Source organism: Pelodiscus sinensis, chromosome 16 (genome assembly GCF_052426305.1).
Source record: "Pelodiscus sinensis isolate ZL-2025 chromosome 16, ASM5242630v1, whole genome shotgun sequence".
NCBI lineage: Eukaryota > Metazoa > Chordata > Testudines > Trionychidae > Pelodiscus > Pelodiscus sinensis.
The window spans coordinates 3,215,007-3,318,489 of NC_143067.1; the positions used below are offsets into that span (position 1 = coordinate 3,215,007).

The 103,483-nt window shown below is 50.7% G+C and overlaps 2 protein-coding genes and 1 long non-coding RNA gene across 5 annotated transcripts; 2 read left to right on the top strand and 1 right to left on the bottom strand.

Annotated features, from left to right (window-relative positions):
• The first annotated feature begins 3,948 nt into the window (after window positions 1-3,948).
• Window positions 3,949-62,229, top strand: ADAM19 (ADAM metallopeptidase domain 19). Of its 3 annotated transcripts, XM_075900625.2 has the most exons (23): window positions 3,949-4,290; window positions 7,055-7,143; window positions 11,361-11,431; window positions 30,792-30,870; window positions 32,887-32,963; window positions 35,842-36,034; window positions 36,163-36,228; window positions 38,476-38,547; window positions 39,445-39,611; window positions 40,796-40,880; window positions 41,805-41,944; window positions 44,602-44,779; window positions 48,520-48,609; window positions 52,489-52,684; window positions 53,422-53,530; window positions 54,846-55,050; window positions 55,769-55,846; window positions 56,844-56,952; window positions 57,058-57,199; window positions 58,149-58,230; window positions 59,190-59,420; window positions 61,133-61,258; window positions 61,887-62,229. In XM_075900625.2, exons 1-23 carry the CDS (start codon window positions 4,203-4,205, stop codon window positions 61,932-61,934), a joined length of 2,721 nt encoding a protein of 906 aa, XP_075756740.2. In that variant the 5' UTR covers window positions 3,949-4,202; the 3' UTR covers window positions 61,935-62,229. The 3 variants fall into 3 exon arrangements, with proteins under 3 accessions (XP_075756740.2, XP_089625565.1, XP_075756742.2); XM_089769439.1 differs by lacking the exons at window positions 3,949-4,290; window positions 11,361-11,431; XM_075900627.2 differs by lacking the exons at window positions 3,949-4,290; window positions 7,055-7,143; window positions 11,361-11,431 and adding an exon at window positions 30,018-30,514.
• A 3,014-nt stretch (window positions 62,230-65,243) lies between these two features.
• Window positions 65,244-89,183, bottom strand: NIPAL4 (NIPA like domain containing 4). The gene is made up of 6 exons (XM_006138293.5): window positions 89,007-89,183; window positions 81,363-81,611; window positions 76,329-76,385; window positions 73,781-73,871; window positions 72,094-72,254; window positions 65,244-71,106 (listed from the first exon to the last, which is right to left on the bottom strand). The coding sequence occupies exons 1-6, from the start codon at window positions 89,041-89,043 to the stop codon at window positions 70,502-70,504; spliced, it is 1,200 nt and encodes a 399-aa protein (XP_006138355.3). The 5' UTR covers window positions 89,044-89,183; the 3' UTR covers window positions 65,244-70,501.
• Window positions 89,184-89,299: 116 nt separating this feature from the next.
• On the top strand, window positions 89,300-94,529 carry LOC142818754 (uncharacterized). Its single transcript, XR_012896409.2, has 2 exons — window positions 89,300-89,426; window positions 94,312-94,529. It is a non-coding gene; the product is annotated as an uncharacterized LOC142818754 (long non-coding RNA).
• Window positions 94,530-103,483: the final 8,954 nt, after the last annotated feature.

Below are 103,483 nucleotides of genomic sequence, written 5' to 3' on the forward strand. Positions count from 1 at the left end.
GTCATTCTGGAGTATTTATATCCCTGCTAACACAGCCCCCCTTTTCTGTTTGATGAGAAACAGTCACATTCTAGGCACATCCCACTGTCCTGGCACAGCCAATCCCTGACCTTGCTTTGAGATATCATAAGAGGAAGCAGCCTACCAAATTTGGTGGTCCTAGCTCTTACTATTTAAACAAACAGATCTTTGAACAAACAGATTCACAGAGGAAGTGGGTTTTGCCTATGAAAGCTCATGATACTATGTATATTTTTGTTAGACTCTAAGGTGCTACAGAACTACTTGGTTTTTTTTACTCACAGAGGGACAGACAGATGCACAAACTATCAATCTATGATGTGTATCCCTGCTTTGGAAAACACAGCCGCTCTGAGCTCTGCACGTATTTCCTGCCCTTTTGAATGGAAGGGGAAAAACTGAGGATGAGTTGGGACTAGTTGACGCCCTTCCGAACGGTCACCACCTGAAATAGTGAAGTCAGCTGTTAAATTGTCAGTTGCTTCTATTGAATTCCAGTCTCTTTCCTTTGATAATGCCAAGTATTAGGCGATAAAAAGGTCTTAAAATGGAAGGATTTAATATTCCTTTCAAGTCTGTCAAGAATGCAGATGCTCCCTTGGTCAAGGCAAGTGTCTCAAATGTTGATGTTTGACAGCAGCCAAGTAGTGTTCACATCTCTGTCATTTTTTGTGATCCTTCTTCCCGAATCAGTCTTTGAACAGTGATTCCTTAGGCAGCTTTTCCTTTCCCCAAAGAGTTTCTCTTGAAATATCGCTGAAGTTCACTTAGTCTGATGAAAACCCAAATGATTAGATCATATAAATGGTTTGACCAACATGGCCAATGATCCATCTAGCCCAGTGTCCTGTCTTCCAGTGGTGGCTGGTGCCAGATGTTTCAGAGAGAATGAACCATTAGGGTAATTATTGAGAGATCCATCCCGTTATCCAGTTTCAGCTTCTGGCAGAGTTAAGGACACTGTGAGGACGGGGTTCTCATCTCTAAACAGGCTTATTACTTAACAGGAATTCTTTCTATTTCCGTGTTGGAATGACTCCTAATTCATGATGGATTATAATAGTGTCTCCAAGCCATGTGCATTAAAATGCTTGACAAACACTAATGAGCTTTATTTTCCCTTTTTTCTCCACTCAAGTGGGCTTTGCCCATGAAAGCTCATGACAATATATATATATATATATATATATATATATATATATATATATATATATATATATATATATATTTGTTAGTTTCTACGGTACCACAGGACTACTTGTCATTTTAATGAATTAATATTAGCTTCACTGCAACCCTATCATGTTTGCAAATATCAATGTCTCCATTTTACCTGTTGGGAGACAGAGGGTCTTATTTTTAGACCTCACTAACCATTTTCATGGTCCCGTCCTCTATCTGTGTGTCCATTTATGGGCACTGCAGGAGGACTTCTAAATTTACCTACATCCCATGGGAAATCCCCATAGCAGAGCGGGAAACAGAATCCAGATTTCCTGGGTTCCGACCCAAGGTTTTGATCAGCATTAGACAGACAGCAGGAATGGAAAGCACACCCAGGAGTTCCATTTCTCCAGGGGGATGTTGGAGAAAGTCGCAAATCTCACACCTGCAGGGACAGTGGTAATCAAGTGAAACCCCTCAAGGAGGTAGAGGAAGGGGCTTTGGAAAAGCTAGGCAGGATGTGACTAACACAAACCAAATACACAGGGAAGCCTTGGAAGGTAACTTCATTTACAGGTTTGGAGCCCATCACAAAGGTATGAACAAAGACATGACCTGGCTAGCACACCAAACAATGGGTACTTGAGAACAATTGGCACCTTCTCTTTCAGCTTCATGTGGCATGAACACTCTAATTGACTATTTCTTTCCCCTTCCCCCCCCCCCATCCCATATTTATTTTGGAAGTGGACCTTTATTAACTCCATTCATCTGAAGAAGCAGGTTTTGCCCACGAAAGCTCATGATATCTCTGTACGTTTTGTTAGTTTTTAAGTTGCTGCCAAACTATTTGTTGTTTAAGTTTTTCCAGTTACAGACTAACACGGCTCCCCCTCTGAATCTTTTGCCAGAGGCAGTTACAGTGGACTCTCAAGAGTACTGGTAAGTCTAAAATACTCTAGGTCTCTCCAAATGAATATGTCTGAACAATGCAAAGGATGTGTTATATATAGAATAAACCACACACAAGCAGGCAGTGTGAGGTTATATTTTTATAGAGGGGGTTTCCGACTGTAGATTATGAGGTCAACGCTCATATTACCAAAATCCAATTCTAAAAATGCCATCATGTAATTTTTTAGAATTCTTGGGTGCTACCAAAAATCACAAACACCCGACTGACCATGACAATGATTGCGACATGGTTTCCTTTTCTCTTTTTGAGGTCTCTGACATACATGTCTTTGCTTCTGTCTTCAGATGGAAGAGTAAATGGGGGAGCTTTGGAAGAGGGTTTCCAACATTATAGGAAGTCGGATAGTTTTCAGAAATATGCCAGGCATTTACTCAGTCTCTGCATAAGTGTCTCTTCTTACATTGCATTACTCCAGCTCAGAGGTACGTTCATGTGAGTCCACCTCCCCCTCTCTCCCCATGCGTGAGGATAACATCACGTGATCATTCTGCTGTTATTGCCATGTTGCGGCCTGCTTGAACCAACGTGGTTGGTTGCCCCTTTCACTGAACTGCTGCCATACAGCATGTCTAAGAGTTAGAGTTTGGTATCATAGCTAGGAGTGGTCCTGGCAATACTATCTGGTCCCCAAGTCCTTTTCTCCCCATCTCACCGCTCGATCTCAGGCATGAGCTCATGCAGATCCAACGTACACGAAGCTGACGACTCTCCACAGCTGCCTCTTTGATAGTCTTCTCCAAGGCACCCAACCCCCCTGCCTAGCAGGGCTGTGTCTGGAACAGACCTTCCTTCTCACTCAAAATGGCAGCTAACCACATACAAAATGGGAGACTGGGTACCAAAATGAAAGGGGCAAAACAAAATGGAGTTCACGGTCTGATCCAGACACCTTCCCTGTCAGAGTTTCCATCCTGTGGCCTCCACAGTCTTTTACCAGAGGGCTGTGTCTAGACTGGCCAGTTTTTCCGGAAAATCAGCTGCTTTTCCGGAAAAACTTGCCAGCTGTCTACACTGGCCGCTTGAATTTCCGCAAAAGCACTGACGATCTCATGTAAGATTGTCAGTGCTTTTGCGGAAAAACTAAGCTGCTCCCATTTGGGCAAAAGTCTCTTTTGCGCAAAAGGGCCAGTGTAGACAGCTCAGATTTGTTTTCAGCAAAAAAGCCCCGCTCGCGAAAATGGCGATTGGGGTTTTTTTTGCGGAAAAGCGCGTCTAGATTGGCATGGACGCTTTTCTGCAAAAGCGCATCGTTATAACGCAAACTCCGCGCCAATCTAGACGCTCTTTTTCGAAAATGCTTTTAACAAGTTGATTCTGCTTCATGAAGAAATACTTCCTTTTGTTTGTTTTAAAGGTGCTGCCTATTCATTTCATTGGTAACCCCTAGTTCTTATGTTATGAGGACAAGTAAATAAGGATTTCCTTCTTCACTTTCTCCATGTCTGCCATCATTTTATAGACCTCTGTCATATCCCCCCCCAGTCTCCTCTTTTCTAAGCTGAAAAGTCCCAGTCTTTTTAATCCCCCCTCACATGGCACCGTTCCAACCCCCTCATCATTTGCCTTCCCTTTTCGGACCCTTTTCCAAAGCCAAGAGATCTCAATTGGGAGGAGAGGACCAGGCAGTGGTGGAGATGTGGGCGCCGCACGGATGTATAGAGGCGATCAGATCTCTGATTCCCTCCCCCTTTTGTAAGGAGATTCCGGCTCTGCCTCCCCGCTGGCTTCCCCTGCGGGGGGTTCTAGGTACCGCTGATCTCCACCCGGGAGCCCCTCTCTGGGGACCGGCTGGGCGCTGCGCTGCGCTGCGCGCCGGGGCGGGGCGGGGATCCCGGCGAGATGCTCAGGGAAGGATCCTTTTTTCCTGCCCTTGAATGAAACACTGAATGGGCGGGGAGGGGGCGGTTCAGCCTCGCCCCACGTCTGGCCTCCAACGCCCCCCCCCCCCCAGTGTGGGCAGCGGGGGAGGCGGCTCGGAACCAGCTCCCGGCTGAGCGGACGCGCGGCGGGCGGGGAGGAAGGCTGCCCGCCCCGGGGAGCCATGCCTGCGGCTGCCCGCCCGGCCCGGGGCCCCCCGGCTGCCTTCCTGCTGCTGGCGCTGGGGCTGCTCCCCGCAGCCGGCGGGAGAGGTGAGTGCGGGCGCCGCGGTGCGGGGAGATGCGGGGCGGGGACGCTGCGGGGGAGCCGGGTGGGGCTGGCTTGGGGGGGCTTCATTCCACCCCTCGCTAGGATGCTCTGCGCCCCCCCCCTTTAAATCTGAACCGCAGCAGCCCCGCCAGCCTCCTCCCGCATCCCCGAGCCCAGCCCGGCCTCTGCGAGCCCCCCTTTTGCGCTGTGTCCCAGGCGCGTCTGCGGCGAGGGGCCGGGGGACCGGCGTGCGCCCCCGGGGCTGCCTCGCTGCGTGGGACTCAAAGGTTCCGCCTCCCCCTGCCCCGGGCTCCTGGGGCGAACCCCTCGGAGCGCCCGGCCAGCAGCGGGTCTCTTTCGGCAGCTGAAGCGGGTCCCATCAAATCTAGCTAGTCCCTCTCCGTACACCCCGGAGTATGTGGAACCAGAGAGTCCTAACTCTGGGATGGGTGGGGGCAGGCTGACTCTAGCCCCTCCCCACTGCCAGTGGGGCCAGAGTCGCTTCCCACTTCCAAGGACCTAAAAGGGTGTCCCAAGGTGGAGGGAGAAAAATTGTTCTCCTTGGCCTCTGAGGATCGGACAAGAAGCAAGGGGCTTAAATTGCAGCAAGGGAGGTTTAGGTTGGACATTAGGAAAAACTTCCTGCCTGTCAGGGTGGTTAAACTCTGGAATAAATTGCCCAGGGAGGTTGTGGAATCTCCATTTCTGGAGATATTGAAGAGCAGGTTGGACAGACACCTGTCAGATGATCTAGAGCAGTGTTTCCCAATTTTATTTGGCCACGGAGCCCTTTTAAACGTGAAAGAATTATGCAGAACCCCTATTAACAGTCTGCTATATGGAGCGGAATAAGAAAGGATAATAGCAAATGCTAAATAAGGTCATGAGATCCACACTTAGTTTCAATTGCACACATTTAAAAACAAAAATCACATTTAATGTGTACAAAAAATAATGCTCAAAACCTAATATGCATGAAATATTATTTTAACTAAAAAACGTTTTTGGAATGGAATTTTTTCACAGATTCCTTATTTTCATGTCGCGGAACCCCAGGGTTCCGTGGAACACTCGGGAAACACTGATCTAGAAGGTGCTTGGCCCTGCCGTGAGGGCAGGGGACGGGACTGGATGACCTCTCAGGTCCCTTCCAGTTCTAGTGTTCGGTGATTCTATTCCACTCGCTGTCACTCATCCCATGTGTGTCTTGCCGTGACATCAAGAGTTTTACATGACACCTGCTTCACATGCTGGACAGAGCGATGCAGCTCATTTCAGATCTCTTCCCTCGGGCTAGGGCGGCAGGCCAGGATACAAATCAGCTAGAAGGCGGCTGGAAAAGCCGCTAACGCTAGGTGAGTTGAGATGGAATGGGGCAAGGACTTCTCCCTGCCCCCTCCAGACCTGCAAAGAGCTCTGTGGAGCACAAACGCTTCTCTTTCGCAGTCCAGTGAAAGATATTAGCCCCCCCACCACACACCTGGGGGAAAGAACAGGTTCGCTCTAACGGGAAGAGCATCACTGGGCATTGAGGCACATGGGTGGTGCTAGTTCAATTCAAACCAAGAGAATTATTTAAGTGCTTTGGGGAGTTCCCCATCTTTGTTCCAGCAAGTAACACGCCTTTTAATCCACCTCCTTAAAAACCCTCTTCGGCCATAGCTGCTTTGTTCAGCTGAACTTCCCGGCAGTTTGTGTGAACAACCAGGAGCCCTATGGCACCTTCAGGACTCACAGATTTATCTGGGCATCAGCTTTCAAGTGGGTCTTGGTCCACAAAAGCTTGTCCCCAGATAAATCTGTTAGTCTTGACCAGGGGTTCCCCACCCTGGTCTTGAAGGTGCCACCGGACTCCTCATTGGTTTTTCGCAAATGCAGACTAGCTACCCCTCTGAGACTTGCCGTGTGGATAGTTCTGACAGGCCTGGTCCAGAGGAGTGCTGAGCACGGGGCCCCAGTGGGGTGTTTGAAGCATAGGAGCTCCCTCATCTACATCGATCAGATTTCTCCTGTGCTTAACTTTAAGCATGTGCTTAAGTGCTTTGCTGGATGAACGCCTGCACCCAGCACCTTGCAGAACAAAGCCCCGCATACAGCTGCGCCTTCAGAACTGCAGATGTGCAAAATGTCCAGGGGAAACCTTTTCTGCTGCTCCGATAAAACAGTGTCCTTAAATGTGCATAGAGACCTTCAAGGCCAAATCATTCCAATGGCTCCTGGGGTTTTGCTGTTTATGTGTGGTCCTTTGAAGGGCCCTTCAACTTTGGAAGCCCCGGGGCCCACAAGGATAGTCACAGCACATGCCGAGGGCCGCAACTTAAATATGGTTGCATAGACATGCAAATATATATGCAAATATATGCAAATAGATTCTTTCACACTGACGGGCATGAATAGAAAGATTAAGGCAAGACTACCCAACACACAGGCCCCATTTAAGTCAGTTCTGCTGATATTAAAAAAATGCAGGTCTTACCCAATTTCCACCCATATGTCAGCACTTTTAATGAGAAATGACAGCCCAGGAATTGAACTACTAAAACACATAGCAACAGAAGACCATTGTATCGACTACTTTTTTGTTTTGGATCCCACCTATAGGCTGCAAATAAATGGGCCACGGGCCTCATGTGGCCCGTGGGCCACGTGTTGAGTAGCCCTGCATTAAGTCAAGAGCAAAACTCCCGTCATCTCTGCTGTGGCAGGATGAAACGCTGAGCTTTGCAGTGGAGTTTTGACTCTGAGAAACTGTCTGTGCTTCCCCAGGACAAAACAACATGGTTGGCCCACACCTATACTGGGAAGAAATAACACCGCAGTGGAAAGCAACAGCAAACCCACACATCAGTATGAAGGTATGTCATGTGACCATGTGGTCAGGAAAGGTGTTTGGGGCTGTGTCGCCTCCCCAGCTGAGTGGCCCTTGGGTGCCAAGGAGGGTGAGATACAGAGAGGGGAATGGAGCGAGGTTCACCTGCTTCCTCTACATCTCCATTCAGGATGTTCCTCTCTGTGGTCAAGTCTAGGGGGAATGGTCTGGCCTGACTGCTGCACCCGGGTGTGGGTGTCCTGTGGATATCGTGGGGAGTGCTCTTAGGAATAAAGGCTTCTCACAGGAGTAATGTTTTTCAGGGTGAGTTTGGCCTCCCCGTAACCCCAGGAGGCAAGACTCCAGGGACTTGACCAAGGTTACACAGGCAATCGGTGCTAGAGCTGGTCAGAAGACTCCCATCTGCTGAGTCCCAGTCCTGTGCATTATCTGCAAAACCTTCCCCCCTCTTCTCAACCCACGCATCCGTTTTCAGGAAGAGGAGTCTAATGATCACACTAACCAAATCTGCCGAGTGAGGTCAAAGGCAAATTGGAAATACCCAGGGAGAGGAACCTTCACCATTAGCCGGAGGCTAAGTAGTAACAGTCTTAGCATATGCACGGTATCAGTCACTCAATACTATGAAACCTGCTGGGAAGCTTTCCGTGGAATGTGATGAGCAGGCGCTGTGGTAGCTCCTTTGCCCACTAAGTAACATCATCGCAAAGGTACAAGAACTAGGGGTCACCGAATGAAATTAATAGGCAGCAGGTCTAAAACAGGCAAAAGGAAATATTGTTATAGATAGTTAACCTGTGGAACTCCTTGTCAGAGGATGCTGTGGAGGCCAAAACTATTTCAGGGCTCAAAAAACAATTAGATAAGTTGGTGGAGGATAGGTACATCAATGGCTATTAGCCAAGATGATCAGGGACACAACCCTGAGCTTTGGGCATTCCTATATCTCTGACTGGGTGACAGGGGATAGATGCTTTGGTCTGTTCCTTCCCTCAGAAGCACATGGCATTGGCCACATTTGGAAGACTGATGCAACACTGCTCTGGCCCTTTCCAGTCAGATGTATTATGGAGGTACTTGGTTATTCTTAGTCCCAGACTTGTTTCCAAAGAGCACAAGGCATCTGACCAGTATGTGCCCTTAGACAAATCCGTCAGATCCTAAAGTCCTTGATCCATGTTTCTTCCAGCAAATTCTCAGTGGATTTGAGAACCCTGCTAGCAACAAGCAGGCACGAGCTGTCTGATGGAATCCTGAAAACAAAACGTGATGGGAGGGGGAAGAGGAAATGCAGTCAACATCCAGTGTTGGGAGAGATTCGGCCAGGCAAAAGGCCCCGAGCTCCCTGCAGCTGTGTTTGTGCTAAATCTCCTGTAGCACCCTAACAATCGATCGCTGCTGAGCATCTGCAGTTCCCCAGGATTCTGGAACTGGGACTAACACTAATGGGTCTGAACACACACCTTGCCTGGGAGACTGTTTCAGCAAGCAGATCTTTAGAGTGCTCTTTTTCTGTATTTTTGTTTCACTTGATTTCTGTGCTTCCAAGGGGGAGCCGAGTTAGTCTGTAACTGGAAAAACTTAAACAACAAGTAGTCTGGCAGCACCTTAAAGACTAAAAAAATATGTAGCTGGTCTCAGGAGCTTTTGTGGGCACCACCCACTAGATTTCTGTTGTGTAAATCCCCTGGTGCATTGAGTAAGGCAGATGAGGAAATGGCCTGTTGGTTAGTTCTCGGTAATTCCTTATCTAACAAGTCTAATAGAGGAACAGCACAGCAGTGGTTACTGCCCCTAAGAGGCAAATTCCTTTAAAAGCAGCTCTTAGAATATCCACAACCGTACTGAGAAAAATCTTGTTTCTTCATTGCGCTGAATCAACTTACCTTTTCTGGATCAGACCCCGTCTGCTAAGCCGCGAATTTTTATTGCTCTGTGGTCATTTACAGCTTGTGTCTGCCCTGAACCGCCCCGTGTGCCGTTATGTGAATTAGTGTACAAATAAAATCCTGTACTGCAATAAGTCAGTAGCACCAGACACATCTAGTAACAAGGTGCTTGACTGTAGTTTATATTTCTGATCCCCTCCTGTGTGTTACAGCCTCAGCATAATTGCAATTATAATTATCTAACTGTAGCTGCCTAATAATGAGAGTAATTATAATGTAAAGGCTACTGGGAACACCTTTCAGGCAATGCATCCCATCTCACAGGTGTCTACACCTCACCCGAGTACAATGTACTTCCAATTTGCCTTCTTCCAGCCATATCATTTATTTAAAGCTATAGCTAGATAGAGCTGTGTACAGGTAAAGCAAGTTCTAGATCTGTAAACTGTGGGTATGGATCTGTCTATATTGACATTGGAAATGATATTAGGACCTTCACAGAAAACCATGTCTCTGAGTACATCCTAGGCCACAGTGTCTAGCACACGGTGGGCAATAAAACAGCAGCAGTTACCAGGTTAACCCCTGGCAGGCCACTGCCACTATATTTACCTGCGCCTCCTCAGGTACTGGCAATTGCTGCTCCCATTGGCTGCAGAGGCCATTCCTGGCCAATGGGAGTGGCCGGAAGCAGCACAGACTGGGACACCGCTTCCCGCAGCTCCCATTGGCCGGGAATGGTGATCCGCAGCCAATGGGAGCTGTGATCGCCCGTACCTGCAGAGGCACAGGGAAATATAGTGGTGGGTGCCCACCAGAGTTCTGGTCTGCGGGCTGGAATGTGCCCACCCCGCGTCTAGCAGCTGTTGTGGCTCGGCAGGGCTGCTGTTTCAGTCTATGTTGAGTAGCTTTTCCAGAGAGCAGACTTTATGCAAATTGTGCCTGGTTTATACGAGTGGTGCAACACTTCTCCTGTAGAAGAAAGCTCCTTTGCTGGACCAGCCTCTCCGCAACCTAACTCCCCGCTGCTTCGGTTTAATTTTGCAGGCCATGAAGCAGGACTCAGTGAGGCACAAGACACCTACAGGCTTCAGTTTGAGAACAGCCGGTTCGGGTTCTAGTGGTATTAACCAACGTCCTGGCATTCTCTAAAGAGTTGCTGTCACCGCTTCAAATGTTATTGTAGACAGGGCCCAGTGGTAGGGCTCCATCCAAACAGAGCCGGGATTTTTTCAAAGAAGGCCATGGGAATTAGGCATCATGTTTCCAGTGAATACTAATGGGATTGGGGGACCTAGCTCTCCTAGGGTGCTCTGAAAATAGACCTGCAAGGGGATCTGCTAAATAGACTCATCATACTTCCCCATTAAATATGTCCCTGAGTGGATGTGGTAACAGATTGTATCAATTTGGTTTGAGGGCCCTACCCAATTTACGGTCCATTTTGCTCAATTTCACAATCATGGGGTTTTAAAAAATGGTAAATGTCATGGTTTCAGCAGTTTACATCTGAAATGTCCCGGTGCTGTACTTGTAGGGTCCTGACCCAGAAAGGGGCTGCGTGGGGGTCCCAGGGTTATGGTAGGCGGGTCGCGGCGCTGCTACCTTTACCTCTGCGCTGTTGTTGGCAGTGGCGCTGCCTGCAGAGCTGAGCAGCTGGAGATGGGTGGCTTCTGCCTAGAGTCCAGCTCTGTAGGCAGAGGCACCGCCAGGCTGCAGCACAGAAGTACGGGTGGTACGGTATTGCCAGCAGAGCCAACAGCCTTGTTGGGCCCTGGGGCAAGGTCGGCGGAAGGGGCGGGGCCAAAGGAGAAAGGGGCAGGGCCAAAGGCGGAAGGGGCAGGGCCAAGGGGTGGAAAGTCGGAGCCTTTAGCACCACCAAGACCACAGCACGCCCACCCCACCCCTCCAGCCCCTCAGTTTGAGAAACACTGGTCTCCCCCATGAAATCTGTGTAGGGTAAAAGCCCACAGAAGACCAGCTTTCAGGGAAGGACACCAGATTTCATGGTCTGTGATGCGTTTTCCATTTGGTAAGGCCCTGGCCATCTGCTAAGAAATAATGGAAACAAAACTCTGCATCAGGCCCATTTGTGCAAGGCAGGTTTTCTGGTGATCAAGCATTTCCCTGGGGTTCTAGGCATGGATCCTCTCCACATGCCTAAAGAAGCCAAACACATTGTTCCTCTTCCAGAACGTCCCACCTCCCTGCCTCTTAGGCACACCTGGGGGGCGGGGTGCTCCTGGCGGTAGGGCGGGACAAGAAGAGGCTTGCACTGGCAGTGATGACGAGCACTTCCCTTGCTGTATTGATCTTGCTGTGTGTGTGATGGCGGTTTCTCTGTTGCATGCAGCACCCACTCAAAGCTGAAGTCAAGCTGACCGCGGAGGGGAAAGCACTCATCCTGGATGTGGAGAAGAATGAGTAAGTGGGCTGGTCCATTGCATGCACTATGCAACCTTTTCCCCCAAGGAGATGAATAAAGAGCTGATTCAGGGCCCACTGGAGCTCTTGACTTTGGATCACGCCCTACAGACTGGTCTAAAGCTAAAGCTTACATTGACCGAGTCCCTTGCTCAGGGCTGTGAAAAACTACACGCCATAGGTAGGTCGACTTTAGCCCTCACTGCAAACACATCTAGGTGGACGGGAAAAGTCTTCCATCGACTGCTATGGATTAACAGTGTCAATTGACAATCCCCTTTGGTCAACGCAAGAACCATCTATGCTGTAGCTGTCGTGCCGTAGTGGGTTGCTGTAGTTTAGACATACGCTCACTGTGGGAAATGCCACTCTTCGGCATGAACGGCGAACTCTGGGTCTGACCTCCAGCTGGGACATTGGTGGAGTTTCACAGAAGTCACTGTAGGCCAGCCGCAATCTGGCCCACAGCATACAGACCCGTGCCATGTAACAATACCAGCACTAACTAGACTGGTTTCCTCTTACTCCTTTCCTGATGCCGGTGAGCTGGCTTGTTCGCACCATGGTTCGATGCTTTATCACTTTTTATATGTCACGTTACTCGTAGGGGTTCCATTCCAGGTCTCTTAGGAGTAACTGTAACTCACACACCTGCTGGGTGTGGTGCACGGTCCCATCTAGTGGCACTGAGACCACTTAGAGCAAGAATAATGAGTGTCTTCCACAGGCATGGCTGAGAGCTGGCTGGCTTTTAGCTCATGCAGTAGAGGATCATGCCCTAAACTCCAGAGGCCCCAGGTTGGATTCCACCTGTCAGATTCTCTAATGCCAGGGAAACCCACATTTCTTGAACGCCTCTCATCCTGAAGTGCCTAAAGAACTGTTTTCAGGTGCACTGATGGCAGAAGTTCAGCCATCTCTGGGAGAGCATGACAGCTGGCTAACAGCACACAGCCATTTGAGTCAGGAAGGCTGTGTCTACACTGGGCCACTTATTCCGGAAAATCATCCGCTTTTCCGGAATAAGCTGCGAGCTGTCTACACTGGCCTTGAATTTCCGGAAAAGCAACGACGCTCTACTGTACAAAATCAGCTGCTATTCCGGAAAAACTATTCTGCTCCCGCTCAGGCATAAGTCCTTATTCCGGAACACTGTTCCGGAAAAGGGCCAGTGTAGACAGCCCAGTCGTCTTTTCCGGAAAAAAGCCCCGATGGCAAAAATGACGATCGGGGCTCTTTTCTGGAAAAGCGCATCTACATTGGCCACAGATGCTTTTCTGGAAAAAGGGCTTTTCCGGAAAAGCAGCCTGCCAATGTAGACGCTCTTTTTCCAGAAATACTTATAACGAAAACTATTCTGTTTTAAGCATTTCCGGAAATTCATGCCAGTGTAGACACAGCCCTCGGGTACAACCGCACAGCAGGGTGATTTCAGAATAACTAACATTATTCCAAAATAACATAGTCTGCGTCTGCACACAAGCACTTATTTCGACATAGTGTCAAAATAACGTCCAGCCAGAGGACTTCTTACTCTGATCCCTGTAACCCTCATTGTACGAGGATTAAGGGTAGCGGACGGAGAGTGCTCTTTCTCAGACTTCCTGCTGGGTAGGCAGCGCCAAAAGGCAAATTAAGCTATTTTGACTTCAGCTACGCTATTGACGTAGCTCAAGTTGTGTAGCTTATTTCGGATTTAGCCCTGCTGTGTAGACGCACCCGAAGCGAAGAATACTGCATCCAAATGAAGTTACTGGTGGATGTAGGCAGACAGAATGATTTTGCTGCTGGAGTCTGGAGGTAAATTCTTTGCTACTTTCTATCCCAGATTCTTTGCCAGGCAAGTGGATTCGATTCTAATGACAGAAGAGCAGCCAAGATTTTTCTTATGGTAGCTGGCCCTTGCCAATTTTAATCCATTGATGTTGGATTTCGTTCTGTGTCGGACTTCTGTATTGAATTTCAGTGGAGTGGTTTTATTTTCAGTATCCACTAATGTATTTATACCCTGGACTGAGCCCACTTACCGTATTTAAGTATATAGTGCAGACATCCCTGACCAATCAAACCTAGAATCGCTTGTCCCCTTCCCTAAGAGTGAAAGGAAATGCTGCACTATGGATATACAAGTGTAATTATCAGAGGGGTAGCCGTGTTAGTCTGGATCCGCAAAAGCAACAAGGAGTCCTGTAGCACCTTATAGACTAACAGATGTATTGGTCATAAGCTTAAGCAGATCTAAAGGTAGCCATCCTGCAGCAAATAAACTTCAAGACCAGACTTCAAAGAGAAACTGCTGAGCTACAGTTCATCTGCAAGTTTGACACCATCAGCTCAGGATTAAACAGACGGTGAATGGCTCGCTAACTACAAAAGCAGCTTCTCCTCTCTTGGTGTTCACGCCTCCAGATCAGCTGTGGGCCCCATCCTCCCTGACTGAATTAACCTCGTTATCTCTAGCCTGATTCTGGCCTGCATATTTATACCTGCCTCTGGATATTTCCACTACATGCATCTGACAAAGTGGGTTTTTGCCCACGAAAGCTTATGCTCCAACACATCTGTTAGTCTATAAGGTGCCACAGGACTCCTTGTCGCTCTTACAAGTGTAATTAGTGTGCTAAACAGGAGATGATACAAATATTCCACTTAGGAATGGTGTTCCTGGCCTCCGTCTGCCAGGGGTTGGGAATGAGCAATAGGGGAGGGATCACACGATGATTCCCTGTTCTGTTCACTCCCTCTGGGGCATCTGGCATTGGCCACCGTGGGCAGACAGGACACTGGGCTAGATGGACCTTTGGCCTGACCCAGTCTGGCCGTTCTTGTGTTACCAGCAGCATTGGGTTCTGAAAACACTGGAGCAGCAGAGAGACCAAACTTTGCTGCCATTGCTAGCGAAGTCGGGTGTGCACAGGCAAACTGAACTGCTGATGGCAGCTGTGAGCCGTGGGGATCTCTGAAACAATGCTGGAAACGATCTAACTGCTATTGTAGGCAGGACAAAACCACGGGGGTCTATTTCCTCTGACTGCCGGATCTTCAACCTGTGACAGCATTTGTGCATTGCAGGACTGCAGTGGTGAATTTATTCACAGTCCTGGTGGAGTTGGAATCCTAGGGTTGGAAGAGACCTCAGGAGGTCATACCCTCTGCTAAAAGCAGGAACAATCTCAACTAAAACTTCCCAGCCAAGGCTTTGTCAAGCTGAGACTTAAAACCTCTAGGGATAAAGATTCCCCCACCTCCCTAGGGAACCCATCCCAGCGCTTCACCACCTAGACCCCTCCCCACCTCCGCTCCACTGCAACTTGACACCATTGCTCTTCGTTCTGCCATCTGCCACCACTGAGAACAGCCTCTCTCCAGCCTCTTTAGAAAGGACCCCCCTTCAGGGAGTTGAAGGCTGCTATCAATCCCCCCTCACTCTTCTCTTCTGCAGACTAAATAAGCCCAAATCCCTCAGCCTATGCTCATAGATCATGTGCTCCAGCCCCCTCAGCATTTTCGTTACCCTCTGCTGCACCCTCTCCAATGCATCCACATCCTTTCTGAAATGGGGGGGGGGTATCCAGAATTGGACGCAGTACTCCAGATGTGGCCTCACCAAAGCCTAATAAAGGGGGATAATCACTTCCTTAGCTCTGCTGACAATGCTCCTCCTAATGCACCCCAATATGCCGTTAGCCTGCTTGGTTACAAGGGCCCCCTGTCAACTCATATCCAGCTTCTCATCCACTATAATCCCAGGCCCTTTTCTGCAGAGTTGGCAAAAGCAAAGCGTCCTAATGGAAACCCAAGTAGGAGCTTAATTCAGTGTGTGATGACATAACTTCCAGGTGCCTCTTGGGAGCTGTGCCGTGCTATTTCCATCCGCGGTCTGGCGCTCAGCATGCTAGTAAACAGGACTAGCATCGTGCTCCATTTGTGCTTGTGTTTACTTCCTGAGATAGGGCTTTCATTCAGCAAGATGCACAGACAGATGCTTCCAGCAAGGAGCGTGCTGGCTTGCCAGGATTAATAAAAGAAGTCTTGGTGTTTGAACAGACCTTATAAAGGCCCAATGCATAGAAAATAGAAAGGATACAAAACCCCTTTGAACACAGACTGCAGAAAAGCTTCCCCAGAGCAGAGAGGAGGCTGAGGCATGTTGTCAGACAGAAGATGGGACCCAGAGGAGAACAGGCAATGAGACAGACATTTAAGTTTAAGGGATAGCTGCAGGGAAACTGGCTCATTTGGCAGCTGAGACGCCTTGAGAACAGAGACATTACTTGGCCGACACTTTCAAACTCATTTAAGTGAGTTCCAGGGGAATTCATTGGCAGAAGGAGGACTGATGAAGCAGGCAGAAGAAGTGGGGTTCTCAGGAATAGGGTTGATGCTCTAATAAGAATCTCTCGCCCTTTGCAAGCGTTAATGAATGAAGCCTCCTCTTGCCCCTGGCACAGGGCATGTCTACACTAGGGCTGTGTCCAGACTCAGGGTTTTTTTCGAAAAAACCTCACCTGCGTCTAGACTGCAGCCGCGTTCTTTCGAAATTAAATCGAAAGAACGCGGCTTTTCTTTCGATGGCGGTAAACCTCATTTCACGAGGAAGAACGCCTTCTTTCGAAAGTTCCTCTTTCGAAAGAAGGCGTTCTTCAATGTAAATAGGGCTTCTTCGAAAGAGAGCATCCAGACTCACTGGATGCTTTCTTTCGAAAAAGCAAGCCGCTTTTTCGAAAGTTCAACGTGCAGTCTAGACGCTCTCTTTCGAAAGAGGCTCTTTCGAAAGTATCTTTCGAAAGAGGCTCTTTCGAAAGAGGCTTGCAGTCTAGACATAGCCTAGGAGATTATTTTGAAATAACTAAAATCGATTGAATAACTCCTGGAATAACAAAATTGAAATAGCGTGTCCCCACTATGGGGAAGCCTCAAAATGAGTCCGAGGTAGGCTCCCTTAATGTGGATGTGCTACCTCGACATAGAGCCCCAGGAAACGCTGGAGAGTGATTAGTCTGAATTACTCTGGGCAGTCGTTATTTTGAAATAGCGGCACTGAACCACCCACATGACTGCTATTTCGAAATAACTATTTTGAAGTTCGCATTCTTCTCCGAGGAAAGCAGGAGTAGAGATTTCAAAATAAGCAGCTAATTATTTTGAAATAATGGGCTTGGATGCCCCTCTTATAAATTCGACCTAAGAGGGGCTATTTCGAAATAACTCCCGATTGTAGACCAGGGCTGAGAGAACTCTTGGTTTTGAAGGCCACAGTTATGTCGCATGGCAGAAATGTTTGGGCCACGTCCTTAATTTCATTGGGATGTAAACCAGGAGCTATTGCACATTTTCCCCCTTAACATGCTGCATTATGTAAAACATTCAGTGTATCTGGCTGTGGACTCCATACAGCTGCGTGTGGGCTTCATGCCTGAGTAGCTAACACCATTGGCTGGTTGTTGCTGGTAGGAAGAAGGGCAGAACCGTGATTCAGGTCCAGCGGAAGCTAGGCTGTAGCACATCACAGCTGAAGAATAGCAAGAGACTGTCCCCAAGAGCCACTTTATTCTTTTTTTTTTATGAATCATTGAAACACGCAAGCCCGACAGCTGCAGGATTGGAAGGTCCAAGACTAGATGGAGAGAGAAATAGACGGAGGGACGCCTATAGAGCAATCCGACATTGGCTGTGGCTTAGGAATGGAAGCATCCGCCTTCTAAACCTTGGATGCAAACAGCGTTCTCTAAAGGCCTTTGTGCTTAATAAGAAACAGCTCGGAGCTGATGAGAGGGGTCTCCTGGAGATGCAGGGGAGACGCTATGGACACTGATCACAGTGGTCCCTGCTGACTTGGGAGCCTAGGAATGTGTCATGGGGCAGGTCTGGATGGCATGGGGCCCCTGTGCCAGGGATAACAGCCGATACCCCTCCGCCTGGGCCTGTTTCCAGAGAGTCTCTGTCACAGGGTGATGGGCCCCTGCAAGACTTCTCACCTGCCTCCCAGCTGGGGTTAGGAAGAGGCACCTGGGCGGGTGAGAGCTGCCTGGGACCCGAGGAGAGACCAGAGGAGCCGCAGGAGACCTGGCGGAGAGCAGTAGCTGTGAGTTGCTATTGACAAGTTCTGAGGAAGGCTGGGGGAGGAAGGGGGATGGGGGCTGGACCCCTGCCCAGTTGTGGGAGGCCTTGAGGAGAGGGAGGAAGGGAGAAACGAGCTAAATCGATACAAGCCACACCCGGAGGTGTTGGCCTCTCTATGAGCAGGGGCAGGATGTACAGGACCCTCCCCTACACCCTCTGGCAGGAAACCTGGATGGAAACTAGGGAAGGAGCCCTGGAACAAGGGGGTGGTCCTGGAGCAGGATTCCCTGGGGGAATGAAGCTTCCTGGGCAAAACCCGGAGAGCGGAGCGCCGGGGCGGGGACTCGATGGCTACTGACCCTAAGGTGGCAAACTGGAACCGGTGGCCCTTGAATGGAACCGAAGGGCGTCCGCGTTATAACCTGGCCTGACTGAGGCGGCGGGAGGACCTGGGGTTACCCCGAGGGGCCTGGGGCTGCGAGGAGTCCAGGGGGTGGATTTTTGTCCCTCGGGAAGAGGCGATGCTCCTCTGGCGGGAAGGTTGAGGTGGGCTGTGCCTGGGCGGGAGAGGCCTGGTCAGAGGAAGGCAGCCAGGATGGGATAACAGGGCGTGGGCAGTGAGATTCAAAGCCCTCTCCCACCCGGGAGGGACGAGGGCGGGGCGGTGGTGGGGCCACGCCCCGGAGGCCACCCTGTGACCATCTCCCCAGGACGGGACAAGCTCTGGGACAACTGTAGTGACCTAACAACCACAGCCGTGGGCCCCAGTTCCTAGGGAACCTCTCTAAGGAGCGAGCAAGAGGGGCTGCCAGAGACTTCATGGTTGGTGCCCCTAGAGGTCCACCTAAGCTGAGGACCATCTGGGGTGGGCCTCACCCGTCCTCGCCTCACATCAGCCTGCAGCTGTGGGGGAGACGCTGCCCGGAGAGTGGCCGGACAGGGACGCTCTAGTCCCTCTGAACCTCGGAGGGGGTCCCAATCGCATCTGCCCGCTCTGAAGTGTCTCGGTAGGACCTTTCTCTCCAACCCGGTGCCCCACTCCACTTGGCTGGAGTCAACGTTCCCTCTGAATTTTTCCCCCTCTATGTGCGGAATAAATGTTATGTGTCCCGAGCCCTGCGCGGATGTGCACCACCAGTAGGAAAGCGTGCTGTGGGCGCTCTGCTAATCAGCCGGGCAGCGTTCGAAACTCTCCTGGGGGGGCCGCCCAAGCGCCCAGCTTACAGGGAACCCTGGCTGCAGTGCTGCTGAAGTGTCATACTGGGAGCAGCGGGTTGGCTCAGCTCTTCCTCATGCAGGCAAAGCTCTTGCTGGCTTGGGAGGCGACTCGTTTGAAGGGGGGGAATGGCATCAGGCCCCCACAGGGCATTTTGAGCCACGTGCAAGGTGAATTCCATGTGACGGGAGGCAAAATGTACAGGAGTGAGCTGAGAGCGGTCAGCCTCCTCGCCCGGAGAGACCTCGCTGGCTCCCCGCCCAACAGAGACGTCTAATTTTAGACTCCTTGTCCCTCGCAGTAAAAACCTGCCACTTCTCAGCAGTGGCATTTCCCTGTGCCTGAAATAATAAGGCAGCCCTGGATCTGATGCTCTGAGCTGCCTGATAAGGGAGCCGGGAGTCACTGTCCTCATTTCCTGCCTCTGCCGCGTTACAGCCCTGGTTTTAGTGACTGCTGGCGGAGAGGGGTTTGTCCAACAGCTCCCACCCAGTGTCCACCCACTATCCCTATCTCACAGCTTCCTGTATGGGGGGAAAGAGGAGTCGGGGGCATGGAGGCAAGTGGCAGGAAGCATTTGACCTGGTCAACTGTGCTCACGAAGGGCTTCTTTTATTGTGGAGATATGCAGCTGCTCTTCCTCCTCCTCGTTTGTTTGGTGTAACGCAGGGGAGGAGAGAAGGAAATGAGCCCCTCTAAATTATCTGTTCCACTTCCCGGCCGGGGAATCCATTTCCTTTCCTCTTGGCATCTTTGCATTCTCCAGGGCTAATTGCAGTGGAACGTGTGGCTGACTTTGCTCTGCAGCCATGAGTTTTTCTTCACTCGGCGCACAGTCAACCTGTGGAACTCCTTGTCAAAGGAAGTTGTGAAGGCCAGGACTTTAACAGGGTTCAAAAAAGAGCTCGATAGATTCATGGAGGTTAGGTCCATCAATACTTATTAGCCAGGGTGGATGGAATGGTGTCCCTGGCCTCTGTTTGGCAGGAGCTGGATATGGATGTCGGGAGGGATCATTTGATGATTCCCTGTTCTGTTCATTCCTTCTGGGACACCTGGCATTGGCCACTATGGGCAGACAGGACACTGGGCTAGATGGACCTTTGGTCTGACCCAGTCAGGCCGCTTTTATGTTCTTATGAGTTCGTTGCCTGGCTCTTCCCCCCCACATGGTGCCAACCTGGCCGAGAGGAGTCTTTTCAATGCCCCTACAAGCAGCTGAGTTTCACTTTCCGTGTGGGTGAATCGCTTTCCCTTTCCAGCCTGTTTCGCTGGAACAATAAATGAATTCTTGTTACCCCAGGAAAGGGCCTAGAGAAAATGGGATGTGCTGGATCCAGGCTTCATCTGCAGCTGCATCACCACCATCTGGAAAGAGCCTCGACTTCCAGCTGTTGGAAGAAGTGCCAGGTTTTACCCCCAGGACTCCAGGAGGGCTTAAATGTTTCCCTGCTTAATTGCAGTTGGATGTTGAAAAGCAGCCCTGACAACTGTTACTACCAGGCTGGGTGCTAGAGGGAGGGGCCGGCTGAGTTTCTCACCATAAGCTTGGTCGGGGGATTTTAGCAAGAGGGGGCAGTCTCTTCTGGTGCACCTGGGTGATTCTGTGGCCCTCCATGGAGCAGCCCCGCTCTGCGGCTGGAGGAATAACCCCCAAGTGCAGGCAAATCTGCGGTAGAAACCCTGGCGCAGGGAAGTGAATCCCTCCCACCCCCTGATGCTCTTGGCAATCGGTTGGGGCAGATTTATGGCTATTTCAGAGGAGCGGGATGGAAAAAATTCAGAGCCCTCCGTCTGCTTATAGACTCTCGGCTGTCGATCTCCAGACCAAACTGAAAACAGCTGGCGTTTCCCACCAGAGATGCATCGCCTCTTGGCTTCTGAACAACGGTGTCCCTACCCCCAGAAGAATGGCGTTTATTTAAAAAATGGCACCACCTCCGGCTGCAGCCTGACGGCCTTGTGCCATCAGCCCCGGCAGAGCGGGGAGCGCCTTGGGGCTCTTTAGAAGAACCCGCCCTTCTCCAAAGAAACCCACACGCCTCCCTCTGGAGCTGAGCTCAGCTCCGAGGAAGACCTCTGAGGACTGCGTCATTTCTGAGCGCCTCCCTTTGAGATGGTGGGTCGCCGAGGGCTCCCGGCGCACTGCACCGTGCGAGGCGATAATGCTTGTGAATATTTCCCTGGCGCGAAGACACTGGGCGACCTACTTAGTGTGGAAAGCCTGGAGGAGCCTTGTCCACAGCTGCATAGCGACTGGACTCCGGTCCTGTTTAAATGAAGCCAGAGAGGTCCTGGTACCTCTCAAGGAAATCACCAAGCAAATGGCTGGGAAGCTGCAAGGAGATTGGCTCTGTTGGCAACTGAGCTGCCTTTGGGAACGCGGTTTCATCAGCCCTTATCTAGCCCTGGACTTATCTACGCCCTGAAGCAGCCAAATGTTGGCTCCAGCGGAGTTCAGGGCTTACCAAGACCTCCTCCCCCGTCATCTCTCTGCAATTCCTGTATCTTGCTTTCTGCTGCTCTTGGGAGGTCCGGCAGGAAAAGCGAGAGGGAAGGGAGCCTTTCATCCCAGTTCAGCCACCTTTCCTCGCACTCCCTCCCCATCCTGCCCAGCTGGCTGGGCGGCAGGTAGCGCTCTCCAGGTAACTGCAGCCGGGATCAGCAAGGGAGCGGGTTGTTTCCAGCTGCTTTGCAGGCTTTCCTCCACTCGTGCCCTGTTTCCTACTATGGCCTCTGTGCCGGGGGCTCCGTGTCGTGCCTTCCCCTGGGACCAAGGAGGATGCTATTTGCACTGTTTGCTTGTTCTGTTGCAAGTGACTTCGACTGTCCTGCAGTAACCCCACGGATGTGCCTCAGTTTCCCCAGGGTCTGCCCTATTAGCGGGACAGAGATGGGAATTTCGGTGACAGCCTCCTGCACGTACACACCTGAGCCTGGGAGGGGGAGTGTGACCAGGCGACGCCTTTAACCCGGGAAGCTGGACAAAGGCTGGAGGCAGGGCTGGCTACCGGGGGAGACGGGATGCCGGGTGTGTGATGAGGCTGGCTGGCATGAGAGGCAGAGATGGGGGACAGGGTCATTGGCTCCTTCCCCAACAGGGATGGGACTGGCTGCTTCTGGTTCCCACACTGACAAGTCTGTTCTATGCTGTGTCCCTCTGGACTAATGAACCTTCTGTTCTCCTGCCGGCTGAGCATCACCTCTGGCTGCAGATGGGGGTGCAGAGATGGTGGCTCCCCCGCCCTTCGGCGACTCTGGGGGTCTGGATACTTGACCTGCCCTGTCTCTGTGTCTGACCCCAGGCCTAGACCCGTCCACGCAGCAGCTCCATGGCATTGAGATGAGCCCAGGACATCCCTGACAGAGCGACCCGGGGCCAAGAACACTCCAAGCCAGTCTCAAGCAGCGCCTTGGGAAGACATCTATTTGTCGTGGCACCGGGCCAGGCCTTCGCTCATTTGGCTGCCTTGCTCTGAGCTGACCTCGCTCCCCAGGCCAGCTGCTCAATGCAAACTGGCCGCAGCTGCCGCCTATTTCCTGCCAGCCTCCCGGGGAAGTGGGATGCGCTGGGGGAACAGCTGAGGTGTGCAGGTCAGGGAGGGGTGAGAGCCAGCCCCTCTGTTGGATAGAGCAGCCTGAGGGCTGCTCTAACTTAGGCTCGGCTCAGCCCACCACCTGAAACTGCAGGCGAGATCAGCAAGGGAGCGGGTTGTTCCCAGCTGCTTTGCAGGCTTTCCTCCACTCATGCTTGCCAGCCCCTCTGCTGGCTGGCCCTATGCCACCTTGCAGCAGGGGGATTGCCTCTGGGGCTGGCAATTAGCACAAAGCGACTCCGTGCAGCCAGAGAAAGCCTGCTTGAACAGTGGGCAACGAAAGCCAGAGCCTTACAGAGGTAACATCTGCTGGCCTGGAGCCTGATCCTGCCTCCAGACTTCTGCAGAACAATGCCAGTTTATGCTGGTTGCGGATCTGCCCCATGGAGGCTACGCAGAGACTTTCAAACAGGCCAGAACCTTGGTAAACACAAGCCATTTCCTGGACGTTAATGCAATTTGCTGATGCAACCGTCGTTTCTTGCAGATTCACGTTGAGCAAGCTTGGAGAGTCAGGGAGACGGTTGCAGGGAGAGGTTTCTCTGTCCCATGGTGTTTCAGTGATTATCTGATAGCTACGATATGCAATCACAGATCCCAGCACTACTGAAGGCTGAGCCCAATAATTAGGTGCCCAATGATGAGCATTAGCAGAGCCGAAAGAGGCCGCAGCAGCCTTGCTGGCCTGGAAGGAAGTTTGAAAGCAGAGATAAAAGCAGGCGTATTCCAGACATCAGCTGGGCTCCAACAGAACGCCGCCATTATCGGCAGGGATGCGAGTGGCTGTCTCGTCCGGGGCATGAAAGTAAATTTTCTATGGCAGCCTGGTGAGGAAGAAAGAGGGGTCTTAGAAGATGAGACACTTGCAAATCTTTTTGGAGATATCCATTTAGCGCAGGGAAATGCAACCTGCATGGGAGCCTGTGAGTTGGGGAGGGGACCTGAAAAAAGGGAATAAAAAAATAGGAGGTTCTCCCTTCCCCCATTCTGTGTGATTTGTAAAGATAATGTAACAGGATTTATTCTCCCCCTAGAAAAGTCTGGTATTTGTTTAGTTTGCCTGGTTTCCCCCTTAGAGATATTGGGAATTCTCGTCTCTCCTGGTTTTGTTGGAGGACTTCTTGGATGACTCAGAGATGATGGATTAGGTCTTTCCAAGACTGGATCCTTATCAAAGCCAGCCCCAGCTTTTCTCCCAAGGATGTGAGTTTGATATAGGGCAAATGTGCTGAATAAAAATCCCCTCTCAATCAGTTATCACTTGGTATCTTTGGTGTCCTAAGCCTGCTAATTCTCCAAGGGTAGCTGAAACAAAAAACAGGACTATGTAGCACTTTAAAGACTAACAAGATGGTTTATTAGGTGATGAGCTTTCGTGGGCCATAGCCCTGTTTTTTTGTTTCAGCTACACCAGACTAACACGGCTACATTTCTATCACTATTCCACATCCAAGGGTAAGGATTTCCCGGATTGCCGAGACTTATGTGTGGCCTGTAAAAAGAAGCCAGCGCAAACACCCCTTTCCATTTTGTTACTTGGGGGAGGGTGGAACCCACATCTGCCAGGCCTTCTTTATAAAGCATACAAGGACACACATGCATTCTCCCCCCCCGACACACACTTTGAAGGTGACCTTTAAGAAATTCACTGCCTGAAATGTAACCAGTCGCAGTGAGGAGTGCCTGCGCACGGACTGGCACAGGGGCTAAGTATCACAGCTTCTCGCAACTGCATCCTCGCCCGATGCCTACACAGTCCGTAGTACCGCCAGGGCTGCTTTGTAAATATCAACAATCGGTCACTGTACAAGATCGTTTTACAGGCTTTTAGGAATGGGCTGGCTGGGTTTGGTCCAGCTCCACCCTGTTTTGCTGCTGCCAGGATGGAGACAGGTTCTGACCTTCTCATCTTCCACTCACAAGCCTGTCTTGTTTCCTAATTTTGCAAACTCAGCCATGGGGGAGAAAGAGGAGGAGATGGCAGGAGCATCGCCCCTGGCACCCAATCCAAGTGCTTGCTAATGTAAAGCAGTCCAGCTTGCTGTGCCTTTCCTGTGATCCTGGGCACTTTCTTGAAGGCAGGGGCAATGTTACACAGACTCAGGTCGTAAGAACAGCCTACTAGGTCAGACCAAAGGTCCATCTAGCCCAGTGTCCTGTCTCCCGACAGTGGCCAATGCCAGGTGCCCCAGAAGGAGGGAACAGAACAGGGAATCATCAAGTGATCCCTCCCCTGTAACCCATTCCCAGCTTCTGACAAACAGAGGCTAGGGACACCCTTCTTACACATCCTGGCTAGTAGCCATTGATGGACCTATCCTTCATGAATTTATGTAGCTCTTTAATGAATCCTGCTATAGTCTTGGGCTTCACAACATCCTCTGGCAAGGAGTTCCACAGGTTGACTGTATTGTGTGAAAAAATATTTCCTGTTTTAAACCTGCTGTCTATTAATTTCATTTGGTGACCCTTAGTTCTTGTGTTAGGAGAAAGAGTAAATAACTCTTCTTTATTCACTTTCTCCACATCAGTGATGACTTTATATGCCTCTATCATAGCCCTCCCCCCTTAGCCATCTCTTTTCCAAGCTAAAAAGTCTCAGACTTATTAATCTCTCCTCATATGGCAGCTGTTCCAAACCCCTCATCATTTTTGTCTGAACCTTTTCCAATGCCAAGATGGCTTTTTTGAGATGAGGCTTTGTAACAGGAACAAAGATGGGCTTATAATAGGGATGCTAAAAGGCAATGTAAGCGATTGTGCAAATTTCAGCGGTTACAGGGTTATACATGGGGCAGCAGCAACTCTCCAGGAGCAGGTGCGCCCTGGGAGCCGGCTGTTATGCCTGCTTATCTGCTACCTGTTTAAACAGCCACACTCTTACATCCCTAGCATATAATGGCACTCGGCCATGGACAGCCCAGAATCCTGCAGACTTCACAGCTTGTCCCCTTCCTCCAAGATGCATGTTGGACTGAACCAAACCCCTGGATCCTAACATACTCAGGCTTCACTCTTGATGTAGTTAGATCAGAACTTTATGGCCTAATGTCAAAGCATACGGGTTGTGAACCCCATTCTCATTTGTGATGATGATGGGTTTTCCATCTCTTGGGGGTATGTCTACACTACAGCACTAATTCAAACTAACTTAATTCGAATTAGTTAATTCGAACTAAGCTAATTCGAACTAGTGCATCTAGACCTAAAAATTAGTTCGAATTGGCATTTTGCTAATTCGAACTAGCATGTCCACATTGAGTGGACCCTGAACCGAAGTTAAGGATGGCCAGAAGCAGTGCCAGCAGGGCATCAGATTAGGACTTAGTGTGTGGAGCTGCTGTCTCAGGCTAGCCGAGGGCTGTGCTTAAAGGGACCTGACCTCCTCCCCAGAGAGACAGTTCTCAGGGGTTCCCCACTCACTTGTCTATCTCGATAAGGGACAGCAAAGCAGTCCTGGCTTGGAGTGCCCTGAATGCCCACACTCGGCACATCACAGCACTCGGCCATCAGCCTGGCTGCACTTGCTGCAGGCTGCCATCCGGGGGGGGGGGGTCAATCGGGGGGCTGCAGGAGAGCTTCCACCCTGAGGAGCCCGCAGAGCCACCCAGTCCTCGTACCCCATTCCTTCCTCACCTCCTTCCACTTACCCTTCCCTAACCCTCCTTCCTGATGTACAAAATAAAGGACACGTGTGTTCAAAAAGAGAAATTCTCTTTATTGAACAAAACTCGGGAGACTGGGAAAAGGAGGTGGGAGAGGGGAAGAGAGAGGGTGGGAGAGGGGAGGAGGAAACCTGGCAGGAGGGAGCTGGAAGGGGGAAGCCAGGGGAAGGAGGAGGAGGGGAAGTATCAAACTATGTGACGCCATATCTTCAGTACTGTGTACAGATGTGGTCTCCTCACCCCAGAAAAGATATTTTGGCCTTGGAAAAGGTTCAGAAAAGGGCAACTAAAATGATCAGGGGTTGGGAACAGGTCCCATATGAAGAGAGGCTAAAGAGACTGGGACTTTTTAGCTTAGAAAAGAGGAGACTGAGGGGGGATATGATAGAGGTCTATAAAAGCATGAGGGGTGTGGAGAGGGTGCATAAAGAAAAGTTCTTCATTAGTTCCCATAATAGAAGGACTAGAGGACACCAAATGAAATGAATGGGTAGCAGGCTTCAAACTAATAACAGAAAGTTTTTCTTCACAAAGCAAATAGTCAACCTGTGGAACTCCTTGCTGCAGGAGGCTGTGAAGGCTAGAACTATAACAGAGTTTAAAGAGAAGTTAGATAAAGTCATGGAGGTTGGGTCCATGGAGTGGTATTAGCCAGGGGGTAGAAATGGTGTCCCTGGCCTCTGTTTGTGGAAGGCTGGAGATGGATGGCACGAGACAAATGGCTTGGTCATTGTCTTCGGTCCATCCCCTCCAGGGTACCTACTGTTGGCCACTGTCGGCAGACAGGCTACTGAGCTAGATGGACCTTTGGTCTGACCCAGTACGGCCATTCTTATGTTTTTATGTTCTAAGCTCAGGGCTCAAGGTTGGGGTCTCACTCGACCACCTTGATTTTCATGCAGACCTGCTCCTGGGTGGCCAGGCTGGCAGCTATCCTGCCCTAGATGGCCACTTTCCTGTGCCTAGTGCGGAGGTCGTGGACGTTGGAGGCTTCCTCCCAAACCTCGATGAGGTCCACGATGTCTGCACTAGACCAGGCGGGCGCCTGCCTCTTGCGGCCCCAGGCAGGCTCCTGTGAGCCGCCAGCATGGTCCCAGGAAGAGGCGAAGGGCTGGGTGGCAGCGGGTGGCTGGCTTGTGCCGTGCCAGGTGCAGGGTCTGCTGGCTGGGTGCTGGCAGGCTTGCACCTGGCACGGGCACCGTAGCCAGACCGTGCCCCTTTAAGGGCTCCGGGACCGGGAGGGGGGCAGACGAGTTTCCCTGGTGGTGCCCAGAGTGGCCACCAGGGCAAGCTGGGGAGGGCTAGCCTCCCACTAGTTCGAATTAAGTGGCTACACAGCCCTTAATTCAAACTACTTAATTCGAACTAGGCGTTAGTCCTCGTAGAATGAGGTTTACCTGGTTCGAATTAAACGCTCCGCTAGTTCGAATTAAGTTCGAACTAGAGGTTTGCCTGTGTAGCGCCTATGAAAGTTAATTTGAACTAACGGCTGTTAGTTCGAATTAACTTTGTAGTGTAGACATACCTTTGGTGTCTTCTGCAGAAGACTGGAGGAACTTCTGGCGAGACGTGTTAGCCAAACACAAGTTTTATTGAGCTCAGTACTGTAGTACCTGAATGAAAAATGATGAAAGGGCTAGAAAACATGACCTCTCAGGGCAGACTGAAAGAACTGAGTTTGTTTTGTTTGAAAAAGAGAAAGCTGAGAGGGGACAGGATAGCAGCTTTCAAGTATGCAAAAAGATGTTACAAGGAGGAGGGAGAAAAATTGTTCTCCTGGGCCTCGGAGGGTAGGACAAGAAGCAATGGGCTTAAACTGCGGCAAGGGAGATTTAGGTTGGACATGAGGAAAAACATCCTACCTGCCAGGGTGGTTAAACTCTGGAATAAATTGCCTAGGGGGTTGTGGAATCTCCATCACTGGAGATATTCAAGAGCTGGTTGGATCGGCTTCTATCAGGGATGATAGACGGTGCTTGGTTCTGCAGCGAGGGCAGGAGACTGGACTTGATGACCTCTCAAGGTCCCTTCCAGCTCTATGATTCTGTGACTCTAAGGAATTACTTGCACTAATAGACCAGGAGGTCCCTGCAAGTCCCATGGTCTTACGTTCTTAAATTCTATGACCAGGTCAGATTAGATGACCACACATTCCCATCTTTGAATCTATGTGCCAATAGTAGCAGAGGTTCCATGACCCCATTGGTCTGGGCATTGCTCAAATGCATAAGAACATGCAGTTCCTGTCCCAGAGAGTTTGCAGTATAAGCCTCAAGTGAAATCTTGTGGTTTTCTTCCTATCACATCCCCAAGTCTTTGCACATCATCTGTGGGCTGGAAATGATCATTAGTGCTGCTGTATGTCCCATGGGCACCTGGCTGGTGCCTCAGCGTTTACTTTTAGCAGTTTTATTCATTTATTTATTTTACCATCTGATTTGGATGAAACCAGGGGCAGATTTACGAATGAATCAAAATACAAGGGTGGCCGGGAGGAGGGGGGGGGGCTTGGCAGGGATGTTAAATCCCATTTAATCAGTTAACTCATGCATGTCCAAAGTCCGGCCCGCGGGCCAATTGCGGCCCGTGTTCCAGTTTAATACGGCCCCACAGGTAATTTGGCAATATCTATCTTTTATGGCCCCCAACGAATCCATATGTATTGAGATGAATACACTGTAAAATCTCAGTTAATGTCAGTTGGTCTAAATCAGTTATAAATATATTTGGACACAACATGTATACTTGGTGTTATGTTCCTGTTCATATTTTTTGAACTTAAAAGTTGACAGACAACCTTTATTACCAATAATATGTAATGTACTTTACAATGTTCCTGACATATATTTCAGCTTCCTGGATTTTTTTTTCATCTGGCCTTCAGATATGAAAGGCAGAGTGATTTAACACCTGTTTAGATTTGCAATCCATGTGACGAAATGAAAAGTATGCCGTTTGCAATAAACTTTGCATAAAATAGTTAATTTGCATTTAATTTTAATGGTTCAAAGAATGTCAGGCAAAATGGTCGGCCCTCACGCATGTTCACTTCATCAAATCTGGCCCTCTTTGAAAAAAGTTTGTACACCCCTGAACTGGTTAAATATTAGGTTAACCTAACGTTTAACTGGTTAACCAACATAGTGGGGCAGCCCCCAGCTTACGAAGCTATTGGCTGCCGGCCCCACCCAGGGCTGCTGGCCCGCATGGGCAGGGAGCTGGCAGTCCCACCCAGGCACTTTGTTACCTGTTCATATCCCTAATGGCCATAGTGCTACATGGGGGTGGGAATCATTCAGGCACTACAAACAGGATGTGGCTGCATTGGAGAGGGTCCAGCGGAGGGCAACCAAAATGATTCGGGGGCTGGAGCATATGACTTATGAGGAGAGGCTGAGGGACTTGGGTGTTTAGTCTGCAGAAGCGAAGAGCGAGGGGGGATTTGAGAGCAGCCTTCAACTTCCTGAAGGGAGGTTCCAAAGAGGATGGAGAGAGGCTGGTCTCAGTAGTGACAGATGGCAGAACAAGGAGCAATGGTCTCAAGTTGTGGTGGGAGAGGTCTAGGTTGGATATTAGGAAAAACTATTTCACTAGGAGGGTGGTGAAGCACTGGAATGGGTTCCCTAGGGAAGTAGTGGAGTCTCCATCCCTAGAGGTGTTTAAGTCTCTGGGCTGATTTAGTTGGGATTGGTCCTGTCTAGAGCAGGGGGCTGGACTTGATGACCTTCTGAGGTCTCTTCCAGCTCTATGAAAGAAAAAAAGAAAAGAAAAAAGGGGCTGAGTTTGGGAATCAAGGGCAGGCTTTAATTTAATAAATGGTTTGAAGAAGCACTTAGGAAGATGAGTATCCGAGCATTAATGCGCATATGAGTGTGTTTCCTGAGGTAAAAGGAGCCGAGTGCAGTATGTGTGTGAGAGAATGGCCATTAGCCTTTGACCTCCTGCGCCTCTCCCCACGAAGGTGCCCTGTGGGGAAGGAGAGGAGACCTATCATATCGGTCCCGCAGCTGAGCTGATTGCTGTTGATGCCGTAGGCAAGCGATCAGCCCGTCTCTCATGTCTCAAAGTGTGTTAGAGGAGGGCTTGGCAGATGGAAGGCGCAGCCTCATAGATCAGAGGTGCAGGGCAGAATGTGGTACAGGTACCTGAGAAACTGCCCCCAAATGGCTCATCGTCTGCTTGCCACGTTGTAGTCCCTTCGTTCGGTGTTTTCCTGTACACTTGTCACAGCTCGTTTGGCCGAGACGAAAGAAGGCGGAGAGGAGATCCGACTGCTCTCTATAAATACACCCGAGGGAAACATACCAGGGAGAGGAGGGATTTCAGTTACGCACCAGTGTGGGCATAAGAACAAATGGCTAGAAACCGGCCTCCAACAAGTCTGGGCTTGAAATCAGACCAAGGTTTCTAGTCACCAGAGAGGAGGAAGTTCTGGAACAGCCTTCCCGGAGAGCCGTGGGCACAAAACTCATACCTGGCTTCCAAGGCTGAGCTGGAGGAGTCTACGGAGGGGAGTGGAAGCCGGCACAGCCTACGATGGCAGGTAGCTGATCTGTGACTGGTAGCAGCAACTATTTCCAACGGCTGGGGATCGGACACTCCATGGGGAGGGCTCTGAGTTCCTACAGGGAATCCTTTCCCAGGCAGCTGGCTGGTGAATCTTCGCCACATGTTCAACCCAGTGCCCAGTGACGTTAATGGGAGTGCTTCCATTGATTTAAAGGGCAGTTGGATTCAGCCCTTCTTGCTGATATTCCAGCAGAGGTGATTCAACAATAACATGCCCGTGTCCTTTTTTCTCTTTGCTTTGCTATTGGTAGGCACCTCTTTGCCCCAGGCTACACTGAGACCCACTATACCCAGACAGGAACGCCCCGCACCATCCCGTTCAACCACACTGTAAGTATGCACAGCGAGCAGGCGAACCCAAGGGGAGGGAACCGAGAGGGGACGGGGCTTCACCCTCTGGAGACTTGAGTTCCCAACTCGACCGGGCTGAATGTGGACTGAGTTTGGATTTCTCAGCCAGCAGAAGTCTCCAGGGAGCAGCTCTCTGGCCAGTCAGTGGTCCCATCTCGGAGGAGTTCTTGGACTGGCGCGGTCTGACAGAGGCTGCAAGTTAGGTCTGTGGGGCAGCAGCAGTGGGCTGTAGGGAGGCCTCTCACCTTGCCGGCATCTAGCCATTTCTTGTTAGTCTTTGCAGAATTGTGGAGCTCTTGAAAGTGAAAATTCAAGGAGGCTAACGGCATATCAGGGTGCATTAGGAGGAGCATGGCCAGCAGATCCAGAGAAGTGATTATTCCCCTTTATTCGGCTCTGGTGAGGCCACATCTGGAGTATTGTGTCCAGTTCTGGGGCCCCCAGTACAGAAAGGATGTGGATGTATTGGAGAGGGTCCAGTGGAAGGCAACCAAAATGATGAGGGGGCTGGAGCACATGATCTATGAGGAGAGGCTGCAGGATTTGGGCTTATTTAGTCTGCAGAAGAGAGGAGTGAGGGGGGATTTGAGAGCAGCCTTCAACTCCCTGAAGGGAGGTTCCAGAGAGGCTGGAGAGAGGCTGTTCTCAGTGGTGGCAGATGGCAGAACAAGGAGCAATGGGCTCAAGTTGCAATGGGGGAGGTCTAGGTTGGAGATTAGGAAAAACTATTTCCCTAGGCGGGTGGGGAAGCACTGGGCTGGGTTCCCTAGGGAGGGGGTGGAATCTCCATCCCTAGAGGTTTTTAAGTCTCGGCTTGACAAAACTCTGGGGGGATTGAGTTGGGGTCGGTCCCGCTTTGGGCAGGGGGCTGGACTCAATGACTCCTGAGGTCTCTTCCAGCCCTAGGATTCTCTGAAAATGCTGCTTTTTCCTTTACGAGGACAAAACTCCTCAGTGCATGAGCTCATTTGATTGTTTGCCACTGTCTGGTGGCAGGGTGGCTGCAAGCCAATAAAACGCCAGCGGAGTGTCCTATTCCCAGTGGCAGAATTCCACTTCTGTGAGCCAAGGTCTTCCCCCGACCCCAAATACCCAACGTGGGCGCCTGCTAGCAAAGATACCGCAGACCGGAGAGAAACATGTCCAGGCGGCTCAGTCCCATTGCCTTCCCATGCGGCTGCTCGTCCCCTGGCTCTTTGCAAAGCAGGAGCTCCGTGCTTGCTGTGTTCTCAGCCTTTGGCAAGACTTGCCCATGCCAGCTGGCTCCCTGTCAGAAAACCCATCACCCGATTACCAGCCTCCGACAAGGGCCAAATGCTCTCGGCTGCAATCGCACAAAGAGCCACAATTGGTTACAATTTTCAGCTAAGAGATAAAGACCATGAGATCACTTCCCTTGTTACTGTTTGCTCCCTCTTCCTCCTCCCTGGGGCATACAGCTGGGGGAACAGTGGGGCTGTGATGGAACACTGTCTGTCTCTTGGCCCTTGTGGCTTCCTTGTTCCTACCATAGTCTCCCTTTTGTCTTGCGATGAGCCCATTTGAATGGACTTTCCGGTTTATCACGTCACCCTTTATAGAACTAGGCTGTGAGGTCGGCACATTCTTCGGGGCCTGGCCGAAAGCTAGTGGAAATCAAACGACAAGATTCCCATTGACTTCAATGACCTTTAGGTCAGGCCCTTCGTTCTGCAGCCGCGTCTGTTCTTCTGCAAAGCTTCCTCAGGACATCACAGCGCCTTAGATGTTCGTAGCAATGAGGCGTATGTTGCATGCATACCTGCGAGGCCATGTTAAGGCAGCGGAGAGGCTAGGTTTGAGTCAGGGGACCCCAGTGTGCTGTTGTGCAAAAGTCTAACCTGCGGGCAGGAGGGACCATGCGAGAGAGAATTAAAGGCTCCAGCGTTGCTCATGTGAGAGTGAATTCTACCCTCCAACAATAAAAGAACTCACCAAGCCGTTCCTTCCCTTGACGAGGTTCTTTCTCCTTTCCAGGACCATTGCTTCTACCAGGGTGTCGTGCGAGGCATGGAGCAATCCAGTGTCACCCTCAGCGCATGCAAAGGGCTACGGTAAGATCCAAGCAAGAGCAGGGATGTAAAATCCCATTCAATCGGAGTGCTAGCCCTGACCGTTAAAGGGGGGGGCACGACTGGAGCAGCCCTCCGCCCATGGTTGGCCTGCGGGTGGGGAGTAGCTCCCGGGTACTGGTTAACAGTTACCCGGTAATCCTCACCCATTAAGGTTGAATCTTACTGGGTAACTGTTTAACCAGGGCCCATTAACATCCCTAAGCAAGACCTGATAAAACAAGCATCTGACGGGCCTTTGGCCTGCCCTCGTCCTCCACACGGCCTCAGAGCAGGCCCCTTGAGTGACTTCCTAGCAAGGTTGTTAGCATTAGGGTTAGTCAGGAATGTTCCAACGACATGTTTTGGCCAGGGAACATGGTTTGGTCCAACGCGACGCTCGGAGTGGCAAAGGATGAGCTTCAACGAGAGGTTCAGCTTGAACGTCTGAAAAGTTTTGAAGCTGCGACGAGGAAACGGTCTTTCCCCAGGAGGCGCTGTCTCTCTTTGGCTGTCAACTGAATAGAAATCACTTCCGGATACTTCATCCAAGGGAGTTTTTGCTGGAACTGACACGTTTACAGAAGCGTGTGACTGATTTACAGCCAGCTTGAGTCCTGGGCCAGGCAGGCCGACAGACTTGCCAGGCCCCGGGGCAAAATGTGTGAGGGGGTCCGCTCCAAGTTCCACAAATGGGCGGGGCCTCGAGCAGAAGAGGCGGGGCCTGAGCAGAAGGGGTGGGCTTGGGGCAGTCCTCAGTGCTGCCTGCATGGTGCCATGCGGCAGTCCCCACCAGTCCTCAGAGCCAGCTGGAGCGCCGGTTACGATTTCAAGGGCCCAGGGTTCCAACCGCCACCAATGCTGCAGTAACGGCAGCCTCGGGCCCTTTTGAATTGCTGGACCCTGGGGCAGTTGCCCCCTTTGCCCTTCCCCCACCCCCATCGGCGCTTCTGCCCTGGGCAGAAAAGCCCCAGCTCCTCAACTAGCATCAATCAGCATCGTTCTAGTGAACTCCCCAGAGCGACGTTCACGGGGCCCACCTCTGAGGTGGCCAGGTTGGCGGTTGGACAGGGGACCTGATGGTGTCCAGTCAGAGATACTGGTTACTGAGGGACGAGGAGGTGAGGAGACACTAAGCTCTCACTAGCCCTTACCCTGTCAGGGTCACCTCTTCCCTGCATCAGGCAGCTGCTGCTCCCGGCTCTAGCTCTGCAGGTAAATTCCTCCTGCAGGGAGTGGGGAAAAGCCATGAGGGGTGCAGAAAGAGAAGCAAGGGGAGGGCGGGGCCTTGGGGGAAGGGGCAGGGCAGGGGCGGGGCTTCAGGGAACAGTTGGGGGCGGGGCTTCAGGGAACGGTTGGGGGCGGGGGAGGTTTTGGCACTCCTGCTGGAGTATCTGTTTTTTCAATATTACAAAGCTGGCAGCCCTAAGTATCCCCTGCACGTTCAGGCTCTCGGTGCAGATCCTTCGTCTCCGTTTGTAAACAGGACACTATTTGTGGTCGACTCCAGCTGAAGGTTGGGTGGAAGCTGGGCTGAGGAGATTTAGTCTATTCAGGAAACAGGCCTTGCCAAAAAAAGCCCTTAGCAACTTCAAGTGATTTTATTGTAGACAAAATATCTGGGGATATAAACAGCCCCATCTGTGGTCTGCACTAAGTGATCCACTTGCCCTAGCAACACCAAAGAAATCACAGGTGCACCCAGCTACCGGCTTGTCCCACATTCTTCAAGGCTTTTTATTCTTAGCTTCGGAGGAAATGGTCCTAACTCGGCTAATGCTGGCAGCTGTGCGGCGCCACGCCTAGGGTGACACGTCCCCACCGTAGACGGACAGTCCCAAGAGTTGGGGCGTTTTCTTCTTTAGGCTCCTAATCCCTGCCAATTTTTGAGGAAGAAGGGGTCATGTGCAAAAGGGGGGTTTTGCGTGTACACGGCGCTTTTTTTGTGCAAAAACCTCGTCCACAAAAAGGATCAGAAGAGACTATGCAAATGAGAGTGTGAGATATGCAAATGAGCACTCCATTTGCATTTCCCCTTCCGGAAAACATTCGTAATGTAGCCGTAGCCCTAGTGTGGTTCACTGTCCCATGTAGTAGCACTTAGACCACGTACAGCGAGAGATAAGAAGTTAGTTCTACAACCTCAGCTGTGAGCCAGCTGGCTTTATAGCTTAAGCTGTAGAGGCTCCTACATTATATTCCAGAAGTTCTTGGTTCAAATTCACCTAGTGATGGTTGTATGAGCACCTTTCAATCATTAATGTATGTATCCTCACACCATCCTGATTGTCTCCTGAACACAGATGGGGACCAGAGGCGCTGAGCAGCTCAGAACCAGATTGTCAAAGGATTTCAATGAAAGTTTGTGACCCAGGGACTAAGTGACTTCCCCAACCTCACACAGGAAGTCAGTGGCAGAACTGGAAATTAAATGCTGGCAGAGCTGTCCTTAGGATTTATGAGGCCCTACACAGTGCTGCTAAACTCGTGCCCCTATGGCTGAGGGAGGGGGTAGTTTTTTAAAGCTGTGATTTTATAATCTGTAGCAACACACGAATGAAATATTTTTAAAGCAAATTTCAAAGGAAGGCCCTGTTGACTCTCCAAGTCAATTCAGAGAGGGGCAGTCTGTACCTCGTAGTGCTGGCCGACGTTGTCACTTTTCAGTCAACTAGATCCTCTCTGGAGGAAGCAGAGCCACAGAACAGGGAAAGGAACAGGCAGGTGGGTGGACTGTAAGACTCAGGGGTGACCCGACATTTTCTGGTGCCCTACGCAGCTGTGTATTCTACATATGGGTGAGGTCAGCCTTAGATGCTGGTCTTCCAGATCCAGGAGTAACCTGAACTATCCTTTCTCTCACTGCTTTTTATTTCAACAGCGGTCTCATCGAATTGAGCAGCAACCTCAGTTACATCTTAGAGCCAGTCCCCGACAGCCAGAATCGGCACCTGATCTACAGATCGGAACATGCCATGCTTCCGCAGGGGACCTGCGGCTCTAAGCATGCAGAACCCACAGCCCCCCACTGGCTCAACAAACAGCCCGGCCAGGCCACAATGCACCATCCCAGGGTGAGTAACAGAAGCCACTGGGTGCCCTTGTGCAGTGGGGGAAGAGTGGGAGACTGGTCAGGAAGGCAGCGATTGCCAGACAAGAAAAATGAATACCAACCATTAATCTCCATGGGGTTGTGTTGCAGGTGAAACGGGAGGATGTGCAGGCTATGAAGTACGTGGAGCTGCTGCTGGTGGCTGATTATGCAGAGGTAAGAGAAATGCGCCACATTGGTGTGGGCAAATCAGAGACGGTCCAGAAAAAAGCAACAAAAAGGATGGAAGTCTAGAGAACATGAGCGATGAGGGAAGACTGAAAGAATTGGGCTTGTTTAGTTTAGAAAAGAGAAGACTGAGAGGGGGACATGATAGCGGTTTTCAGGTGTCTAAAAGGGTGTTACAGGGAGGAGGGAGAAAAATTGTTCTTCTTGGCCTATGAGGATAGGACAAGAAGCAACGGGCTTAAACTGCAGCAAGGGAGGTTTATGTTGGACATTAGGAAAAACTTCCCACCTGTCAGGGTGGTTAAACACTGGAATAAGTTGCCTGGGGAGGTTGTGGAATCTCCGTCTCTGGAGATATTGAAGAGCAGGTTGGACAGACACCTGTCAGGGATGATCTGGATGGGGCTTGGTCCTGCCATGAGGGCAGGGGACTGGACTCGATGACCTCTCAAGGTCCCTTCCAGTTCTAGGATTCTGTGATTTACACTGGCTGAGAACTGGGCCCATGACCGGTCTCTCTAGGGGCAGAACAGGTAGAGCCCAGACTGTGGCAGGGGCTGTGTTCCCCTGCCATCCCTGATGCAGAGGGACCCCAGGAGGGAGTGCAGAATGGGGTTCCACTTCCCTTCCCCCTGCGGTCTCTAGCCCCACGGAGGATACCTGGCAGGATGCTGTTTAGTACCAGTGAGAGGTGGGAAGGGTGATACGAACAATGTCTAGGTTTGAGACCACCCACTCATTTCAGGTAGGTCACTGCACAGACCTCAGAGATGTAACTACTGCCCGTCCTTGCAGGTCTGCACTGGCTACTCCTCAGTGACCTACAGTGTCTCAACAATCAGCATTCAGGAGCTGTTGGTCAGTTACACGGCTTCATGTTTACTGAGTGCTGGTTGTGACTTGGAGTTGCAGGGTTTCCTGGGGGTCCCGCAGTCTGCTCCCTGTCCCTTTCTGAAGAAATCCAGGCGGTCAGTCATTATCTCTGCTAGGATGTAGTGGTGGATGTAAAGGAAACTTTGCTGAGGTTTCAGCTGCTGCGAATGCACGCACTCCAGGACGCAGGCCTTCAACGCCATCCCAAAACCTGCCAATGCTTAGCTGATCATTTAATTATCAGCACAGAGTGGAGTAGGGAGGCCAGCTCTATTCAGGCAGTTACAACCTGATGCTAAACTCTCCCCGTCCCTCCGGGGCTATTGGCTGTAACATTCCGAAACACACCAGAGAGGCCGATTCTGGGCGCGTTGCCTGTTAGGCTCCAGGAGAGTGCGGAGACCGAGAAAATGCAGGCTTGCCAGATGCTCCTTGCTGTTTTCTTTAGTCAGCCCCTTGATGTGACCGATTGAAAAATGCCCCTTGTCCCATGAGAGCCCCCAGTCCGTTTGAAAAAAGCAGCCCTTGTTGTAACTCATTGCCAATATGTGACTCAAACATTATTTGCCAGGTGAACTCATTAATTTCCAGATGTTTTCAATGGGCCAAAAGTGATTTAAATGAAGTAAAGCAACTTTTCTTCCGGTCCAGTGAATGAGTTGTGGTACGAGCCTTCTGGGACAGGTGCTGTGGTTTTACCAATTCTGGGTATGAAGTTACCTTACCCTGTGCTTCAGATGAGGAAGTAGGTTTTGTCCACAAAAGCTCATGATACTCTCTGTATTTCTTTGTTAGTCTCGAAGGCTACGTGTAGACTACAAGCCTCTTTCAAAAGACAGCGTCTAGACTACAAGCAGATTTTTTGAAAAAGTGAGCTGCTTTTTCGAAAGAGAGTCTAGAGAGTACTTTCGAAAAAAGGCATTATTCCTCATAAAATGAGGTTTACCGTGATTGAAAAACCTGCTGTGTTCTTTCGATTTACTTTCGAAAGAACATGGCTGCAGTCGAAACGCAAGTAAAGATTTTTTGAAAAAAGGCCACTTTTTTCGAAAAATCCCTGTAGTCTAGACACACCCGAAGGTACAGGACTGCTCGGTTTTCACCCAGGATGAGTATGCATTACTTTGCAGTGGTGTTTTGCTACTGGCTGGGAGCACAGAGAGACGTGTTAAGAGATCTGGACACATGTACGTTTTCCTGTTGTGAATAGGGAGGTATACACAGAAGGAGGACTCCTGGGTACCACATGTGCATTGGTCTGATCATCACCTCTGCATTCTCATATAACATGACATGTTAAAAGGGTGTTAAGCTCTCGTCTGTTTTTAAAGGGCGATGCTGATTTTTGCTTGTTTCATTCAGTTCCAGAAGAATAACTACGACCTGCAAAGAACGAAGAATAAACTAGTGGAGGTGGCTAATTATGTAGATAAGGTGAGGCCAGGTGTGTCACTGGTAGAAAAGGAGCTGAAGTTGCAGCCAAACACACTTCCCTGAACTTCTTGTGCTAGGAGGGAGGCTATCCTTCTGGCAGAGGGAGTTCCCCAATGTCTCCTTCTCTTCGATGGCCGGGCACTATGGAGATTGGACGTCGTCCCTGGAAGAGTCACGCCGGGCACAGGCATTGGAGATGGGGAGCTGAGAGGGACTCCCCTTTCCTTACAAGGGCGTTAGCAAGACAATCTCGATTTTTATTTTGAACCGTTTCTTCTCAAAGCTGAGTCATGGCGGGCGTTCTTCGCCGCTGGCTGCAAACTGCAACCGTTCGCCACAAAAGGCCTCCAGTCCAGACTGTGATTTAGTAGGGTTTTGTAGAAGCTCTTCCCCTCGCAGAGCTGAGGGCAGAACATGCTGCTAGGTGGGCAAATACCAGTCCGCAGGCCAGATCTGATCTACCAGGGTTAGCTCCTGGCGGGGCCCCACCACTGTATTTACCTGCACGGCTGCAGTTACCAGTGATTGCAGCTCCCATTGGCTGCGGATTGCAGTTCCCAACCAATGGGAGCTTCAGGAAGTGGTGTCCTGGTCCACGCTGCTTCCTGCCACTCCCATTGGCCAGGAATGGTGATCTGCAGCCAATGGGAACTGCAATCGCCGGTACCTGTGGCTGTGCAGGTAAATATAGCAGCAGCAGCCCCTATCTCGGTGAACCACCGCTGTGTTATTGCCCACCCCTAGGTGTGCTAGGAGGCCACTTTCCTGGAACTTACAGCTCTAATGGTATGGAATTCACATATTTTGCATGGTTTCTATTCATCGTTTAAAACAAGGATGAAAAAAAGCAGCAATCCACTGACCGGCTCTTTCCTCTGCTCTCCGTGCATCATCTAGTTTTACAAGTCCCTGAACATTCGGGTTGCCCTGGTGGGGCTGGAGGTCTGGACCGACGGAAACAAGTGCGAAGTCTCCGAGAACTCCCGTTCCACCCTTTGGTCCTTCCTCACTTGGCGGCGCAAGTTGCTAGCCCACAAAAAGCATGACAATGCCCAGCTGATCACGTACGTTGCTTTTCCAGGGATACCATGGTCCCTCTGCCCAAGGAATCTGGGGACAAGGCGTGAAGTCAGTTTGTCACAATAGATCGAGCTGAGATTTCGGGTGGCAGGTTTTCTATGGTGACGCTCAAGCATCCATCAGAGAGATAAGCCTCTAGCCTCTAGCTGTGGGGCAGGAGCGGTAGAAAGGTGCATACGCTTGCAAGCGCCCAGTGGGAAGTGGTCACGGTACATACGCAATGAAGTGGGAATTTCCGTTATTGTGCATGCATAAGGCGCATGCCAATGCGTGTGCATCTTTGCATGCACACTTCTCTGAAGCTCTGGGCCACAAGCCAAAATGTGCAGACTTCACTCTCGGGCACTCGGCCCATCCTGGGACAAAGCCCTGGGTTTGCGAGTGTGTCATTCTGCGCTTGGACCTTTGTGGTGCACGGTGCTGGGAGCTGGCTGATGACTCCTCCTGCTGATCTGACTAGTGCCACTGGATACGGTGCCAGCAAGATGGGCTCATTAGCAGCAGCGTCCTGGGCCTGCGAGGATTCCCCCATTAGCAGGTAGTGGGAAGTGAAGCAGGAGCCAGTGAAAAGCAAATGCAGCATCTTTTCTGCTGTGTTTTTCATAGACAGATTCACCACAATTGTTTTTCATTCTGTTCCGGGTGTCCGGGTGGGCCTGACTCCCCACACCACCAATTAGACCCTAAAGACTTGGACAGGTGTAGTAGCATTCTAGGTCACTGAGGGCTCCTTAAATCAAAGCACTGAGCCAATAGATGGAGACCTGGAATATGTCAGTCTAAATTCCCAAAGCATGGCCTCAGCATGCCCTGGGCTCCGGATTAAGCCTGGGGTGGCTTCTCCGTGGACAATCTCTTGTGTGCACGTTCCAACGTGTAGGAAGTCAGTAATCATACAGGAGCACCACCGGGCCATTCCCAGCAGTCGGATTAGCTGCACTGTCCAGATGGCTTGCTCATGGTACCAGGTGAACGTCTGGCTCTAAAAGAGCCATGGTGGCACTTAGAAGCTCAGCTATGAAGCTGGCAGGAAGGGTTTTAATGAAGAAGCCGTTTCCTGTGGTCTGATGTAAATTCAGGGGGTCTTGACCTGCACCCAGCATTTATCTCTCCAACCCCTCCGAGCAGAGCTCTGTCCCATTTCGTTATTTCTCTGGATTTCTTTCAGTGGGACGCCGTTCCAGGGCACCACCATAGGGGTGGCACCTCTGATGGCCATGTGCTCCGATTTCCAATCTGGCGGGGTGAACATGGTAAGAACTAATTGGCCATTTCCAGTGTGTAGCAAGTACATGTGAGAGCTGCCTCCCAGAAAACCAGGACAGAAAATGATTCTCATGTCTATCTCCAGCCTTCCCTTACATAAGCAGCTACAGGCCGCCCCAGGTAACAGTCCTCCCAGCAGGCTCCAGGGATCTCATTAATCCCGGACACACACAGTCCCAACAAAACATGGGTGGGGAGAAAATGGAGGTCGCAGGAGCTGAAACTGGAGCACTTGTGCGTGGAAAACAAGACTCAATGACTTCAGTCTTGGGTGCCAGCTATCCAGCACATGCTGCCACCACCGCTGGCATGTAAAAGGCTACTTTTTAAATACTGGGGCCTAACGATAAACAAGATTACATTTAAACCTAATGTAAAGGCCTGTTATACATCATTATGGCCCAGACACGACGTGCCTCAGGCCAAGCCTACACTAAAGGGGAAGATCGAAACAAGGTACGCAACTCCAACTATGTTAATTATGTAGCTAGAGCTGACATACCTTGTTTTGCATTTCCCCACCATCCCCACAGCGGGAGGCTGGTGGGGACAAACACTCCCGTTGGCTTCCATTACTCCTTGCACAAGCAGGACTGCCGGCTGTCAGCGGGGGTGCCCTCTGAGTTCGATTTAGCACGTCTTAACTAGACTCGCTAAATCAAACTCCGGAAGATCGATCGCTGTGGATATAAAGCAAATATGCACGAATTTGCAGGGCACTATTCATTGCCAGTCGGCCACTTTGCAACAGACACCTGACACTGACAGAGATGGGCCTGTAAAGTCCAGCTCGGGATCTAAACTGCCCCATCGTACAGGCTGCTCCGGCTGAAAACGCACTTCTCTGCCAGTGCTGTGCGCTCAGCAGGGGTGGAGGTGAAACGCTGACGCTGCTCTTTGATTCTGGCCAGGACCACTCGGACAACGCCATCGGCGTCGCTGCCACCATGGCCCACGAGATGGGGCACAACTTCGGCATGAGCCACGACTCGCCTGGCTGCTGTGCAGCCCGGGCTGAAGACGGAGGCTGCATCATGGCCGCTGCGACGGGGTGAGTCGCGCTTGTGTTTCCTTCTCTCAGGCACACAAACTTAGCTGTGTCCGGAGAACCCCTGCGAAAGGGGCTCATTGAATGCAGCACAGAGATGGGACCAGCAGGGTATGTTGCCTGCGTAGCCCAGAGGCACTGGGACCACTAACACGGGAGAGTAAACTCTGCCCTACAGCCTCAGCTACAGGCCAGAGGGCTTTTAGCTCATGCAGCAGGGACTCATGGCTTTAGCCCCAGGAGGTCATAGGTTCAATCCCCCCTTGCCGATAGCCAGTGTCCATTGATTTTACACACGTAATAGGTTTTAGAGACACCACTCCATGGAAAATGGGGTCACATGGCAGGGGCAGATAGTTTAATTCCCAGTTTAAATTAAACTGCCCCTTAGCAAATGGCCAAGCCCAGGGAAAGGCAGGGGTCAGCCAAAGTATTTGCGGGAGTGTGGCCCCCGCAGCAGGAGTCTGATCTGGCTTAGTTGCATGTGCTCTGTATGTAAAATACCCCTCATGGTGTTAAGTACTTGCACCTGTATAGTGGCTGGGCTCATGGGCAGTAGGTAATGCAGGCAAGGGAAGGCATTGCCCTCCCAAAACTGCCTACACTGCCCAGCCACCTGGGAGGGGCTGGGACCTTGCTTGGGGGACGGAAAGGTGGGGCGAGAGGCATGGTCTTGAGGGAAGGGGTGTGGTTTTGGGCAGAAAAGATGGAACTTTGCTTGACTTCCCCAGCTGGGCCTTCACCCATCGTCGGGATCATGCGTCCACACAATGTGGTAACCAAGGGCTTGTTGGAGACCATCAAAAGGCACAGCTACACGGCCGTATTTCTAAGCCGTATGTTACCTGGGTTGGACATTGCCTGTTATGAGCGTTTTGTTAAGAAAACTCCTCCTAATGGCAATTCACTGGGCACCCTTAGGCTATGTCTACATTGTAGCCTTCTTCCGCAAAAGCTTATGCAAATGAAGCATGGAGTGGAATATTGCCACACTTTATTTGCATAATTAATTAGGGGCTGTTTTTGTGCAAGAGGCTTTTGTGCAAGTCAGCTCCTTTTTGCCCAAAAAACCCCTCTTGCACAAGAGCTGTTCTTCCTCATATTTTCAACTAAAGCCTCTTGCGCAAAAAGGGCTGCTAATTAATTATGCAAATGAAGCATGGCGATATTCCACTCCGTGCTTCATTTGCATAAGCTTTTCTGGAAAAAGGCTACAGTGCAGACGTAGCCTTAATGGGTTAATAGTGTCAGAGGGCAGTTTTGTCTTGGAAGCAGTGTGCAGCAAATGGATTTGGTCCGTGCTCTTCTCCTATTTCAAGTGAGGGGTGACATGTCTGTCTTTCAAAGAAAGGGGACTGCAGGCCCGAGGGGAAGAGGAAGGAAGAGAGAGAGCGTAAACCCCGGGGGATTTTAGGATTAATTTTTCATGAGGAACAACAGGGGATTCCATGTTTCTTGAGACACACAAAACCATTAGCTCTGCCCACCTCCCTTACAGCTACTCTCCCTTGTATTATAAAAAAATTTACTCCTTAGGTCTTTAGAAGAGTTTCTAGAAGTTCTAGACCTGGGCTTTGTATTAATTAAAACCCCTAATTCCTCCCACACACACTCCTCACCCCCTTTTTACTGAAAAGAAACAAACCTGTCATTTAACCAAGAACATTTTAAGTTGCTTAAGCTGATCTTTAAAATGCCTTGTTTTGAAGTCATTGAGTTTTCACAAAGAAAAATATCCAGTGGGAAAGAGGCAGTGTATTGGCATGCGTATACACACACAACCTGCAAACAGATGCAACATGTATGTGCCTGCCTGTGTGTGTCTAACATACCTAAGGTGAACAAGTAGGAGTACACATACACCTCCCCCCCAAGAGGAAATGAAAAAGCTTTGAAACAGAAGCCATACGTAAACCCATTCCACTTGCTGTTGGGGTTGGGGGGATTACACCTTTTTATCAGTCAGGTTGACAGCCAGTTATTCAGTATCAAGTGTTAGATTCTAAAAGCCACTCTAACAATGAAGAACAAGGTCTTAGAGGGGGAAGCCGTGTTAGTCTGAAACTTACAAAACAAGTAGTCCGGTGGCACCTTAGAGACTAACAAAAATATATATAATATTGTGAGCTTTTGTGGGCAAAACCCATTTCTTCAGATGATAAGTCAGAGTGAAACAGAACCAAGATATTTATAACAGGGAAGAGATAGGAGGACCTGTTGATTGTCAGACTGGTGCTAATGAAGCTAGTTAAGTGGGCTGGAAATGTCCCATTCTTAGGTTTCGATGTGAAAATGCAGTTGTTAGGGGCAGGCAAGACTGACTTTTTAATGTATAAAGAAGCCATATGGCATGGATCTCCTGGGGCACTGTGTATGTGGATACTGGGTTTTAGTCTTAAAATGTTTATTGCGAACTCCTTGGAGGGGGTGGCTGCTTTCCCAGGAGAGAGGAGGCATCAGAGCTGAAATCTAAACTCCTTGCCAGATGAAACCTCGATACGAAACCTGGAACCTTGACCCTGAGCGTGACCACACAGGCCAAATTCAGCCTTCATGCCGCTACACTAAGGGCATCTCCAGAGCAGGAGCGGTAGTGCTACCTGTGCAAGGCAGCGTTAGGCCACTGATCTCCTCTAATGCGATGCTCTTCTGATCTGCAGGCACCCGTTCCCCAAGGTGTTCAGCCCGTGCAATAGGAAGGAGCTGGACAGGTATCTGCAGTCGGGTGGAGGGATCTGTCTCTCCAACATGCCAGACCCTGGTACTTTATACGGAGGGAAGAGGTGCGGAAATGGGTACTTGGAAGACGGAGAAGAATGTGATTGCGGAGAAGTGGAGGTAACTGGCGCTGAGATCTAATTGTGTGAGGTGGGGAGAAGTGACATGAGTGCTAAGCACCCGAGAGGCCCACCCGCCCATGATACGCATGTAACCCACACACCACCTAGTGTGGTTCACTGTCACATGCAGTGGCACCTAGACCACAGTGACAGATAAGAACAAGAGACCTCTACAGCCTGGGTTGAGTGCCAGCTGGCTTTTAGCTCAAGGCATGTCTAGACTTCTGGGGGGTTTTTAGAAAGAAGATATGCAAATTTGGTGCTAATTTGAATATCTTCTTCCGATTGCATTTTTGAAAGTGAGTCTTTCAAAAGTGGAAGTAGTTTGGACGTGGGTTTTTTTTCAGAAAAATACCTCCTTTTTTGAAAAACCGCACACATCTCCTTTTTTTAGGAAGAAAGTTTTTTTGGGAAAAGGTTTTTCCCCTGAAAAACCCGCATCCAGACTACTTTCACTTTCGAAAGACCCGCTTTCGAAAATGGGATCGGAAGAAGATATGCAAATTAGCACCAACTTTGCATATCTCCTTTCGAAAAAAACCCCACAGTCTAGACATGCCCTCTGGGGTAAAGGCTCCTATACTAAGATCCAGAGGTCCCAGGTTCAAATCCCCCAGGTGACGGTTACACGTGCTCAGCTTGGGTAGGTGCAGGAGGTGTGTGTGTGAGGGACAATTACCATGGGTGCAATTGTAACCCACACACCTGCTGAGGGTGGTGCACTGTCCCATGGAGTAGCACTGAGCTCTCTTACAAAGAGAAAGTGAGTTTGCTGCGTAGCCTTAGCTGGGAGCTGGCTGGCTTTTAGCTCCACCTGTAGAGGCTCCTGCACAGAACTCCAAGGTTGTGTCTAGACTGGCAAGTTATAGACTTGCCAGCTGTCTACACTGGCTGCTTGAATTTCTGCAAGAACACTGACTTCCTACTGTCTGAAATCAGAGCTTCTTGCGGAAATACCATGCTGCTCCCGTTCGGGCAAAAGTCCTTTTGCACAAAGCTTTTGCGCAAAAGGGCCAGTGTAGACAGCTCAGATTTGTTTTGTGCAAAAAAGTCCCGATGGCGAAAATGGCGATTGGGGCTTTTTTGTGGAAAAGAGCGTCTAGATTGGCACGGATGCTTTTCCACAAAAAGTGCTTTTGCAGAAAAGCATCCGTGCCAATCTAGACGCTCTTTTCCGCAAATGCTTTTAACGGAAAACTTTTCCGTTAAAAGCATTTGCGGAAAATCATGCCAGTCTAGATGTAGCCTAAGGGTCCCAGGTCTCTGGAGCTTACTGCTTAGGCTATAAAACCAGCCGGCTCCCAGCGAAGGCTGTAGAGCAAATTCTTTCTTCTCTCTCTAGGTGGTGTAGGTGCCACCCCGGGACAGTTAGCGTGTGAGTTACAGCATGTCCATCAGCGTGCAAAGTTCTTTAGGGAGACCTTGTCTGACTGTATGTACAGCACATAACACATTACATCCCTAACCCTCACAGGGACCTCTGGGGGGCTACCATCATGCAACTAGTTATGGTGTATTTGTGACATGGTAGCTAAATAGGCTGTATCCCCCTCTAGTGGAGGATGTACAGAGAGGATAAGAGCCTACTACTGATACCAGTAAATGGAGTAATACCTGTAGCTCAGGTGACAAGAGTTCTGTGCTGAATATGTTAGGATTATACCCTGCTGATGCACCCTGCAGGAGTGGTTATGCATTCAGCAAAGTTTTTGGCCAAAGGCATGTGCAAGGAATATCCAGTATGCACGCAGGGAGGAGACATGTATGGAGAGCATGCAAGCTATGTTCATGCCGGATGCCTGTATCTTTCTATATTTGGCATAAACACTTACCACTGACGGTATTTTAAAAACCAACCCAGAATGGTTAGTCTGTGTCAATAGACAAAGGATATAAATAAGAAAAGCATTTGCCTTAGCAGAAGGATGGGAGTTCAGTGTATTAAAGGCTGTTAGCTTATTGGACTGAGCTTCTATTCCTGGCTCTGCCATTGGCCTGCTGGATAACCTTATGCAAATCAGTCTGAGCCTCGGTTTCCCGACCTGTAAAATGGGGTGAATGCTAGGGGGGGATGAAGTGCTTGAGATCTACCGAGAAGTGCTTTGTAAGAGCCAGTTCTGAGTACACCTGGTCTGACCTAATGCAAAGCAGGGGAGTCACCGGCAATGCAAAGCCAGAAGTAGGTTCGGTTTTGAAGCAGCCCCGAAGTTCAGGCATCTGGAATCCGGGATCCATTTGAGCCCAGCTCCAAAGCCGATGAAGGGAGGGCGAGGCCTCGCTGGCCTCTCCTGCCCTGTCGTTGGCCTGTCTGGCTGTCATGATCATGGGCTGCTGCATTGTGGAGCACGTCAAGTCACCTCCTTCCGGTCTGTGCCTCTCCGTGTTGTCCTCCCTGGGTGGAAGGGGGCCTCTTGCGGCCAGCCGCCCAGAGCCACCAATCGAAATGCACGCAGCATGAGTAACTGTCCATTCGTTAGCGGCGGGGGGGGGGGGGGGAGCAATAGCATACGACTGCCAGCAGGGACGTCCCTAGGGTGGGTGGGGTCCGGGGCAACCCCTCTCCCCCAGTGTCTGAGGTGTGGGACACAGGGCAGCCTTCGCCCCACCTCTGCTCCAGCCCCACCCTGCCCCTTCCCTGCCCTGCCCCCTTGCTCAAAGCCCCCTCCTCCAAGCAACATAAGCAGGAGAACCTTGGGGGATGGGAGGGCACCAACAGCCCCCCTCCCCCCCCAAGTACTCACTGCAGTGGCAGGAGCCGGAGCACAAGAACATAAGAACAGCCAGACTAGGTCAGACCAAAGGTCCATCTCGTCCATGTCCTGTCTGCCAACAGTGGCCGATACCAGGTGCCCCAGAGGGAGTGAACAGAACAGGGAATCATCAAGTGATCCCTCCCCTGTCGTCCATTCCCAGCCCCAGACAAACAAAGGCTAGAGGCACCATCTCTACCCATCCTGGCTAGTAGCCATTGATGGACCTGCCCTCCATGAGTTTATCTCTCTCTTTTTGGAATCCCGTTAAAGTCCTGGCCTTCACAATATCATCTGTCAAGGAGTTCCACAGGTTAATCAAAGAATCATAGGGTTGGAAAAGCCCTTAGGAGGTCATCGAGTCCAGCCCCCCAACTGTGTGTTGTGTGAAGAAACACTTCCTTTTGTTTGTTTTAAACCTGCTACCTATTAATTTCATTCAGCAAATCCCAGTTCTTATGTTATGGGAGCGACCCGACCGCCTGCTCCGTTCTGCTGCGTGGCAGTCGGCTGCTGTTGGGAAGCAGAGTGTCTTAGGGCCGGGGCGCTCGCTTCCTGCTTCCACAATGACGCCGAGCGCAGCCGACGGGAGATGGGTGGCAGAGCAGAGCAGGTGGCCGGGTTGCTTCAGCTCCCACCGCAGCAGTGTGTGGGGGCTGGACCGTGTGCCAGGCCCCGCCCCCCAGGAACCCAGGCCGCTCTGGGCTCCATCCATAGGATGGCTGCCACGGCTGCTGTGGGCTTCCCCGTGGAGCACGGGGCTGCTACCCTGGACCGTTCAATGGCTCTGGCAGTGCTGCGGGAAGACCAGGGCGGGGATTTCTGGAGGGGCCAGTGGCGCTGACGGTGCAGGGAGAGGAAGGCCAGCAGATACCCTGGGTCCTCAAGAGGGGGAGAGCCGGCCGGCCACCTGGACATGTGAGTGTGCTCAGCTCCATCTGCACATCAGCCTCCTCGACCCCGCGCGTCTCTTCTTCCTCTCCCCCAGGACTGCAGGAATCCCTGCTGCAATGCCGCCGACTGCTCCCTGAAACCCGGCGCCGAGTGTGCTCACGGGACCTGCTGCCACCAGTGCAAGGTTGGGCCCTGTCGCACCTTCCCCTGCGAGGCGCTGCTGGACCTGGGGAGGGGCAGGGGGATGCAGACGGAGAGAGGAGCAAGGGCCCCAAATTGAGGCCTTGGCTCCTTTCTCCAGTGATTTGAAACGACGCGAGTAGCACTGTTTGGATTCTCTCCCTCATGCCGGTGCATCTTGCTTATGCCCCCTGGTTCACCCCCCCCCCCCCCGGCGGCTTGGATTTATCACTGTCAAATGCTTTACGGCTTGTATATAACCCGCGCATTTTCAGTACAGGAGCCTTCTCCTAGACCAGTATCCCCACCTCCAGTCCAAAGGCAACAGGTATCCTGGTGGTAGGCACCACCCAGACACCGACCGATAGCTCCCTGCTCCCCCAGAGTCCTGGCCATGCTCCAGGGAGAGTTTCCCATCCCAGCCGCCTGATTTTGGGCCTGCAATCAACGGTGGGGCCATCGGTGTGTGGGGGGGGAGAAGTCCAACAAGCTCATCTCGCTCAGGAATGAGACATCTGCGTTCATCGCCGCTTTGCTCGCTGCCCGTCACCGGCTTCGGGCACAGAGGCAGAGGCTGTCTTTGACGCCAGCGCCTTCTACGGTTTGCTTTGAGAAATGCGGAGGAAGAGGAGGGAGCAAATCCAGGCTTCTGTACCGACTCCCGAGGCCCTAAGCTTGTCAGCAATATAGGCCAAAGATCTTCCAGAGTGAGGCGTGGTTTGGGGCACCCATTAATGGGGCTGGATTTTCAGAGCCTGGGTGCTCAAAGAACTGCTCTTGGGGTACCTAATGTTGGATCCCCAACAGTGAAGAGAGACAGTATGTCTAGCCCAGGGGTTTTCAACCTAGGGGTCGCAACTCAGCACTGGGTAGTGGAATGTCGGGCGCTGGGTCTCATTGCTGCAGGGGGATCAGTGACCAGTGGGGGGGATAAGGCAGCTGGCCTGGTACCACAGACTGTGCTGCGCCCCAAAAGTAGCCAGCTTCAAGCCTGGCTTCTAAGTTGGGGGGCGGAGGAGCGCACAGGGTTCCCTTCACTGCCCCTGCCCAGAGCACTAGCTCCGCACTCCCATTGGCTGGGAACCTGCTGCTGGCTGCTTCTGGGGTGCCAGGAGAGGCAGGAACCTGCCTTAGCCCCCCCGCTGCACCGCTGACAGGGAGCCGCTCAAGGTAACCCCCTCCTGCCCCAGCCCTGACCCCCCTCAAGCCAAAGCCCCCTCCGACAGCCCAAAGCTCCATCCTCAGCCCCACCCCGCAGCCCACACTCCAGTCAAATTCTATTGAGTCGCAGCATCAATGATTTTCTTCAACTGGGTCATGGGAAAAAAAGTTTGAAAACCGCTGGGCTAGTCGTCTTTGCAATTCTTTGTTGTCTGTAAGCCTGGGATTTCAGTGCATGACGCAGGTTAGTTCATCGCTCCATCCCCATGCGGTATGACGCGTCTGATCGACTTGTGCAGAGCGGCAGTTAGATTCAGACCCTGTCCATTGGTTACCGCCTGTAGCCTCTCCCATGAGCCGTGGAGTGAACGCTGCAGACTTTTGCAATTTAAAACCACGTGCAGTCTAAGCAGCGGAGAAGTCACTGTTTTCACCCCTTCTCTTCCACCTTCCATCCCCTGGGGAGACTCACGCCATCTATTCTTGCTTACACTGGTGCCGGGCTGTGAGCACCAAGGGTTAATCCACATCAAGGGCCAAGCTGTTTCCAAGAAGACAACTGGCACAGCAGGGCTGAGCATGCCGGTTCCCCGGTTGATTATGTCACCAGCTTATTGACCTTTTGGGGGTTACGCCATTGGTTGCTGAAAGAGGGAAACTGGATCCAAGGAGAAACCTGCACATGAGAGCAAGGAGCATTTTCCTCATGGGGATTAGACTGGATGTTGGCCTTTAACCTTCTAGTGCACAGTTTAGTTCCTCTAGCTCAGCAGCTAACTGGAGACACTCCAGGCTGCAGGGTGTGCGGTGGTGTCTGGATCCCGCAGGTCAGAATAGTCTGGTTGTCTAAACTCCTTCTGAGTCTGGGTGTAGAGGTCTGGAGTTCTGCTGACAACGCCCTGGGCTGGATCAGTGGGTGTAAACTCTGCCGCCAGGGATCACTTATGTTCAACGCAGGGGATATGAGGAGGACTGAAGATGTGTGTAAATATATAAATACACTTGCAGATTTACCCGGCATTGCTCAGGTTCTTACTTCAATTAAGTTTTTTAATAAAAGGAAAATGTGCATGCTTTATTGAAAGGATGGCATTTTTCAAACATAGTGTTATTTTTATGAAGTTAATTTTTATTTCAGATTTCTTTTAGAAAGGGGATTGTTCAAATTTTTCTGTTGAATTTTTTTTGGTAATTTTAAAAAAAATGGGAAGTCCATCAAGTGTATTTTTTCTTCATCCCTATAAACTCTTATCATTTGTTGTGTTTTTAAAAAAAGGGCTATAGTCAATTTGGTTTCCAATAACATTTTCTTCTAGTTTTCAAACCGTAATCATTGATTTATCTGGGCCAAAACAGAGCACTACTCCACATTTCTCCATTTTATCTCTTTTCTGTAAGGGTCATTGAGAACCAATCCTATTCCAGGTTGATCCTATTTTTCTGGCTCATCTTGGTTCAGTCTCTTTCAACATTCCCTGGGTTATATTAGTTTTGAAGAACGTCCTTGATTTGCTGATTCTGTCTCTTTTCTGTATAGTTTTATGAGAAGCAATCCCATTCCAAGCACATCCCATTTTTCTGGCACAACCAAAACCTGTTATGTTTATGTTTGTGCTTTAAGTTAAGCTCAAGAGGAAGCTGTACACCAAACTTGGTGGTCCTGGCTCCTACCCTGTAGGAGGAATTCTTGAACAGACAGACAAACTCTAAAATATGTATTAGATGTTGAGCAGAGCCCTCTATTGGAATGACCCGACCGCTTTTCTCAAGTCACAGTTCTGCTGTCTTGTTAGATCTTGTGGGAACAGGTCTCTAGTTTTGGAGCCCAACTTCCAAACTCAAAGCCCCGCAGCTGTCTCTATCTGAGTGACGAGAGGCAACAATTTTCACGCTAGCTCACTTCCTGGAAAAGATGTTGTGCACAATCGTCTTGTAGTGACATTATGCCCATAACAACCTCTCTGGGTTCCCAGCCATGCTGCCCGCGAGGAGAGATTCAACTGCATCACAGCACTGTACTTTGCCCACCTCATGCTCACCAGTGGTAGGGAAGGGCTCAAACAAACAAACTCGCTTTTGAACAAGTCTTAGCTAGTTATTGAGGGTCAATTGAGGTGTCGGTGGCTAAGACGAAGAGATGAGGGATGGCTGGATTAGACAGTTTGTCGGGTTTTTTACCATAGAGAAGCAAAACCCTGTTGCAGTCAAGCAAGAAGAAATCCATCGGTGTGGGAAGTAAGAGTATAGAACCCCATAGTTTTGCACCCGGCTTCCCCACACCCAAGGGCCGGCCATCCACTGGCTCTGCCAGTCCCGAGTCCAGCTTCCAGGTGGCCCCTTTGGCCTCCCACCAGCCCTGCTGGCTTTGCCACCCACTGGGATCCTCCCACCCACCCTCCCCTTGGGCTCTGCAGTCTGCTGCCCCCGTGGTGCAGGCCACCGGCCCAGGAGGCTCCGCTGCTACCTGGGGTCCTGCTGCCAGCCCAGGACTCTGCTCCCAGCCTCAACCCAGGGCCCCACAGCTGCCTCCTGTTATGCTTAGGTGGCCAAGTCTCCCAGCCAGACTCTACTGTGTCTGGTCCATCCAGTCTGGGAGAGTTGGTACCTCTAGTTGTGGCCCAAGCCTGGGGCAGTGAGAGGTGCAGCTCAGTCCCTCCTTCTTAAAACAGCTCTGGTGCCACTAAAATCATCCCTGATTTTTTTCCCCCTTCCATCTCTTCAGCTGGTGGCTCCAGGAACTCTCTGCAGGGAGACCTCTGGACCCTGTGACCTGCCAGAACACTGCACTGGCAAGTCAGCCTTCTGCCCCGTCAACTTCTACCAAATGGACGGGACGCCGTGCGCAGGGGGGCGGGCGTACTGCTACGTCGGCATGTGCCTCACGCACGAGCAGCAGTGCCTGGAGCTCTGGGGGCCGGGTAAGGAGAGCCTCTTCCAGAGCAACAGGCTCCGTGGCCAGATGGTCTATGCGAGACTGAGCGTCTGCTTTAGATGGTGATTGTTGTTCTCCTGAGACGCACAAAGGACAGGAGGGGAAACAGAGGCACGAAGAGGCAATATGAAGTGCCCAAGGTCACACAGCAGCACAGCAGGTGCTCCAGGAATTTGCTCTAAGTCTCCTGTCTTGTAGGCCAGTGCTCTGGATGCTAGAGGATGCTGCCTCCCCATAACAGTCTCCAGCAGTGGCCAGGCAGGGCCGAGGAATAGGGCAGGGGTCGCACACAGAAGCTTGTACTGCCTCTGCCCTTGTTTATCGGACAACAGATGCAACAGAGGACATGGTCTATGTCTATGGTGACAGATTCTGACCTCACAAGCACAGAATTTTGAGTGTACCATGTGACTCAATGGAAGCCAATGGGGCTGGAGGGAAGTACCAATGCAAATGCTGGTACAAATATATCAGTGACAGCCAGAAAGCTCCAGCTGTGCTCAGCATTCCGGCCATTTGTTACATCCCTAGGGGGCTGCCCTCCAGCAGAGGACTGGTCCCCGACCACCCACTCTGCTGGAAAACCTCAGCTGCAGTGCTCACAGGGCAGAAGTAGCAAATAGGTTCTCCCCCGTCAACTTGTCGGGAAAGAAGGAATAAGTGCAGGGTTTGAGGTAGCCACCGCTTCTCCAAGAGTCAGTCGCACCCGTCTCTTCCACACAGGAGCGAGGCCCGCCCCTGACCTGTGCTTTGAGAAGGTTAACGCTGCCGGGGACACCTATGGGAACTGTGGGAAGGATCCCTCCGGCACGTACAGGAAGTGTGAGACAAGGTAGGAGGCAGAAGGGCAGCTCTTACTTGCTAGTAGAGAAGTGATGTTTCCATACCCTGCTAAGATACAGGCCACCAGAGGAAAGCAAACTACCCTCTGCTGGTATTAATACCCTCTCCCTGCAGCCAGTCCTCCCCATCCCAGTTCGATCTGTGCCCTTCTTTATGATACAGGTTGAATCTCTCTAGTCCGGCGCCCTCGGGACCTGACTGGTTCCGAACGAGAGAATTTGCCGGACCAGAGGAGGTCAATATTGTCTAGCAGCATTACCAACACTTCCGCTGCTTACTGGGCCCCGAGAAGACATTCAGGGGTAAATTAGAGCTAAATAACAGCACAGAACACTGAGGGTATGTCTAGACTACAGGGTTTTGTCGACAGATACTGTCGACAAAGCTTCTGTTGACAAAGAGCGTCTAGACGACATCCAGTTCTGTCGACAAAGCAAGAACTCTGTCAACAAAAGGCGTTATTCCTCGTAGAATGAGGTTGACATACGTCGACAAAACTGCTGAGTTTTGTTGACCTTATGTCGACATAACTCAAAGGCAGTGTGGACGCAGGTATAGTTTTGTCGACAAAAGTCCACTTTTGTGGACAAAACCCTGTAGTCTAGACACACCCTGAGAGCCAGGACTGGGGGCTGAAAACAAACTTTTTGGGACCGCGGGAAACTTGGCTACACCCATGATAAATGGTCATCCGGCTCACTAACATCATGCCAGACCAGTTTCTGGACCAGAGAGTTCTGAACTAGAGAGGTTCCACCTGTAGTAGCATTGCTAGCTATGTGGGCAGCTGGTAGTTTCTCAAATATAAAGATTTTAACCAAAAACCCCTCTGAATTTTGAAGAAAAAAGGCTGAGATTGCTACCATCCCCCCCCACTTCTCAAACAACTGTCGAGCTGGTTTTTTATTCCAACAGTAAACGGAGGAGGAAATTTTTGTTTCCCGTTATTCGTCCAGGCCCAATATTTATAACAGCTAAAAGGCAGCTTCCTGTTTATCTCCGTGGCCGTCCATTCTTAACCCAGGTTGGGGCGAAGTGCCCTGCAATCTGGCCTGTTTATGACACAGATGAAATGGTGACCAGTGGGCCTGTCTCCTTAGGATTGTTCCTTTAGATGGCTTGGAGTGGCTATTGCCAGGGAGCCAAAGAATGCTATTGTCTTGCTGTGAGCTCAGAAATGGGTCGGTGCCTCCCTCAAATCTGTTCATTTTAATGTGAATGTTCTTAATCTTGTGGGGATAAAGTGGAGACGTTAAGCAGAAGGCAGGAGGCGACCTGCTTTCTTGTCGCCGCTTTTCCAACAGAGATGCAAAATGCGGGAAGATTCAGTGCCAGAGCTCGGCTTCCAAACCACTGGACTCCCGGGCTGTCCCGATAGACACAACGATCCAGGTGAAGGGAAGGCAGATCCAGTGCCGGGGGACCCACGTGTACGGTGCTGAAGAGAGCGAAGGGGATATGCTGGACCCTGGCCTGGTGATGACAGGAACGAAGTGTGGGGACAATCACGTAGGTCCTGGCGTGTACCACGGTGCTGTTGGGTGGGGCGGGGCTTTGCCAGCTGGAAAATGTTCTGGGATGCTTCAATTCTTTCTGGAGAATTTTTACCTATGTCACGGGAGCAGCTTCCTACAGCACAGCTTCTGTGGGCCTGCTGAGAGAGAACACTCTATCCCTAGCAGGTTACCTGCTACACCAGGGGCTGGACATGAAGTCTGCGGAGATCCCTCCCAGTCCAGTTTCTAACAGTTCCCTCTCTCACACAGCAGAAGGCAGCTCCTTTATTCATTGGTATCAAAGGGCCACCCATGCCTTAGGTCTTTGCCAAGTGGATAGAGGGGGACAGTGTTAGATCTGGGTCTGGGATGGCGTGGCCTAGAACGACAAGCTCCAGGCTAGAGGCTGAGAGCCAACACCAGCTGTTCTCCCACAGGCTGGCGGTGTGGCTTTGGGCAAGTCAGCTGGCTTCTTAGCCTCAGTTTCTCCATTGCGCGTCTGCTATCCCATTCACTGGGGCGGGGGCGGAGATAGATAGTTGCTTGGGGACCAGCCAAACATCACTGTTGGCTGTGACTTCGGTTCTGACATTATTGTTACCTGTACTCTGGTAGCCCCCAGGAGTCATAACCAGAGCCCCCCCCCGGCACCAGGTGCTGTACAAACATGGAACAATGACATGGTCCCTCCCCCAGAGAGCTGACAGGGCGTTCGGTTTGTGCTCCCACAGGTTTGCTTCGAGGGACACTGCAGGAACGCATCCATCTTTAAGTCTGAAGGCTGTAGGAAGAAGTGCCATGGCCGGGGAGTGAGTCTTTCTGCCTTTTCTCCATTTCAGGCATGGCTGGGGTAGACAAGTCCCTTTACATTTGTACAAGGTGTTTGGGGAGCTATTCATACTTTAAAAAGCCAGGTCCGACAGGGCCGTTCTTACCCACACGCAGAATACGCAGCTGCACAGGGCACCTGCAAATCTGGGGCACCGCTGGGTTTTAGTGTTCACCCATCTCCCTCTTCCTATCCCTGTTCTGTGGCTGCTGCAGCCTGGAAAGTCTTCCGGAGATAAGCGAGATAACTTAAAAGTAAAACAGCCTTTTAGCAGGCCTATGAGCAGAACACTGAGCCTGTGAAAGAGCCGTTCAAGTGGTCCTGAAGCCAATTAACAGTTCTCTACTGTCCATTTCTGAATAAACCATGTGAGTCTACAGGATCTTTGTTTTAAATTAGCCTTAAAAATATGAATGCATTGCTGCAGATTATCAAATCACGTCTCTAAAAAATCGTGTCCCTTCACGTGGCTGCCATCAAGCAGAGGGACACCAATTTAATTGTACTGTGTAGGGCCCCATACACTCCGGCTACGTCGCCATTTTCGCAATCGGGGCTTTTTTGCGCAAAACAAATCTGAGCTGTCTACACTGCTTTGCGCAAAAGGACTTTTGCCCGAACGGGAGCAGCATAGTATTTCCGCAAGAAGCGCTGATTTCAGACAGTAGGAAGTCAGTGTTCTTGCAGAAATTCAAGCAGCCAGTGTAGACAGCTGGCAAGTTTTTCCGCAAAAGCAGGAAAAAGCTGGCCCCTAAGGCCAGCCCCGCATTCAGGTGTCACCGTTAACATAAACTCCCGTGGTCTCCTGCTTCTTCATCAGACTCCCATTCGTGTGACAGGGCGCCTAGCTCCTAACTGGTGCCTTGGAAAGTCTCTCACATGTGGCCCACATGAGGGGCTGGCGGCTGGTGTTTGGTTGCTTGCTGTGTGTGGATTCTTGGGGCGCTGGATAAAGTCCTTATCTGTTCCCAACACAGGTGTGCAACAGCAACAAGAACTGCCACTGCAACAGCGGATGGGCACCCCCGTTTTGCAACCAGCCTGGGAACGGAGGCAGCCTGGACAGTGGGCCCTTACCGCACCAAAGTGGGTGTGACTCCTTTTATCTCCCGGGTCCCTCGTACAGCAGCAGTGTGGGTGGTGGAAGGAAGAGCCGTACACAGTGATTGACTCTGCTTTTCTTGCTTTCAGGCCTAACTCCAGTGCTAGCAGGCGTCCTGGTTTCCATCTTGCTTTTGATCGGAATCGCGGTTGCGTTTTGCTACAAATGGAGGGACAGACTCGGGCCTCTGAAGCAGACCATCCTCCCTTCAAAGAGGAGCTCACAGTTGGGGTGGGATTATTCTTTGCCTCCCTTTCTCCCAAAGCTTTGCAGGGTCAGCGAGAAGAAAACTCACAGACCATTCCTGTAGCTAATTATCCGTCTCCTGGTCATGCACTAAAGAAGGTTGATGTCACACATGTCACTCAGTGGACAGAACTCCGACATTTCACAGAATGTTCCCGTTGGCGGTTGTCTTGGCCACTAATGAAAGACACAGATGGCCGTGGCTCTCATTTGGGGCGGAGGCGTAGCTCAGTGGTTTGAGCATTGGCTTGCTCAACCCAGGGCTGCAAGCTCAATCCGTGTAGAGGCCATCTAGGGATTTGGGGCAAAAATGCATCAGGGATGGTACTTGGTCCTGCTGTGAAAGCAGCAGACTGGACTCAATAACCTTTCAAGGTCCCTTCCAGTTCTAGGAGATAGGCAATCTATCTATTTATTTTAATTTAATAGCAGTTTAGGTAGTAAAGTTTAGTCCAAGGGTGGGCAATAATTTTTGCAGGGGAGCCACTTCACAGATGTTGACTGCAGTCAAGGGCCAACTCCACCCCAGAAGGGGCAGGGCCTTGGGCAGAAATGGGCAGAGCCTTCTAGGTGCCACCTGCCCCTTGTTGGCACAGGGGGGAGGAGCTGCTAGCTGCTTTGAATAGTCAATGACTTGGCACACATACCCCTCCCGCCCCCAGCTCTCAATTGGCTTGGGAGCAGGGGAGTGGCAGGGCAGGCCATGGGCTGGATCAAACAGCTTGATGGGCCGAATTCTGCCCACGGGTCATATCTTGCCCACCCCTGGTTTCGTCACTAAAAGGGGACATGGATAAACAGGCTGACTGGGATGGTCGATGTTGTTTTCAAATTCTGCTGAAACTTTTTGTTGGAATTTAGGCAAAGAAAGAAAGAGAAAATGCATGAAGGAAATAACTCCCTTCTTCCCTTCTCTCTCCTCGATTGCCCGCAGTGCTGCTGCCCCAGATCAGTATGGTGCGAATGGCCATTCAAATCCAACCTTCAAACTGAACCCCCCGCAGGAGCGGAGAAAGGTAGCGACAAAGACACCGGAAACCTACCCCGAGGCACGGTTCAGCCCTAGTGCTAGGCATAGTCTGCTTCTGTCTCCACATCATTCTGGGACGTGCTAGCAGGGCTCGTGAGCAAGACACGAGAAGTCATTCTTCTGCTCTGCTCTGATTAGGCCTCCGCTGGAGGATTGTGTCCAGTGGGCATCACGTTTCAGGAAAGATGTGGACAAACTGAAGAAAGTCCAGAAAGCAACAACAATGATGAAAGGTCTAGAAAACATGGCCTGTGAGGGAAGATTGAAATAACAGGGCTTGTATGGTGTGTAGAAGAGAAGACTGAGGGGGGACATAATAACTGTTTTCAAATAACTAAAAGAGTGTTACAAGGGGTAAGGAGAAAATTTCTTCTCATTCTGAGGATAGGACCAGAGGAAATGGGCTTAAATTGCAGGATGGGAGCCCGAGGCTGGATGTTATAGAAAAAATCCTGCCAGGATGGTTAAATACAGGAATAAATTGCTTTATGGAGCTGATGGAATCTCCATCATGGGAGATTTTTAAGGGCAGGATGGACTGACACTTGTCAGGGATGGTTTAAATAATACTTAGTCCTGCCGTAAGGGTAGGGGACCAGACTCGATGACTTCTCAAGGTCCCTTCCAGTCCTACCACTCTATGAGCACCTTACTTCTTCTGGCAAAAATCCCAACCAAAGCTTTCCACATTATTCAGTGCACCCATTGCTGACGCTTCTTGTAAACGTCCCGGTGTAGTCTGGGCTAAAGGCAAAATGAGCGAAAACAATTAACACTTGCTAGATATACCTGGCAAGTTCAGATATACTTGGTCAGTTCAGAATGCTATAGTCAGCAGTTTCCACTGCATTGCAGTGGAAGAAAGAGAGGGGTGTGACAATGAATGTAGAGGGCAGCATGTCTGATGTGGAAATAACACCTGGTGTTTGTGTGACTTGTCTGCAGGCTACCTATGCCCCTGAAATCCCATCGAAACCTGCTGTGCTTCACCCCCAGCCAGCCCCAGATCTCAAAATTCACAAGCAGCCACCGCCTGCTCTCCCAGCTGGCCACAGCCTCCACACCAGCAAACCCTTTGGTCCTGCGCATCAAGAAGATGGGATTCCGAAGGATGCTGCCCGGCGGCTTCCTCCGAGCAGACCACCACCCCCTGCTCCAAAACTCCTGGTCCCACAGGTAAAGGAATCACACTGAAATGAGCCATGTATCTGCTCTTCACGGCAATTGGAAAGGGCCCCCAGTTCTGCGCATGGCAGCAGTAGAGTTATGATGCTCGCTAGCACAGGGCGTGGTGCAAAGGCCAGTGGCTCACGGTCCCTAATGTAGCTCAGTTGATGCTTTTCCCCCACCCTGTGCTCTCTGAGGTGGGCCTCTTCGGAGCACACACCGAGCAAAACTGTGCACAGGAGATGGCGGGATGGACCCACCAGGGACGCGGTTCTCTTGGTTTCATTCAAACCTCCTGAGATGAGCTGTGGAGAATGAATTCAGTTCTACCTGTTCCCAGGGCAGAGGATTGCAAACATGGTCCTGCTGCTCCATGCTGCAGTTGATAATGTCCCTTTGCTGGGTGAATTTTCAATGATAATACTTCACGGGATTGTGTCTCGGCACCACATTTCAGAAAAGATGTGGAGAAATTGAAGAGGATCCAGAGAAGAGCAGCAATAAGGATGGAAGGTCTAGAAAACATGAGCGATGAGGGAAGACTGAAAGAATTGGGCTTGTGTAGTTTAGAAAAGAGAAGACTGAGAGGGGACATGATAGCAGCTTTCAAGGATCTAAAAGGGTGTTACAAGGAAGGAAAAAAATTGTTCTCCTTGACCTCTGAAGATAGGACAAGAAACAATGGGGTTAAATTGGAGCAAGGGAGGTTTAGGTTGCACATTAGGAAAAACTTCCAAACTCTCAGGGTGGTTAAACACTGGAATAAGTTGCCTAGGGGGGTGGTGGAATCTCCATCCCTGGAGATATTGAAGAGCAGGTTAGATAGACACCTGTCAGGGATGATCTAGACGGTGCTTGGTCCTGCCCTGAGGGCAGGGGATGGGACTTGATGACCTCTCAAGGTCCCTTCCAGGTCTAGGACAATGGTTCTGTGATTCTCTCCCCATGTCTGTTCAGTCCTCAGCCTCAATGCTGAGACCACCCGTGGGAGGAGGAGGGGAGTCAGTCAGAAGCCAGATCCAAGCCTGTAGCCTCCAGATGGACAATTCCATCGCCCGTTGCCCATCCCCTGAGCCAGCCTGGCCCCTCCATTGTGACCTCAGGCAGACCTGAGTTCAGGCCTCCAGAGGGGACAGGTTCGTGCTGTCATTGGCCTTCGCTCCCCCACCCCCCTTTTGGAGTGGTTTCATTTTCAGAGCAAAGTTTGCTATTCTTCTTGGGGGCTGATGCAGATCCTCTGAGACCCGGACCATCTGCCAGTCGCACATTTTGGCGAACAAGGCACCCGGGGAGTATTGGATTCAAAGCCTACTTACGCGCCATTGAGTAACAGCCCCAGCAAGCAACACGAGCCAGGAAATTGAGTAGATGCTCAGGAGCTCTCCGCTAACGGCTTCCCCAACTTTTGTGATGAGGGGGGAAAACTGGAGGCAGGGCAGGGCGGGTGAAATCACCGTCAGTGCTTTAGGTGCAGAGCTCCGGGCAAACGAGGGTGGTGCTGTGTGTGCTAACAGTCTGCATCAGGGCCAGCCACAGGTTTGTGCTGAGGCAACACGTGGGTTTTGAGGCTCCCAGTAACCGCAGTCATGCATGACAATGGCCAGGAAAGGGTTAAATCTGTGCGGTTGGCTGCAAACCTCCCTTACGTCCTGAGGTTGGGGGCCTCATAGAGTTGACCAGAGATGTGCCCTTCCTGAACATGCTCTTTGTTTCCTGCTTAGGACACTGCCAGGCCCCGCCCACCGCAGAAAGCTTTGCCGGCTAATCCCGTGCCAAGAATTAACACCACAGTGCTGCCACCACCTGCTTCTGGAAGGCATGCAGGACGACACCAGCCACCAGCAGAGGTAGAGCTTCTTACAAAGGAACACAGAAGAGAATATAATAGCTGTGTCTAGACTGGCAAGTTTTTCCCGCAAAATCAGCTGCTTTTGCGGAAAAACTTGCCAGCTGTCTACACTGGCCGCTTGAATTTCCGCAAGAACACTGAAATGAGTGCTTCTTGTGGAAATACTATGCTGCTCCTGTTCGAGCAAAAGTCCTTTTGCGCAAAACTTTTTTTGTTTCTTGGTTTCTTGCTTAGGACACAGTACTCATCTATGTAACATGCCCTTAGCATGTTAGTCATTGATTCACCCTTCTAAATGGAACCTTAATATAATGTCTGAATCCAGCCTCTATCTACAAGGGGCTAGGAAGGAACTTTCCCTAGAAGTGTCCATTGTGGGGATTCTCGTGTATTCCTGGGAAGTGTCTGATACGGGCCACTGCTAGAGGTGGAATTCAGGTCTTAACTGGCATGACTATGCCAAGGTTCCTGTCTGCCATCCTTCTTCTGTTGGGCACTGTATCTGAACTAAGACAGCTTCGCCTGCCCCCTGTGGTCTGAGCTGAATTAGAACACGTGGGAAGCTTTTTCTTTTTCATAAAAACGTCTCTCACTGTCTCTTTTTGTCTTGTAACTCTCCACACCAGAACCCAACAGTGAAGCCAGCCGGAGGAGCAAATGCCTTGCAGAAATGATGGCCAGGCACTCTGCGTGCCAAGTCGTCCAGCTAAACACGGGTTCTTTCCAAACCGACTTGGGATCTCACAAGGACCTGGATGTCCCGGCAACCAGATAGAAGACTCTCAGGTTACGTGCAATGCTTGATCACCGCTCCCTAGCCCCGTATGTCCCACCTACCTAAAGAGACAGAACTACCAGTCCTGGTGAAGGCAGGAGCAATGCTTAGTGACACCAGTGGGAATTGCATCAGTATAAGCCTGCGGTGCCTTTGTACAGATGTTACTTGTTTAAAATAGCAGTGAAATGTTATTGTGCAATTTATAGTGCAGAAGCGGGGTTGGGGAGAGAGAGCACTCTGTATTTTGAAAGATTTTGCCTTGCCCACCTTGTCTCGGTAATACCCTGGGCATGACATGGCCACCCCTGCTCGATGAGTATATAGAACTCTACGTGTCATCAGCAATTGCATGCTCCAGGGCAAGTGATCTGAATGTGTCAGCTATTGGATTTGACAGGTGAGGCACTACGGCTAGCTTGTGTGTCTATCTGTGAATGCCATATAGCTGCCAGGGTGTTCAACCACATCTGTTTCCCTGGGCTTTGAGCAATGGGGCAGCAGTGTGGAAGGAAACAGTGGAAAAGGTGCCGTGATGGTCTTTCTGATGAGTTGGGACTGGAATCTCCTCCCCACTGGACCATCCCTAGCAAGACCCTTTCCATCACCACCAGCCAGATGTTTTGCATTAACTGCTCCATTCTACCCCGTCTTGTCTTGTTGAGGAAATGCCACTGAATTCTGTGCTTACCAGCTGGGTTTAGACTCTAGACAAGGTCCTGAACAGTCAAATGGAGTTAAAATAGAGGCCATGTGATGGAACCTCCCTGCTGGAACATGGTGCCGGAGTTAACCAGGCCAGAACACTCTGGCTACGTCTACACGGACATGATTTTCCGAAAATGCTTTTAACGGAAAACTTTTCCATTAAAAGCATTTTCGGAAAAGCACGTCTAGATTGGCAGGATGCTTTTCCGCAAAAGCACTTTTTGCGGAAAAACGTCCGTGGCCAATCTAGACGCGGTTTTCCGCAAAAAAGCCCCGATCGCCATTTTCGTGATCGGGGCTTTTTTGCGGAAAACATTACTGTGCTGTCTACACTGTCCCTTTTGCACAAAAGTCTTTCGGAAAAAGACTTTTGCCCAAACGGGAGCAGCATAGTATTTCCGCAAGAACACTGACGATCTTACATGAGATCGTCAGTGTTCTTGCGGAAATTCAAGCGGCCAGTGTAGACAGCTGGCAAGTTTTTCCGCAAAATCAGATGATTTTGTGGAAAAACTTGCCAGTCTAGACACAGCCGCACTGTATACAGCCCATGGGCCTCCATTCTGTGCTGAGCAATACAATGCAGCGTGGGTACCTGGTCACCAGCCCAGCAAGAAATGTAACTTTAAAGTCATGGAAGACTTCTACACCACATGGTGCTTTTGTTGGACAGCTGATTGAATCCAGACTTTCCTCTAGCTGGCCTGAAGCAGGCACTTGTCCTTGTGCACTTTAAACAGAAGGCGTGGTTGTAGGGCCTTTATACTAAGAATTTGTTTTGTTAATCAGTCTGGGTTTCCATGCATTTTCTCTCAGGACTTTGGGACATTTTGCTCCGCCAGCAATTTTTCCAGTTTCCTTGAAATTGCTTTACGTGTGAACGCTAGCAATTCCGGAACTCTAGACACAGAAGTTCTGTCCCCTGCAACTTTAGGATAGACTGAGGTCTTCAAGCAAAATGATCCAGGCTGCACAGCATAAGAAACCCAACGACATGATGCAAAAACCTGTTTGGGGTTGTGATTTTATTATTGCTACTTAACTATGAAGAAAAACCTGGAACACAATTTTTGGCTGGTGTCTGAAGATGGACCAGGCCCTTTTGTTATCCTCCAGCTGTCACTCCTGGAAATGGTTAGTTTGGCCCTCTGCTGAGATTTTCATAGTCCTTAAAAATCAACCAGTAATGCCCCCACATGAAACAGCTGAGGCCGTAAGTGAATGAGGTCAACACTCTCTAACCTTTAAATCAGTGACGGGCAACCTAGGCTAGTGAGTGGGCCACGAGACCCCAAGCTGGTCTCCCAGGCTGGGGTAGTTCTGCTAACTGCACCTGCTTGCATGCCTAGAATTTGGGGGAGGGGCGAAGACAGAACCATAGCAACGTGCTGATTGGATGCAGAGGGAGCGCACAGCTCTCACAATGCTTTGTGCAACCAGCCCGCCCCTCCCTTCACATGCCCTTGCATTACAGGCGTGTCACTGCAATTACACCAGGTACAAAACGATGTGGACTGGAACCAGCACAGCTGGGCAGCCCTGTATATTGTAAAACATCTTGTGGGCCCTGATGGGTCGCCTGTGGGCCGCAGGTTGCTCACCACTGCTCAAAATGCTTTTCTCCACCTGTGGTCACCCCAGTGTCCTAATTACTGTCCCCTGGCATCTGCGCTTCAATGCAAAGCAGCCATTTACAGCTGGACAATTTTGAACACAGCTCTTCATCTTATTAAAACCACACACTTATTAATGCCTGCAGCTAACGTGTCACTCTCTGCCGCTTCTGGCACTGATCTGGTGCCCGCTGAAGTCTGTAGGCTGATTTCCACTGATTTCAGGGGGTGTGCAATACAGCCAGGGAACACAAAGCTCTGAAAACAACATGCCTATGCCCTGTCCCTTAAAAGGGGACCCTGCAGCTCTGGGTGGCTGTAAAGCCTCCATAAAAGAACACTCAATACGTCACTTCACATTTGCATGTATGAGCTGAGTGAGTGAAGATGGGGGAGAAAATAAAATGTGATTAAAAAAAATTATTTGGGAGAATATTTACAACGTTCATGTCACGTTCTCTTCGGTCCATGTATTGTTTACAATAATGCTCAGTGCATCTATGCAACTACTTGAAACCTGCAACGCATTTGTGCCTTGTGTCTAGTTTACATTTAATAAACGTTTTGTGGATGGTCACTGAAAAGTTGCATGGGAGTGTTGCTAACAGAGTCAACAGCAGACCTCAATGGCTCAGCCTGAGGCGTGAAAAGTGTCATGTTCAGAAGTGACACGATTCGAGGAAAAAGGCCTTTTCTGAAAGTTTGGGCACTGCAACGCCTCCAGTCTGTGGCAGACCAGCAGAAGAGCCGTGTGGAGCCGCATTATACTGAGACCAGCAGGAATCATTTCTCTTTACCAGGAGAGGGAGCTGCTGCTCTCATTCCTGACTGTCTTGCTGCACTGCAGCCTAGCAATAAAGAACCACTCCAAAAGATTTCAGCTCAGCTCCGGAGTTTGTATAAAACGCCTTTATTCTCCTTCTAAGTACAAATTTCATTGAAATGTCGTTGAATGAGGGGGTTGCCTCCAGTAGAACATCGAAGCTCGTCGTAGATTCACATTCATTCTGCCTCTTGCCTGCGTCTGCAGAGCACGTTCCTTAGGAACAAGGACCCTGGGATCTTGCAGGGAGGATCAGACAGCGTCTTGTATCGCCTTGTGCTGAGAGCCCCAAAGGAGGCCACATGAGCTCCACAGCAGAGTCTGGGGGGCATCGGCTTCCACCATTCACATCTGTGACTTCTGGCTCCGCATGTGGCTCCTATTTCCTCCTGCAGTGTTAGCTGAGCACATAGGCAGCCGCCCAGTAGGATTCAAATGCCACCCAGCTGATTAGCAGAGCACCCACAGCCGGCAGCATGTGTTTCTATGGGTGGTGCACATCTGCACATGCTTTAGTGCATGTAACAAAAATTAGTATGCACATGGATGAAAAAAAATGAGAACACACATTGATCTCCTGCCCCAGAGCACTGGCCCCAGCCACTTACTTAGCTGGCCCCACGTGCTGAGTGTTGAGCATAGAGCTGATGTGCTGAGCGCAGTAACTGAACCGTACACTCATAAAGCAAACCTGGGATTTTATGGTGAAAAGCTGACTCTGTAGCTATTACATTTCCCCACCTTTCCACCCCTTAAGTAAAAGGACCCCAGAGGGATCCTAGCTCAGTTTAAAGTCAGCTGTTCTGATCATTCCATGTAACTCAGCATGTAAGTGCCAGTCCACACAGGCTGTGTTCTGAAACCAGCTCCCAAGAGAGCCGGGATGTTTTCCAGCCATACAAGCGCAAATTTTAGACAACTGCTATGAGCGATGCCCGGCTAGGGGGAGCTAGGTCCCAAGCAGCTAGATCCCAAGCAGTGTCAGGATTAACTAAAGGCAGACAACTGAGCCCCAGCATGGGTTCAGAAAGTTGGGGTGAACTCATGCATGGGGGAGCTGCATCTGGGAGATGCTGTGGCAGAGAAAAATTAAAAATGCGATGGAACTGCAAGCAGGGCACAGTGCAAACCACAGACTGAGCGACTGTGCACAGATGAGGGAAGGGAGGAAAATTACTAATGCAAAAATAAATCTATACAGCCACAGAGCAGTTGCCTACTTATAGCAGCCTAGCATCTAATGCACAACCCAGGCACAGGGTCTTAAATGAGGGGCAGGCTTGAAAACTAGGTTTGCAAATCCCCCAACGAGCCCACGATGGGTTCTTTGAAAGCATTTGCCTACTTGGTTACTTCTCTCCTTGGCCAAAAAAGCCTTTAGCAGTTCTCCCCCTTTCAGTCTCCCAGCCTGAAGCAGTACTTCCACTGACCTAGGGAAGGTGCCGCGTTTTGCCGAAATCAATGACAGTCAGGGATTCACTGTTCTCCAACACTGGTGTTACCCATGGTGGGGTTGTTAAATATCAGTTAATTGAATAGTCGATTTACCTCATGAATTCTTATCGATTACTCGACTATTCTATAGTCCCCGTGGGCGGGGCTGGCAGCTAGTGAGCTCTGGCCTCACTCTTGAGGCGCCCCCTGCCACTCCATGCTGCTGCCTCTGTATCAGAGGCAGCAGCGTGAGGTGCCATGAGATGAAAAATGTGCACACAAAAGCTAATTAAAGTTGTACTGCAGGGAACTACTGACCCCCACAGCTCACAAAACCAAAAGCTATTTATATACTAATAGAAGATTTACTTGGCATTGCTCGGGTCCTTAACTCGATAAGTTTTGTTTTTCTTCCTTTAAATCACTACTCTGGGGTGGGGTAGAGGACGAGGGGGTTCAGCATGAAGGCTGCCCCAGGGAGAGAACAACCCCAGCCCCCTCTCACCACAGCAGCTTGGGGCCAGTGCCTCTCCATGGCCGCTGCAGTGGGCACAGACAGGAGTGGAGTGAATGTCCCCGGGCTGGGGGACAGACAGACAGACAGACAAACCAACAAACTCTCTGAAATATATGAGAGCACGCGCTGCCCTTTTCCATCCCTGCCCCCTACTGGCCCAATAGGGCTATAGCTAGCTGTCCCAGTCCCCATCTCTGCCCCCTGCTGGCCCAATAGGGCTATAGCTGTCCCAGTCCCCATTCCTGCCCCCTGCTGGCCCAATAGGACTTATAGCTGTCCCAGTCCCCATCTCTGCCCCCTCTGCTGGCCCAATAGGGCTATAGCTGTCCCAATCCCCATTCCTGCCCCCTGCTGGCCCAATAGGTCTATAGCTGTCCCAGTCCCCATCTCTGCCCCCTGCTGGCCCAATAGGTCTATAGCTGTCCCAGTCCCCATCTCTGCCCCCTGCTGGCCCAATAGGGCTTATAGCTGTCCCAGTCCCCATCTGTGCCCCCTGCTGTCCCAATAAGGCTATAGCTGTCCCAGTCCCCATCTGTGCCCCCTGCTGGCCCAATAGGGCTATAGCTGTCCCAGTCCCCATCTCTGCCCCCTGCTGGCCCAATAGGGCTTATAGCTGTCCCAGTCCCCATCTGTGCCCCCTGCTGTCCCAATAAGGCTATAGCTGTCCCAGTCCCCATCTGTGCCCCCTGCTGGCCCAATAAGGCTATAACTGTCCCAGTCCCCATTCCTGCCCCCTGCTGGCCCAATAGGGCTATAACTGTCCCAGTCCCCATTCCTGCCCCCTGCTGGCCCAATAGGGCTATAGCTGTCCCAGTCCCCATCTCTAGCCCCTTGTTGCCCCATGGTGGTCATTCCGCAGTATAACTGTCCCTCCAGCCAGACCCCCTCCCTTTCCATTTTATGAGAAACAAATGAATTCCACAGAAATCCCATTGTCCTGGCACAACCAAACCCTGATCTTGCTTTAACTTATGATAAGAGGAAGCTGCATAGCAAATGTGGTGGTCCTACCTCTTACCGTTTGAGAGGTATTCTTGAGCAAATGGACTCTCAGACAGAGAGGTGCACATTTCTAAAATATATATCAAAAGAGACACATACACACTTTGCCTGAGCCCCATTTAAACAACAAAAAACTAAGCGAAGGTGCTGATTGTGCCATTCTGACTCATGCTGAATGGCCAAGTTATTCCTCACCACAGATGGGTAGAACCTGGCTCTACGGCTTTACCTGGCATCTTCCATCATGCTAGTGAGCGTCAGTCATTCCCGTGCAATCCTGGCACTGCCGCAGCTCATCGGGTTACCCAGCACAATGGGTCAATGCAGAGATGGGAGCTGAACCAGAACCTTGGAAATCTGTGGATGCTTTTAGTCTCAGCTGGCATTTTGATAAGCATGCCCCGCTGTAACAGACTGACTCAAAACCCACGCCCCTTCCAGGTCTGCACCTCTCTGGACTCCCAAGCTGAAATCGGGGGCTGTTGAATTCAACGTGGACTTATGAGCTTGAGAAGGCTCAACTCATACACTCACTGTTCAGAACAGCCCTGTGTCCGGAGGCAATACAACCCAAGATCATTTAGGGCATGGGGTGTACAGTCTGCAGCTCTTCACCCTTTGCACTAGTGAGCTCTGCCTAGCACAAGCACTGCATGTGCACTGGGTCTTTGCTCATTGTCCCCAGGTGGCTCAGCTTATCAAGACATCTGTGCCCCTCTAACTGATCCCAACGGACTGGGAACCAGGTGGCTTGGATTCATGATGGGGCTCAGCTGACAGCAAGAGGGTTTGCGCAAAAGCCGGAATGTGCCCAGTTGGAGGGAGGGCATAACCTGGGACTGGCCCTCAGGGGAGAGGGTTCTGGGGTGTGGTCAACCCATAGATGGCTGACCAGAGGTGTGGGGGTGGTAATGGAGCGGACGCCCTGGAATAGGGGAAGGGAGTCCAGGGAAGCAGCCTGAGCTAGGGAGAAGTCTGGGGGAGGAAATGCTCTGCGGAGAATGGGCAAACACACTGCAGACCGAGGGAGAGGAGCGAAGAGTCTGTGGAGATGGGAGCCCAGGAAGGGCCTATGGCAAAAGCTAGAAATGGACGGAGGCAGCAGCCGGGGCGTGCGGCTGGTGTCCGGCCGCTTTCTCTGGGTCCATCCACAATTTGGGAGCTCCAGCAGCAAGGCTGCTCTTCCGTTCCCACACTCCGATCCACGCGGTTCTCCTGCAGGCAGGCTGGGGTGGTAGCTTCCACCGCCTGAGGACAAACACACCTTACTTCCTTGCCCTGCTGTGCTCTATCCTGCACAGGGACGGGGGGAGCGCTGCACAATTTAGTGTCAAAACTTTCTCTGCGTTCCGCTGTTTTGTTCTTTCGAGCCACAGAAACTCAGATGTGACCCAAGTGTCCTCTTAGAACTTTTTGGTTGAAACCCCTACGATTTTGCACAAGATCCTTGATGGAATGCCCTAGGTGACACTGCTGTCATGAAAGCTCCAGATACTATATATTTATTAGTCTCTAAGGTGCCACAGGACTACTCGTTATTTTTAAAGCTCATCAAGCCACGTTGCACCATCACCCTGACCATCTCCTGTGCACCAAATCTCTTCGGCTGCTCTTTGGCAGACAAAAATAAATGATCTCTTACTGGCTTAAATATTTCCTGGGCCAGGTGTCTTTACAAAAGCAGATAGAGGGTGCTGGTGAGAGGAGGGTGTTTTCCATGAATGGACCTTTCTCTACGGGACTTGCTCTGACATAGCGTGCCATTGGCTCTCTGCTTCCCCCAGGCTTTCGGGGATTGGAAGCAGTGACAGATGTCCGGACTAGCTGTTGCTATCCATCTGGGTAAGCAGCCCGGGTGGTTTGCAAGGGCAGAATATTCACCGGGGACCTTCCTGTTCGGCTTGCTGTTGCTATGTGTTTTACGTGTTGTAGATGGATTGAGAGCCCTTGGGATAGGGGCTGTAACAAAATCAAACTCCACTAATCAGCTAGTCAGTGGGGAGCAGTCTGAAGTAAGCACATCATCAGCCGGAGTTCTGCTTAGGAAAAAAAGCAGGCAGATGCCCTAGACACTGGCACTGATGAGAGACCCAGCAGTCAGAAAGGATCCCAGAGTAGTTGTTTGCTCCAAGTTTATCATATCAAGGGAGATGCCACTTTCAGCAGCTGTTCATGTTCAAGTCTTATGGCTGAAAACAAAATATACCCCTTGCTCATGTTACGACATCAGATATGATCCACTGGAAGATTGTTTTTAGTTCAGACCCAAGACTAGTTTTACTGTTTGTGCTTTTGCTTTCAAATTGATCAGTAATATTTTACCCTGTTCAGAGCAGCATCCTCTGCTCTTGAACATGTGTGTCACTGCTCTAGCTGTAGATCATGAATACCTTGGGTTTATCCTCAGTCACTGTGCCAGAATTGTCCACTTCTATAAGAATGTTCTTGTCGTCCTTGACTGCTGGTGTCTGGTTGCTGTTCTGAAGAGCTTGCGGTAAGTTCCTCAGACTTACATCCATGTCTTTGAAGGCCTGGAGTAGAAACACCCCCAAAATAATGGTGAGGAAGCCACACACCGTCCCAATAATGTCCACCACGGACATGGTGACCCACTCCTTAAAGAGGATGATGGAAGTGGTGATGACTATGGTGGTGAACAGTACGTAGTAGATGGGGAACACCAACGAGGTATTGAAAACGTCTAGCGCTTTGTTGAGGTAGTTGACTTGAGTGGTGACGGAAGCCACTAAGGTGATGATGAGAATCCAGGTCAGCGGGTTCTGCAGTACCGGCTGGTGAGCAAAGAAGCCCTTGATGGCAATCCCCAGACCTTTGACCGAAGACACGGAGAAGGCACCGATCACGGAGCAGATGGCGAGGTAGATGAGAATGTTGTGCTGCCCGTAGCGTGGTGCGAGGAAGAAGATCAGGACCAGGCAGGCGACTAAGAGGATGGTAGCGTAAGCGAGGAAACCTTGGAGAGGCAAGAAGTGACAGCATGAAATCCAAGTGCGTATACAGTCAGGCTATAATGACTGGGTGCATTACTCAGCGTGCACCAGAGAGAGAAAACACCAGCCCACAGCGGGTCAGAACCAACGTCACCCCGAGTATGGCTATAACACACCTGATGTCGGCAGGAATACAGTGTGAAAAAACCCAAAAGGCTAGAGTGGTGGGAAACACTGTAGCTTAGCTAAGCTACATTGATCCCCATCAGTGAGAGATCTGGACTAAAGCATCTCCAGTCACTTGTTAGGCAAACCCAGTCCAAGAGCTAAGACAAAGACCTGCCGAGGGTTCATTTTGCCAGTTTATGAATGAGCGCGTGACCCATGGAACATTGGAAACAGATGGACACGTGGAGGGACACGTTAGCACATGGTTCCATGGGCAGCAGGCCTGGCTCCTTGGTGGGGATGGGGGGGAGGGAGAGCCCAGGGCTCTGCACACTGCTCCTGCCCTGAGCACTAGCTGCGCACTCCCATTGGCTGGGAACCTGCTGCTGGCTGCTTCTGCGGCAGCCTGGTCTGCAGTGCCAGGAGAGCCAGGAAGCTGCCTTAGCCCCCCCACAACCCTCCTCACCGCTGACCAGGAGCCACTTGAGGTGAGCCCCTCCTGCCCCAGCCCTGACCCCCTGCCCCAAAGCCAGAGGCCCATCGTGCACCCCAAAGCTCATTCTCAGCCCCACCCTGGAGCCTGCATTCCAGTCACATGATGTTGGGTCGCAGCATCAACAATTTTCTTCCACTGGGCCATGAGCAAAACAGTTTGAAGACCACTGGGCTAGAACATACAACAGTCGGACTGCAGGGAAACGGTTTATAACGGTGTATCACGGAGAGAATTAAATCTTTCTGCCAGCCCCCTGGTTTCTAACTAACAAATACTCCTGATCGTGCATGTACATTTCCCTCTAAATGGCCCCATCTGTAATCTGGCTGGATTGCCTGGGGCTTACCGGGCTCTTTCAGTTTTGAAGCCATTTCCGTCAGCGTGGTGACCTCCTCTTCTTCCGGGGCGTGTATCACCATCACAGTGCTACCCACAATGCTCAGCATGCAGCCTAGCTTTCCCAGGAGATTCAGCCGCTCTGCGAGCAGATAGGAAGACAGGATGGCACTGGGCAGGTTAGGAAAATAAAATATGTTAATGCCTCCAAATTGTCTGAGGGAGAACTTAACATGATCAAATTAGGGCTGAATCGGGATTTAGAATGGTTCTCTCACTACAAAGGCAATTTCCCCGCTTTCGGTATTCATACTTCCCCATCAGCTGCTGGGAGTGAGCCACATCCACCCTTACTGAACTGGCCTTGTTAACACTGATCCTACCCCTGATAAGTAACTTCCTTCTTTCAATATACTAGAACACACATATATATCTCCCCACTTCTGTAATTTCCACTCCAATGCACCTGATGAAGTGCTTTTTACCCAGGAAAGCTTATGCCCAAATAAATCTGTCAGTCTCTAAGGTGCCACAGGACTCCTCTTTATTTTTGCAGATACAAACACAGCTACCTCTCTGAGGCTACACCTATACTGCAGAGTTTTTGTGCAAAAACTCACGGAGCGTCCAAACTACAAGCACATTTTTGCGCAAGAAAAAGTACAGTAGATCATCAGAAGATAGGGCTTTTTGTGCAAGAGTTATTCCTCTTTCTACGAGGAATAAGCCTTTTTGCACAAGAGCTTCACACCGGAGTTACTAACATCAGAGTTTGGGAACCGTGTCTCCTAAAATTCACAGCTGACACAGAAATGGGTTAAAGGAAACATTTATAGTTGAAGAGAGATCAATGTATCTCCAGAGGATCTTATAATTCTGCTAGTTCCATTCCTGCATAGTTGGGTAGCATGAAATTCCTAACACCCAAAGAAAGGGGTTTTGAGGACCGAAAAAAGAAAGAAACACCTAATATTATTATTATGAAGTTGTTAAACAATTATTGTTGTTATATGTTAGACAGGGGAAACCAACAGCAAAAGGCTGGTCACTTTTCGACTACGTGTTTGCTTATTCACATGACCCACTCTGGAAGCAGTTTCCCACTGCAGTGGTGCTAAATCTCCCATTTTTATTATGAGTCTTGCCATAATTGGTGCGTTTTTCTTTAAAAGCCCCAGCTCCTGGAGCGATGTGAAAACCCAAGACTTCTAGTTTTCCATAAAAGAAAAATACCTTTCCGTTCCTATGGCAGGAAAGAAAAATAGACAAATGTGACCCTAAACACACAAAAACCAGAGAGCAGATCAAAAGAACCCAAAATGGATGATTCTTTAAAAAGCGCTCGTGATTTCTGGCATTTGGGGTGGGCAATGCTATTCACTGCCCAAAAGCTTCCGCTAGCAGTTCCTCAACTGGGAGAATGGACGAACAAGGAAGAGACAGGAGGTTTTTTATAAAAGCCTCCAAATGGCTGCCCAACTCCTGGTCACGCCAACAGACGTTGTTCCCATGGGGCATGTTATTTAATCCAATGGTTTCAGAGCTTTGCACAACATCCTGCACTGAGAAAAGCATCCAGCTATTAGCCTATTCTGTAGCAATCACCAAGATGTGTTTCCGTCTTGCTGAGTAAATCATGTTCATGCCATATGGGGGAAAAGTGGGATTGAATCTAAAAATAGAGACTTAGAAATCACCTTATGAGCACGCTCAGGGCACCAAGCGGCGTGACGATAGTCGCCGGTGCAAATGCATAGGCAGCAAAGTTGGCAGCTTCTCCTCCACCCACTGAGCAAACAAGGGAAAAACAAACAGCCAGCAGGAGCGTTACAACATGCGTTTTGTGAAGGTCACTGTGCATTTTCAGAGGGGTAAGGGCTGAGGTGAGGGAAGGAACACAGATCTTGCTGGGGGTTTCCACGCCATATAGCAACAGAGCCAGGGCACCTTGGGTAAAAATAACCCCTGTGAGAACGAGTCCCAGCGAGGGAGTGTCACACAAGGAGGATCTGGAGGCAGTTGTGCATTCTGGATCTTGTTACCAAGCGTGGGGGGATTCTGGATTCGGCATTGAAGTGACCCCCAAACCAAACATCCCACTGATTGAAAATCTGAACCCACACCCAGCACCATGTGTCCCCAGAGAAATCTCTCTCCATATGCTGGAGGAAGCTGGATCTCTGCTTCCGGACACCAACCAGCCTCGCAGGATTTGCAACGTAGATACAAACCCAGATCCAAAGTTCGCAGACTGGGGCTCTCACTCGTTTTCACTGTTGGTCCAACCTCATCTAGCCCCACTGGGGGAACCGCAGCACAGGAAATCACTCTCTGGAACTTTCCCTGCTGCTCCCATTGGCCAGAATCATGGCCAATGGGAGCAGCAGGGGGTGGGGTGCCTGGGAGCATCGGGAGGCACAGAGCCAGGTAAGCCCTACGCTCCATCATCCTCATGCCCACAGACTACACCCCAATCTCCCTCATGCAGCCCCTTCCCACCGAGACCCACCTACCTTACTCCTGCACCCTCCCTTTCTCCCAGAACCTCCACCCCACTCATGCACCCTCCCTTCCAGCCAGACCCCCATCCCCAACCCTGCATCCTATCTCCCAGCCAGACCCCACACTCTCACCCCCTCCCGCACCCATTTTGTTATCATGGGTTGTTGGTCCATGGGAAGGCCAACTTTGGGTAGGCCAAAAAGTTTGTGAACCATTGACCTCAGACTCATCAGAGGCAGTGGATTCTGGGTCTCTGACAACTTGGACATCAACTCCACACTTCTCCCACCCCGAGAACCTCTTTTACTAGCAAGGGCTAGGACAAGCTGGAAAGGGGACGCACCAAAGCCCAAGTTGTTAATGGATCCGAGTGGTTCCATTTCCTAGCTATGGCTCTGCTAGTTTATCCCACATAAGGGGAATAATTCTTTGGGCATTTAGTTTGGACATTTTAAAAAGTTGCCTCTGTCCAATATGGGACATTTGTGTGGAGACTGTGGTTGTTAGAGCAACTCCTCCTACCCCAGGAAAGTGAGAGAGTCCTGGCCAAATGTCAAGGCACGGGGAGCAGGAGGGGACTTTAAACTGTTCCTACTGAAAAAAGCAGTTAAATATTTATCTGGGGGAAAATGGCATGTGGAGTTCAAATGTCTTCTGCGTGGCTACAGGGTCAGACTTGAAGGCTAAATTCCATCAGAGGGATTTTAGTCCTGCTTTCCGTGAACTTCTCACTTCAGTCTTCAGGATGGAGGGGTGACAGATATTCTACGTACTGGGGGAGGCATGCCCTTTCATGACGTTGGTAACCCATCAGGCTTTAGAATCATGGAATCATAGAATATTAGACCTGGAAGGGACCTCGAGAGGACATCAAGTCTAATCCCCTGCCCTCACGGCAGGAACAAGCACCATCTAGATCAGTGTCTCTCAACCAGTGGTACGAGTACCCTCGGGGTACTCGAGAGAAGTCTGGGGGGTACATCAACATAGCTGAAATTTGGAGAAAACAGAATTTTTGTTTTAAGTTTTACAGCATTTTATTATTTTTGTACTTTTTACACCCAAAAATTTCATTGCCCGCCCGGCTACGATGAAGTTGTTTAAACAAATGTGTTGCCGTTGTAGAAAAAAAACCCTGTGTGTTTCTGAAAACTGTAGATACTGGGGGTACTTTTTTTTTAAAGGGGTACTTTATAACCAAAAAAAAAAGTTGAGAAACATTGATCTAGCTCATCCCTGACAGGTGTCTGTCTAACCTGCTCTTGCATATCTCCAGTGATGGCGATTCCACAACCTCCCTAGGCAACTTATTCCAGCATTTAACAGCCCTGACAGGTAGGAAGTTTCTCTAATGTCCAACCTAAATCTCCCTTGCTGCAGTTTAAGCCCATTGCTCCTTGTCCTACCCTCAGAGGCCAAGGAGAACAAGTGATTGGTGTGCTGACAGACCATCCAACCGTCCAGACATAACTGGGGCTTTTCATGCTTTTGGCTAGGGAAAACCAAGCAAACGAGTTCTGCAAGCCATGCAGACTGGCTGCGATGTGAGGGTGAGGAAAGCCACACACTGCAGGCTCGGTTCTGCTCCATTTATCAATCTGCAGGCGCAGGGAAGCCATCCCTGTCCTGGAGAACCTTACGAGGCACTGGAGAGAGTGGCTGGAATAACCGTGTTCTCTCGTCTCAACTGTCTAAGCCTTGTCAGAGCTGAAGACGCACAGGAATGTGAATAACTCCACTTACTGGTTAACAGGCCAGCCCACCACAACCAGTCCTTGAGGTAGCCGTGACCACCGTCTCCTGGAAAAGCAAAGCAGAGATATTTAGGAACTATTAGAAAAATAACCCACAGCCACAGGACCCAGCAGGCTCCAAGCTGTGGAGGTGCCATGTCAAATAACTACAGAAGGCGGCGACAGACAAAATGGCATTGCAGGAAACAATCAACATGTCAGTAAAGTCCTACAGGAGACAGCTGTTAGGAGAAGGTGGTGTTTTCAGCCTGGCTGAGCAGTATACATACAATAGAAACCACCCGGCACCACTGAAGAGGCACCGTCATCACCCCAGCCAGTGCTAAGCACTGACAGGTCTGGGCTGGACTTGTACTGCCTTGGCAGGGATGAGTGCACTTAGACACGAAAAGCCATGGCCACAGTTTCTGTTTTTCAGGACACTGCTGGAAGGGTTCCAGTGCTTTGCTCTGGGAAGGGTCCAGCTATGGGACTGAAACCCGAAAGGGAAACTGTGGAGGGAAGAGACAAAGGGTAAAGCTGATGGGGAAACAAACCTCTTGCTGGTGTCGTGGATGGCAGTATTACCTAGTGGGTAGGGCACTAAACTGCTTCACACATCTGGAATCTATCCTGAGCTCTGTTGCTTATGGGCTGGGTGACTTTGGTCATGTCTCTTGGCCTGTTTCCCTCCCACTCTTTATGTCATGTCTATTTGGGCAGGGATTCTGTAACTATGTGTTTATACAGTACCTAGCACGCTGGTGCCCTGATCTCAGCTGGGGCCTCTAGTTGCCACTGGAACAGAATCATAGAACACGAGAACTGGAAGGGACCTCGAGAGGTCATCAAGTCCAGTCTCCCATCTTCACGGCAGGACCAAGCACCATCTAGAACATCCCTGACAGGTGTCTGTCTAACCTGCTCTTAAATATCTCCAGTGATGGAGATTCCACAACCTCCCTAGATAACTTATTCCAGTGTTTAACCACCCTGACAGGTAGGAAATTTTTCCTAATGTCCAACCTAAACCTCCCTTGCTGCAATTTAAGCCCATTGCTTCTTGTCCTATCCTCAAAGGTCAATGAGAACAATTTTTCTTCCTCCTCCTTGTAACACCATTTTAGGTACTTGAAAACTGTCATGTCCCCTCTCAGTCTTCTCTTTTCCAGACTAAACAAACCCAATTCTTTCAGTCTTCCCTCATGGCTCATGTTTTTTAGTCCTTTAATCATTTTGGTTGATCTTCTCTGGACCTTCTCCAATTTCTCCACATCTTTCTTCAAATGTGGTGCCTAGAACTGGACACTAATCAGCGCAGAATAGAGCGGAAGAATGACTTCTCACATCTTGCTCACAACACTCCTATTAATGCCTCCCAGAATCATGTTTTTTTTTGCAACAGTGTCACACTGTTGACTCACATTTAGCTTGTTGTTCACTATGACCCCAAGATCCCTTTCTGCAGGACTCCTTCCTAGACAGTCACAATTCTTCCTTTTAGCTGAATACAAATAATTCATAATGATGTTTATTGCAGAGAGGTCGTTTCCTGACTCTGCATTTCCAATGCAAAAATTATTCCCTGCGTTAAAAAAACACAACAACAACAACGAAAAGATGGTAGAAAATGTGTGTCTAGAAGAAGGAGACTTAAGAGGATCCAACCAGGCTGGGAAGAAGAACTCTAGAGCAAATCTTCGCCTAGGAGTTCTTCCACTTTGAGAGCCCGATCCTGCCCCATTAAAATCAAAGCAAAAGCTCCCATTGAGTTTAGTAGGAGCAGGCTAGGGCCCAGTTTTCCATTACGCTGGCCAAGGAAGTACTGCCACGTAACAGCAAAAAGAACGAGGAATGTCCAAGCATGGGGCAGAGCCCCATGCCCAAATACCATGGTAATGAGGCTGGTAGAAATGTGGAGATAGGAAGATTAGACAGCTAGGAGAGTATGAGCTAGCCATGGAGAAAGGACACAGGAAACCCCATTGCTAGAACTGAAACATTAGAACAGGGGTGGGGAGCCTTTTTTGGGTGCGGGCGCTTGACCCACAGAAAAATCAGTCACACCCACAAATGAGACGCAATAAAACCCCCAAACAAACCCCTCACTGACGTGGCCCCAACTGAGAAGGAGAACGACCCTCCCACATTCCCCTCCCACGCCAGAGCCTAGGGGGGGTCAGCCTGGTAGATCTGTGTGCTCGAGCCTTGCAGTGGGGCAGCAGAGGGGCTGGAGTGCCAGCACAGGTTCTCCAATGCTGGGGGTGGGGGGCTGAGCCTCGGGGGCAGGATCCACATAAGCTGGAAGCGGGATCTGGCCCCCATGCCTTAAGTTCCCCATCCCTGCATTAAAAGATCCTGAGTGGAAGCTTCAGACAGGTCACATAGTGAATCCCATTGAAATCCCTGCTTTTCCAGGCTCAAAGCGTTCTCAGAAATTCTGCTTTTTGGCTCAAGTTTCTCATGCTGGAACTCAGCCCCATGATGAATTGCTCTGGAAAATGGGAGGAAAATCCCTGGAACCACTACGGAGTTTGCTCAGTTTGGGATGTGTGTGGGGAAGGCAGGAAATACTTTTTTTTAAACTGTTAAAAAATTCCTAAAAGTACTTTGGGCATAGATAACTCAAAAAACCCCAAACCCTGAACTTTAGGCCATCGGCTGTTGGATATGGCCGGACCTCACAAGGGGCAGCACCATCCCAGTTGATCTGTACCACTGAGCATTTCAAGGACCACACTGGCAAGCGGAGTTCTAACCCCAGCTTTGCCTCTGGTCAGCTGGGTGACCTTAGTCAAGTCACTTCATTGCTCCGTGCCTCACTTTCCCCCTCTGTAAAACAGGGATAACGCTACAGACCTGGTTTGTAAAGCTCTTTGAGATCAATGGATGAAAAACATTAGCTAGGGTGCTATTGTTTTGTACTTACACAATGAGGCTGGCTGCATGCGCTGTTTGACATGTCTACTAAGGCTTAAATTTGTGACACTGGAGCTAAGGGATGAACTCAGGAGTGTCCAGTACAGGGAGATAAAACTCTACCCCACCCATGGATAGGTGCACACAAACACACACACACACACACACACACACACACCACTTTGACCTTGCATCTGTATACAGGGTTGGTCATCTCCCCCCCACCTTTCCCCCCACACACACCAGTGCAGACCCACTGCGCGCGCACCCCCCCAGTGCAGCCCCACTGTGCACATGCGTACGTACCCCCCCAGTGTAGCCCCACTCTGCGAGCGCACGCACACCCCCCCGTGCAGCCCCACCGTGCGCACCCCTCCAATGCAGCCCCACCGTGCATACACACGCACACACACACACACACACACCAATGCAGTCCTACCATGCACACACTGAGCTGCATGTTTCCACCAGCCCCACTCAGACGCCACCTCTGCATGCTGCTCTAACGCGCTGCTCTATACACACGCGTCCCCTTGCTCAAGCGCCTACTGCACAATCTCCTCCTGGCACATCCCATCCCCTCTTGTGCAATACAAGCCCACACACGCATGCCTCAGCCAGAGCCTGCACTCAGTACCGCCCACTCACCCCAGCAGGCACGCCGCATTCACATGCTCTCACGGAGATCCCTCTTGCTCAACATCTGTGCATGCCCTCTAGGCCACCTTATCAGGACAGACGCCCACTGTCAGCAAGAAGGCACTGCCAATACAAGTTGGATGTACACAGCTCATTAAGGACAATGCATTTGTGTGAGAGGAGTGGAAGTAAACTCCTGCAGTGTCTCTTACCCTCACCTTGCTAAACAGTGGTGTCAGGGTTAGCAATACCACTAGGGGTCAGCTCCGGTCAGTAATAAGTCCTGCCCCCTTCTGTGTCATCTGAGGAGTCAGTCAGTGTAAACTCATGGTGGCAGTAGTGGGATACCTCTGGCACCAGCTGAAGAACACTGAGGATCTTATAATCATTACCTCTCATTTAGATGGTCACCGTCCAAGGTGCTTTTCTACCCAGACCATCCTTGTGGTATTAGAACAACCAGGGTATGAGGGTGCCAAAAAGAATCTTTGGTGTGTCAGAGAGATTATCTGACAGCAGCCCTTTCTTGGTGCAGCACGTCTGAGATTAGACTGTAACCTCTTCAGGGCAGGGATTAGACTGTTCTATAAAGTTCTCAGCACAGCTTAGTTACTGAATTATTATTAATAACTAACACAGAGAGGGGAAAACATTCATACAGGTTGAACCTCTCCATTCTGGCACCCTTGGGATCTGACTGGTGCCGAACTAGAGAATGTGTCAGACCATGGGAGGTCAGTATTGTCTAGCAGCATTACCAGCACTTCCACTGCTTGCTGGGCTCTTAGAAGACATTTAGGGGTAAATTACAGCTAAATAAACAGCACAGAACACTGAAAGCCAGGACTGGTGGCTGTAAACAAACTTTTTCGGAGTGTGGGAAACTTGGCCACATCCATGCTAAGTGGACATCTAGCTAACTAACATCATGCTGGACCACAGATGTTGCGGGTCAGAGAGTGCCGGACTAGAGAGGTTCAACCTATAGTTTAATGTTCAGTTAATACTGACGTAGCTAACGAGGGCTAGTTTATAGGCCTACTGTGGGCTCTGCAACTAAACGTGGCATTTTGCATTAACAAGAAGTCCTGCTCCAGTGTGGGTTTGCCCTTGTCAATCCCGCAGCAAACTTCCCCATTGACTTCAATACAAGCAGGACTTGATTCCTGGAGAAAAGAACTGTGTAATCCCATGGGAGTGTATTGACCCATTCTGCACGGGTGAAATTCTCCCCTGGGCAAAGGGCCAGCGCCAGGCAAAGACCCACTGGAGTCCCACGCCTGGTTCTATTTACACTGAGAAGAGATGGCTCTCTTCATATTAGTCCCTAGTGGATGCAAAGTTCCCCCACTCGTGGTCATCAGGCCCGTCAGATGCAAACATGCACCGACAGCAAATCTCACATCCCCCAGCCTCATTACTCATGGGAGTTGGAACAATGCAGAACCACCTTCTCTTCCCCACCGCCCTCCCCAAACATCCATACCTGCTCTGGTGCCTCCTGTGTCCACCAGCCGCAGCAGCCCTTTCTTCTTGAGGATGACACTGCTGCCGATGAGGAAACTGGAGAAGATGGCGAGGGCCAGGCCGATATAGAAGCCGTATTTGCTTTCCACTGGGGTTGCCCAGCTGGTGTGGGCACTGACATTCTCAGGGGCAGAAGTGGCCAGGTCGCCATCTCGGATCACCTGGCATACGACCCAGCGGGAAGGGCAGGAAACAGTAATCAGAGAACCTGCGGGGACAATGCACACAGAACACACATGGGAAGAGTTAGCGCGACGATTGGGTGTGGCTCTAGCAAACGCATTTCTGGAGGGATGGTGGGGTAGCAGTTGGCACACAGGACTGGGACCCAGGATTCTCATCTCAGGTCCAAGTATCCTGTCAACAGTGGCCAATACAGATGCCCCAGAGGGAGGGAACTCAACAGGTAATCCTCACATGATCCCTCTCCTGTCATCCATTTCCAGAGAAACAGAGGCTAGGGACACCATCCATACCCATCCTGGCTAATAGCCATTGATGGACCTAACCTCCATGAATCTATCTAGCTCTTTTTTGAACACTGTTAAAGTTCTAGTCTTCACAACATCCTCTGGCAAGGAGTTCCACAGGTTGCCGTTCGATGAGTGAAGAAAAACTTCCTTTTGTTTGTTTTAAACCCGCTGCCTATTAATTTCATTTGGTGACCCCTAGTTCTTATATTGTGGGAACAAGTAAATAACTTTTACTTATTCACTTTTTCCACCCGTCATGATTTTATAGACCTCTGTCCTATCCCCCCTTAGATCCCTCTTTTCTAAGCTGAAAAGTCCAAGTCTTTTTAATCTCTCTTCATATGGGACCCATTCCAAACCCCTCATCATTTTAGTTGCCCTTTTCTGAAACTTTTCCAATGCCAAGAGATCTTTCTTGAGATGAGGCGACCACATCTGTACGTGTACGCAGTATTCAAGATGTGGGCATACCATGTTTTTATAGAGAGGGGACACCATTTGCCAGGGAAGCTGGACAAAGGCTGGAGGCGGGGCCGGCTGCAGAGAGAGCTGGGCTGCAGAGTGTGTGAATCAGGCACGCTGGCTTGGGGGGCAGAGATGGGGGGCAGGACCCTTGGCACTGGCTGCTTCTAGATCCTGTGCTGACAAGTCTGTTCTATGCTCTGTCCCTGTAGACAAATAAACCTTCTGTTCTGCCGACCGGCTGAAAGTCACCTCTAGCTGCAGATAGTGGTGCAGGGCCTGGTGGTTCCCTACCCCTCGGTGACACCTTCTCATATACTATGCAAGTCCTGTATGTTTTCAGCAATGTCCCCTTGCCAGCTAACGGCCATCAAGAACTGAGACTCTGAAATGAGTTCCCCTTTCTCCACTGCAAGCAGTTTGACTCCCACTCTTTATTTACAAAGAGTCACCAACAATCCCAGTCCTCCAGGCATAGTAACAGCCCGTCTCTGCAGAAACACATTGTGGCTCCAGGGCCATCACAGTCGAAGGCATTATTTGTTTACATCAGGAACTGACTTCAAAAATGGGGCAGAGGAAAGAAAGGATTTACTTATAGGGAGGAAGAAAAATTGTTCTCCTTGACCTCTTATGATAGGACAAGAAGCAATGGGCTTAAATTGCAGCAAGGGAGGTTTCGGTTGGACATTAGGGGAAACTTTCTGTCGGGATGGTTAAGCACTGGAGGTTGTGGAATCTCCATTGCTGGAGATATGTAAGAGCAGGTTGGACAGACACCTGTCAGGGACGATCTAGAAGGTGCTTGATCCTGTTGTAAGGACAGGGGACTGGACTTGATGGCCTCTCAAGGTCCCTTCCTGTTCTAGGATTCTATGATCCTATAGGAGATATGAAGACCATTGAGTATCTAGAATGAGTATAGTTAGTGGAAGGAAGACAGTTACTGAATAAAAAAACTCTTCTCTGTAGCATGGGGGAAAGCATTAAAAAGCACTTGCCAGGTTGGAATGACTCCACCAGCACCAAAATAAAGGGGGGAAAAGTGGAACGTACTTGGAAAAAATATGGACCTTGTCTCTATTTGAAAATGAATATTAACTTTCAATTTGTCTTCTATTTATAGCCCCTCAGTACTGCGTCTGAGGGCTGGGCTCCAGGAAGGTCCCAGACACGTGCCCAAGAATGGCATAGCCCCTAGCTCGCCGTGACAGGTCTATGGACTGAATTCTGAACCAGCCCTGATTCAAACATTGGTGTTTGCAGGATTGGTGAGGCTGTGTCGGTCCCCGGGTATTAGCGAGACAAGGTGAGTGAGATCGTAGCTTTTATTGGACCAACTTCTGTTGGTAAGAGACAAGTTTTCGAGCTCACACAAAGCTCTTCTTCAAGTCAGTCAGGTTGCACAAAATACGTATTCCCTTGGTAGGACTGTCATCAGTCTGCATACCTGAAGGAGATACAGTGGAAGGTGGAAAGCTTGTCTCTTTCATGAACAGAAGTTGGCTCAACTAAAAGCTCTGACTTAACCCACCTTGTCTTTGTAAGATCCTGGGACAAACATGGCTACAACACCACAACGAATTTTAATGTTTGCAGATTATTGGTTTTCAAAAAGTGTCACAAATCTTTGCATTTCCATTGGGGTTAGGGGGAGGGTCTCACAGAAAAAAAAATCTGCCACTGTGACATTCATCATGGGGCAGAAAACTGGTTTCTTGACCAGAGCTAGTTAATAAGGCACCTTGCCACAAAACTTGCCGTACCGCTCAGGATTGGTAGATTTTCAGGTCAAATGGGGCCATGACAGCTATTTGAATTTAACCTCCTGCATGCCAGAGATCAGAGACTCTCCACCCAGAAATACCTGCATGAAGTCTGACACATGTGGTTAAACGAGAGCGTTTCCTCTAGTTAGAGACTCCAAAGCCACTCCACCGGCTCAGGCTGCCGTCTGCCAGCTAGTCTGTCGCTCACCCTTTCCAGCCCATTTCTACCTAGTTTGGTAATTTTGCTTTTCTGGGGAATGAGAGAAGAGCTTTATGTCAGGCCCACCCTTCTGGCATGACCTGTGTTGGAGCAGATATTTACGTTAAAGGTTAGAATAGCAACCTCTCACAAAGCGTCCTCTGCTGTACACTGGGTGTGCTCTGAACCTCGGGAATAAAGACCAGCCAATGGCAGAACTGCTCAGAAGTTATGAACTGGCGACAGGGGATGGATCACTTTGTTCCCACTGAAACACCTGGCATTGGCCACTGTGGGGAGGCAAGATACTGAGCTAGATGGACCTTTGGTCTGACCCAGTACGGCCGTTCTTATGTTCTTATGTTACACAAAATAACTCTCTTGTCGCTTGCTTTCACAGCCACCCCTTATGGTGCCAGGCCCATAACTTCTGGTTAGACCTAGGCAACATCTCCTCCTGAGAAGATGCCAACATCAGAGGACATACAACCAATGACAAGGACCCTGGGACTCCTTCCCGTGTCCTCTTGTCTTCTAGAAGCAAACCACATCATGCCTGAGAACCCAGAAGTGAGGGGCGGCAGATCTCAGATTCTTGTCACGGCTCTCTTGATTCAGCAGAGTGAAGGGCAAGTTACACCTGCTGAAGTTAATGCCACGGAATTAGTCTTAAGTCAGGGCAAAGAAGGAGAGAGTGCCTTATTGGGATACTACTGAGACTCCCTGAAAACACATTAAAACACCAGCGAGGTTGATTCTGATCTAGTAGATTGGTGTGGAGCTAGTCTACAGAAACTAAACCACTCTGCACCGGACAGGGAAAGATGGAAGGAAATAGTGAGGGAGGCATTGGACACCAATGGGCGTTGAGCCCATGATTGTTGATGATGGTTGATTTGACTCTTAATCCTTCCTAATTAGGTATTTTGATTGCGTTCTTAGCTACCACCACAACGAGCATATTCATACCTCAGCCATGTACTGGATGTGTGCCCTTCTGCTGGGACCTTGAAAACAGAGGGTCCTCATTCATCTCTGCCTATGCAGTGTGGGGATGCCCTTGAAGAGTGGTGACTCTGGCCCACAGGTGGTGTCTGGAAAATGATTCTATGGGACATTTTCTCAGAATACAGGTTTGTCCTTCGCCAGACCTCCCTACTTCTCATCCCCGCTGCACGCAGCCGTCCTGGACACCCCCTGGCTGGTGAATGCACGTGAAGTTGGAAAGCACTGCTCTCCAGCAGGGTAGACTAGGGCAGTGTTTCGCAACCAGTGATACAAGTACCCTTAGGAGTACTTGAGAGAAGTCTGGGGGGGACGTTAACACAACTGAAGTTTGGAGAAAACTGAATTTTTGTTTTAAGTTTTATAGTGCTTTATTATTTTTGTACTTTTTACGCCCAAACGTTTCATCGCCCGCCCGGCTATGATTAAGTTGTTTAAACAAATGTGTTGCAATGGTAGAAAAAAAAAATGTGTCTGAAAACTATAGGTACTGGGGGTACTTATAATTTTTTTAAAGGGGCACTTTATAAAAAAAGGTTGAGAAACATTGGACTAGGGGGTAGAAATGTGAGTCGTTATTAAGAAGAACAAAAATAGAAAAGACCCAAGCTCTGTAAAGCACCACTAAAAATCAGCATCTACAACAAAGGCGTATCAGTGGGTGCGGTGAGGGAAATTTCTGAGCTTCCCTTTCTGGTTCTCACGCTCTTGCCACACCCCAGACATTGCTCCGGGCTACCCTTCACTCTGCGTAGGGACTGAACTAAAAACATACACAGAGACGGAGGAGGAAAGAAATGCCCAATGAGTGTTCTCGCCACTGGGGAGCCAACCGCAGCTGAGCAACAAAAGAGCTGAGTCAACGTAGGAACACACGGTGTGCGGCAGAGCTAGGAGCTACATCACTGCCTCAATCTCAGCAATAGGAAGAGGGACCCGTCACGTGGATTTTGCCTGTCCAAGGAATTTGTTGAGACTGCTTGGACACAGACACTCATTTCAGCCCTTCCCGGGCCGTGTGAGGAATTCACAGAAGACTGGTGAAACTCTTTGTGTGCGCATTGCTGCAGGGGAGATTGATCAGGGCTCAACTGATCCAATACACAATTCCCTGACTGTGAACACAAGGACATAAAAATGGCCAGACTCGGTCAAACCAAAGGTCCATCCAGCCCAGTATCCTGTCTTCCGACAGTGGCCAATGCCAGGTGCCCCCGAGGGAGCGAATGGAACAGGGAATCATGAAGTGGTTCCTCTCCTGTCATCCATTTCCAGCCTTGACCATTCCTACCCATCCTAGCTAATAAGTATTGATGGACCTAACCTCCATGAATTTATCTAGCTTTTTTTAGAACCTTGTTAAAGGCCTGGTCACAACATCCTCTGGCAAGGAGTTCCATAAGTTGACTGTGCGCTGTGTGAAGAAAAAACTTGGTGGATGCTCCATCACTAGATTTGTTTTTCTAGACTGTGTAAAACTCTCCCATAGACACCACTGGGAACAATCCTCCATATGGCGGGGAAGGAAGGGCTGGTCTACTGAGTCATTTCTATCTTGGAACAGTAAATGTAGAAGATGACAAATCCTAGTTATGTTGTAAATCCCTGCAAATTATGCAAGGCACGTGCAACACAGTGCTTAGATACTCTTATTACTTTTGCTTTTCAAGAAAGCGAATGCCACCTCCCCTGGTGCACAACATCCTCATGTCACATGGTTTTTTTACAGCCCTGAAAGGGAGCAAATAAAATCAGACCCCCTTCAATACAAAGAGCTGGCATAAAACCTCAGTGGGTGAAAGCCAGAGGTCCACTTGCTACTTAGCTCTGCTTTTCTTACCTCCTATTTAGCCTTTCAGACAGCAAAATGAACTACAACCCTTCGGGTGCGGGGGAAGGGGAGGATGCATCTCCAAAGACAATTTCTTGTCCCCCTTAGATGGGGTTAAGGATGTGAAAGGTTAACCGGAGCGGGGGGCTCCAGTTCTGTGGGGCCTGCCACGGATGGAAGCTGCTCCAGATGACCAGAGCAGCCCATTCTCCGTGATGAGCTCAGGCACATCACAGGCAGGAGCTGCTCTGGCTTGGCTGCAGGGGCCCCGTCCGCTCCCCTTTAATTCCCTTTCACTAGAGGTTTTTAGGAACGGGTTGGATAGAGTTGTCGAGTTGGAAGGTGGCCTGGAAGGGAAACCAGCCATGCACTGGCCCGTCCTTTACTGCCTGCTCTCACAACAGCCTTCCCCCTTGTTCCTGCCCAGTGCCCTGCATTGCGGGAGCCAGCCCTATGGGGGGGGGGGGGGGGAATCTCTGAGCTACCCCATCGCCAGACCAGCACAAACACCTGTCCAGCTCCCCCTCCAGCAACTAGACCCCCTCACCTCCAGACACGTCCGCTGTTCACATGCACCCTGCATTCCCCAAGCCCTATCACACCCCCACCAACCCGCCCCTTCTAACTCTTGCTCCAGGCCCTGGCTCCAGTGCTACCCCTCCCCCCATGGGAGCAGTGCTGGGGTGAGGCAGCAACAGCTGTTGCCCCAATTCCCTGGCACAGGCCTTGGCACAATCCCCTTTCCTCCACCTGGAGTTCACTAGAAACCAGAGCCCCTGGCACCTGGCTCTGCTCTCTTGGGCGTGTGCAGGCCCTGGGGCAGAGGGAGGGGTGGGGTGAGCCTGGCTTTCCCCCAGTAAGCTCACGGGCAAACAGCCCCAGGAGTGCAAGGGAGGGGGCTGGTCAATGGCCTGGCCAGTCCCATCCTGCGCCACCACCCCCCAGATCCCCATTCCTACCCCAGAGATCCAGCCCCTGGGCCGGCCTCTGCCTCCAGCCCCTCCACTCCCTGGTCCCTACAACAACCCCACCTCCCCATCCCAGTCCTCAGCCCCCCAGCTCTGCCCCCTCCCCCATCACACCCCAGCCCCTATCCTACCCCCAGTTCAACCCCATCTCCATCCTTAACCCCCCAGCTCTGCCCCCTCCCCATCACATCCTAGCCCCTATCCTACCCCCAGTTCAACCCCATCTCCATCCTTAACCCCCCAGCTCTGCCCCCTCCCCATCACATCCCAGCCCCTATCCTACCCCCAGTTCAACCCCATCTCCATCCTTAACCCCCCAGCTCTGCCCCCTCCCCATCACATCCTAGCCCCTATCCTACCCCCAGTTCAACCCCATCTCCATCCTTAACCCCCCAGCTCTGCCCCCTCCCCATCACATCCCAGCCCCTATCCTACCCCCAGTTCAACCCCGTCTCAGTTCTCAGCCCCCCAGCTCTGCCCCCTCCCCATCACACCCCAGCCCCTATCCTACCCCCCGTTCAACCCCGTCTCAGTTCTCAGCCCCCCAGCTCTGCCCCCTCCCCATCACACCCCAGCCCCTATCCTACCCCCAGTTCAACCCCGTCTCAGTTCTCAGCCCCCTCAAGCTCTGCCCCCTCCCCATCACATCCCAGCCCCTATCCTACCCCCAATTCAACCCCATCCTAGTCCTCAGCCTCCCCAGCTCTGCCCCCTCCCTCATCATACCCCCCAATTCAACCCCATCCCAGTCCTCAGCCCCCCAGCCCTGACCCTTCCCCCTTCACACCCCAGCCCGTCCTACCCCCAGTCTGACCCTCAGCCCCCCAGCTCTGCCCCTCCCCATCATCCCCCACCCCCAGTCCAACCCCATCCCAGACCTCAGCCCCAGCACCCACCGTCCGCACAGCTGCTGTTCCCCGCCAGCAGCTCCATGGGCTCGTTGCGGGGGGCTCGCAGCGCCCCCGGGTCTCCGCCGGGCAGCTCCCTCCTCGAGCGCCGCTGCCGCCGCTCCCTCTGCCCGCGCTCGCCGCAGCCGCCGACTTGCTCCGGCGGGGCGGGTGCGCACCTGCTCCCGGCTCCTCCCTCGGCTCCCCGCTCCTCGCGCCCGGCTCCTCCCCCGGCTCCTCGCGCCCGGCCCACAGCCCAGGGGGGAGTCTGCTTCCCGCCGAAAACCAGCGTCCCGCTCCCAGCTGCGTGTGCAAGGCGGGGAAAACACCCCCTCCCTCCCTCGCGAGCGTGCAAAGCCTGCGTGTGCGCGTGCAAAGCCCCCCGTGCAGCCCGCTGCGCTCCACACTGGCCCGCGCTGGCTGAAAAAGGTGACCAGGTGTTGCCCTGGGGGGGGAGGAAGCGCTGGGATGGTTCCCTAGGGTGGGGGTGGACTCTCCATCCCTAGAGGTGGTTAAGTCCCGGCTGGACACAGCCCTGGCTGGGAGGGTTGAGTTGGGGTCGGTCCTGCTTGGGGCAGGGGACTGGACTCCCTGACTCCTGAGGGCTCTGCCCGCCCTGGGATTCTAGGATTTTGTGTCACTTTCCTTTGCACTTTTGCTCACACTCCACACTGGCGGTGAAGCATGCTGGGTAGTATCAGAGGCAGGGGCGGATGAGAGTGCCACGGGGCCCCGGGCAGCACAATTTCGTGGCGCCCCCCCCCCCCTTGACATGGCGCATGCACGGGGCTTCCGCAAGCACAGGGCCCGGGGCAGCCGCTCCGCTCATCCTGCATCCGCCGCTGACCAGAGGGGTAGTAGCCCTGTTAGTCTGGATGCATGCTGGGTAGGAGATGCCAGGTTAAAAGGAAAAAGTGTGACCCCCAGCAAAACTAGGGACAGCAGAACAGCCTTTCTATCCCATTTGAAATTCCTTGTGCCCCTCGGGAGCTGTGTCCTTCACCTTTCGGAGATGGCTTCTGAGGAGATGCTAGGTCCTGGATTTCTTCAGGACATGTGGATTTCTCCTTGGGGCTTCACCCCTCGCTTGTGTGTCTTAGGGCTACCGGGGAGAACTTGCACAAAGGGCTGTTAACTATGAGGGCCACGCTTGGTCAGTAAGTCTCAGAGAGGGAGCTGTGTTAGTCTGTAACTTTAAAAAGAAACGGGTAGTCCTGTGGCACCTTAGGCTATGTCTACGCTACAGGGTTTTTTGCCCGAAAACTTGCGGCGTGTCCACACCTCAAGCACATTCTTGTGCAAGTAAATTTACAGTAAATCAAAAGAACAGAGGGTTTTTTTGCAGTGTAGGTATTCCTCTTTCTACGAGGAATAACTCCTTTTTTTGAGCAAAAAGGTGTGTGGGGATGGGTAACGGGGTTTTTGCACAAAAACAGCCTATCGAAACAAGCACAGGTGCTCTGGTGGCTAGTCTGTTAATGGTAATCAGAGCTTTCTTTCGAGAGAGTGTCCATGCAATCTGTTGTGCTTTTGTAGTGTGGAAGATCTCTTTCGCAAAAAGCTTCTTGCGCAAGAAGCCTACAGTGTAGACATAGCCTAGACTAACAAATTACATATAGTGTCATGAGCTTTTGTGGGCAACACTCACTTCCTCAGATGAGCCAAGTGGAGAGAAAAAAGGGGGACCATTTATAACAGAAAAAGAAGGGAGAGTGGGAAAAAAGCCATTGTCAGTAGTCAGCAAAGGGGCTAGCTAGCCAGCGTGGTTCAAGCAAAGTGCAGCGGACCGGAGCTGAATACTTTCTGACCTGGCTGGGCGTAATATTATATCAGCCCGATGATTGGCTTACCCGGCCAGCTGCAGGGCCTTGTATTTACTGAGAGAGACGTGTACCGTGGGACAGAGATTAAAAGCAAACAAGAGGCTTGTTCAACAGGACTCTGGGCTAAGACAACACATGCACATCCGTACTGCAGAGAGTATCTACTCTTACCACAAGAGATTCCACATGCAGATATTCACCTCTGAGAGGGACCAGTTAGAAAGGCTTGTGTGGTACTGGGAGGATTTATTGTTAGGTTCTTAGTACTGCAGCAGGGCACTGGAAAAGCATTGTTTGTGGCGTTAGGTGAGGTTTGAAGGAGGAGAAGGAAGACAGACGTGTTCTAATTCAGCAATTTTTGGTTGAATTGCTGAATTAGGGGTAGGAATCATTGGGTGAAATTGATGGTCTGTCTTAGGCAATGCAGAAGGTCAGACTCAAGGAGTCCAATCTAACCCCCCATTTCTCCACCGCCTCCCCAGCCTTGAAATCCATTAATCTTTGACACTCAACTAATGCCGATCGAAAGGCTCTTCCTAACATGCACTTAGTTAGCAACACCAGGGGCAGATAATGACACAAACTGTGGGGCATCATTTCAATGGGGCTGCTAGGGCAGTTCGTGCGAGTGCATGTCTCATCATCCACCAGCAATGCGCTGTCAGGAGTGGAGCTAAGCAAAACACAGAAGAAAGGGATCCGCAAGCATTCCTGTGAATAAACATGGCCATTTCCTGCAGCAAGATTTACAGACTGTTTGTTCATTTCCCATAAATATTCCTGTTTGTTCACAAGAGCGTGAAAAGGAAACATCACAAGCGCTGGTGTGAAAAGGAAACATCACAAGTGCCGGTGCTACTGCATACATGTTCCTGCCACCAATTCCTTACGCCAGCTCTTCTCCTATAAAGTTCTAATCAACTAACCAGAGAACAGAAACAGTGCCCCCCCCCCATGATCTAGAGAATGTTACTTATTCTTCAGGGGTAGTGAACACCGGTTAGTTACTTACATACCATTGTGATGAGCGCAATGTAAAAACATAAAAGGATAGAGAGGAATAATCATAGCTCAGAGTTCTCAAGGAAAACTGTAGGCTGAATTGTGTTTCCTTTGACATTCATTGACTATTTTTGTACAGCGAATTCATGAGTAAGAAGTCTCAGGGGGGGAGCCGTGTTAGTCTGGAACTTAAAAAAATCTTTGAAAACAATGAGTAGTCCTGTGGCATTTTAGGGTACGTCTATACTGCATGGCTATTTCGGGACACCGGAGGTATCCCAAAATAGCAACCCCGTGTCTACACAAGCCGTTCATTATTTCGAAATATTTTTCAAAATAATGGGCGCACTATTTTGCTATCCCGGTAAACTTTGATGCACGAGGGTTAAGAGATGGCTCGAAATAGCACATTATTTTGAAATTTGGCTCTGTGTATACATGCCAAATTGCAAAATAAGCTGATTCAAGATAAGATATGCAATTTGTGTAGACTAAGACACACACACAGATATATATATATATATATATATATAGTATCATGAGCTTTGGGGGGCAAAACCCACTTCTTCAGATGTATGTATTTTTGTTAGTCTCTAAGGCTAAGTCTAGACTGTGTTGCTCTTTTGGGATACTGGCAGTATCCCGAAATAGCAATGCCGCGTCTTTAAAAGCGCCCACTGTTTCCTGAAATAGTGGGTATGCTATTCCGGCATCCCTGTAACTCTTGAGGGCTAAGGGGGATTTGTCAGAATAGCGCCTTATTTTGAAATTTGGCTCTGTGTTGACAGTGCCAAATTTCAAAATAAGCTCTTTCGATTTAGACTCGGAATAAGCTACTCAGGTACCATAAGACTACTCGTTGTTTTTAAAAGTTTTTCATCAGTAAGAAGTGAGGTAAGTCTGTGGTCTGCAAACAGAAAAAGGGACTAGCTTTGCTGAACATATATTTTTCCTATGGCAAATAGGAAAGACACTCCCCGCCCGTTGATTTCCACCCCAGTTCTAGTTACCAGTGCAACTTAGCCACTGGAAGTGGGACGGGGAGGGTGTAGAATTCAGAAGAATTTGGATCAGCATTGCAACAGGGAGCGAGTGGCGTTGTGTGGCGTTGTGGATGCCTTCAAGATGATGAGACAAGAAGCAGAACCAGTTCAGCAATTTAAATAGAGGGAGGGGCTTGGACACTTCAGGTTTCTGTCACGGGAGCTGCTTACAGGAGCGTAAGAAGATAGGAACAGCCACACTGCGTCAGATCAAAGGTCCATCTAGCCCAGTGTCCTGTCCTCCGATAGCGGCCAATGCCAGGTGCCCCAGCCGATCCATTCAAAAGACCCCCGTTGTAGGACACTGATCGTTTAAACGCTCTCCACTGGCTTGTGAAATGACATTCAGGAAGGATGTGAGAAGAACGTGGGGGTGGAGATGTAATGAGTTTAGCCCCATTCGCATCCCTTTGAAGCTTGCTGCTGACGTAAGCCAGGAAGAGGAGCGGCTGCCGGTTTCTATCCTGCTTCATATCCACTGCACAGAAGGGATGTTTCTAAATGCACGTGACACACCAACACGTGGTGTTTGATAACCACTTTCATATGGCCACGGAAATCTTGGACAAGGGGCCAGGGCCTTCAGCAGCAAACCTGGGCCTTCTTAGCTTCCCAGAGTATTTGATTTCTGCTTGTTTATTAGTGCAGTCCTACGTGCTCAAAGGCAAAGCAGAGTAAAAACAGTACAGTGATCACTTCGGTCATATTCATTTTTAATACAGCCTTGCCATGGTTTGTCCCACTTATCGGTGCAGAGAGGTAGGGAGTGCAAATCACCACAGTTGCACCACGATTAACAAATGAATTCAAAATGCGTTATGATGGGATTTGCCTGGGGCCAAAGGGAATTGGGCACCTAAGTGAATCTGTAGCCTAAGTTCCACTGACTTTCATCCAGACCTAGGCTCCAAGGCGTGGAAACGGCACAAGTATTTACCAGGGGTGGGGAACCTTTTTCCACTGGCCCACAGAAAAATCAGTAGGGAGCCACACAAAAGTGAGAAGCAACCCCCTCCCCCCCCCACACACAGACACATTCCCCTTGTACACCAGAGCCTAGGGGGTCCAGGCCTAGTAGATTTTGTGCCCCCCCCCCCACACTCTGGGGTGGGGCCAGAAATGAGGAGTTCAGGGTGTGGGAGGGAAGCAGGCTTGGGGTGTGGGGTCTGGATGGGTGGGAGGGTGCAGGAGCAGAGTAGGGGTGCAGGGTCTGGATGCGGCACCAGCTCTCCAATGCTGGAGGAGGAGCCCTGGGCTGAATCCAGGCAAGCTGGGGGCCGGATCTGGCCCCTAAGCCATAGGTTCCCCACCCCGATGAAGGTCCCTAGACCCATTGATTTCTATGCAAGCTAGGTGTCTAGAATCCAGGCCCTAAAGGGTGTTTCTGAATGTTGTTTTAGCTGGCAGGAGAACACCTATCAACTGTGGTATTTCTGTTCTTTTCAGACACATCATTATGAGTCAGTTTTAATGTTGGCGATCCGGCCATCCAACGCTACTGCGGCTTCCTTCCCTGTGTCTCACCCCTGCCAGCTGGGTATCATGATTGTATGGACACAGCAGCCCACTGCAGACAACACAGCTCCCGTCCTTTCATGAGAGCAAGCCCACCAACCAACGCAAGCGGGAAAGCTGTAGAGATAAGTAAAACCAATAGAAACGGCCTTGTTGGTCTTCATTCGGCCATAAAGGCCTTATCAGAGCGGGGCCATTACATTGTTTCCCCAGCAAATGTGAAGCCCATTTTTTGCTTGGTGGTTTAACTTTTATCAGGGCTGCCTCTCCTGACTCCATTCCAGCAGGTCCCTGGTTTAGACAGGTTGCACCAGCCAAATAAAAAATCTTCTTAACTTTATCACATGATCAATGCAAACAGTACAGCCATTGTTCTTAGCATAAAAAACATGCAGGGTGATTTCTGGTCTCAGCAAGGGTTAGGCTAAGTCCTGTGATTGTTACACAACCTGTCTTCAGGCACGATCCACACTGAGTGTGGGTGAGTTTAGAAGGGCAGGATTTGCCTTCTGATTTGTAATTTCACTCATGGATACAGATTAGCAACAGTTAGATTGCACACTCATGTACAGGCCAGATGTGTGAGTGTGTGACATTCAAAGAGAGGGCTGAAGATGAGAGACACTCTGCATGCATTGCCTGACTGAATTAAACTCATGCCAGTGCCCCTCCCTATCTGTGACATGGGGATAATCTTCCTTCCTTTCTCCCACTCTTGAGCCATCTTGTCTGTTCATGTGGCACCTTCTTTGGGGCGGGTTCTCTCTCTCACTTTGAGTAGTTCAATTTCTAGCACAGCAGGCCTTGATGTCAGCTGCGGTTTCTGGGGCGCGTAATAAAAATGGGAGATTTTAAATGTTCTGTTGTGTTCACACTAGCTCCGATAACCCCGTGTGAAACCATTTCCAAGCACCTTTGTAGCTGCACGGTTTATGTCTATTCAGAACACGGTCACAAATTTTTCAGGAACTGTGCTTTGGACTTGCGCTGAGGGGTAGTCAGGCTACAGCTCTCAAGGACAGGGACTGTCCTTTTGTTTTGTGTTTGTACAGTGCCTTGCACAACGATCTGCAGCCTGGTTTATGACTGAGGCCCCTAGGGGCTACAGCTATAGAAATTATTATGTTACAATCATAACAGCAATTAACGAATACATTGCACCATTTCTGCCAGCATCACTGAAAAAAAAGTCCCTACCCATACTTGGTATTGAAACTGTGCTACACCAATTCTAGCTACAGACAATGATTGGTGGACAATGATTCAGAACTGACAACCCCTTTTTAATACAATTGTAAGTAACAGTTTGCACCTCTATAAACTGGAACTCTCTGGTCCCCAACATCTGTGGTCCAGCAGGACCATGGATGTTCCAGGATCAGAGTCCCGGTACACTGCGCGGAGGGGGGAAGCTGGGAGCCAAGCGCTGTGCGGAGGGGGGGGGGCACAATGTGCTGGGCAGTGGGGGCGGGAGTCAGCACACAGCCCAGCTGGGCTGAGGGGGGTGGGAGTTGGCACATGGCTCAGCTGGGCTGTGGGGGTGGAGCCAGGAAGCCTGGTGGAGGGAGGCAGGGCAGGAGGGGGTGGCAGAAGGGGGGGCCAGAAATAACCTCCCTTGGTCCGGAAAAATTCCTCATCTGGGATCAGTCAGGTTCCGAGGGTGCCAGACCAGGGAAGTCCAACCTGTATCCCAGTTCAGATGCCAGTGTGGCCAGGGAGGAGGGACTAGAGGGAATGTGATGGGGTGTACACTCCACTCTAGCTCCAAAAGCATTCACAGAAGCTTGAGTGCTCAATTAGCCCTGGCGGTGTCACCTAGAAAGTATGGAGAACCAATTTATTACCAGGCCCAGGTGGGGAGGAGCTCAGAGCAGAGGGCTAGAAGGGAAGAGGAAAGCCCAGGGAGTAGAGTGGCCAGATGGTTTAACAAAAAATACCGACCCCCCCCCCCCCCAAAAAAAAACCACTGGGGAAAAAAGTCTGTTGAGGAAAAAAAAAGCGGGGAGGAGACCAAAGTTGTTAAGCAAAAGTTGCACCACTTCCTCCAATCTGGGGTCACACACTAACCTCCAATGCACCCACCCCTTCCCCAGAGCCAGGCCCCCTCTAATGTCCCCCCATCCCAATATACTCACCCCAGCCTCAGACACAGGTCCCTCTGGTGCCCCCCCCCATCCCAATGCACTCACCCCTCCCCCTGAGCCAGGCATCCCCAGCGCTGGGAGCGCCTCCCCCCCACAGAGCCAGGCACCGGAGGAATCGGCCGCCCGGGTGAGGAAATCTGACTTTTAAAGTCGCTGCTCCTGCCGTGCGGCCCGGCTGCCTCGGCTCACAGCGCATAGAGGGAGGCAGCACGTGGCCAGCTCCTGGGTCTCTGCTGGTCACATGGGCCAGAGCAGCGTGCACTCCGCTCCCACCCCAACCCGGCGCCCCCCTAGCGTGGAGCCCGGCAGCTGCCCCCTCCTCTATGACTGTGCCATGCTCCTCACTCCCCTGCCCCCGCCAGATGCGGCAGGGGAAAATTATCCCCGCCGGGCTTCCATCCGGTAAAAAAACAAACAGGAAATACCAGACATTTCACATGTCCGGTATTTCCTGTTTGTTTTTTTACCGGATGGAGCCCGCAAATACCAGACTGTCTGGATGAATCCCGGACACCTGGCAACCCTACCGGGAGGCAGAGAGCAAGCCTTGTCCTGAGATGGGCATTAAGCTGGGAGAGACATGGAGAAACCCCAGGAACGGGGTGAGCTCTGGGAGGGAGCCCTGATGAAGGGGCAGGATTGGCTCTCTGGAGAACCCCTGGGTGGCTGCTTGCCACCGGAGCTGGAAAGGACTCTGTAGAGCCTGAAACGGGGCTGGAGGTCAAGGGCAACAACGGAAGCCCAGGAAAGCAGCAAGGAGGTGGAGGGAGCAGACCTCAGCTGCCTGGACTGGAGCTGGCTGCAGCAGGAGAACCTGGGTTTCACTCCCGCCCCCCAAAGAAGTAGGGTTGCCAGGTGTCCAGCATTGACCTGGACAGTCCAGTATTTTCACCTCCTGTCCGGTAAAAAATTCAGAAAATACCGGACACCTGAAATGTCTGGTATTTTCTGTTTTTTTCCCCTGCCAGGAGGCAAAAATACCAGACACCTGGCAACCCTACGACACACTCGGCAACTGGACCCAGCCCTCCGGCCTCTGCCCCCCTGGGGCCCTGGCCCCCTGCTTACCTGGTTCTGCAGGGAAGCTGCTGTTGGCTTGATCAAGAAAACAAAATGGCTGCCAGCAAAAAGCCTAAAGACCAAGGGGAATCCTTCCCTGGGTCTTAGTGCTCAACCGCTCCCGTTCCTATCCCTATTTTGACTCTCCTGCATGCACTGAAAGGACCATGCTGTTTTAATGTTTTTTTTTTCTTAATAAATCTCTTAGGGTGTGTCTAGACTACATGCCTCCTTCGACGGAGGCATGTAGATTAGCCAGATCGGAAGAGGGAAATGAAGCCGCGATTAAAATAATCGCGGCTTCATTTAAATTTAAATGGCTGCCCCGATCTGCCGATCAGCTGTTTGTCGGCAGATCGGGGCAGTCTGGACGTGATGCGCCGACAAAGAAGCCTTTCTTCATCGGCACAGGTAAGGCTTCTTTGTCGGTGCATCACGTCCAGACTGCCCCGATCTGCCGACAAACAGCTGATCGGCAGATCGGGGCAGCCATTTAAATTTAAATGAAGCCGCGATTATTTTAATCACGGCTTCATTTCCCTCTTCCGATCTGGATAATCTACATGCCTCCGTCGAAGGAGGCATGTAGTCTAGACACACCCTTAGTCTTTTTTTTTCCTCAGCAACTTTGATCTACCCCTTCCCCCCCACCTCCCCAACAGAATTATTTCCCCCGGTGTTTTTTTTTGCGCGGGGTGGGGGGGTGTTCGGTATTTTTGGTTAAAGCACCTGGCAACCCTACAAGGAAGGTGGTATGAAATGAGAGGTATGGACTCCTGGAAACCCAGAGATGAGGGTGTAAGGATCACTCGGCCCAGAGTCATGAGCTGAAGGCCTGTCATAGGGATATGGAACAACCACCACAGGAGGAGAGAGAAAAAAGCCGGGGATGTTCAGGTTAGGAAAGAGGTGACGAAGGGGAGAGACGACCGTGATCGATAAACTCCTGCCGGGTGTGCAGAAAGCGAAGGAGGCGGTGCTGGGTCCCCCTTCACCGAACCAGGAGTCACCCCCTGTCATTAAGAGGCAGCGAGTGTAAAGCAAGTGTAAGGAAGTATTCCTTCACCCAAGGCACAGAGTCTGTGGACTCGTTCCCAGCAGTGGTGAAGGCCCAAAGGAGTCCTGGCTCCTCAGAGAGCTAGATCTGTTGGTGAAGGATGGGTCTGTCAAGGGGATTAGCCGAGGAGGCCAGGGAAGTATCCCCATGCTCTGGAGGTCCCTAAATCTCTGACTGTAGGGAGCTGGGGCTAGATCCCTTTGCCCCTCCGCAGTGGAAGAAAGTGTTGCTGGTTGTTTTCAGTTGCCTAATGGAACCAGGATGAGTCAGAATCCCTTAAAATCAGGTGACAAAGGAAATCCTCATGCCCCATTTCCCTGACACGTACCCGGGGCTCCTTCCCAGGCTAGGAGTGTGCTGCGTGCTGCTGAGGTACGGTCCAGGGGGGACGTAATTGGCAGTCTCACGGCCCGAGGCACAGCACAGTTCATCTGCCTTCATAAAAAGCAGCTTTTTAAAAGAAGACAAGGAGCCGCGTGAATCTGTCTCAGCCACAACAACAACGGGGAGTCCGGTGGCACTTTAAAGACTAACAAATGTAGCAGGGCACAAGCTGGCGTGGACTGCAGCTCATTTTGCCCTGGTTGCTGAATGCTGCACAGTGCAAAGGCACCTTCCTCTGTGCCTTGCCATTGCTTACCCACAAATGGACGGGAACCTTTTCCTGCTGCGGCTGAGTAGCCTAAGCACCAGTATTTCCTGTAAGCCGGGCACTTGGCCAAGCAGGAGATATTCAGATGCTGCCCAGCTGATTAGCAGAGTGCCTACCACTAGGTTTTTTTGTTTCTATTGGTGGTGCACATTCACACGTGCCTGGGTGCACATAGAAAAACTGATTCCACACATGGATGGAAAAATCTGCACATAGCTGGAAAAGATTAGAGGGAACATTGCTGGGCACAGCTCATACTTTTGTTGCCATCATCATAACTATATATACAAACTCCATGTCCCATTTGGCATGAGCCTAGCGATGGATTCTCCCCTATCAATGCAAAGGGACCACAGGTTTGAAGCTGGGTGGTATCTTTTATTGGGCCAACTTCAGTGGGGGAGAGACAAACTCTTCTGTCTCACCACCAGACGTTGCTCTAGTGCAGCAGTTCCCAATCTTTTCCAGATGGGGACCCATTTTGACAATTCAGGAAGACTTGGTGACACAAGGCAGTTCAAAAACGGGGGGAGGAGAGAGGGCAGAGCCACCTGGAGGAACGCTTGGTGACCCTTTTGAAATGCAATGGCGACCCATATTCGGATCCTGACCCATAGATTGGGAAACCCAGCCCCTAGTGAAAGATATTCCTTCGCCCACTTGGTCTCTCCCATACCCTGTGACTGACAGGGCGTTGCATACACATGAGAGCGGCGTTTGACTCATTCCATCCGGATGTATCTGAGAGGAGGTGGAAGTCCATGGGGAATCGGGCTACAGAGTTATAGCGACCTTTGACGCTGCATTCAGTCACTCAGGAGCGGCGACAAGAAACCCTGGTCAAGCCGTGAATTCTTGTATCGCTGCGTTTCGCAATCCCGCTTTTGAATGGGAAAGACTGCGCCCATTGGTCTCCCATCATTCACTGGACTCACCTCCCGGCTATTTCTGACCTCACCCACTGGGATTTCTCTCACAATTATTTTTTTTCAACCAGAGCCCTTCCCCATTCTCTGAAACCAAGGAGCCCTCACCAGCGGCTCCTCTCTTAGCAATGCAGTGACACCTGTAAGACAGGTTTACAGACCATACACAAGCTGAGCCACCTGACAGGAATCCAGAGAGGAGAATAAGCTCTGTCAAGTGTGAGTAACACCCTCAGCAGCGAGGAACAGCCTTTCAATTCATCCTCGTCCTCTTCCGCCCACATCACCCGGCTCAGGCACGTAATGGAACAAGTCAGGGTATCAATTAGCCGGCATTAGAAATAAGATGCAAACTCCAAGCTGAGTCTGTTGCCACTGGATGCCTAATAACAAAGTTGCTTTGGAAACATGTTTCCGGAAGAAGGTGGTGGAAACGTTCTCCCGATGTGGGGTGTAATCGGAGCGCCTGAAGGAAAAGTCTCCTGCTTCAGACAGGGGAGAAATCTTTTTCCTATTGATAATGAGCAGACTGCCTTGCGGGTTCAGGGAATCGCCTGTTTTTTCAAATGATCCCATTGCAAGAACATGGTTGGGAGGGTATTGAAGCTTGAAAAACTGGCCAGCCAGGAGAAAACTGTCTTCAATTCAGCAGTTCTCAAAATAAATGTTGGGTGGAGTGGGCTAGCAGTTCCAGTTTTGCCCATTCTCATGACTGAATACTATTGGGACTGGGGTTCAGAAGGGGAGCTGAGTTAGTTTGTAACTGGAAAAACTTTAAAAAATGACTAGTCTAGCAGCAACTGAAAGACTAACGAAACATGTAGATGGTCTCTTCTTCAGATGGGACCCGGGTCATATTGGTTCACAAAAATCTATTTAATTAAAAACATGTTTCTTGCCTTCCTGGATTTGGAAAGAAGGTTTGAGTGTGACCCATGTAGCCAGCCACTCAAAAAATAAATTAACAGAACCTCACATTATATATTTTTTAAAATCATTGGAGGGCTTTACTCATAGTTATTGAATGGTTTGGCATTGGAAATATTGTTTTACAGCAGAGGACTGGCTGGCTGGGTTCTCCCTGGGTTCTAGGCACTGACTGGGTTCCCCTGGGTTCTAGGCACTGACTGGGTTCCCCTGGGTTCTAGGCACTGGCCTGCTAATGAGGGTAGAATACCAGCTTGGCAGCTTTTAAGAGGTGCTATGTTTTCTGGCCAGTTTTCTTTCACACCCCTGGCTAATTTTTCCACTTCCCCCCCAAGAAGCAATTGTGGGTGAATTCCTGCAGGGGAAATGCCAAGAGAAGTTTTCCTGAAGAAGCAGCCAGTCATATTGGGCCTTGGGGTGTTTATTGACTTCCTGCTCTGCTGTGCTTGCATCAAAAGAGAAGGAAAGTGACAACAGATGCACCCCCAGCAAGTGGTGAGGGAGAGAGAAACTCATTGTTATCTGCTGTTCCCCGGGAGGCAGACTTAGGGCTTGGCCCTTGGGAACTAAGATATGGCGGTGCCACCACACTACTGGGTGAAGATAACAATCTAGGGACATTCCTTAGCCACTCCCAGGCAGCAGATGGAGTGGTTTCCCTCAGAGCCATTTGCCCTTCCCAAGCTCCTTTTGCTTGCAGGTCCCTTCTCTGCAAAACCCTCCCAACCAAACCCTGAAATCAAGTGGAACTGGAAGGGTTGTTGCGGGCTTGGGGGGGAAGAAGGGGGAAAGTTGTCAGTCGCAAACATGAAAGGCACCCGGGGTGTGTGGAAAGGTTGGACGCTTTCAAGCAAAGGGGGACAGTTTAGAGCCAGATAACAAAATGCTCATAATAAGCTAACGCACTTTGCACTTACCTAGTTCCTTTCATAGGATTGTCTTTTTCTGGCAGCCAGACTCTCTCCCCTTTGTGCCAGGGGTTGGGAATCTTTTTTGGGTTAGGGACCGCACACAAGTAAGAAGCAAAACAAAACCAAAAAAACCTGAAACAAACCCCTCACTGATGTGGCCCCTGAGGGTATGTCTACACTACCCCTCTAGTTCGAACTAGGAGGGTAATGGAGGCATACCGCACTTGCAAATGAAGCCCGGGATTTGAATTTCCCGGACTTCATTTGCATAAGCCGGGCGCCGCCATTTTTAAGTCCCGGCTAGTTCAAACCCCGTGCCGCGCGGCTACACACGGCACGGAGTAGCTAGTTCGGATTAGGCTTCGGATTAGCTGTACTCATTCCACGAGGGCTTCATTTGCAAGTGCGGTATGCCTCCATTACCCTCCTAGTTCGAATTAGGAGGGTAGTGTAGACATACCCTTACTGAGAAAAGAAAGACCTTCCCCACAGTCCCCTGGCACACCAGAACCTCGGGGGGGGGGGGGGGGGGGAGGGCAGGATCCAGACTTGAAGATTTTCTGGGCTTCAGTCCCATGGAAGGGCAGCAGGGGGGCTGGAGGGGCAGTGCGGGCTCCCCAATGCTGGGGGCAGCCCTGAGCCTCGGGGGCCAGATCCAGGCAAGCCAGGGGCTGCATCCGGCCCTGGGACCTGAAGTTCCCCACCTTGGGTTTATGGAAAAGTTCTATAGAGCTTCAAAGAGGGAACTGTGTCCCGGCTCTAGAATTTCTTGGGCCTGGTTTGAAACACATGCCCCCCCCCCCCCCCCCCCCACTCCTGCCAACACTTCAAGCCATGCAAGGGAAAGGCTCGCTCTTTGTTCGGTAGGTTTGGTCCCTATTAATTTTCGGGGGCCTGTCCCATTAGCAGTCTCCTGATGCTGAAGGTTTTTCAAGGTGGCCCTGCCCCAGACAGTGCGGGCTCACAGGGAGGAGTAGCGTCTTAGGTGCTGTGAATTGGATGAAGTGTATTCTCCCTCCTTCCCCGTGCCCACCGTCCTAAGCTACAAGTGTCTGTGTTGTCCCCTCAGCCACACTGACTTGAGCTACAACCTCACAGCCTACCCACTTCCAGAGAGGGTCAGTCCTGGCAAAGGAGAGCCATGGGTCCCGCTGGGGAAGGCACGCCCCAGCCCTCCCCCTTTCACCCAAGACCCATCCCTGGAGCCAAGCTCTGCCTCCCCCAGCCCCATCCTTCCTGGCCACGTGGGGGGCTGGGGCTGCCACACTGTGGCCCAACCCGGTCCTCTCCAGTGGCCAGGGAGCAGGTCTGCTGCGCCACAACCCCATCTCTCCCTGGTGGCTGGGGAAGCTGGGCTGCCATGCCGTGGCCTAGCCTTCCCTGGCGTGGCCCCAGCCTTCCGTGGTCAGGCATGAAGGCAGTTTTGG

What these genes read in the sequence shown, in the direction of transcription:
- ADAM19 (XM_075900625.2), top strand. Translation starts at nt 4,203, where the DNA reads ATGCCTGCGGCTGCCCGCCCGGCCCGGGGCCCCCCGGCTGCCTTCCTG. An exon ending in CCACAATGCACCATCCCAGG is followed by an intron (nt 36,035 to 36,162) that starts GTGAGTAACAGA and finishes GTTGTGTTGCAG; the next exon opens with GTGAAACGGGAGGATGTGCA. An exon ending in AGAAGTGCCATGGCCGGGGA is followed by an intron (nt 55,847 to 56,843) that starts GTGAGTCTTTCT and finishes TTCCCAACACAG; the next exon opens with GTGTGCAACAGCAACAAGAA.
- NIPAL4 (XM_006138293.5), bottom strand. Translation starts at nt 89,043, where the DNA reads ATGGAGCTGCTGGCGGGGAACAGCAGCTGTGCGGACG. An exon ending in GAACAGCAGCTGTGCGGACG is followed by an intron (nt 81,612 to 89,006) that starts GTGGGTGCTGGG and finishes TTGTCCCCGCAG; the next exon opens with GTTCTCTGATTACTGTTTCC. An exon ending in CACAGGAGGCACCAGAGCAG is followed by an intron (nt 76,386 to 81,362) that starts GTATGGATGTTT and finishes TTGCTTTTCCAG; the next exon opens with GAGACGGTGGTCACGGCTAC.